The 111,687-nt window shown below is 38.7% G+C and overlaps 3 protein-coding genes and 1 pseudogene across 20 annotated transcripts; 2 read left to right on the plus strand and 2 right to left on the minus strand.

Moving 5' to 3' along the window:
• The first annotated feature begins 31,021 nt into the window (after positions 1–31,021).
• SUPT20H (SPT20 homolog, SAGA complex component) lies at positions 31,022–70,490 on the plus strand. Of its 12 annotated transcripts, none has more exons than XM_027557377.1 (26): positions 31,022–31,130; positions 33,330–33,426; positions 35,912–35,947; positions 36,606–36,664; positions 37,121–37,187; positions 39,630–39,759; positions 40,755–40,858; positions 42,164–42,280; positions 42,397–42,450; positions 43,860–43,999; positions 48,497–48,653; positions 48,746–48,802; positions 50,592–50,663; positions 50,947–51,104; positions 52,939–52,965; positions 53,480–53,512; positions 54,061–54,178; positions 54,776–54,878; positions 55,050–55,208; positions 56,912–57,218; positions 57,683–57,837; positions 60,547–60,602; positions 62,520–62,657; positions 67,684–67,789; positions 69,121–69,224; positions 69,982–70,490. In XM_027557377.1, exons 2-26 carry the CDS (start codon positions 33,424–33,426, stop codon positions 70,117–70,119), a joined length of 2,598 nt encoding a protein of 865 aa, XP_027413178.1. In that variant the 5' UTR covers positions 31,022–31,130; positions 33,330–33,423; the 3' UTR covers positions 70,120–70,490. The 12 variants fall into 12 exon arrangements, with proteins under 12 accessions (XP_027413178.1, XP_027413189.1, XP_027413185.1 ...); XM_027557384.1 differs by lacking the exon at positions 31,022–31,130 and adding an exon at positions 31,238–31,394 and having other exon boundaries at positions 57,149–57,218; XM_027557380.1 differs by lacking the exon at positions 31,022–31,130 and adding an exon at positions 31,238–31,394 and having other exon boundaries at positions 54,779–54,878.
• Positions 58,146–60,252, minus strand: LOC113902157 (annotated as a pseudogene).
• On the minus strand, positions 70,402–79,685 carry EXOSC8 (exosome component 8). The gene is made up of 11 exons (XM_027557393.1): positions 79,621–79,685; positions 77,679–77,715; positions 77,380–77,443; positions 76,305–76,378; positions 73,866–73,911; positions 72,901–73,006; positions 72,773–72,818; positions 71,911–72,007; positions 71,206–71,326; positions 70,892–70,998; positions 70,402–70,615 (listed from the first exon to the last, which is right to left on the minus strand). Exons 1-11 carry the CDS (start codon positions 79,635–79,637, stop codon positions 70,500–70,502), a joined length of 831 nt encoding a protein of 276 aa, XP_027413194.1. The 5' UTR covers positions 79,638–79,685; the 3' UTR covers positions 70,402–70,499.
• A 235-nt stretch (positions 79,686–79,920) lies between these two features.
• ALG5 (ALG5, dolichyl-phosphate beta-glucosyltransferase) lies at positions 79,921–107,393 on the plus strand. Of its 7 annotated transcripts, none has more exons than XR_003513747.1 (12): positions 81,278–81,395; positions 84,873–85,044; positions 85,438–85,484; positions 85,820–85,888; positions 86,429–86,521; positions 88,082–88,195; positions 90,987–91,019; positions 93,103–93,162; positions 98,010–98,161; positions 102,810–102,879; positions 105,034–105,119; positions 107,172–107,374. XR_003513747.1 is itself a non-coding variant. In XM_027557390.1 (11 exons), exons 1-11 carry the CDS (start codon positions 80,211–80,213, stop codon positions 107,285–107,287), a joined length of 1,002 nt encoding a protein of 333 aa, XP_027413191.1. In that variant the 5' UTR covers positions 79,921–80,210; the 3' UTR covers positions 107,288–107,393. The 7 variants fall into 7 exon arrangements, 4 of the variants coding, with proteins under 4 accessions (XP_027413191.1, XP_027413192.1, XP_027413190.1 ...); XR_003513746.1 differs by lacking the exon at positions 102,810–102,879 and adding an exon at positions 105,769–105,836 and having other exon boundaries at positions 81,279–81,395; positions 107,172–107,257; XM_027557390.1 differs by lacking the exons at positions 81,278–81,395; positions 102,810–102,879 and adding an exon at positions 79,921–80,270 and having other exon boundaries at positions 107,172–107,393.
• Positions 107,394–111,687: the final 4,294 nt, after the last annotated feature.

Below are 111,687 nucleotides of genomic sequence, written 5' to 3' on the forward strand. Positions count from 1 at the left end.
GAAGGGAAAATATTTTACTGCCATTATGTGGCTCAGTGGTAAAAGAATCTGCCTGCTAATGTAGGAAACGTGGGATATATGGGTTTGATCTCTAGGTTGGGAAGATCTCCTGGAGTAGGAAATGGCAACCCACTCCAGTCTTCTTGCCTGGAAAATCCCCTAGACAGAGGAGCCTGGTGGGCTGCAGTCCACTGGGTCACAAAGAGTCAGACACGACTGAGCACACACACCACCATATATTTTACAGTATCACAGAAACTATGTTCTTCCTTTTTGAACCTCAACCTGCTAAATAACTGTGACGAGCTTCTCACTGGTGGCTCAGAGGTTAAAGCGTCTGCCTGGAATGCGGGAGACCCAGGTTCAATCCCTGGTCGGGAAGATCCCCTGGAGAAGGAAATGGCAACCCACTCCAGTACTCTTGCCTGGAGAATCCCATGGAGGGAGGAGCCTGGTAGGCTACAGTCCATGAGGTCACAAAGAGTCAGACATGACTGAGCAACTTCACTTTCACTTTCACTTTTTCACTTTATTTTATTTTTAAACCTACACTGCCTTCAGGTATCTGTGGAGAGGTGTGGTCACAGGTGCAGAGTGACTGGCTTGTTCCCAGCACAGAGGTAAGCCCACCTTCTATCTGTCAGCACGGCCATTCTCACTGTTTCATGGTTAGGCCGTGACACACACACAAAACCTGTATATTAGTGGCCTGAAACTTAGAGGAAAACCACACACCACCAATCTCAACTAATAATCATCCCTTCCCAATTTCCTCATTCCTATCAAAGTTACCCTTTCTCCTTTGCCAGCTACCTTTGATCTATTATTATGGTCTGTTGCTTCTTTTTTCATGAGGCCTCTCAGGTGTGATGCTGTCTTTTTATATTCACAGTCACATCCTTTTAGGGTCTGGTTATAAGCACCCTCAGTCACCCTTCATCGCATGGGTCCTGGGAATGTGCTAAAATGTGTTCCCAAATCCACTGCTGCTGTATTCCATTCAGGTTCCTCACCACTTAGCACTTCCTCCTTCTCCTCTCACCTACCTCCAATCTCTCACCTCCATTCTCTTTTTTGATCCTCTTCTATTTTTTAAATATCCATTTATGACACTATCCTATGTGGGGTCTTCCCTGTCAAAATCTGTTTTTTTAATTTTTCAAAAAGAAAATCATGTTTAGAAAATGCAGATGTTATATTAATTACACAATTCCTAGGAGCAATTTTATGCTGAGTGAAAAGGAAAAAAACTGTGTGGTTTGATATTTTAACTTGATAAAAAAAAAAGCGCTTTCTAGGTTTCACTGTTCCAATGTATTAGTTAAATAATACACTAAGTGCTTCCATATGACAATGACCTCATTTCTGTGAACAAATAAACTGACCTAAATACATGCCAAGAGAGCTTGCTCAACTAATCCATGAATGTTGGATCACAAAATATAATGAAACTCTAGCCAAGAAGAGTAGATGCTGAGAATATAAAATACTGTATATAGTCCAGGTCATATATAAATGTGGTTTATTATTTCTAAATCCTCTTTAAACAATTAAAAAATAAAAAAAACAGGAGTGTGCTCCTGCGAGAGTCAATCAACTGAAAGGTGTTTTTACCACATTTTAAAGTTCATTGTCCTTCAAGTTCATTCTACCTGAAGAAGTAGGTGTTTTGAACAGATACCCTTAAAAACTCTTGCCAGAAGTCTCACCAAAAAATAGTTAAGATACATAAATTACCCTACATGTATGAGCCACCAAACTCTAAGAATAGTTATTTGCTGAATCCTGAGATTCTGATTTTACAGTCTTCTTGCGAACTTATTTTAAATGGTATCTCCCCATTGAAACAAAAAAAAAAAAGAATACTGAATTAACTGCAAAGGCTAAATTTCAGACTATGAACAATTTACAAGGTCAACAATATGACTTGCAAGGTAATCACCAAGCAAATAATTTGACTTCACAGTCTACACAGTTAAGATTATTGAGGTTCATCTTATTAACTCAAACCAGATCTGAACATGAGGATATTTACAGTCTTTGTTGTTTTTATTTACCCACTTATTGTGAAATATTAATGAGGAGCACTACCTCAATGAAGAGGAAATATTCTAAGTTCTAAAACAATCTGGCTCCAAGGGTTCTGGAAGAGGAACGGGGACCTATCCCTTTATTTTGAAATACTGGAAAAGTTGATCCTGTTTCTCCGTTGTGTGTAGACTTTAGAAACTAGATTTAACATCAGTATCTTCAACAGAAAATTCCATAAGTGATGAGATAATAGCCATTTTCTCACCTCCCTCATTACCAAATATTATTTATTACTGACCAGCTTCTCTAAAAAGAGCACTGTTCCAGGCATTGAGGTGACAAAGAGGGAAAAGGCATGATCCCAGATGCTCACAAAGTAGTTGAGGGGTTGTGGGACATGCACTTTTTTTTTAAATCCATCAAATCTGTAAGTAAATTCTTTAGGATTTCCAAGGAAAAAATGGTCACTCAAGCCTTTAATCTCCTGGGGACTCTATGAAAGAAGTGAGATTCATGCTGGAGCTGGAAGGATACATAAGAATTACTCAAATGGAAAAGAGAAAGTGCATTCCAAAATAAGAGAAATGGTATAAACACAAGAAATTGGAATGTGTGGGGCCAGTTCCGAGAACAATGAGATGACCAATTTAGGTAGAATGGAAGAGAGAGGGGATTTATTTAATACTTCTCTATTTTTTTTTTTTTTTTTTTGCCAGCACTCAACTAGAAACTTGAAATACAACTGATAAATAAAAGAGTGTCTATGCTCTAGAAGAGCTATAATATAGAAAAATCTATATAAAAAATTTGTCCTAAAATTTTATACATTTGTGGTGATAGTGTGACATGACCATACACAGAAAGAAATAATCAAATCTTTGTAGATGGCTAAGGAAAGGCTTCTTAGTGATGGTACTGATAGAACTGGGTCATAGGAAATATACTAGGATAACCACATGTGCAAAGTCAGAGGCTGTTCTAAAACTTTCTTAACTTAAATGGATCTATGTCATACGTTTAAAGCTCTCAAAACATAAAAATTCTGCAACTTCTTTTGATAGTCCATTCTAGCATTCAATAGCCTTACAATATTCTTGCTTACAAAATTCTTTTTGCTCACCGTGTTGATGCCTCTCCTCTGATACAGCTCACCCTGGAGTATTTTATAACTTCTGGTTTATGTGTCTCCCATTCATAGTAACCTTTTCTGTATGGGACAGTTAAGCGGAAAGATAAATTGCTTAAAGCCCAAGACAGACAATATTAAGTCTGTGACTTTGATACAGAAAAATACCTGATTTAGCACCAAAATACTGGAAATTTACCTTTGTTTGGCTTCCATGGGCTGCTATACAAATATGGAGAACATTACTGCTTTGGGAAATAGGATTAACTACAATTCAGGTGCTTACATACTCCCCAGTGCAAATATAAACAGCCAGAGGAGTTTCCAAGCACTCTTTACAGGCTATTTTATGTCCCACTTTAGTTTACTCTTTGTAATCCCTTCTGAACGTACTCAGACACCCCATTAAACAATAACAAAGATTTTTCTCTTTCTGGTAGATGGAATCTCTCTCTTGCCATTGATAGACTACAAACATACACAAATCCCTTTAAATTTTAAGATAATCTTACTGCTTAAGAGTCAACCTCCCCCAACTATCTTCTTAATAGACTTGGTGTATTTTTTTTAATACTTGGTCCATGAGCCCCCAATTTTCTTACAGTAATCACACTCCTGGTTTTCATGTACTCAGAGAAAGAACGTTCCCATATTTTCCAAAGAAAACATCTTCTTTTTTGTTCACATCCCCATATGAATGGATCCATTCTACCATATATATTTAGAATTTTATCATAGCTGATTCTTCAAAACAGAAGATCCCCTTTTCATTCTTATGCCTACAGTACAACTTCTGGTACATAATAGTGCTGTCTAAATAGTTGTTCGCTGAATTAATTAAAGAAATAAAATTAATGAACTTACATTGTTATGTGTAACACTATTTTAAACCTATAGTGCAAATATTAAAATTAAAAGCTCAATATTTTATAAATTTCAAAACCATTAACAAAATAAACTATGTCTAGAATTTTGAGCTTTTTTGTGAAAAAGTTACTTGAAAGAGAAAATACCAGTTTAGTTTTACTTTCTGGGAACTAGGAACCCTGCAGAAATGGGGCGGCGGGGAAAGTCTGTGCACATTGAGTGATCTGGTATCTCCCTACCTTCAGTGTTCCAGGAACTGTTTTTATCTTAAAACCAAATAACATTTTTGACAAATTTATAACTATTAGCTCATCTGTCACTAATCAAAATGTGCCAAGGAATATGGATAAGATGTTTTGGGGCAGAGCTGCTTTCCCAAGAGACCTGGCAAGAAGGATGGTACTGACGAATCTATCTGCAGGGCAGCAATGGAGATGCAGACATAGAGAACGGGCTGTGGACACAGTAGGGGAAGGAGGGGGTGGGACGATAAAAGCAAGTAGCACGGAAACATGCACATCACTGTATGAAAAAGGGATCGCCATTAGGAATGTGCTGTATGACGCAGGGAACTCAAATCCCGTGCTCTGTGACAACCTAGAAGGGTGGGATGGGCAGGAGGTGGAAGGGAGGTTCAAGAAGGAGGGGGATGTATACATTCCTATGGCTGAATCATGTTAATATATGACAAAAACCAACACAATACTGTAAAGCAACTATCCTCCAGCTAAAAATACATAAATTTAAATTAAAAAATTTTTTTTAAATAGAGGAGCCTCAGGGCAGTTTTCTGTGCTGCTAATCCTTCCTGTTTCTAGAAGCCAACTCTAGAAATGCTATTTTCTTCCCAGCATTTACAACTCCTGTACTGGCTCCATAGTTCCTGACTCAAGCTCATTTCATTATTTTCCTAGGAGTTAGGTACACTCAGTAACTTTGGTTCTAGGTTTCTGCCACCCAGATTATTGTCTATTTTAGTTCATTATGTGTGCTGTGCTTAGTCGCTCAGTGGTGTCTAACTCTTTTCGACACCATGGACTGTTTATGGTCTGCCAGGTTCCTCTGTCCACAGGGATTCTCCAGGCAAGAACACTGGAGTGGGTTGCCATGCCCTACTCCAGGGGCTCTTCCCAACCCAGGGATCGAACCCAGGTCTCCTGCATTGCATGCAGGGTCTTTACCATCTGAGCCACCCCCTGCTTCTAATCTGGTGGAGCCATGTACTGTGCTGTGGTTGAAATTGCTCTATGGGAGTAGAATGCAAATTTAGGTTAGTGAAGAGAACTCAGTATGACAGATTCCTTCCAGAACCGACGATAACATGTTTTCTGAGAATTTTACTATTAACAAAGCGTTTTCAGAAATAGATACCTAATTCAATGCTTTTTCTTTAGAGATGTGCCTTCATCGTGTCTTTCCAAAGATCTATTTATTTTTCAGAAAAATAACTTTTCCTACTCTTTATTTCATGCATTACACAATACATAACTAAATTATATCACTGCAATCACAAATACAAGGACAAAAAAGACTGATTCACGGTAAGAGCATCACTTGTCTTAGTCACCTTGTGAAGTGAAGGTTGCTCAGTTGTGTACAGTTCTTTGCAACCCCATGGACTATATAATCCATGGGATTCTCCAGGCCAGAATACTGGAGTAGGTAGTCTTTCCCTTCTCCAGGGGATCTTCCCAATCCAGGGATCGAACCCAGGTCTCCCACACTGCAGGCAGATTCTTTACCAGCTGAGCCAAAAGGGAAGCATTAGTCACCTTGGGATGCCATAAAAATACCACAGATTCAGTGGTTTAAACAATAGAAATTAAAAATAAACTTTTAAAAGGCAACAGAAGTCTATTTTCTCACAGTTCTGGATGCTAGGAAGTTCAAGATCAAGGCACAGCCAATTCAGTTTCTGGGTACAGCTCTCCTCTGACTTATAGATGGACAACTTCTCCCTGGGTCTTCATAGGTGAGAGGAAAGATGAAGAGAGAGCTCCCTGGTGACTCCTCTCATAAGAACATAAATCCTATCAGATCAGGGCTCCATCATAGCCTCATATAACCTTAATTACTTCCTCACTCCAAATCTAGCCACAATGAGGGGGCTTCAACATATGAATCTGGCATTCCCTAAAGAATCTGCCCACAATGTGGGAGACCTGGGTTTTATTCCTGGGTGGGGAAGATCCCTTGGAGAAGGGAATGGCAACCCACTCCAGTATTCTTGCCTGGAGAATTCCATAGACAGAGGAGCCTGGTGGACTACAGTTCCTGGGGTCTCGATGAGTCAACACGACCGAGTGACTAACACTTACTTACTTAAAGAGGTTAAATACAGAGTTATTAAATGACTTAATAATCCTATCCCTGAATAAATCCCCAAGGGGGCGGGGGAAACATGTGCACCATAAAACTTATACGTAAGTGTTTATAACAACATTCATCAGAATAACCAAAACATGAAAACAAACCAAATTACCCTGAACTGGTTAATAAATAAATGCAATAGATCCATAAGATGGAATATTCAACAATAAAAAGAAACGAGGGAACTTCCCTGGCAGTCCAGTGATTAAGACTCTGCGCTTCCACTGCAGGAAGCACCAAGATCCCCCATGCAGTGTGACCACAAAAAAAAAGAAAGAAATGAGGCTGGGACTCTACAAGGATCCAGCAAGGGAATTTGAACAGAAGCAACCAATGAAATAAGATGAAAACCCAGTTCTTGCAACCACCCAGGCAGCTCTAGGTCTCATTGGTCCCGCTTTACATACAGGTAAACAGAAGCTCAACGGAGAAGGCAATGGCACCCCACTCCAGTACTCTTGTCTGGAAAATCCCATGGATGGAGGGGCCTGATGGGCTGCAGTCCATGGGGTCGCTAGGAGTCAGACACGACTGAGCGACTTCACTTTCACTTTTCACTTTCATGCATTGGAGAGGGAAATGGCAACCCACTCCAGTGTTCTTGCCTGGAGAATCCCAGGGACGGGGGAGCCTGGTGGGCTGCCATCTATGGGGTCGCACAGAGTCGGACACGACTGAAGCGACTTAGCAGCAGCAGCAAACAGAAGCTCGAAGTGGTCATGGTACAAGATGCCATAATGAAGAAGAGCCAGAATCTAAACCCTGAGCTCTCCAGGTTAGTCCATGCTTTTCTACCCCTATAAGATTGTTCACTGGAGAAAAGATGCGATTCTAACAATGTACTGCTGTTATCATACTCATCTATTGTTTTGGTGTAAGGTTTGGGGCCAGTAATTTATCCTAACAGTTACACTGCTGAGTTAAATTTCTCCCACTTGTGAAAACCCAGACAATGCATAGCAGCAACCCCAAACAAAACTCTTAAAATGATTAGACTGAGGAACTTCTGTGCACACAAGGCTACCCATAGCAGGGCATGACATAGTGCTGGAGATAGCACCGGGAAGCAGCCCGTCCCAGAGAGGAAGCCGCCTTGGGCTGCCACGGCAGCCACGGGTAACACAAATTTACTTCTTCCTCTCCCTCACGGCTCAGTGCTTGGTATTCCACGTTTGGTTTCACCAGTATTTTCCCTTCTGTCCTATATTTCCTGTTTTTCCATTTTATCCGGAGTACTATATTGAGTTAAAGCAGCATGTAAAGTGACTTGAACTTCTAGGGTAAAGGAGTATTTAAATCTAAGAAACAAAATTTTAGCACAGTAATAATGGTTAAACATAGAAAAATTATATTGCAAAAAAAAAAAGTATTCAGTCCTTCAAAGTGACATTCGTATTTCAGTCAAGAAAATTTACCCATAAATTCCTAAAGAGGACACCTTATAAACATAATTTTTTTTACTCGTTTATAAAACTTCAGTCTAGATCCTTCATGAAGCACTTATTTTTAAAATAAAGTCCTGACCTCTAGTGGCTAAACTGAATTAATTCAATGCCCGAATCTACTGAACAATCTTGACATCAGGAAGAGAGACAGCCGGACATTATAGCCTCTCATTAATGTAATGTAATAGGCAAAATACAAACACATCCATCTAGACTCAGATCTAATCTAATAGCAGGCTAGGGGGAATAAACAGATGATAAACATGTTAAACAATATTAATCTAGAAACAGAAATTCTACCTCGCAAAAGGCCCAATCCGTTTTCTTTTTTTTAAAACAAAGAACATGAAAAAAAAGAGACAGAACTTCATAGAGAGAGGAGCAACCCCACGTCCAAGGAGCAGTGGCTGCATGGGCACAGGAGGGCCTAGAGGAGCTACTCCACGTTCAAGGTCAGGAGGGGCGACCGTGAGGAGATACCCCTCGTCTAAGGTAAGAGAAACCCAAGTAAGACGGTAGGTGTTGCGAGAGGCATCAGAGGGCAGACACACAAACCATAATCACAGAAAACTAGTCAATCTAATCACACGGACCACAGCCTTGTCTAACTCAATGAAACTAAGCCATGCCCTGTGGGGCCACCCAAGACGGACGGGTCATGGTGGAGAGGTCTGACAAAACGTGGTCCACTGGAGAAGGGAATGGAAAACCACTTCAGTATTCTTGCCTTGAGAACCCCATGAACAGTATGAAAAGGCAAAATGATAGGATACTGAAAGAGGAACTCCCCAGGTCAGTAGGTGCCCAATATGCTACTGGAGATCCGTGGAGAAATAACTCCAGAAAGAATGAAGGGAAGGAGCCAAAGCAAAAACAATACCCAGTTGTGGATGTGACCGGTGATAGAAGCAAGGTCCAATGCTGTAAAGAGCAATATTGCATAGGAACCTGGAATGTCAGGTCCATGAATCAAGGCAAATTGGAAGTGGTCAAACAGGAGATGGTAAGACTGAATGTCGACATTCTAGGAATCAGCGAACTAAAATGGACTGGAATGGGTGAATTTAACTCAGATAACCATTATATCTACTACTGTGGACAGGAATCCCTTAGAAGAAATGGAGTAGCCATCATGGTCAACAGAAGAGTCCGAAATTCAGTACTTGGATGCAATCTCAAAAACAACAGAATGATCTCTGTTCGTTTCCAAAGCAAACCATTCAATATCACAGTAATCTAAGTCTATGCTCCAACCACTAATGCTGAAGAAACTGAACAATTCTATGAAGACCTACAAGACCTTTTAACTAATACCCAAAAAAGATGTCCTTTTCATTATAGGGGACTGGAATGCAAACGTAGGAAATCAAGAAACACCTGGAGTAACAAGCAAATTTGGCCTTGGAGTACAGAATGAAGCAGGGCAAAGGCTAATAGAGTTTTGCCAAGAGAACGCACTGGTCATAGCAAACACCCTCTTCTAACAACAAAAGAGAAGACTCTACACATGGACATCACCAGATGGTCAACAGCGAAATCAGACTAATTATATTCTTTGCAGCCAAAGATGGAGAAGCTCTATACAGTCAGCAAAAATAAGACCGGGAGCTGACTGTGGCTCAGATCATGAACTCCTTATTGCCAAATTCAGACTAAAATTGACGAAAGTAGGGAAAACCACTAGACCATTCAGGTATGACCTAAATCAAATTCCTTATGATTATACAGTGGAAGTGAGAAATAGATTTAAGGGCCTAGATCTGATAGAGTGCCTGATGAACTAGGGACAGAGGTTCGTGACATTGTACAGGAGACAGGGATCAAGACCATCCCCATGGAAAAGAAATGCAAAAAAGCAAAATGGCTGTCTAGGGAGGCCTTACAAATAGCTGTGAAAAGAAAAGAAGTGAAAAGCAAAGGAGAAAAGGAAAGATATAAGCATCTGAATGTAGAGTTCCAAAGAATAGCAAGAAGAGATAAGAAAGCCTTCTTCAGTGATCAAGGCAAAGAAATAGAGGAAAACAACAGAATGGGAAAGACTAGAGATCTCTTCAAGAATATTAGAGATACCAAGGGAATATTTCATGCAAAGATGGGCTCGATAAAGGACAGAAATTGTATGGACCTAACAGAAGCAGAAGATATTAATAAGAGGTGGCAAGAATACACAGAAGAACTGTACAAAAAAGATCTTCATGACCCAGATAATCACGATGGTGTGACCACTGACCTAGAGACAGACATCCTGGAATGTGAAGTCAAGTGGGCCTTAGAAAGCATCACTACGAACAAAGCTAGTGGAGGTGATGGAATTCCAGTTGAGCTATTTCAAATCCTGGAAGATGATGCTGTGAAAGTGCTGCACTCAATATGTCAGCAAATCTGGAAAAGTCAGCAGTGGCCACAGGACTGGAAAAGGTCAGTTTTCATTCCAATCTCAAACAAAGGCAATGCCAAAGAATGCTCAAACTACCACACAATTGCACTCATCTCACACGCTAGTAAAGTAATGCTCAAAATTCTGCAAGCTAGGCTTCAGCAATACGTGAACCGTGAACTTCCAGATGTTCAAGCTGGTTTTAGAAAAGGCAGAGGAACCAGAGATCAAATTGCCAACATCCGCTGGATCATCGAAAAAGCAAGAGTTCCAGAAAAATATGTATTTCTGCTTTATTGACTATGTTCAGAGTTAGACTGGTTCAAATATGCTTGCCTGAGGAAAGGAAGAGAGGGGCAGAGACAGAAAGTCAAATTCTACACTGGGGACTGCTGTGTAACTCTTCTTTCCATTCTTGCTTTTTTTTTTTTTTCTTTGCTTTCTTTCCTTATCAGGGTTATCCTTAGGAGAAAGTCAGACACAGTGTCAGGTAAAAACAACCAGGTACTTCAGTGCCAGGTAAAAAAAAAAAACTACGGTTTTTCCTGCACCAATGAGAACTGAACATGCTATGCAATCTTCATGCCAAATCCATAAAGTGTAGTCTTTATGGCCTCACTGAGATAATAATTCAAGAATGAGAGTCATTCATTGTAATTTAGAAACGCTTCTAATGCTTTTTAAGTTTCATGGCATGTAAGAATCCATTGAGGAGTTAGAAAAGGAGACTACTTTTAATCAAATCAAAATTTACCAAGTTTATAATAAAATAAGTACCTTGAGTTTAAAGGCCTAAAAGATCTAAGTTGAATATTCATTAAAACAATGGCAACTGTAAATAGTTTTTTCAAGCACAAAATCTTCCCTCAAGACAATTAGCAAGCCTTGTGCCTCTGCAACCAACACACATACTTCTCCTTTTTCTTGGTTTCAACTATCACCTTATGTCAGTTATTAATAAATTAATCATTATTACTTAGAGACTCTCTTAAAAGTGTGATGACTTTCCCGACCTGGTTGGGGCTGTGGAACTGTCCCAGGTAGGCTCCAGCCACGGAACAAAAGCCTCCTTTAGCAATACCATTATCCTTTTACCCCAAATGCACAATGCTTACTTGGGGTAATTTTTTAAAAGATATATAAGATCCAGATTTTTTAAAGGAGAACAATTTGAGAAAAATACTGATGGAGTATTCGCAATTCCATTTGTTGCCACAAGATGTCACCTGTATACAAGAAAACTCTCCATGTACAACAGAACAATTTAAATTGTATTCAGAAAAATGTTCTGAGGCTCTAATTTGTAAGGACACCAGAATGTGCATTCTGGATGATGAAAACATGAACACAGCATGGTTCCTGACCTCAAGGGGCTTAAAATGCCACATAGAAACAGACGTGTGCTCAAACAACTATACACAATGCATGGAACACACAAGGCAACGCCAGAACTGCTGCTCCTGCTGCTGCTGTTAGACGCTTCAGTCGTGTCCGACTCTGTGCGACCCCATAGACAGCAGCCCACCAGGCTCTGCCATCCCTGGGATTCTCCCGGCAAGAACATTGGAGTGGGTTGCCATTTCCTTCTCCATTGCCTGAAAGTGAAAAGTGAAAGTGAAGTCGCTCGGTCGCGACCGACTCGTGGCGACCCCATGGACTGCAGCCCACCAGGCTCCTCCATCCATGGGATTTTCTAGGCAAGAGTTCTGGAGTGGCTTGCCATTGTCTTCTCCACATGCCAGAACTACAAACTGTCAAAGCAAAACTTCCCCCAACAAAGCTAAAAAGGGTAGGAAGACTTCACTCAAGACTGTCTAAATAGTTACAAGAGATCAGAACACAGTCTGAACTCACCTCTACTGAAATGAAGAATCGGAAAGTTGTTTTGGTGGCTTTTAAACATTTTTCATTATAGTAAAGTACACATAACATTTACTACTATAACCTATTTTAAATATATAATTCAGTGGCACTGAGTACATTCACAGTTGTTGTGCATCAGAATTATCTATTTCTAAATCCCGTGGATGGAGGAGCCTGGTAGGCTGCAGTCCATGGGGTTGCTGAGTCGGACACGACTGAGCAACTTCACCTTCACTTTTCACTTTAATGCATTGGAGAAGGAAATGGCAACCCACTCCAGTGTTCTTGCCTGGAGAATCCCAGGGATGGGGGAGCCTGGTGGGCTGCCGTCTATGGGGTCACACAGAGTCGGACACAACTGAAGTGACTTAGCATAGCACAGCATAGCATAGAACATTTTCATCCTCCAGAATGAAACTCAGTACCCATTAAACAATAAATTTCCCATTCCTTCTATCCCACAGTCCCTGATAAACTGTTTTATTTTCTGTCTCTATACACAGTTAAATAGAATTTAACTACTTTAGGTATCTCATTAGAAGGAATCATACAATTATTGTCCTTCTGCGTTTGGCTTATTTCACTTCGTATAATGTTATCAAGTTTCATCCAGCTTATAGTGTGTGTCAAAATTTTATTCCTTTCTAAAGCTGAAAAATATTGTTGAATATATACACCACAGTTTATGAATTTATCTGTTGATGGACACTGGGTTGTTTCCACCTTTTAACTGCTGTGAATAATATTACTATAAACACTGGTGTACAAGTATCTCTTCCAGGCTCTGCTTTCAGTTCTTTGGGGAATATACCTAGAAGTGAAATTGCTGGATCACATGATGATTCTATGTTGAACTTTTTTAGGAACCACAATACTGTTTTTTGGGCTTCCCTGGTGGTTCAGCAATAAAGAATCCACCTGCAATGCAGGAGATGCAGGAGACACAGGTTCAATCCCTGGGTCGGGAAGATTCCCTAGAGGAAGAAATGGCAACTCACTCCAGTATTCTTGCCTGGAAAATCCAATGGACAGAGGAGCCTGGAGGGCTACAGTCCATAGGGTTGCGAAGAGTCGGATGCAACTGAGCATGCAATATTGTTTTCCAGTACATCTGCGCCATTTCACATGCCCACCCTCAAAGTCCAGAGCTTCTGATTTCTTCACATCCTGACCAGTACTTATAATAATTTTGATTTGGGGGGGGGGGGGTGATAGCCATCCCAAGGAGTGTGAAGGTGGTATTTCCCTAATGATTAGTGATGTTGAACATCTGCTGTATATCTTTGGAGAAATATCTATTCAAGTCTTTTGCCCATTTTTTTTTCAAGTTTCTTATAGCAATTTGAGTTATAGAACAGAAATTTAAGTGGCTATCTAATTGCTTTGAATACAAATATCATATTATTTCACTGGATTGGTATTTACATAAGATTAGTCCTCTTAATAGTTGAAAGAAGCTATCAACACTAAAGAAACAATTAACAGTTTATTTCTGATCCTCTGAGGCACATGCTAGTAAAACTACTCCCTCTTGGGAGGAAAGTACTTGTCCATATTAGGTAAACTGTCTAAAGGAGCCAAATAATGATTTTAAAAGGTCAAGTAATAATTGAATGATAAATAAAATTTTTCCATAGCAAGTATGAGTTTGGAGTGTTTATAAATTCCCTATATATATATATATAGCAAATGGCCAATAATTTGCTATTTTCTAAACCTAAATGTATTTACCTAACATGTAGCTAGTTATTAGAGCTCACAGCAGTATTTATGACATGAGTGTTGGCTCTGTAGGGGTATATACCAATATAGTCTTTATGGCATCATTTAAAACTTTAAAATGTAGTATATCAGGATATGAACTATTGAGTATCATACACACTCAGAGTAACAGCTGAATAATTACAGGTTACACACATCTATTCCCTCTTAAGGATATAGCTAAAAATCAGTCAGAAATGTTGCTACTTGTCATAAAATGTTTTCCTTTGTTTTTGATCATGGAACTAGCCACAGTAGATGCTGAGGTCAGTGATAACAGAAGTATATTTGTTTTCAGCATTTTCTCCAGGTCCTTCTTCATCATTTGCAGGTCTTTCAAATAAATGTACAGATCTCTATAGGGTTGACAGACAATTACGTCCATGGGCTGTGGGTACTTCACATGGTGGGAGGCACTATGATTTCTCTGCCAAGATGTGCTTAGTTCCAGTATAGTCACTAAAAGAGTAAACATGGCTAAGTCTTCAAAGAACCTAAGACGGGCTTCAATATTACACTGATGGAAGTACAAAGGTGCAAGGCCAAAATAGCTAAATATACAGGGGAAAACAATAGTACATGTTCTCAAGTAATGAAAAAATATATCAATCTATCACACAATTTTTTCTGCATTTGACTTTCAGTTTTTATAAAAACAGAAATAAAGTGCAGATATCTTTAAAGGCAATTTAAGAAACTATTGCAAACTCATCTTAGGCACTAGTCCTGCCATCGCCTTCATTTTATTTTCTCATTCTCTCCAAACAGCATTCTCTTGTATTTCCTCCATACACAGACAAAACAAAAAATCCCTTACATACCTTCAGTTCAGTTCAGTCGCTCAGTCGTGTCCGACTCTTTGCGACCCCATGAATCTCAGCACGCCAGGCCTCCCTGTCCATCACCGTCTCCCGGAGTTCACTCAGACTCACATCCATCAAGTCAAAAATGCCATCCAGCCATCTCATCCTCTGTCGTTCCCTTCTCCTCCTGCCCCCAATCCCTCCCAGCATCAGAGTCTTTTCCAATGAGTCGACTCTTCGCATGAGGTGGCCAAAGTACTGGAGTTTCAGCTTTAGCATCATTCCTTCCAAAGAAATCCCAGGGCTGATCTCCTTCAGAATGGACTGGTTGGATCTCCTTGCAGTCCAAGGGACTCTCAAGAGTCTTCTCCAACACCACAGTTCAAAAGCATCAATTTTTCAGTGCTCAGCTTTCTTCACAGTCCAGCTCTCACATCCATACATCCATACATGACCACTGGAAAAGCCATAGCCTTGACTAGAAGGACCTTTGTTGGCAAAGTAATGTCTCTGCTTTTGAATATGCTATCTAGGTTGGTCATAACTTTCCTTCCAAGGAGTAAGCGTCTTTTAATTTCATGGCTGCAGTCACCATTTGTGGTGATTTTGGAGCCCAGAAAAATAAAGTCTGACACTGTTTCCACTGTTTCCCCATCTATTTCCCATGAAGTGATGGGACCGGATGCCATGATCTTCATTTTCTGAATGTTGAGTAAGCTCTCATAATTCCAAATGCCCTTTGAAACAATCTCTTGCTTGATAAAATGACACAAATGACGATCCAGAAGAACAAGAGTATAGGAATCAGAAGAAAGATCCTTTACCCGTTTACGGTGAAGGATATTGTAAAGGATACAGAAGAACAGCCAGATGAAGAGGTACACAGGATGGAGTACAGAAGGGTTTTAGGCCCAGGACCAAGGAATCGAGGTGGCCACACCCTCCTGGCACGTGGATGCATTCACCAAAACCAGAAGCTCCTCCTTTGGCCATTTTGCAATTAAATTGTTTGGGGTTTTTTGGTGTTAAGTTGTAGGAGTTCGTACTATACTCCAGATATTAACACCACATCAGATGTGTGATCTGAATAGTTTCTTCCAGTCCACGAGTGCCTTTTCACTCTATTGACTGTTGATTCTTTTCAATCCTTTGAAATACAGACGTTCATAGCAGGAAAGGTTTCAAGAGCTGGGATGAGGACTTTTTGATCACTTGTGTTAACTGGCCATACCCAAAGGAAGAGTACATCTTCTTTTATCTTCATGATTGTGGATGTTTTACAACCTGGAGCTAGGCAGCCTTGCTAACTCTCCCAGCAGGCACCTTCCTACTCTCCCAGCAGACAATGGGAGATGGGACCGTATCTTCCTTGATGACTGCATTTCAAATGGATGGCTGAGGGAGAGAGGAGGTTAAAGGCTTTTTTAAAATGTGTATCTTTGCAGGTTCCTTAAAAAATAAAAATAGAGTCACGTACGATCCAGCAATCCCACTTCTGAGCATATATTCAGAAAAGATGAAAACTTTAACTCAAAAAGATACATGCACCCCAATGATTTTAACATGGTGAAAATCTGGTCCTACCAGTCCTTCTGCATTTATTAGCCTTCATACTTCTTTAAAAGGAAATGCCGCTCATGAATTAATCGGATCCCTTGAGGTATTATAAAAACAATTATAAAAATAAGATAAATGCTTAATTCTATTTATTTACCAGTTTTCATTAGTATTAGTAACAGGAGATATAAGTATTTCTCTGTATTTATTACTTTTTTTTGATGTGGAAAATTTTTAAAGTTTTTATTGAGTTTGTTACAATATTCCTTCTGTGTTATGTTTTTTGGGGGTTTTTTTGGTCACAAGGCATGTGGGATCTCAGCTCTGTGACCAGGGATCGAACGCGCACCCTCTATACTAGAAAGTGAAGTCTCAACCACTGCACCGCCAGGGAAGTCCCCTGTATCTATTATATTGTATAATATGTTAAATGGCAGAATTAAGCAAAAAACTAAAACATAATGGTTACCAATTGAGGGAAGGACAAACAGAATGAAAAACTGGAATGGAAAATAAAATTTCTGACTTCAATTTTATTTTGTAGATTTGCTTTGAAACTATATGATTATTTTAAATACTTACAAAAATAAACTATAAAATAATTGCTAAGAACCCCAAAATTTTCAATTTCTAAAAGCAAAAACAAACACCTCTGTGTATCAAGTTGCTGATAGAGATAACCAGAGAGAAATTATTTTAAACAACTTTAAAAACTCATAATTTGTGTATATATATTCCCAGTAGTATACAATCTAAGGTCAAAAAACCTTCCATAAAAATCTTTAAATGTCCCAGAGATCATCCTGTTGATGGTAAGCATTTCTGTTGTCATTCTGAGATGGCAGCAAATGTTACATGGGATAAAGCAATCATGATTTTGATGCAGTTGGGGACCAATATCTTCAGTGTGAGAAAAAGGCTATCAGATCTAGGAGCTAGAGTTTAAATAAAAATCTTATAGTACCGAATTTTTTATATGACAAATCTTGTTTTATTACCTCCCTACCTTATTAATGTTTTTATTTAATTAAGCCTAAAAGTATAATAATAATTTTAAGGCACTGTTCTATACAACCATTTATCTACCAGGCTTAAGCTCTGAAATACATTTTTTGGACATATTAAATATTTAGTACAGGTTTGAAGTTGCCTCCTTTTTTTTTCAAGGAATATAAAATATACAGATAATTGGGTTTGTGTATAAACAGAATGTACTTGGCTTATTAATGTAAAAAGGATTTAAAATTCTAACAGAATTTTATTTTCTCCTTTTATTTACTTACTTGTAAATGCTGCATTTTGTATCTCTAAAAAATAAAGTCCATTTTTTCTTATTCTCATAACGAAAAAATCCCTATTCCATCTAATGTCACTGTATTAGTTTGCCACAGCTGCCACAACAACATACTGCAGGCTAGGAGATTTAAATAACAGGAGTTAATTTTTTCAGCATTTGGAGGCTGACATCCAAGATCAAGGGGAGAGCAGATCTGGTTTCCTCTCTGGGCTCTCTGATTGGCTTGCAAATAGCCCCTTATTGATGTACCCTCAGAAGGTCTATTGTTTGTGTGTTGGCAGTCATACTGGATTAGGGCCCACCCTAACAACCTCATTTAATTTAAAGGCCCTATCTTCACAATGTGATTGTGAGGTACCAGGCATTAGGGCTTCAATATATTAATTTGGGGAATGGCACAATTTAGCCTGTAACAGTTAACAGTAATCCCTTAGTATTAATATCACATAGCCAATTCACTGGAGAAAGCAATGGCACCCTACTCCAGTACTCTTGCCTGGAAAATCCCATGGATGGAGGAGCCTGGTAGGCTGCAGTCCATGGGGTCGTTGAGTCAGACACGACTGAGTGACTTCACTTTCACTTTTCACTTCCATGCATTGGAGGAGGAAACGGCAACTCACTCCAGTGTTCTTGCCTGGAGAATCCCAGGGATGGTGGGGCCTGGTGGGCTGCCGTCTATGGGGTCACACAGAGTCGGACACGACTGAAGCGACTTAGCAGCTGCAGCAGCAGCAGCCAATTCACATCCAATTTTCCTACATTTTACTACACAATGCATTGGGCAGAGTGGAAACACTGTCAGACTTTATTTTTCTGGGCTCCAAAATCACTGCAGATGGTGACTGCAGCCATGAAATTAAAAGACACTTACTCCTTGGAAAGAAAGTTATGACCAACCTAGACAGCATATTCAAAAGCAGAGACATTATTTTGCCAACAAAGTTTCGTCTAGTCACGGCTATGGTTTTTCCTGTGGTCATGTATGGATGTGAGAGTTGGACTGTGAAGAAGGCTGAGCACCGAAGAATTGATGCTTTTGAACTGTGGTGTTGGAGAAGACTCTTGAGAGTCCCTTGGACTGCAAGGAGATCCAACCAGTCCATTCTGAAAGAGATCAGCCCTGGGATTTCTTTGGAAGGAATGATGCTAAAGCTGAAACTCCAGTACTTTGGCCACCTCATGTGAAGAGCTGACTCATTGGAAAAGACTCTGATGCTGGGAGGGATTGGGGGCAGGAGGAGAAGGGAACGACAGAGGATGAGATGGCTGGATGGTATCACTGACTCGATGGACGTGAGTCTAAGTGAACTCCAGGAATTGGTGATGGACAGGGAGGCCTGGCGTGCTGTGATTCATGGGGTCGCAGAGTCGGACACGACTGAGCGACTGATCTGATCTGATCTGGGCAGATTGTATTATCATGCTGTTGCTTTAACCTGTTACCCTGTGACTCTTTTTCTTAGTATACTGATAATTAGACCCAGGGGCTTGATTCAGTTCAGTTTCAATTGCTCTTTCTTGTGAAGATATTTCATAAACAGTAATAGTATGGAGTACCCTATGTCAAGAGGTATATAATACTTGACCAGCTCACTTTTTGTATTGCAAAGATTGATAAAATATTGTCAGCCTGATCCATTCCTTATAAAGGTCCCTTTCACACTTCCACTAATGGAAACCATTAGTTATTATTTCCTCAGTCATATCCAGTCTATTAATATGTCCATCAAAGGAATGCTTCATCTCTGTTGCATTTTTTTTTTATCTCTACCATTTCTTTTTAGTTCTTTCTTAGGATTTTCATCTTTCTGCACACATTACCTATCAGATCTTGCATGCTGTCTATCCCTTAGAGTTCTTAGCATATAAATCATAGTTTATATATTGAATATTATATATTGAAGTACAGTTTATGTGTTGTTCATTATATTAGTCACAGGTGTACAATACAGTGATTCATTATTTTTAAAGGTTATACTTCATTTATAGTTATTATAAAATGTTGGCTATATTCCCAGTGTTGTACAAAATATTCTTGTAGCTTATTTTGTCCATAACAGTTTGTATCTCATTAATCATAGTTTTACATTGCCAGTCTGATAATCCCAACATCCATGTCACATCTGGTTGTGATACTTGTTCTATTTCTTTAAACTGTATTTTTGGCCTTTCAGTATGCCTTGTAATTTTTCTTGATAGTCAGAAATGATTTAGTGGATAAAAGGAACTACCGTAAATAAGCTGTTAGTTATGTGGTGGTGGGACTTCCCTGGTGGCTCAAACAGTAAAGCATCTGCCTACAATGTGGGAGACCCAGGTTCAATCCCTGGGTTGGGAAGATCTCCTGGAGAAGGAAATGGCAACCCACTCGAGTATTCTTGCCTGGAAAATCCCATAGACGGAGGAGGCTGGTAGGCTACAGTCCATGGGGTCACAAAGAGTCGGACACGACTGAGTGACTTCACTTAGCACTTATGTGGTGGGGAGGTGTGGGAGGGGAAGCAGTCTACAGCCCTTTGATTAGGTCTCAATCTTTTAGTGAGTCTGTGTCCCTGAAGTGTTTTTCAGACTTCCCAAGTGTTTCTCAGACTCCCCTGCCCGTAGGTGAGAGAAGACAGCTACAGTAGATTGGATTCAGGTATTTCCTTTCCCTCAGGTCAGCTTCTTGTTTAGTCACTAAGTCATGTCTGAATCTCTTTTGACCCCATGACTGCAGCTCACCAGGCTCCTCTGTCCATGGAATTTTCCAGGCAAGAATACTGAGTAGGTTGCCATTCCCTTCTCCAGGGGATAAAACTCCATCAGATCAGGCTCTGGTTAACTAGTTTCCCCTGCGGGCAGCTCTTGTTAAAACAACAAAGAGACCTGGTATTTTCATCCTACCAGCTTGCCTTATAGATTTCACACCTGCCAGCCTCTACAATTGCACGAACCAATTCTTTAAAATGAAGGGATGACTAGCCAGAGCAATTAGGCAAGGAAAGGAAATAAAAGGCACCCCAATTGTAAGGAATAAGTAAAACTTGCTCAATTTTTAACAGACGACATGATTTCATATATTAAAAATATTAAAGAACACATACACACAGCACATACAACTATTAGCACTAATAAATGTGGCAAGTTTTCAGAGTGCAAGATCAATACTCAAAAATCCATTCTTTTTTAATACATCAACAATGAATAATCTGAAAAGAAAATTCAGTAGTGATTTTATTTATAACTGAATTTACTATAGTTTGGTGACATGATGCGAAGAGCCAACTCACTGGAAAAGACCCTGATACTGGAAAAGATTGAGGGCAGGAGGAGAAAGAGGGCAACAGAGGATGAGATGGTTGGATGGCATCACCAACTCAATGGACATGAGTTTGAGCAAACTCTGGGAGATGGTGAAGGAGAGGGAAGCCTGGCGTGCTGCAGTCCATGGGATCACGAAGAGTCAGACGTGACTGAGTGACAAAACAACAACTAGAGACTAAGTTGTGTCCCCCAAAGTTCAGATGTTGAAGCCCTATTCTGCAGTGGGATTGTTTTTGGAGAGAGGGCCTAGTATCCTTACAAGAAGAGTTACCGAGGATCCCTTTCTCTCCTTCACCATCACGTGAGGAGAAGACAGCTTTCTACAAGCCAGGAAGAGAACTCTCACCAGAAACCAAGTCTGTCAGCATCTTGATATTTGGACTTCCCAAGAAGAACTGTGAGAAAGAGATTTCTGTTGTTTAAGGCATCCAGTCTGTGGCATTTTGCTACAGCGACCCTGAGACTAAGATAGCATTCAAAAATGAAAAGAAATATACAGGAATAAATTATCTAAAGAGATGAAAGACTTGTACCCTGGAAACTATAAATATTGCAAAAAAATTAAAAAGGATCTAAATAAATGAAAAGACATCATGTTCACAGATTTGAGGACTTAATGTTTTAAGATAACAACACTTGTCAAAGAGACCTACTGCTTTGATGCCTAATTCAATCCCTATCAAAATCCCAGTTCCTTTTTTTTTTTTTTTTTGCACAAATGAAAAAGCTGATCTCAAACTCATATAAAATTGCAAGGGGGCTGAAGAGCCAAAATAATATTGGAAAAGAAGAACAAAACTGGAGCACTTACACTTCCCAATTTCAAAACTCAGTACAAAGCTACAGTGTGGTACTGGCATAGGACAGACATATAGAACAATGGAGTAGAATTAACAGTCCAGAAACAAACCCATACATCTATGGCAAACTGATTTTTGACAAGGATGTCAAGTTCATTCATTGAGGATAAGAACATTCTCTTCAACAAATGGTTCAGGGACAACATGCAAAAGAATGAAATGGAATGCCTGCCACAGAACAGATACAAAAATAAACTCAAAATGGATTAATAACTTAATATAAGAGCTAAAGCTATAAAAATCTTAGAAGAAAATAGGGATAAATCCTGCAGAACCCAAACTAAAGTGATGTCATACTGGGGACAAAATGGAGGACAACAAAGATGCATTAAAGAAAAACAAAACATTATCGAATGTAATTGGCAAGAATTTACACCCTTCTCAGAAATCGGCAGAGGATGCCAGTCATCCTCAAAGACCAAGTCTGTTCATGCTATCTTTGGACTTCCTTGTTCCCCTGACACAACTACCCTGATCCAAATAAAGATCAGCTGAAAAAGTCAAATTACTTCTGCATATACCCTATATACACACTTTCGTCTGTGAGGAACTCAGAACTCCCATAGCCTGGAGTTTCTTGGCTTGCAGGTTGAAACCCTTGGGATAAACTCACTTTCTGCTTTGTATAAAATAAAATACAAAGATGGTTTTCAACAATCCTTATGACCTTGGATTTGGCAATGGATTCTTAAATATGACACCAAAATCACAATTCACAACAGGAAAAAAAAAAAAAAAACACATAGACTTCATCAAAAATTTAAGTTTGTATATCAAAAAAATATCAGAAAAGTGAAAAGACAGTCTACAGAACTAGAGAAAATACTTGTAAATCATATATCTGATAAGAGTCTAGTATCTAGAATATACAAAGAACTCATAATTTAGACAACATAAGGACAAACAACTCAATTTAATAATGGGCAAATGACTTGAATAGACATTTCTGCAAAGAATATAGACAAATGGCCAATTAGAACATGAAAAGACTGCCAATATCACTGGCCATCAGAGAACTGCACATCAAGACCACAGTTCAGTTCAGTTCAGTTGCTCAGTTGTGTCCTTGACTCTTTGCAACCCCATGGACTGCAGCACACCAGGCCTCCCTGCCCATCACCAACTCCCGGAGTTTACTCAAACTCATGTCCACCGAGTCAGTGATGCCATCCACCATCTCATCCTCTGTCATCCCCTTCTCCTTACACCTTCAAACTTTCCCAGCATCAGGGCCTTTTCCAATGAGTCAGTTCTTTGCATCAGGTGGCCAAAGTATTGGAGTTTCAGCTTCAGCATCAGTCCTTCCAATGAACATTCAGAACTGATTTCCTTTAGGATGGACTCGTTAGATCTTCTTGCAGTCCAAGGGAGCCTCAAGAGTCTTCTCCAACACCGCAGTTCAAAAGCATCAATTCTTCCACACTCAGCTTTCTTTATAGTCCAACTCTTACATTCATACATGACTACTGGACAAACGATAGCTTTGACTAGATGGATCTTTGTTGGCAAAGTAATGTCTCTGCTTTTTAATGTGCTGTCTAGGTTGGTCATAGCTTTTCTTCCAAGGAACAGGCGTCTTTTAATTTCATGGCTGCAGTCACCATATGCAGTGATTTTGGAGCCCAGAAAAATAAAGTCTGTCACACTTTCCATTGTTTCCCCATTTATTTGCCATGAAGTGATGGGACGAGATGCCATGATCTTCGTTTTCTGAATGTTGAGTTTTAAGCCACTTTTTCACTCTCCTTTTTCACTTTCATCCAGAGGCTCTTTAGTTCTTCACATTTTGCCATAAGGGTGGTGTCATCTGCATATTTGAGGTTATTGATATTTCTCCTGGCAATCTTGATTCCAGCTTGTGCTTCTTCCAGCCCAGCGTTTCTCATGATGTACTCTGCATAGAAGTTAAATAAGCACAGTGACCGTATACAGCCTTGATGTACTCCTTTCCCTATTTGGAACCAGTCTGTTGTTCCATGTCCAGTTATAACTGTTGCTTCTTGACCTGCATACAGGTTTCTCAGGAGACAGGTCAGGTTGTCTGGTATTCCCATCTCTTTAAGAATTTTCCAGTTTGTTGTGATCCACACAATCAAAGGCTTTGGCTTAGTCAATAAAGCAGAAGTTGATGTCTTTCTGGAACTCTCTTGTGTTTTCAATGATCCAATATCAAAAAATTGATGGCAATTTGATCTCTGGTTCCTCTGCCTTTTCTAAATCCAGCTTGAACATCTGGAAGTTCATGGTTCACATACTGCTGAAGCCTGGCTTGGAGAATTTTGAGTATCATTTTGCTCAATTGTGCAATTATGTGGTAGTTTGAGCATTCTTCGGCATTGCCTTTCTTTGGGATTGGAATGAAAACCTACTTTTTCCAGTCCTGTGGCCACTGCTGAGTTTTCCAAATTTGCTGGCATATTGAGTGCAGCACTTTCACAGCATCATCTTTTAGGATTTGAAATAGCTCAACTGGAATTCCATCACCTCCACTAGCTTTGTTCCTAGTAATGCTTCCTAAGACCCACTTGACTTCACATTCCAGGATGTCTGGCTCTAGATGACTGATCCCACCGTCGTGATTATCTGGTATGTAATCAAAACCTTCTGAATCTATGCCCTGACCAGTAATGCTGAAGAAGCTGAAGTTGAATGGTTCTATGAAGACCTACAAGACCTTCTAGAACTAAAACTCAAAAAAGATGTCCTTTTCATTATAGGGAACTGGGATGTAAAAGTAGGAAGTCAAGAGATACCTGGAGTAACAGGCAAATTTGGCCTTGGAGTACAGAATGAAGCAGGGCAAAGGCCAATAGAGTTTTGCCAAGAGAACGCACTGGTCATAGCAAACGCCCTCTTCCAGAAACACAAGAGAAGACTCTACACATGGACATCAGCACATGGTCAATACCAAAATCAGATTGATTATATTCTTTGTGGCCATAGATGGAGAAGCTCTATACAGTCAGCAAAAACAAGACTGGGAGTTGACTGTGGCTCAGATCATGAACTGAACCTTGTGCACACCAGGACCCAGGCGATAGGAGCAGTGACCCCACAAGAGACTGACCCAGACTTGCCCATGAGTGTCCAGGAGTCTCCCGCAGAGGCGTGGGTTGGTGTGGCCTGCTGCAGGGTTGGGGGCACTGAGTATAGCATGTGTGCATGGGACCTTTTGAAGGAGGTTGCCATTATCTTCATTATGTCCACCATAGTTTGGCCTGAGGTCAAGTAACAGGGAGGGAACACAGCCCTGCCCATCGATAGAAAACTGGATTACAGATTTACTGAACATGGCCCCGCCCATCAGAACAAGACTCAGTTTCCCCTTTAATCAGTCTCTCCCATCAGGAAGCTTCCATAAGCCTCTTATCCTTCTTAAACAGAGGTCAGACAAACTGACCACATCACAGAAAACTGACCAATCTGATCACATGAACCAAAGCCTTGTCTAACTCAATGAAACTATGAACCATGCCATGTAGGGACACCCAAGGTGAATGAGTCATGGTGGAGAGTTCTGACAAAGTGTGGTCCACTGGAGAAGGGAATGGCAAATCAGTTCAGTATTCTTGCCTTGAGAACCCCATGAACAGTATGAAAAGGCAAAAAGACAGGACACTGAAAGATGAACTCCCAAGGATAGGTGCCCAATATGCTACTGGAGATCAGTGGAGAAATAACTCCGGAAAGAATGAAGAGACGAAGCCAAAGCAAAAACACCACCCAGTTGTGGACGTGACTGGTGATGGAGGTAAAGTCCAATGCTGTAAAGAGCAATATTGAATAGGAACCTGGAATATTAGGTCCATGAATCAAGGCAAATTGGAAGTGGTCAAACAGGAGATGGCAAGAGTGAACATCAACATTTTAGGAGTCAGCAAACTAAAACGGACTGGAATGGGTGAATTTAACTCAGATGACCATTATATCTATTACTGTGGGCAAGAATCCCTTAGAAAAAATGCAGTAGCCATCATAGTCAACAAAAGAGTCCAAAGTGCAGTACTTGGATGTGTTAGGTAGGTAGAATAGGGAAAAGGAGTTCAAAATGGCAGTGGCTAAAAGACAAGGAAGGTCAAAGGAAGGTCCGAGGACCAGAGTGAAGACTTCAGGCAGAACAAACAGGACTCCTGGCTAAGCCCAATTTGCATAGGGCAGGCCCAGGTGGAGGAAAACATATAAAAGGAGGAGCCAAAGCGCTTTCTCATGGACTCTCTCTCTCCTGAGTGCCTGCGCGCACTCTCTCTCTCTCTCTCTCTCTCTCTCACTCTCTCTCTCCCTCCCCTGCACGCTCCTCCACTCTCTTCTCTTCGAGTCTTGGATTCTCCTGCTATCTTCTAACTAAAATGGAGCTGTAATACTGATTTGCCTAAGAGCTGTAGCACGGTTTGTCCAAGACCTGAGAGCTGTGATGCGCCAAGGGCTTTAATGTCCGTTGCTCCAAATTTTTGTTGTGATGAGACAAAGAACTGAGGAACATACACTTGCGTGACAGATGCAATCTCAAAAACGACAGAATGCTCTCTGTTCGTTTCCAAGGCAAACCATTCAAGACCACAATGAGACCACAATTTCATACCCACGAGGCTGGTTATGCATGTGTGCTCAGTGGTGTCCAAGTCTTTGCAACTGTATAGACTACAGCCAGCCAGGCTCTTCTGTTCATGGGAATTTCCAGGCAATACTGGAGTTGGTTGCCATTTCCTCCTCCAGCGACCTTCCTGACCCAGGGATCCAACAACCCAAGTCTCTTGCATGTCCTGCATTGGCAGGCAGAGTCTTTACCACTGAGCCACCTGGGAAGACCCAAGGATGGCTTTCAAAAACAAAACAAGACAAAACTATTGGTGAGGATGTGGAGAAATTGAAACTGTCATACATTGCTATCAGTATGTAAAACACCTCTGCCACTGTGGAAAACAGTTTATTGATTCTGCAAATATTTAAGCATGGAATTACCACATGACCCAGCAGTTCCATTCCTGATTATTGACAAGGAGTGTTTCCTTGACTTTAGTCAGGGTCCTCTAAGCTCTCTCAGCCTCTACTTTAGTATTGGTCTTGTGGGACCTGCATCAACTAGTTGTCATAAGAATCAAGTCAGGTCGGTTTAGAGAGAACCCTTACCAGGATAACTTATCATCCTCAACCTGGTCTGCCTTCAATTAAGAAACCTGTTAAAATGGTTTGGCCAGAATTTAGCCCTTATATATAGTGTTTCATTTTAGGAAATTTCCACCCGCTGGCTATAGGGCCTCACTTGTTTATGATGTTTTTAACTGACTCCAGTTCTATACTAAGGTCTCTTTTCTCTATTGCAATAATTCCTAAGTAAAATCTGCTTTGTTTTTATTCGCTGATTGAATTACTGTCAGATTCTGGTTTTCTTCAACAGTATATACCCCAAAGCATTGAAAACAGGGTTTAAACAAATACTTCCACACACATATTCATAGCAGCAGTATTCACAATAGCTCAAAGGTGCAAATAACCCAAATGTCCATCGCTGGATGGATGGGTAAATTGTGGTTGCTGCTGCTGCTGCTAAGTCGCTTCAGTCATGTCCGACTCTGTGCAACCCCAGAGACGGCAGCCCGCCAGGCTCCCCCGTCCCTGGGATTCTCCAGGCAAGAACACTGGAGTGGGTTGCCATTTCCTTCTCCAATGCATGAAAGTGAAAAGTGAAAGGGAAGTCACTCAGTCGTGTCTGACTCTTAGCGACCCCATGGACTGCAGCCTTCCAGGCTCCTCTGTCCATGGGATTTTCCAGGCAAGAGTACTGGAGTGGGGTGCTATTGCCTTCTCTGTAAATTGTGGTATATACATACAAATAAGATGGAGTATTAGCCATAAAAAATAATGAAATACTGATATTTGCTATAAGGTGGATGAACCTGGAAATCACCTTTATGTGAAAGCAGACAGCACAAAATGATCATATAAATCCATTTATGTGAAATACTCAGATTAGGTAAACCCTTATGAAAAGGCAAAATGATAGGATACTGAAAGAGGAACTACCCAGGTCAGTAGGGGCCCAATATGCTACTGGAGATCCGTGGAGAAATAACTCCAGAAAGAATGAAGGGATGGAGCCAAATCAAAAACAATACCCAGTTGTGGATGTGACTGGTGATAGAATCAAGGTCCAATGCTGTAAAGAGCAATATTGCATAGGAACCTGGAATGTCAGGTCCATGAATCAAGGCAAACTGGAAGTGGTCAAACAGCAGATGGCAAGAGTGAATGTCGACATTCTAGGAATCAGTGAACTAAAATGGACCGGAATGGGTGAATTTAACTCAGATGACCATTATATCTACTACTGCGGGCAGGAATCCCTCAAAAGAAATGGAGTAGCCATCATGGTCAACAAAAGAGTCCGAAATGCAGTACTTGGATGCAATCTCAAAAACAACAGAATGATCTCTATTCGTTTCCAAGGCAAAGCATTCAATATCACAGTAATCCAAGTCTATGCCCCAACCAGTAATGCTGAAGAAGCTGAAGTTGAACGGTTCTACGAAGACCTACAAGACTTTTTAGAACTAATACCCCAAAAAGATGTCCTTTTCATTATAGGGGACTGGAATGCAAAAGTAGGAAGTCAAGAAACACCTGGAGTAACAGGCAAATTTGGCCTTGGAATACAGAATGAAGCAGGGCAAAGACTAATAGAGTTTTGCCAAGAAAATGCACTGGTCATAGAAAACATCCTCTTCCAACAACACAAGAGAAGACTCTACACAGGGGCATCACCAGATGGTCAACACAGAAATCAGATTGATTATATTCTTTGTGGCCATAGATGGAGAAGCTCTATACAGTCAGCAAAAACAAGACCAGGAGCTGACTATGGCTCAGACCATGAACTCCTTATTGCCAAATTCAGACTGAAATTGAAGAAAGTAGGGAAAACCACTAGACCATTCAGGTATGACCTAAATCAAATCCCTTATGATTACACAATGGAAGTGAGAAATAGATTTAAGGGACTAGATCTGATAGAGTGCCTGATGAACTAGGGACAGAGGTTTGTGGCATTGTACAGGAGACAGGGATCAAGACCATCCCCATGGAAAAGAAATGCAAAAAAGCAAAATGGCTGTCTGGGGAGGCCTTACAAATAGCTGTGAAAAGAAGAGAAGCGAAAAGCTGCACTCAAGACGCCAGCAAATTAGGAAAACTCAGCAGTGGCCACAGGACTGGAAAAGGTCAGTTTTCACTCCAATCCCAAAGAAAGGCAATGCCAAAGAACGTTCAAACCACGGCACAATTGCACTCATCTCACACACAAGTAAATTAATGCTCAAAATTCTCCAAACCAAGCTTCAGCAATACGTGAACTGTGAACTTCCTGATGTTCAAGCTGGTTTTAGAAAAGGCAGAGGAACCAGAGATCAAATTGCCAACATCCGCTGGATCATGCAAAAAGCAAGAGAGTTCCAGAAAAACATCTATTTCTGCCTTATTGACTATGCCAAAGCCTTTGACTGTGTGGATCACAATAAACTGTGGAAATTTCGGAAAGAGATGGGAATACCAGGGAATACCAGGTGGAATACCAGATGGAATATCAGGGAATACCAGGTGGAATACCAGGGAATATCTGCCTCTTGAGAAACCTGTGTGCAGGTCAGGAAGCAACAGTTAGAACTGGACATGGAACAACAGACTGGTTCCGAATAGGAAAAGGAGTACATCAAGGCTGTATATTGTCGCCCTGCTTATTTAACTTCTATGCAGAGTACATCATGAGAAACGCTGGGCTGGAAGAAGCACAAGCTGGAATCAAGATTGCCGGGAGAAATACCAATAACCTCAGATATACAGATGACACCACCCTTATGGCAGAAAGTGAAGAGGAACTAAAGAGCCTCTTGATGAGAGTGAAAGAGGAGAGTGAAAAAGTCAGCTTAAAGCTCAACATTCAGAAAACAAACATCATGGCATCTGGTCCATCACTTCATGGGAAATAGATGGGGAAACAGCGTCAGACTGTATTTTTTGGGGCTCCAAAATCACTGCAGATGGTGACTGCAGCCATGAAATTAAAAGACACTTACTCCTTGGAAGAAAAGTTATGACCAACCTAGATAGCATATTCAAAAGCAGAGACATTACTTTGCCAACAAAGGTTCGTCTAGTCAAGGCTATGGTTTTTCCAGTGGTCATGTATGTATGTGAGAGTTGGACTGTGAAGAAAGCTGAGCACTTAAGAATTGATGGTTTTGAACTGTGGTGTTGGAGAAGACTCTGAGAGTCCCTTTGACTGCAAGGAGATCCAACCAGTCCATTCTGAAGGAGATCAGCCCTGGGATTTCTTTGGAAGGAATGATGCTAAAGCTGAAACTCCAGTACTTTGGCCACCTCATGTGAAGAGTTGACTCATTGGAAAAGACTCTGATGCTGGAAGGGATTGGGGGCAGGAGGAGAAGGGGACGACAGAGGATGAGATGGCTGGATGGCATCACTGACTCGATGGACGTGAGTCTGAGTGAACTCCGGGAGTTGGTGATGGACAGGGAGACCTGGTGTGCTGCGATTCATGGGGTCGCAAAGAGTCGGAGACGACTGAGCGACTTCACTTTTTTTAGAGTCTGAAAGCTCTTAGGTTCCAGGAGTGAGAAGAATAGAATGTAATTATTAACAGGAATGAAGAAAATGGTTTGCAACTAGACATTGTTAGTGGTTTCACAACATTGCGATTATACTACATGCACCGAATTGTGTATTTAAAGATGTTTCATTTTACGTTTTTTGAGTTTCAATAATGTATTTTTTTAAAGCTTATAACCCAACAGCTGAAGTTGTTCAAAAGTGAAGAATTACAATCAGACACTGCAATATGCGCTGGTTATTCCGCTTCTGAAGGTTTAGAACTCTTCAGTGAGGTGTTTTGTTTTTTAACATTGCATTCATTGGCACTTGACTGGTACACCATCATAGACTGCAAGGCCGGCACCAGTATAGGCAGAAATGGTGTCGTTCCCTAGCATGAGAATGGACAGAGCAACAAGGAAAGTTCGTTACAAGCTTCTTTCACTGTAGTACTTCAACCGGGCTTCCTACCTCACAAATAGTCAACAGGCTACCTCGCCTTTTAAGGACCTGGACGCCGGGTCGGCGAAGGCGCTCGTGGACCTCGCCCTGTCACCGGGCTCGAGTCACTACGGGGCTCGCGGGGGCGGACCCAGGCGGGAGCATCCCGGCGTCGAGCCCGCTGGCCGCGGCCCAGTCTTCCCACCTCCACCACTTCCGCCCGCGGCCAGCCGCCCGCACCGCCCAGCGCGCCAGTCGGAAGTGTGGGCGCCGGAACAGGCGGTCGGCGGGGCTGCGGCGCCGCGCGGGCCAGAGCGGGGGCGGGGCGTGCGGGGACAGCGCGCAGCAGCCAGCACGGGGCCGACGTCTGTGCGTCGCGTTCTGGCCGAGCGGAGGGCGAGGTCAAGAGTTGGCCGTCTGCACAGGTGGGCCGCGGCGGGAGGGCAGGGGCGCGCCCGCGGCGGGCCGGGTAGGCGCGCGAGACTCGGGGCGGGGTCAGAGGGGAACGAACGGCTTCCTGAGTGGCTTTTCGCCGCTTCCGGGGCCTGGCGCCCGCGCGAGGAAGACGGTGTTCTTGGAGACGCGGCGGGCCGGGCCGAGCCGAGCCGAGCCAGCATCCCCCTCGGCGGTCGCCTTCGTCTCCTCTCGTGTTTTTCATTTTAGTGTTGACGTTTGGTTTGCAGCTACAGGTATTTCCAGAAATTCGCTAGAATTTGGCGTAGCGCTTTTTGTGGGGAGGGTGGCGGGGCGGGGGCGGGGTTTTTGGTGTCCATATTGAATAAGGCTGTCAGCTGGGCTGTGGAATTGGGGCGTTTTTCAGGTAAAGTCCAAGTTGTTAACAAAGCTCGAGCAGTTACAGGAGACTCAGGTCCATCAGGGAAGTCAGTGGGATTGATGGCGGTATTTAGAATTGGATTGATGACCGATCCTCGCCGTGGTTCCTGGGAGTTCAGAAATAAACTTGGCGAAGAGCCACCCCTGGAAGCCATCTCCGATAACCACCACCGGAGAGGGGCAGCGCGTATCGTAAATAGTCTCTGTTAGGACTCGGGATAGAAAGTGATTAGCGCGGTTTTCCGAGTTAGATTGAGTACAGTGAAAAATGGTTGATAACCATGATGTAAAAATAGATCAAAATTAAGACAAAGTATTAACTTGAGCAGAATCAAGTCCTTATTTTAAATGCTTTTAAAAATTCAAAAACGAGTGCTGGGTTGAGTGGTCTGAAGGTTGTTAAGATTTAATAATAAAAATCTGAAGATTAAAAAGAGGAGTCTGAATTCCGGTCTAGTTGTGTGATCCTGAGAAAATCACTAGTTCTGAGAGCCTTATTCTGTAAAATGGCTACGATAATAATTACAGTGGTATTCTCACCGTTCTAGTAGATTCTGTATTACGGTCAGAATGTTTGGATTTGTAAGTGGTTATGGGGTTTTGTAGTACTTAAATATTTAAAGTCACTAAGCCCTCCTGTCCTCCATCCCCCACAGTTTAGTGACAAGAGATCTGATTTTAAAGTCATCACATTTTGCCTGTACCTAGTGTATCTTCATCTTTAGATTCAGTGGTCAGAAAAATTTCACCTTAAGTTCATGTTAAATCTCGCATGAACTTTTGTAGAATAGGATTAACGTCTTATTCATTTGTGAAATGTTTATTCCTGGAACCTGTACGGTGCTTGTCATTTTTGGTGGGTTTGTGAATTTTTTCCTGTCTTCTACCTTCTTTTTCAAGACTGACCTGGCAAAACTTAAGCTTTGGGTTCACCGAAAACAAACCAAAACAATTTTACATGGAAAATGCTGTTTTCTGTTGCTTAAAGGTGTGCTCAGTTCTGTATAGACACACGGGGTGATTACAAGGAGTTAGGTAAAGAATTAGATTACAAATAATCTTGATTTAGCATCACTTTCAGAGCAAACAGCATCTCTGTGAGAGGCAGAGAAGATCTAGCAGTAGACTTCAACATTGGCAGCGCTTTTGAATTGCTTAGGGAGAGTCAAAAATGCTGACCGCTGGGCCCTAATCCAGACCAATTAATGAGAATTTCTGGAGGAGCGTGGGTATCCCACCTGTTAACAGTTTCCAGGGATACTGTGTTGTGCAGCCAGGATGAGAGTTTGTGTATTAGAGGAATGAGGTTCTTCTAGAGTGTGTCTTGTTTGCTTGGAGGGGACAAGCTGGAAGGACTGGAGCTACATTGGACAGTGTAGCCTGAGGCATTTGGGAGAATGTTAAAGAGGACTTTTACCTGCAGGTGTGATGAAATGTTTTGATTTGTAAAATGAACTGTGCAGTGACCAAGGCCAAAGGGCAGGCTGTTAAAATCCTGAGTAACAGCAGTGACTGTGAAGAAAGAAGAAATTAAACAAACGTTCTCTCCTGGATGTTAAATATTTTTAACAAATTGAGTAATGATTTTAACTTGCAAACTTTTTTTTGCTCTACCTAGTTAAAACTGTGTTTTCCAGAATGAGTGAATAGACTGTCAAATGTGAATTTGTGACTGGTTATTTTTAAAGTGTCATACAAATATACATACTTCAGTTTTCCTTGTTAATTACTAAGTAATCTCATATGTTGATTTATGTTAATTTAGGGGTTTTGTCATTTTTGTTTTTCAGTACTCTTAAGATTGATTTCTAAAGATATGGTTTTCATCCAGCTTCATCAACGCACATAAATTTTCTCCTTTTTGGACTCCTGTTTTATATCACAATGGTGAGCTACAAATCAGTATGTTAATATTCTTAGAATATTCTCTTCCTTCAAAAAATATCAGTATGAAACAAATAATCCTGATAGCTACCCTAGTTACTCTAACTGGGAAATTACTTAGCAATTGCATGCAAAATCTTAAAATATGAAGCTCATCTCTCAATTCAGTATTATAATCATATCCAGGTTACACAGATAATCTATCTGTCCTTATTCTTGTGAAGTAGTAAAAAGAAAAAATTTCTTGCATAGAATTTTCCAGGCAAAAATAATGGAGTGGGTAGTCATTCCCTTCTCCAGGGGATCTTAACCAACCCACAGATCGAATCCTGGTCTCCTGCATTGCAGGCAGATTCTTTACCATCTGAGCCACCAGGGAAGTCCTCTATTTACCATAGTCCAAATCACTGGCAAGAACCTTGGGTATAAGTATAAATAGTTTTGGGGGTACAGGTTTCTCATGTTTTGAAGTTCTTGTTAGTACAGATTTTTTAAAAAAATTAACAAGAAGTATAACCTGCTTACTGCAATTAACATTTAAACAGCATTAGGATTAGCCTTCTAATGGCACATTTCTGCTTACCACTTACAGTCACTAAACATATGTAGGGCTGGGCGTTTAACTTTAAACGTTAAAAAATTAAAAACGGAAGAAAAAGATCACTTTCTAATGTTATAAACAGCATTTGACAGAGAATAAATGAGCACTGACTACCCTGTTGAATAAACTTCAGAAAACATGTGTCTTCTCTTGTTGGGATCTTGCCTGTGTACCCTCGCCTTTTTAGAGAAAAGTGGAGCTATCACAGTGGGGTTCTTACCTTATATTTTGCTTTCATATTGTCTTAAGTATTTGAATGCAGTAGTGAATAAATGATAACTGGCATTTACATATGCAGGTATATCTCACTAGACCTTTTACAGTTTTGATATCAGAAGATTAAATATTTGAGAAGAGTGGCTGTTTGAAATGGTCTTGGAATATACATTTGATTGTGTTTTATACTTTTTTGATAAGTTATAAACTTACTCTATAAGGTTTTATAGCCAAAATAAAAGAACCTTGTGTTTTTGTGAAGAGTATATATTGGAAAATAGTTTATGCTCAAGAATCTAGTTTTGAGTTCTTGGGGAACAGTTTCACTGAATTCTGCCCATGAGATTTTTTAAGTAAATTGTTATAAATTTAACAATGTTTTGAAGTAATGGCATATTTCAGACTTTCTTTTACCTACTCCATTTAGATGCTTGGTAATGTACAGGTTCTATTGCTCTTCTAAAAGGCTGGTGGTTTTTGTAATATTAATTCTCCATCCTTATAACTAGGATGACAGGGTCACTTCAACCTTCATGATTTCTGAAATCTGGCAATATATAGTCTTACTCCTGCCCTCTTGGGATTTTGATGGGTACTAGGAGTTTTTACTCCATGGAACTTGGTAGATTGAATTGTTGGAGAGTCCAAAATAACAGAAAAATATGAAAATTCTTTGCCTCTCAGTGAAATTAAAAGTGATTGTCATTGTGAATGAAAAATGGTTTATCTCTGTGTGATACCCAAACCACAAAACTAGAAAGAAATTATTGGTGGTATATTGGCTTAAGTTTTTTTTAATCTAGTATTTTTTATTCTTGGGTATCATTACAAAAGAATACTGTACAAATAAAGAAGACAGAGTTTACCCTTATTAATCTCTCTTGCCTTATAAGACAGGTCTCTGAGAAATCAAAGAAGGATGGGGATCTACTAGTAGATCTCAAACTACATGTAATAATAATACTGTATTTTCATCAGTTCTAAGGTGCATCTGCTTTTGCTTTTACATTTTAATTACTGAATTGATAATGTAACTATGATACAGTTAGTGACATCTTAAACTTATTATTGGCAGCATACTCTTCTTCCCTAATGTTAAATAATAATTCAGGCATGTAACTGATGGTATCTTAAATTCATTAAAAATCGGTAAAGGTAGCCATCATTTATTCTGTTTCTTCTAGGCACTGGCCTAGTTTCTGTTCATAATGTTAAGAATGTCTAAGTTGATATTAGGCACCAACATAATAGCCCCCTCAGTTTTTAGGATTCCTAGCAGCTTAAGGGATTTCAGTTTTTGCTTCACTTTAATTGCATACCTGATGGCCAGTGTATTTTCCTAAATGATGCTCTTAAAATGCTGAAGTTTATAAAATGGTAATAGTTGCCATATCAAACCTTCAGCCCTGTATCAGCTGTACAAGCATGACCAGAGAAAATCATTGTAACATTTCTTAACTAATTTGTAGTCAGAATCAGGTGTCTGAGATAACCATATTTTTTCCTGTAATATGTCTTGAGCATGCAGTGGGGTGGGTGGAGGAGAGAAAGAAAGGAAAATGTTAGACCTATTTTAAAAAATAAAACACTTAATTAGAAAATGTTATATGATATTGTTATTTTTGTGTGAAAATAACTAATATAATAAAATACACCATTTACTTTTTACAGCAACAAGCTTTAGAACTAGCTTTGGATCGTGCAGAGGTGAGGCATGACTAAGTTACATATTGAAATAGTGTTGTCTTTAATTGACAAAACTCAGTTTCAAGAGATTTTTGTATGTGACTGTCCAGGGCATACATTAATATTAGGATGAGTATACTGTCTGTAAATATATATATAAGGATACCAGATGATGTTTGAATCATCTATTACTTGGAATGCTCAGATAGTAATGCTGTGGAGTAAAAACTGAACAGTATTGTGAGTTAAATGTTTGAACAAGGACATAGAGTTTCTGAAACTCTGTTTTCTGTTTTAACAAATTTTCTATTTGCTTAATTAAAGGGGAAATAGCTCAAATATGTAGAGTCTTTGTAATTGGGTATGCTATATATATTCTGAACAACTATAAAACATTGAAAATATTATTGACTGTGAAATCACAGTGGTGAAATGGTATGATTTTGCTTATAACATGCAAGTAAATATTGAGCTAAATTTTACTGCAGTTTAAATTTCACTTGTTTATTACACATATTTAGAAGTTTAGTAGGTTTCCCTAAAAGGTATGATTTAATATGCATGCAAGACTTGAATGACTGAATAGTCTTTAGCCTTACACATGATTTAAATATACTTAATGCAGTTGTTCATGCACTAAGCAAAAGGCCAGCTGTTTTCTTAAACTTTTCTTTTTTAGTATGTCATTGAAAGTGCCCGGCAGAGACCTCCTAAAAGGAAATACCTATCTAGTGGAAGGTATGAATACTTAATTGATGGTAACTTAGATATGCTGAAATGTGATGATAGCCACCATTTATTTCTTACTAGACACTGAGCTAGAAATGTTGTATCATGGGTACTTTGCATATACAGTTGACCCGTAAACAGTGTGGGTTTGAACTGTGCAGGTCCATTTATTTGCAGATGTTTTACAGTAAACACTACTGTACTTCATGGTAGAATCTGTGGATGCAGAGGAACCACAGATGCAGAGGGCCAGCTATAAGTTACCTGAGGATTAACCTCCATGTTGTACAGGGGTCAGCTGTATTAGTAATTTCTAAACTGATGTAGCAGCAGCAGCCATGTCCAGCCTCTTTTCACCACCCAGTTTTTGGGAAATTGTGGGGGGAATGACAGGAAGATTCAAAATGTTTATTTTATGATTATTATATTCACAATACTTTGTATGTTGTTTTTATTTTATTTTAGAAAATCTATATTTCAAAAACTTTATGACTTATATATTGAAGAATGTGAAAAAGAGCCTGAGGTTAAGGTAAGTATAATTTTTTTATATTATTATGGCTTTTGAAATATAGTGGAAGAAGGGAAGTTTGAAAGAATTAGATTTGAAGCAGGTAACGGTTTGTATTTTTGTTAGTGAACAAATATAGTACTTTCTAACCAGACTACCTGATTCTGCAGCTAAACCAGAGCTCTGGCTAATCTGGTACCAGGCAGATAGCCTACTTGGGTAGGAGAGGTGAGCAAACTCAACATGTTTGCTGAGTAGCAGACTGTCTCATTGGGAAGTTAGAAGAAGCAAAACCACCATGTATATTGTCTTTTGCTTCTTTTTCTTCCTGAGAAGTTATCTGTAGACCAAAGATCAGGAGAAAAGTAACCTATCTCCTCATGGTAATTTGCACTGGAAAGTTAAAACTATTGCAGGACATGTAGGAAATTTAGATAGACAATAATAAAAGGTGAATTTGGTCACAAAAATTAGTTCATGGCCAAATTAAATTTATTTTTATTGAGCATGAACATATGGGCAGTAGAAATATAATAGAAATTGATTTCTTGAAATTTTTTGGACCCTTGAGTTATAAGGGCCTTAAAGGCTCTAGTGAGCTTCTGTTGTGTGTCTTTAATTTAAAAATGAATACCTCTTAGGCAAAAAATTAGTGGAATTCTAACAGTATCTGTTTTAAAATATTTAGGAAAAACATGGTTGTGAAACCATGAGTTTTATGGCATGTTTTCCATACATTTTATTGGGGAATAATTGACCTACAATAATTTGTGTATGTTTGAAGTATGTAACACATTTTGTAAGTTTTGACATGCATTGTTTTAAAAAATATTGAGTAAATTTGAAGATCTAACTGGCCTTATTAAACGACTCATGAATTGGACAGCATCTCATCAGACAGAGATACTCTGAGGAGTTAACACAACATGGAAGAGGTATATTGTTAAGGAGGGCAGGACAAGGAAAGAAAGTCTGAGTTCACTGGAGGAAAGTAAAACTTGAGGAGATGCTGGCTTTTCGTTGGCTAAGCTACAGGTGTTTTCCATTGGCTGGGCTGCAGTCCTTTCCCACTCACTGAGCTTATTGCTGGGCAAGAAGAAAGTCTTCCCCTAGTTGGGGAAGGAAAATAGTTGCATTTCCTGTTTAGGAGTGCAAGGTAATTCTCTTCCTGGTGGGATCAGTAATTGATGTCTTCCCGGGGGGTAATGGATGATGAGTGGTGGAGCAGGAGAGTTCCCTCTGCAGGCCTTCCCCACTCGAGTTTTAATTGAGGTTTCCTTTTATTAATTTTCACATTATACACCCATCAGTTATCACCACAGTCTGTATGATGAGCATACATAGAACTAAGGTAGGAGAGATACATAAAAGATTCCAGATTGGTGTTGACAGCCACTGTCCACCAGCCAGATCTGGCTCACGGCATGTTTTTGTAAATGAACTTTTACTGGAATCCAGCAACACCCCTTGTTTTATGTCTTGTCAATGGCTGATTCTGAGATAATAGCATAGTTGAATAGTTGCAACACAGACCTTATGGCCCACAGGCTAAAGTGCTATGTGGTCCTTTAAGAATAAAGATATTTTCCAGCTTTGCATCACAGTGGTTAAAAGTTGCTTTGCTTTGCTTTTTAAATATTTATTTATTATTTTCAAAATACAGTTTTTTGTTTCTATGTTGACTATAGGTTAAGAATTCATAATTTTTGCATATGACTATATATATACATGTTGAAAATAAGGTACTGTAAACAGGCTTGTATTTTGAGGTCATGAAAAATATTCTATTAACTGATAACTTTTCACAAATAAGATTTGATGAAAGAAATTATTATAAGTGGGTTTCACTTTAAATTGTATGAGTTTCTAAAGAATGGATTTTGATGTATATATGTTTCCTGATAGTTTTCTGTTTTTTGGTTTTGTTTTTAGCAAAGTGGTTTCTAGGAAGCTGTTCAATTCAATTTACAGAAAATTACTTAAATCACTTTCATCCTCTTAACTAGTTGCATATCTTTGAATTTAACATTTCAGCTAATTAGAGCTGTTGAGCTTATTTGGATCTAATTTAGGCCATAAAATGTTTAAGAAATGTGCTCTGTAACAGTACAACCAAAGAGAATGCCTCATATTATTTATGCACATTTAAACTTAATAGAAACTAACTATACATTATAGCCTCTTTGAAAAAAAATTACATTTAATGGTTTTCCTTTCTAAATATTTTTAATATTTGCTACTTGTGTACTCAGGTACATATATTTGTATTTAGGTGGTTTTATTTTATGGATCACTTTTTCTTGGTGATATTCATTTGCATAAAACAGTAATAGATCAACATTAATTTTATATAGATGTGGAAGGAGCATCAAAGATTAACTAACTCAGGTCTAGTTTCGTTAAGTGATTGCATTATTTGAAATTATGCTGGATTATTTTCATGAGCTCTGCCTCTTTCTAAAGCAGAAATTAAGAAGAAATGTGAACTTATTAGAGAAGCTTGTTATGCAAGAGACATTGTCATGTTTAGTGGTCAACCTATACCCAGGAAATGAGGGATATTCTCTGATGCTCAGGGGAAAAAATGGATCAGGTAAGACCCTCCAGAGGGCAGCAGCCACGAAACTGCATCTGCTGGGCAGGATGTGTTGTCTTTTAGAAAGAGCCTTCACCCTGCTGAATGATCTGTCCTTTACATCAGTGATGCCTTGACAACAGAAAACTTTGATTTCAAATTTTCTTCTTTATGATGTTTTGTTACAATATGAGAAGTTAACTCTCCTGTGATTAGCCTTGCTGAATTTGAGAAATATTCTAATTGAGAAAGGTCTTTGAAATTAAATCATAAAAGATGTAATTTTAAAATGTGTCAATTTCCTTTCATTCTGTTGCTGTTAATGTATTTAAGATGGTGTAAGGTGTTTTAATCTGTTTTTCTTCTATGCTTTGAATATATTTTGAGTGTGAAACTTTCAAAGTTAAGCAGACTCACTACCTTTTGAATAGTCTTCAACATCTTATTCTGATTAATGTGAATGTCAGAATAGAATTCTAAAGTATTAACACTCTGAGATTTCACCAAAGAGGCCTTTAAATTTTGATTTGGTGATGATACTATAAGTTCTGTAAGGAACTTACCCAGTTAAAGATTTTTAAGGATTTTTTTTCTTGTATTGGTCGTTAATTGTAAACTGTAACACCAAGAGAAGTTTGGCTTGTAAGTAGTCATTTTTCGAAGCTATACCAGATTATCAGTCTGACTTCCAGATTAGCTTAAGGGAGTTTTAGTTAACGGTTGGAATTTTATCACACTCTGATTATTGAACTGCTGGCTGGGATTTGTTTTGTGATTGTTGTGCCAGATGTTTTCCATAGGATGTTAGGTATTTTTCTCTCTTCCAGTCTAAAACTGTTTATATACAGTTTATCAAGATTTTTATGAGGTGATTTATTTTTTAGATAAGTGAAGGACTTCAGCAGAGCTTTTAGTTTTATTCTCTTTATTTTTATGAAAAGTTACTTAAATTATTGCCTAAGCTTTTTGGTGAGCCTGATCACTTTCAGAAACTTTTATGTTTAAAAATTAAGATTCTGAGACCATTCGACTGCCTTATGAAGAAGGAGAATTGCTTGAATACTTGGATGCAGAAGAATTACCTCCAATTTTGGTTGATCTCCTAGAAAAATCTCAGGTACAAAATTTTTCTCCATAAAATGTCCTTAGATTTGCCAAATACATGTTGTTTTGTGATAAAGAATATTTCGTTTTATTCTCATTAGTTCTTGGAAAGGGAAGTGAGACCTAATATATATATGCCTGTATGAAAATTGATATATTGTGGGATATTTATCCTTTAGGCTATATACTGAAATGTATAGATGTAGTTGATTAAGCTTCCAAAACAAAAACAGAAAACAACAACAAAGTTCCCTGCTTAGAGTTCTCCAGTGTCCTCTCACGGTACAAAACCCCTGTGTTTGTATTTGTCTTCACCTCCTGGTTCTCATCCCCACTCACTACACTCCAGCCACCCATTCCATTTTTATAGATTAAAACACACCAAGCTTATTCCTATCTTATTGATCTGCTCTTCTATCTGGCCCTTTGTTGTGATTCAAGTCTCAGCTGAAAATTACTCAATCAGAGAGTTCTACCTGAGCACACAGTCTGAGTTAGTCACTCCCTGTTTTATTTCCTCTGTAGCATTAGTCTCTCAAGTTACCTCATTTTTGTTTACATGTTTATTGCCTGTCTTTCCACACTGAGAGCAAGTTACCTCACCACTTTATCTGTGAAACTTCTTGGATATTTGGATAGTGCGTAACAGGTCACATTGTAGTAGCTCAGTAAATATTGGTTAAAAAGCACGAGCAGAAAAATGACTGATAACATGGAAGTCACAGTACTCACTCGAGTTCTAAATGGTGAAAAAAAAAAAAAACACAAAAGACCAAAGCAACTGTAGCAAGTGATAATTTGCAAGACTTGAGTGATACAGTTCCTTACCTTTGGACTTAGAACTAGAAAATAATATCATTAGCAGGAGATTATTATTTGAATTAATGTTAGCTTTCTTCCTGTTATTAGTGAAACCTGTCTCCTGGAAGTTTTAGCAGAGCAGATATAGCAGTTGTATCTGTAAGCTGCAATTCTGGCATGGTTTATTAACAAATTTATAACAGTGACAGTGTTAGCAGAGTACAACAGTGACCCAGTGAGTGTCAAGAACAGCAGTTCCAGTGATCTGTAACATTAATAGTAAATAAATGCCAAATGTCATTCTGTAACTAGGAAACAGTGTTAAACTGCTTCCTGAGTCACAGTGATGAACATAAAACAGTTCTCTTTTCAAAGAGTTTATGTGATGGTTAGTTCACCAAGGAATTTTGAGTATGTAAATGGTCAGAAATTCCATTGCATGGGAATGCTAAGAACCTGAAACACTCAATATAAACCTACGTACTTAGGTTTACTTAAATATTTTCACTCAAAACAGGTTAATATTTTTCATTGTGGATGCGTCATAGCAGAAATACGTGACTATAGGCAGTCCAGTAACATGAAATCTCCTGGTTACCAAAGTAGGCACATTCTGTTACGTCCAACAATGCAGGTAAGGAATGTTTAATTCAGAAATATTTCAGATTTCATTTTGAGTTTTACCTATTCAATGTTCTCATGTGTTCTCATGCCTATATATTAATATTTTTTAATCATTATTTCTTTTAGACTTTAATCTGTGATGTACATTCAATAACAAGTGATAACCATAAGTGGACCCAGGTTAGTTGTTGTGTTGTTTTTTTAATCCCAAACAGGTAATATATAGGATGAAGCAATGCTTACTAAGTTAAGCAAAAGATATTTCCTGCTCATAATTTGATTTATGAGTAAAGTATCTGGTTCATTATGAGCTCTACAAAGATGCGTTAATCCTGCAAGAAATTAAACCAATTCAGTTCCAGTTGCTCTAGGACATGGTAAACTAGGGTGAGGTTGACCTAATCTACCCAGTGTGAAACTTCGTTTTTTTATCCTCTCTCAAGTAGAATCAGAAAAGGCAGTGGCACCCCACTCCACTACTTTTGCCTGGAAAATCCCATGGACGGAGGAGCCTGGTAGGCTGCAGTCCATGGGGTCGCTAAGAGTCGGACACGACTGAGTGACTTCACTTTGACTTTTCACTTTCCTGCATTGGAGAAGGAAATGGCAACCCACTCCAGTGTTCTTGCCTGGAGAATCCCAGGGACGGGGGAGCCTGGTGGGCTGCCGTCTATGGGGTCACACAGAATTGGACATGACTGAAGCGACTTAGCAGCAAGTAGAATGTTTTGTTTGCACAGTGGATACAAATACATGCTGATACTCTGTCATCTTGGGTTCTAAAGCACACCTAACCTGTGTTTTTGCTGTCTGCACTGGGTAGAGCCCTAGGGACTGACCTCTTACTCAAGAGAATAGCCAGTTAGTCCTCCAGTGCTGATTCAGTGAGGTGCCCATTCACAAGGGTGTTCACTTATTTCTGTATTACTATAAAAAGGAATAGTTACTAAAGAAAATGTCAGTAGTGAAATTTATTGTAGCTGTGAAATAGGATTATAAAATAAGATTCAGTTCATCAGTAACTGTTAAGCATTGTGTTGTAGTTTGGGCTGTAATCTTTTCATTTATAAGGTTAAAAGCTCTTAAAGGAATGTTCAAACAAAATTGTTGGTCATGTGGAGGTTCCAAGGGTATTGATTTCTAACTCTGACAATTGGTAAATAAAGTGAGAGGCTATATCCTTTATTGTACCTTTTCAAGGAAAATTCTTCAGAAAAATATCATTTTCATTTGAAAATGTCATCAACCTGAAAATATTAATGAGTCTAGACAGCTGTATTTCTTAGATGTGAAAAACCTATAGTCTAAACAAAGACTCTCTGACATCTAGGACAGCGCCTCACATATTATAGGTGCTTAGTAAATATATGTTGGGCTAACAGGCATTCTTACAGCTTGCCCACTTTGTCCAAATTGCTGAAATTCCATTAGTGATGTCATGCTGTTCAGTTTGTAAAGTTTACACCCTGAAGTTGGTACTATTCCTTGGCAGAAATACTCCCAGGAATATTTCTAGATTAAGTGATATATATGATTTGAAAATCTTAAATCTTAAAGCTAGTATTGGTATTTACTCTTACCCATTTCAGGAAGACAAACTTTTGCTTGAGAGCCAATTGATTCTGGCTACAGCGGAACCACTGTGTCTTGATCCTTCCATTGCTGTAACCTGCACTGCAAACAGACTGCTCTATAACAGGCAGAAGATGAACACGCGCCCGATGAAACGGTAATCACCTTTGTGGAAGGATAAACCAAAAGAGAGCTAGAGAGAGAGCTCTGAATATTGACATTTATGGTATCTTTTCCCTCTACAGAGTAAAAGTGTAAGAATTAGGGGTTTTTTAATACTCTGCTTTATTTTGAAATGATGTGCTCTGTGCATTCTTTTGAAGAACAAACTCCCTATAAATTTGGACTCTTTGATTGACGATGATGGCTACTCCATTGCTTTTGAGGGATTCCTGCCCGCAGTAGTAGATATAATGGTCATCTGAGTTAAATTCACCCATTCCAGTCCATTTTAGTTCGCTGATTCCTAGAATGTCGACATTCACTCTTGGCATCTTGTTTGACCACTTCCAGTTTGCCTTGATTCATGGACCTGACATTCCAGGTTCCTATGCAGTATTGCTCTTTACCGCATCGGACCTTGCTTCTATCACCAGTCACATCCACAGCTGGGTATTCTTTTTGCTTTGACTCCATCCCTTCATTCTTTCTAGAGTTATTTCTCCACTAATCTCCAGTAGTATATTGGGCACCTACTGACCTGGGGAGTTCCTCTTTCAGTATCCTATCATTTTGCCTTTTCCTACTGTTCATGGGGTTCTCAAGGCAAGAACACTGAAGTGGGTTGCCATTCCCTTCTCCAGTGGACCACGTTCTTTTGGATGCAATCTCAAAAATGACAGAATGATCTCTGTTCGTTGCCAAGGCAAACCATTCAATATCACAGTAATCCAAGCCTATGCCCCAACCAGTAATGCTGAAGAAGCTGAGACCTACAAGACCTTTTAGAACTAACACCCAAAAAAGATGTTCTTTTCATTATAGGGGACTGGAATGCAAAAGTAGGAAGTCAAGAAACACCTGGAGTAACAGGCAAATTTGGCCTTGGAATACAGAATGAAGCAGGGCAAAGACTAATAGAGTTTTGCCAAGAAAATGCATGGTCATATCAAACACCCTCTTCCAACAACACAAGAGAAGACTCTACACATGGACATCACCAGATGGTCAACACCAAAATCAGATTGATTATATTCTTTGCAGCCAAAGATGGAGAAATTCTATACAGTCAACAAAAACAAGACCAGGAGCTGACTGTGGCTCAGATCATGAACTCCTTATTGCCAAATTCAGACTGAAATTGAAGAAAGTAGGGAAAACCACTAGACCATTCAGGTATGACCTAAATCAAATTCCTTATGATTATACAGTGGAAGTGAGAAATAGATTTAAGGGCCTAGATCTGATAGATAGAGTGCCTGATGAACTAGGGACAGAGGTTCGTGACATTGTACAGGAGACAGGGATCAAGACCATCCCCATGGAAAAGAAATGCAAAACAGCAAAATGGCTGTCTGGGGAGGCCTTACAAATAGCTGTGAAAAGAAGAGAAGCAAAAAGCAAAGGAGAAAAGGAAACATAAGCATCTGAATGCAGAGTTCCAAAGAATAGCAAGAAGAGATAAGAAAGCCTTCTTCAGTGATCAAGGCAAAGAAATAGAGGAAAACAACAGAATGGGAAAGACTAGAGATCTCTTCAAGAAAATTAGAGATACCAAGGGAACATTTCATGCAAAGATGGGCTCGATAAAGGACAGAAACGGTATGGACCTAACAGAAGCAGAAGATATTAAGAAGAGATGGCAAAAATACACAGAAGAACTGTACAGAAAAGATCTTCACGACCCATATAATCACGATGGTGTGACCACTCATAGAGCCAGACATCCTGGAATGTGAAGTCAAGTGGGCCTTAGAAAGCATCACTACGAACAAAGCTAGTGGAGGTGATGGAATTCCAGTTGAGCTATTTCAAATCCTCAAAGATGATGCTGTGAAAGTGCTACTCTCAATATGCCAGCAAATTTGGAAAACTCAGCAGTGGCCACAGGACTGGAAAAAGTCAGTTTTCATTCCGGTCCCAAAGAAAGGCAATGTCAAAGAATGCTCAAACTACCACACAATTGCACTAATCTCACACGCTAGTAAAGTAACGCTCAAAATTCTCCAAGCCAGGCTTCAGCAATATGTGAACCATGAACTTCCTAATGTTCAAGGTGGTTTTAGAAAAGGCAGAGGAACCAGAGATCAAATTGCCAACATCTGCTGGATCATAGAAAAAGCAAGAGAGTTCCAGAAAAACATCTATTTCTGCTTTATTGACTATGCCAAAGCCTTTGACTGTGTGGATCACAAAAAACTGAAAAATTCTGAAAGAGATGGGAATACCAGACCACCTGATCTGCATCTTGAGAAATTTGTATGCAGGTCAGGAAGCAACAGTTAGAACTGGACGTGGAACAACAGACTGGTTCCAAATAGGAAAAGGAGTACGTCCAGGCTGTATATTGTCACCCTGCTTATTTAACTTCTATGCAGAGTACATCATGAGAAACGCTGGGCTGGAAGAAACACAAGCTGGAATCAAGATTGCCGGGAGAAATATCAATAACCTCAGATATGCAGATGACACCACCCTTATGGCAGAAAGTGAAGAGGAACTAAAAAGCCTCTTGATGAAAGTGGAGAGTGAAAAAGTTGGCTTAAAGCTCAACATTCAGAAAACGAAGATCATGGCATCCGGTCCCATCACTTCATGGGAAATAGATGGGGAAACAGTGGAAAAGTGTCAGGCTGTATTTTTTTGGGCTCCAAAATCACTGCAGATGGTGACTGCAACCATGAAATTAAAAGACATTTACTCCTTGGAAGGAAAGTTAGGACCAACCTAGATAGCATATTCAAAAGCAGAGACATTACTTTGCCAACAAAGGTCCGTCTAGTCAAGGCTATGGCTTTTCCTGTGGTCATGTATGGATGTGAGAGTTGGACTGTGAAGAAGGCTGAGCGCTGAAGAATTGATGCTTTTGAACTGTGGTGTTGGGGAAGACTCCTGAGAGTCCCTTGGACTGCAAGGAGATCCAGCCAGTCCATTCTGAAGGAGATCAGCCCTGGGATTTCTTTGGAAGGAATGATGCTAAAGCTCAAACTCCAGTACTTTGGCCACCTCATGCAAAGAGTTGACTCATTGGAAAAGACTGTGATGCTGGGAGGGATTGGGGGCAGGAGGAGAAGGGGACGACAGAGGATGAGATGGCTGGATGGCATCACTGACTAGATGGACGTGAGTCTAGGTGCACTCCAGGAGTTGGTGATGGACAGGGAGGCCTGGCATGCTGCGATTCATGGGGTCTCAAATAATTGGACACAACTGAGTGACTGAACTGAACTGAACCTATAAATTTAGAGTCTGTTCACCAAAAAGAAATTCTGAGCAGAGACGAGTATAAGAATAAAGAATAATTTATCCCTTCCTAATACCAGTGTAATTTTTGTTAATGTTACCTTTAAAAAAATCAATTTGTAATTTCTTTTACAGATCTGGGGAAAAGCGATAATAGTTTTAGAAGTCAGTTTATAACTAAATGCCCCTTTATAACATGGTAACTTGTCTTTGAATATTTTAGCCCTCTCAATAAAGTAAAAGAATACATATTAATTTAGATTGCAGTTATAGTTGGCTCATCATGAAGTTCTCTTTGACTATTTCCATTGTCCACTTTGGATCTTCAAGTTTGAAGGGGCTGAAATAACCTACCCATTTTCTAAATTCTCTGTTTTACTGTTGAAGTAATATATGCTGAGGAAAAGGTGCAGCTTTGGAAATAGTGAAATAAGTCCATAGAGAATCCGTCAGCAGTCCCATAAAGTGCCCTAGAACCTCTTTCCACATCTCTCCACACCCACCGCCAGTACCTTAGACCAAACCACTGTCATCTTCATCTTGACTTCTGTGATAAACGCCTTCCTACCTGGTCTGACTGCTTCACCTTTGCTCCCTTTTGGTCTGTTTACCACGCAGGCAAACCAAAGTAATGTTTTAAAAACCTCAAAGCAGATCATGCCACCACTTGCTTAAATTCCTCTACAACCATCCCATTGTACTTTATGTTATCATTCATCTGCAAGGAAGGCCCTTGCCTTGCTCTTTGACCTCATTTCCTGCTGGTGCTCTAGTCCCACCTATGTTTTTCCTTTTTGAAACAAGCCAGCTTTGTTCCTGCCTCAGAAACTTTTAAAATTCTCTGCTTCAAATACTCACTCCCTTATCCCTCCACAGGTGGTTTCTTCTTGTCATGTCTTGGCTCACACATTTTCTTCAGAGTCCTTCCTGCCCTCCCCTAGTGTTGCCCTCCGTATCACTTACTCCTCCCAGGACCCTGCTTTTCACTCGTACTCTGCTGTTATCTGGAGTGATCTGACCTGTTCCTTTGTGAATGTATATGTGTCTTCTCTTCTTGACTGTCAGCTCCATGGGAGCAGGAATTGTGTTCGTCGTGTTCATTTTTATTTCACCAGTGCCTGGAACATTGCTTGGCAAGTGACAGTGTTCTACAAATATTTGTGATTTAATTACACATTTTTTAAACCGTATTTATTCTGAGTTTCTTTTATTAGCTTGGTGTATCAATAATTCTAATCTCTTAATATTTCAGATGTTTCAAGAGATATTCCAGGTCCTCTCTGAATCGGCAACAGGATCTGTCTCATTGTCCACCTCCTCCTCAGCTAAAATTACTTGATTTCTTACAAAAAAGAAAGGAAAGAAAAGCAGGTCAGCATTATGACCTCAAAATTTCTAAAGCAGGAAATGTAAGTATGTGTTTTTAAATGAAGCTTATTATACCAAATGCCTTATTGTGCATTTTAAGTATATTTATTTATACTGTTTTTAATTTTTTTAGTGTGTAGATATGTGGAAACGGAGTCCCTGTAATTTGGCTGTACCTTCTGAGGTGGATGTAAGTCAGTTCATGAATTGCACTTATTTTCATATGTAAGATTCCTAAATCTCACTAATAGTATCTTATACTTTGGGAAAATGAAGATTCTTATTACCGCTACTTTTCTCTTTTAATTTTATTGAATGAAAGATTCTTTATGTAGTGCTTTATAGTTTTCGAAATTTTATCACACATGATTTTATATAATCCCATAATAACCCCCTTTTTTTCCCCTAGTTTTAACCACTAGTTCATTCTCCATGTTTGTGCAAAAACACTTCTTAAGTCAACTGTGCATTTTCAGAAGCTGGTCTTTCATATTATTTGTCTAAGTTATGTAACTCCTTAATATAAATTTGTTTTAGAGCAGGAAAAATAAGCAAGGTATTTCCAAATGTGTAAAAAAATGGTACATATTACATAATATGCATAAAATGCCTCTGATTTTTTTTTCATAATATTTTGTCATAATTTCCTGATAATACTTCTCATTGGTTAAATTTAAAAATTAACAATACTGGAGCAGTGGCCAAGGTTCTCATCCTTGAGTAGTAGTCTTTGCTGGTCTATAATGTACATGAACTATAAATGAGCAAAGAAAGAGATCTTTTGATAGGAGGTCCCGTATTTCTTTTATTTTCCTATTTCTCCTGTTTTTATTATTCGTTAAACTCTGTAGAAGTGGTTAGTTATTTTAACAGATGTTTGCTCTGTGCATACTTCCTTGGCTAGCACATGTGTAGATCTTATTATCTGTAATTTAAAAAAAATTTTCAAAAGCACAAAGCCAGAAGCATTAGAAGTAGACTATATACAACTCAAGAAAGTAAGCCACATTATCTTTCAGTGTGTATCTATCTATACACCCCTCAAGGAACATGGCCTGAGAAGAGATGTTTGGTGCAAATACCAAAGGGAGGAATTGACTTCAGAGGGCGATCTGGGTATATATAAAGCAGCGCTTCCCAAACCTTTATGTACATAAGAATCATGTGGGTTGCTTCTTAAAATGCAGATTCCAATTCGGCAAGTCTGGGCTAGGGCCTGGTCTCTTGCAGTACTTGACAGGCTTTTAGGTTGCATGGTACTGGGCTCTGCAGACCTTGCTTTGAATAGAAAAGCCCTAATACAAAGTTTCTCAGTCTGACTGATCAGTTGAAACATCTAGGATACCAGTTAAGGCCCCACTTCAGTCCAACTTACTGAGTCAGGTCTCCAGGGGAGGGACATGGGAATCTGAATTTTTACCAGATGCGCAAGTGAGTCTATTACTCTTAAAAATCGTGGTTACCAGAAAGAAGAGAACTTTCAGTTCATGGAGTCTGATAGAAAATACATGGAAAATATGGTTTGAGTTTGACGAGAAAATGGAGATTTACAAAAATTTTACCAATTTTAATATAATTTCCGTAGTCTCTTTCTAGTTTTGTCCACACTGTTACGTGACAATTCCAGTAAAGACCCAGCCAAAAGAAAAGATCCTGGTCCTGCTCACCTCTCTGACATCCCAGTTTTCCTAAAAGACAAATATGATACCTACTTATGGAGTAAAAGGAAGAGGCATTTGTGTTTATTACATTTGTTTAATGGCAAAAGAGATCCTAATTTTGTTTTATTGTAAAACCAGTTGGTCTAGTTAAATATACATCAGGAGAATTTGAAACTACTTAAGCATAAATAGTTGATGTTATTAGTGATTCAAGAATTCTTGTGCTAAAGAGCATATTGTATTAAGTTACTTAGGTTTTTGTCTATTGTCATAATACTGGTTTCATTATATCTGATGTCTCTTGATTTGGTTGCTTAGGTGGAAAAATATGCCAAAGTAGAAAAATCTATCAAATCTGATGACTCACAACCAACAGTCTGGCCAGCCCATGTAAGTAACCATTGCAGGCTCCGTTTCTTTTGATGTTGTTTCTAATCTGGGATCTGAATTTATTACTTTGGGATCTCCTTCTGTTTTTAAAGAATGGCAGGCGGATTCTTTGTCACTGAGTCACCAGGAAGGCCCTTTTAGACAGTTTTAAATAGGTCTACAGACTATGTTCCATGTGTCTTAATTGCTAGATATAAGTTAGTGTGTTATTTATTCCTGGTTTTTGTTAATTCTGATAATGTATTTTCGGAAGAGGGTATTTATTTGGGATGCTTTTTTTCAGGATGTAAAAGATGATTATATATTTGAATGTGAAGCTGGTAATCAGTATCAGAAAACAAAGCTGACCATTTTGCAGTCACTTGGTGATCCACTTTACTATGGTAAAATCCAGCCATGTAAAGAAGACGAGGAGAGTGACAGTCCAATGTCGCCATCCCAGTGAGTTCTGTTAAATACATGTATTTGACCAAGTAAACCATCAAGAGTTTATTCAGTGACTACTCATGAGCTTTTGATGAATAAAAATTTCCCTTTTTTGTTAGTTAACTTCAGTTAGATTTGGCAGCAGACCTCAGTAAACTTAAATTGTAGTTACCATTGTTGTCCATGAGTTCTTTAAAATAGTAATTTCTTTTTTAAAAACTATGCTTAGTTATTTTTATATTTGCTATAAAATCTATGCCTGTGCTGTTCCTTTTGATATATTTATATGCTGCCACTTACGACTTTGAGGGGCTTCCCTGGTAACTCAGACAGTAAAGAACCCACCTGCAATGCAGGAGACCTGGGTTCGACCTGAGTAGGGAAGAGTCCCTGGAGAAGGGAATAGCAACCCATGCCAGTTTTCTTGCCTGGAGAATTCCATGGACAGAGGAGCCTGGTGGCTACAATCCATGGGGTTGCAAAGAGTCAGACATGATGGAGTGACTAACACTTGCACTTTCACTTATGACTTTAACCTCAGTGAGCATAAAGTGCTTCTGGCAATAATTGGTTTTAAGTGGGAAGCAAGGTTACTGTAACTGTAAAAGCTGTTTAAAATGCTTGATATTTCAGCACTGCCTGTAAGGACACGGACTCAGTGCTTCATGTAGTTACTGGCTCTATAAATATGTCTACATGGGACTTGCCTGCAGTCCAGTGGATAGGACTCCATGCTACCATTGCGGGGCCAAAGATTTGATCCCTGGTGATGGAACCAGGATCCTGCATGCTGCGCGGTGTGGCCAAAAATAATAGAAAGCAATAAGTATAAAGTTGGTCCTCACTATCTGCAGGGCACTGATCCCATGACCCCTTGGGTACCAAAATCTGCAGATGGTCATGTCTCTTACATCAAAATAGTACATATTTGCAACTTACGCATATCCTCCCACATACTCTAGTTTACAATACCTAATACAATGTAAATGCCATGTAAATAAGTAGTAAATACAACTTAAATGTTGTGTAAATAGTTGCCAGCCCATAGCAACTTCAAGTTTTACTTTTCAGAACTTTCTGGAATATTTCCGCCCCCCACCCCCCAAATATTTTCACTCCATGATGGCTGAATCTGAGAATACAGAATCCACAGATATAGAAGGCCAACTGTAGTTGAACTTCCTAAACTTATGGGTTGCATATGTTTACTACAAGGTATCCAGTATTTAGTTTTGTTTTCATGTTTTATTATTAGTTCTCTTCTTTTAGTCAAGTTGATGGTGTTTTGAAAAGAAGGAAAAAGAGAACCTGAGCAGAAAAAAAAAGCAAGAGCCAGCTCTATATTAAATCATAACAAAATACGAGTTGAAATTACAGCAGAAAGATGGATTTTAAAGAATAACCTCACCAATACCTAAGTAAAAGTCATTAGGAGAAAACAGTAGCAGTCAGGGGATCCTCAGCTACTATTTTGTTTATACTTAGTAGAAAGACCAGATATTTTGATTAGCCATATTTTTTTTAACTCTTCCCTTTAGAAACACATGTTGGTCATTTTAAATAGTTAGTTACTAACTTTTCTGAAACACAGTGAAATGACATATCTCTCATTTTAAAAAAAACTGGTTCAGAAAGCCAACTGATTATATATTTGTTTGATAATTATAGAGAATTGAATTTTTTGCCTTTTGCTTTACGACATTGCTGCAGAAATGCTCCATGGCTTATTACCTTCCAGTCATTCTCCCATATTCATAAATTACTTGATTTAATAGCTATGAAGTTAAAAGTTTGAGCTGCATTAACAAGTTTTTTCTTCTTTTTTTTTTTTTTACATTTTATATTTCAGCTTCTCCACAGATGATCATTCAAATTGGTAATTAAAAAATAAACAAACTCACTATTTTAATCTGTTAAGAAATCATATAAATGTCAGATCCTTTTAAGAGAGTCGGTAAAGACTTTATTTGAGTTGGTGATAAACTCTTCTTTGTCAAAATGTAGTCTAAGGTCCTGCTCTGTAAACATTAATAATGACTTCCAAAATCAAAAGTGTAAAGCGAGAGGAAGGCCACAGGCCTTGCACAAGGTAGGTCAGTGACTTTTGCTGTGGGACAGACACTTGTAAGGGTGTGTAGCACTTAGCAACTTTCAGCCCCAAATAAATCTCCCTTAAATTAAATCAGCCAATTTATTCACAGAATTATTTTGTAATGCATGCAAGACTTGATCATCTAATATTTTTTAATGTGTTTTCAATATTTTTTTCATGATATCTTAATAGATTTTAATTCTATATTTAAAATTACTAAAAGACTTCAAAAGTAATCTCGGGGCTCCCTAAAACAAGTCTATTTAATACTTTTCTCTTTTCTTAAAAAACAATTTAGGTTCATTATTGGATCAAAGACTGATGCTGAGAGGTAAAAATATTTGTATCTTTATTTTTGATTGGATAGGTATGATAAACTTTACTCTTGTAGGATAGAGAATACTCCGTTAGGAGTCAAAGCTTTGATTTTAATTATATCTTAGGTATTCCTAGGAGTTTTAAATAGAATTAAGAAAGTAACAAAAGGATAATGTTTAAAATACAGCTGTATTTTAAATAAAACTTAGATATATGTATAGTAGCTAAGGAAAATGAGTTTTCGGTAGTACTTTAATCAGAATATAAGTCAGAGTCAGTGGTTAATTCTTTTGGCTGCTTATTGGTGGAATAATACCTGTAATTTTATATTAGAGACAAGATACTGAAAGGATCTTTTAAATTGTTAATTAGCAAAATGTTTTCAGTTTTAGCTTGTTACTGAACATATTAAAAGACTGTGCTTTTATCAAAGATAAATTGTCTTAATTTTTGTGTTATTTTTCATAGAACTTTTTTCATTAAGTTATTCATTTCCTATGTAATAAATTTGTTTAAAATAGAGTTAGCTAATCATTGCTTGTTTTCCCCCTAATATTTCAGAGTAGTCAATCAGTACCAGGAATTGGTCCAGAATGAAGCCAAATGTCCAGTGAAGATGTCGCATAGCTCCAGTGGCTCAGCCAGCTTGAGTCAGCTTTCTCCAGGGAAAGAAACAGAAGTGCGTTTGGTTAACTTTTTTGTGCTATTACTTTTTCCTGCCTGATTGTTCTCAAGGAATCTGAGAAATATTAAGGACTAGTTTTTGAGGGATTGTTGCCATCCAGTCGCTAAGTCATATCTAACTACAACCCCATGAACTGCAGCACACCAGGCTTCCCTATCCTTTACCATTTCCTGGAATGTGTTCAAACTCATGTCCATTGTTTAGTTTTGTATTTACTTTTAACTTTAATTTTCTTTTCATGATTTAACTTTATATAATGGAAATTTTCAAATGTACACAGAGATATAAAACAAAAAGCGTAATGAACATCTGTGTATACTGATCACCTGCCTGGCTTCTACAGCTGTCATTTTTCTGGGGAAGATTTAAGGGTGAAGCTTTGCTGTCATCTTACTCTGCTCTTCTCCTTCAAACTCTTCACCTTTTTACTCAGAAATATTTCTCCCTTTGTAAAGGTGCAGTCTTTTGAAATATGTGTAATACCTAATCTTTTTAAACTGTGTTTTCATCCATAAGTTACAGTGTTTTGAATTTGTGAATTTCTGAGTTGACATCATTTTAATGAGTATGCTTAATATCATTGTCTCTCAGCAGCCTGAGACCGTGTCAGTTCAGTCTTCAGTACTGGGAAAGGGAGTGAAACATCGACCTCCACCCATCAAACTTCCCTCAACCTCAGGAAATAGTTCCTCAGGTATTGCATTCCTTAATTTTCTATAATCTAGAGTAAGAAACAGATGATCATAATCCATTTATTCATATTTTGATTTGCTCAGAATTTTTAATTATAAATCTAAGAAATAGCAGAATTCATCAAATCCTAAATTGTAAACCTAGCAAATAACTTCTATATTTTTTTCCCTAGGTAACTATTTTACACCACAACAGGCCAGCAGCTTTCTTAAATCTCCAACTCCTCCTCCTGCTTCTAAGCCACCAAGTCTTTCTCGGAAGTCATCCGTGGATCTTAATCAAGTTAGCATGCTTTCTCCAGCTGCCCTGTCACCTGCCAGTTCATCACAAAGTAAGTTGTAACTTAAATGCTTCATTAACTCTTCATAAGCTTTTGCATTAGTGTTTCTTAAGATAGTTCTTCCAGTGAAATAGTGAAATCTGAATGTACTGTCTACCCAAAATGTTCAAGTTTTAAGAAGCTTCAGGCAGATCTCTTGTTGACTGTATGTATTATGTGTTTATTGTAATTGTATTTGTTTTTCTGTATTTATGTATGCAGCTTGTGTATACCTTTCTTATAGACTTGCAACCTACACATCTCCTGAAAAAAATAATCTGATAGCTAAATGTAGCAGTAAGATTCCAAATTATTTTTGTAGCAGTGTACCTTAGGACATTTTACATTTTATGTAAACTATGCAGCTGATATGGAAAAAAATGTCATGTGAGTTGTTGCTGCAGTCCTGTCTTCGTAAATGTAAGAAGTAGACTGAAAGCTAGTTTTTTTAATAATACCCGTACACTCTCATTAATTGCTGTCAGTTACTAAAATGTGGGATGATCATAAAGCATTCTGAAGATAATAAAATGTAATTTTTACTACTGAATACTTTTTTTAAACATCAAGAATAATTGCTCAAGAATTTTAGCATTAGTTTGAATTTCTTCAAATTAACAAATATCTGAGATATTTAGGTACCAACTTGCAAATAAAAAAAGCATTCCAGTTTTTTAGATTTTTTAATAAATGACGAATATGTGCTGAAAGTTTTAGTACACTGCACAGTGACAGGGTGGTCTTTGCATTAGATGTAAACATCTTCATCTTGATAGCTCAAAAGGTGTAATTTTTCTGCCTTCTTGTTTTGCACAAAGAAAAAATTTATAAATTTCCTGAAAGTCTTATTCACACTTTTTATGTTGTGGGTATGGATTATTATGTTAATCTACTGCACACAGTTGTTACTTTAAGTAAGGGTTGAGTGACAGCTTCTGGACATTCACATTTCTTTCCTTTCTTTCTGCAGGACATGAAAGCTAAAAAAGAAAACACCTCAAGAGCTTTTGGTTTTATTTTTCTGGTTTTGTTTTTTTTATTTTTTTATTTTTTATTTTTTTTAAAGTTGATAAACTGTGCATACTTCATTCACAACAGATTTTCTATACATTCTACATTTAAACCGAAGTACACAGTTACTGTTAAAGATGCAGTATTATCTATCAAATACTTGCTTTATTACTGTGTTTTGTAAAATTTGTCTGTCAGGGTAAACTTGATGTGTTAGGAATTAAATATGTATATTTAGGTGCCAAATACAATAGTTAACTGTATGTGATTTATTAAATATGTTCAGAGTTTTATCTCAGACTGTTAACAGAAAATAAGCAATATTTCTAAGTGATGTCCTAAATTAGTGAAATCATAAATAACAAAAATTAATTTGAATTCCTTTTAAAGTTTTTAGGCCAAAGATAGCATGGTAGGAAACTAACTTTTAAATGGGTTTTGTGATAGAATACGAATGTATATTTTTACTGTTACTGTAATAGCATCTCTGATGGCATTTGTAGGTGATATACTGCATCCTTAATTGTAATTGAGTGTAGCAACACTCAGTATCATGTGTAGAAATTAACACTTGCAGTTAACTGCTTTTAAAAAAAAAAAACTGGAACAGACTGTCAGTGCTAAATAAGATTCCATTAACCTTATTTGAAAAAGGACTGGCCATTTATAACAAACTAGCAATTTTTATTTTTCTCAATGAGCAGGATCTGGAACTCCTAAGCCATCTACTCCTACACCAACCCCTTCATCGACCCCACACCCTCCTGATGCTCAGAGCTCAACTCCTATTACCCCTTCAGCTACCCCTACTCCCCAAGATTCAGGCTTCACCCCTCAGCCCACTTTGTTAACTCAGTTTGCTCAGCAGCAAAAGTCTCTGAGCCAGGCAATGCCTGTAACGACCATTCCTCTTTCCACCATGGTAACATCTATAACTACAGGAACCACAGCCACCCAGGTCATGGCAAACTCTGCTGGACTTAACTTCATCAATGTAGTGGGCTCTGTTTGGTAAGTTTGCATCGAAGCCCTGATTTTTTTTTTTTTTAAGATAATCTCACCAATCTAAAGAAATTATTTGTGAAATTAAAAACAATTTGTATATTGTTGAAACTGAAAAAAAAAGGTTTCTGCGTAACTAGTGTTTATCTCAACAAGTATGTTTGAATTTTAGGTAGTAATACATCCATTATAGGCACTAAGGTGGTACTACTGATTTCACGTTGACAGCAGCTTAGATTTTTCCTGTTTATCCTGTGTTACCATCTTTTAATCCATTGATGAGTATGTTACTCTACCAGATAATATTTTAAACCTTAGTAGACACATAGTACTTAATTTTTGCCAACCTCGCTGTTGATATGTAAGACGAAGTATCTGTGTTTGTGGAGCAGTTTGTTTTTTAATCCAAGGATTTATGTAGTGGATTTTTCCTTTACAGCACTAGCCTAATGCTTTGTCTTATTCTCCTGCAGTGGAGCTCAAGCTTTGATGAGTGGTTCAAACCCTATGCTGGGCTGTAACACTGGTGCCATAACTCCTGCAGGAGTAAACCTGAGTGGCCTTCTACCCTCAGGAGGTCTGCTACCAAACGCATTGCCGGGTGCAATGCAGACAGCCTCTCAAGCAGGTCAGAATATTGGAAATAATAATCTCTAACAAAATTACACTCCATGCTTATGTTAAAATGTCATTTAAGTGATAAACATTTAATATCCTTTTTAAATGAAATATTATGTTGAATATATTTCCTATCAAAAGCTTTTAAAATTCTGATACTTGAATTAAAAACCATCTGGCTATCAAATTCTCTGAAGAAACTTGGTAAGCCTGTAAGTCTCTGCAGATTTTATCTTTGACTTCCAAACATTATTATAAAAGAAACTAATGGTTACCAGTGTAGTCCTGCTCCAGGTAAAAGAAACATATTTTGAAAACATGTAAGCAAGAAAAGCAACATAGCGTGACATTTTAAAGCCTCAGTTCTGAAGCCGGACTGCCTGGATTGAATCCTTCTTGTGCAACCTACCATAACTGCATAATCATAGCAAAGTTACCTTTGGGCCTCATTTTCCTCATAAATAAGAATAATAATAACACTTTACCTCACAGTTGTGAAGATTACATGGATAAATACAGATGAGGTGTTTATGCCTGAGACGTGATAAACATTCAAAAATGACTGCTGTCCCCATCATTAGTAGTAGTTCATTGTGGTGGTTGTAGTAATGTAATTACATGTACTGGGAAAATGTTGTAACAACTTGTGCTACTTTTAAAGTTCTTTAAGAGAATGTATCCTAGAACAGTCTCATTTCTTACTCAGAAAAAAAAGATGAACAGAAAAACAAACTCAGCATAGTAAGAAGAACTGACTATAAGTTATGAGAAACTTTCTATGAGTAGGAGAAAGAGAACCCAAAGAATATAATTTAAATATGTTTAAATTAAACATTTATAGTTGATAATCTAATTTGGGTTAAATGTATCACTACTCAGTTTTATCTTTTGAAGTGTTTTCCACACAGGACTTTGCTCAATGATGTAAGCTTTAGTTGTTATCATTCTGTAGCAGATGCTATCTATGTATGATTTGGAGGTGATCTTAGCTATGGTGCACATAAGGTTAATCGTATTTACTGTGTTGTGTACTGGAAGTATCCATAAGTTACTACCCAGGAATCTCTGCTGAATCCTGAACATCAGTTTCCATTCTTCAGGTCCATGCAGGGCAGCAGACAGAACCAAAAAACTATTTTGGTAGATGTTAATAAACTTCTCAATTTTGGCTAGAAATGTTTCTTTAGCAGACATAAAGCATTCTCTAGCATCCATCAATAAAAATGCAACTCCAGAAAGAGAAAATATAATTGATCCATTTTCCGCTGAATCTGAATACTGAACCTTGTGGCTTCGATTTTCTAGAGCAGCTGCAACTTCATAACTCTTAAGAGATGAGCTAATAATAATGGTGGTTGTCCATTTTATTTTTCCTTTTCCATCAACTTTCAGCCATCTCTTTGGATCAAATCAGCTTCTGGTGGTGCCAACAATATATTGCAGTGATTTTCTGATTCTAGCTGATATTCTTATTTTACTGTGTATAAGTATGCTTTAGTGGTAGGAGCCCTGGAAAATGGAATCAGTGTTGAATTTGGGATATTACATTTACATATAATTCTTCTAATTACTGGTAGCTCCAAATGCTTACTGTAGGGCCTGGAAGAAGTCACTTAATAGTTCCCCCTAAACCTCAGTTTCATCTGTTCTAAAGCCAGAGTAGAAGTAGCTAACTTAAGTTGTTACTTGCAAGAAAATAAATGAAGTGATATGGAAATGCCTTTAATAAGCTATAAAGCATTACCCAGATGTCATCCACCCTTAAAGGGAGTTATCTTTTTTTTTTTTTTTTTTTTAATGAGAATTCCTGGAGAGGCTATCCATATTGTCACATTTTTTTTCCATTTTTCAGACAAGCCTTTCATACTGTCTTTTGTGCGTTATCTACCCTATATCTTTTTTAAATATAATTACCTGCTTAGAGGACTAGTTACCTTTTAAACTAGAGTTCAAATTGGTATATTTAGTGAGGAAGATATATACATACTTGAAGACTGCCATCAGCAAACTGTAACACACAGTTCAAGCTAAGAATAGTTTTACATTTTTTAAGGTTTGTTTTCTTAAAGATACGAGGAACAATAAGGGACAGAGTCTCTGTGGCCCACAAAGCCTACTGGACAAGTTTGGCAACGCCTGCTTTAGGATTTGGTCTGTGTTGTGTCACAAATTTGGGGGAATAAGTTCAGAATTAACAAAGCATTGTTTACTGACTTTCAGCTTGATCCTTACACACAAAATTTGGTGTTCTTCAGCATTATTAATATTAGCATTTGCACTTTAAGAAATAGCACAAAGCACACTGGTTCTCAGAGACAGGATTGTTCCCACATACTGTTTGGCACTGAGAAATATAAGTAGATACCAATATGTGAAATGTGTTTGCACAGTAGTGACAGTCTTATCATACCTGTGGTATCTGCATGCTGCTAGATTACTTTTCCAACCAGTAGTTTAAGTAGTTATAAAGAAGTCTCAGTTTCTGAAATACAGAATACAAGGTATATCTGGTGCTTCACATCTTTGAATAAGATCTCGTTATCAACAAATAGTGATGAAATTGGAGGGCTGGTTTTAAGAAAATTTTAAAGTATAGAAAATACGCATGCCTGTGCAGAGAGTACTTAAAATGTTGTATTTTTATATGCTAAAGTATAAAGTACCTCCAAATATAATAAAGTTTTAATTTCCTGTTTTAACCATGAGTTTTATTTAATAGGTGTTCCATTTGGTTTAAAAAATACTTCAAGTCTCAGGCCCTTAAATCTACTCCAGGTAAACCTGAAACACTGCTTTTGATAGTTTGTTTGTTTTTTTAAGTTTCTTATAGTGCTTTTTATTTTTTAACCATGTATGTTTGCACATTTTAGCATTTGAAGTTCTGAGGTTGTTGAGAATCATCTAAAAGTATGATTAAGTGGATAAGCAGGAAAAAATTGGTACCCATGTACCACACTTCTGTTGGCTCTGACAGCCCTGCCAAATTAAGAACTATTTCCAGAGGGGAGAGTTCACAGCTGCCAAGAAGAATAACTTGCCTACAGTAGTAGCAGCAAATACACTTAGAAATTAATTGTTCTGTAACAGATTTTTTATGTACATACATAAGTATTGCTGTTTGCTTACAATAGATTTTATACATGAATAGAAGCTTTTTAGAGAAGGTATGTGTGTTCTTTTCCTGAGGAGAATATGACTTAACAGCACAGTGCCAGGCAGGTGACTGTTCAATCGCTATTAAATAGTCATGCAGTAAATGTCCATTAGGTTACAGTTTGTGTCGAGTGATGAGACTTTTCTTATACATTTTCTCAGTATTAACATATAAAGAGAAAATGTAGGTAGAGAATATTTAGTACATGTTGTGAATTTAGAGTATTCTGGGCTGTGCTTGGTCCTTTAAGGATCGCACTCAGTGTTAAGCCTAGTAGGTTGGAAATGGATGAGATTGTCTACAGAGAATTGTTAGAAAAGGTAGACATGAAAATAAAGATTTGGAGACACAGAATGGCAGAGCTAGGGATTATTGGAAAATAATAATCACATCCATCCAACCTGATATTCAGAAATAATAAATCAGGAAATACATTTAGAACTAAAACCTAACTTACTTCCTGTACAGCATGCAGACAGTGTCAGTATTTACATACGCATCGCAGAATAATCCACTTATAATATGGACACATTGGGATAGCTTGTTTAGCCTGCTTTCCTGCGTTTTGCTGTAGGGATTTCTGTAGGGATCAAGCTCAGTGTTAAGAGTAGTGGCATTCCTTAATAGCACTGATAATAAGGGCAAAAACCTCCTTACAAATTATATTCTGCTACATTTTTATTATCTAACTAATTGAGAAGGAAACACTTGACCTGTGCTTTGTCCAGATTTACTTAACAATGAGCTCTGCTGGGTGTAGAGCTTTTGACGCTAGACACCTCTTTTTTGACTGTACAGATCTAAGAGTTTCTCACCAGGTATTTGCTTGGACTTTGCCCCAAAACTTCAAAGTGCTTTTAACTTAAACCTCTATAGAATAAAATGGAAAAACATTTGTTTTCTGATGCATTTGGAATGCATAGTTTTCGTGTTTAATATGGAATTTTCTGGATGCTTCTTGTAAAAACATTTTTTTATTATTAATTTAGATTCATAATGACAGAGTTTGTAATGTCTCCAAACTAAATATGGGCATCTAATGCATTTTCTTTTCAGCTTTGGACTTCCTGGCTATGTTATATAAAAACCCATGCACCTCTGGATTTGGGCAAAGCTAGACCAAATTTAGGGAAATGAGCTTTTTTAACATATATCCCTCATTATCACTAGCTTTTTTTTATACTTGCAAATGCATTTAGTGCTGTTTTGTGTTGATGTATAAACAGTTAAGCCAAAGCAGTATGTTTATTTAGACAGCTAAGTATTAACTTGAAGTAGAAAGATTTATGTTTGAGATTACTAATGTATTTGAGAGCCAGAGTAATAGCACTTGAAAATTGTATTTAAAGAGATTGTCCCTTTTTTTTTTTTTTTTTAAAGAGCAGGGAGTTTGTTTTGTTTTCAGTTTTGTTGACTTCGTTTTCCTCATCCCTGGAAGACTACCTGACGGGTAGGGAATGCCCCAGAAACATTTGTAGAATAAGGAAATTTAAATAATCCAAAATTGCCTAATTATTTCTTGCTCAAATTCTTAATAGCTTCCAGGCGGCTCGCTCATTTTTAACACTCTGCAGCAACAGCAGCAGCAGCAGCAGCAGCTCTCCCAGTTTACACCACAGCAGCCTCAGCAGCCCCAGCAACCCACAACTTCTAGTCCTCAACAACCTGGGGAGCAGGTATGTCCTTTCTACCTTCCATATGATATCATAGAATTATATCTTTTTTTGGTATGTTTCAGGCCTATTTCAAGTGTTTTTAGACTGTTTGAACAAACTTTTCATATGCTTTCCTTTCTTTATTAACAGCAGTAGCTATCAGTTATCAAGGCCTATTTCTAACTCTCACAACAGGCACACTGAACAGATGATGTCACTTCCATCTTGCATAGTCTGCAGTAGACTCAAGTGACCAGCGCGCTCACAACAACACAGCGTCAGAGTCAGGGTTCACATCCAGGTCTTTCTGCCTCTATGATAGGCCATGTATTTTCCACCCCATTGTCATCTTTCTGTTTATAGTATTTTGTTTCTGTTAGAATAGAGAAATTCTTTTTATTGTGAAGCTTAAAACAGAAAATAGACAAAAACGAACACTCTGTATATTGCCAAAGAGAAATTGAATAAGAACTGCAGTAAAGTAGTAAAAGGAACTTTACTTTTAAAATGTTCAGGGTTTTCTGAACATTTGCTGCACTTTGGAGTCATCTGGGAAGCTAAAAAAATACTGATTCCTGAGTCCCACCTGCAGCATTTCCTTTCAGTTCAGTTCAGGCGCTCAGTCATGTCTGACTTTTTGCAACCCCATGAACTGCAGCATGCCAGGCCTCCCTGTCTATCACCAACTGCTGGAGTCCATCCAAACCCATGTCCATTGTGTCGGTGATGCCATCCAGCCATCTCATCCTCTGTTGTCCCCTTCTTCTCCTGCCCTTAATCTTTCCCAGCGTCAGGGTCTTTTCAAATGAGTCAGCTCTCCGCATGAGGTGGCCAAAGTATTGGAGTTTCAGCTTCAACATCAGTCCCTCCAATGAACACCCAGGACTGATCTCCTTTAGGATGGACTGGTTGGATCTCCTTGCAGTCCAAGGGACTCTCAGGAGTCTTCTCCAACACTACAGTTCAAAAGCATCAATTCTTCGACTCTCAGCTTTCTTCACACTCCAACTCTTATATCCATACATGACCATTGGAAAAACCATAGCCTTGACTAGACGGACCTTTGTTGGCCAAGTAATATCTCCATTTTTTAATATGCTGTCTAGGTTGGTCATAACTTTCCTTCCAAGGAGCTAGCGTCTTTTAATTTCATGGCTGCAGTCACCATCTGCAGTGATTTTGGAGCCCAGAGAAATAAAGTCAGCCACTGTTTCCCCATCTATTTGCCATGAAGTGATGGGACTGGATGCCATGATCTTCGTTTTCTGAATGTTGACCTTTAAGCCAACTTTTTCACTCTCCTCTTTCACTTTCATCAAGAGGCTCTTTAGTTCTTTGCTTTCTGCCATAAGGGTGGTGTCATCTGCATATCTGAGGTTATTGATATTTCTCCCGGCAATCTTGATTCCAGCTTGTGCTTCGTGCAGCCCAGCATTTCTCATGATGTACTCTGTATATAAGTTAAATAAGCAGGGTGACAATATATAGCCTTGATGTACTCCTTTTCCTATTTGGAACCAGTCTATTGTTCCATGTCCAGTTCTAACTGTTGCTTCCTGACCTGCATACAGGTTTCTCAACAGGCAGGTCAGGTTAGCTCACTATTAAACATATGAAATGTTCACCATCAGTCCTTCTGCCAAAGATTGCCCAGTCAAGTCTTGGTTGGATAATGCTCATCCCCTATTAGACTTCTCAAGAATGGTGTACTTAAAACTATTTATTTTTTGGACACATGTATATGTATGGCTGAGTCCCATTGCTGTTCACTTGAAACTGCCACAGCATTGTTCATTGGCTGTGCCCCAATACAAAATAAAAGATTCTTTAAAAAAAAAGAGAACTAAGTCAAAAGAAGAAAAAAAAAAAAAAACAAACAAAACCTCGTTTTATTAACACATGAAGGATTACTTAGCTCGATAAAAAATTCTTGATTTGTACTTTTCTTTACAAAATTGTGGTAAAATACCTGTAATACAAAATTCACCATCCTACCCATTTCTAAGTGTGCGCTTTGGTAGTGTTAGATATATTCTTACCGTTGTGCAACTAATCTTCAGAACTCTCTCATCTTGCAAAACTAAAATGGTATACCCATTAAGGAATTCCCTATTTCCCCCTCCTCCTAGCCTACTTTTTGTTTCTATGGGTTTGACTACTCCAGGCACCTCATACGTGAAATTTTACAGTATTTGTCTGTTTGTGACTGACCTATTTCATTTAGCATAATATCCAAAAGGTTCATCCATGTTGTAGTGTGTGTCAGAATTTCCCTTCTAAGACTGAGTAGTATTTGATTTATATATCACATTGTTTATCCATTAATCCATTGATGGACATTTGGGTTGCTTCCACTTTTGATGGAAGTCTGAGTTACTTTTTTTTTTTTTTAGTGAATTTTGCTTTAGGTGTGAAGTGTTAAGAACTCCTCTCTGGCTTCTCTGCCCAAAAGAATCCATTTTAAATCTATGATCCATTTTCAGTTAATTTCGTATAAGGTGTGAGACATTGGTCCGGGTTCATTTATGGGGGAAAACTGTTGGCCATTTGCTCCAGCGCCATTTGTTATAAAAGCCATCCTTCTCAGTTGAATTACTTTTGCACCTTTGTCAGAGGTCATAGTAAATCTTAAAATCAAAGGGAAAATCCTCTTGTGTTCTTCTTTTTCAAAATTGTTTAGCTATTCTAGATCCTTTGCTTTTCCTTGTAAATTTTGGAATCACCTTGTCTATATCTCCAAAAAACCTTGCTGGGATTTTTAAAGGAATTGAGTTTAAACCTATAGGTCATCTTGGGAGAGGTTTACCATGTTTATGTGAGTTTTCTAGTCCATGAATATGGTATGTCTCTAGGCTAAAATCAGCTAGTTTTCAGCATGCAAGTCCTGTATGTGTATTATAGACTTACACCTAAGTTTTGTTTTTGTGCTTTATCCATTTGGCGGGTGGCGGGGGGGAGGCGGGGATTGTTAATGGTACTGTTTTTCATTTTCTACATGTTTATCACTAGTATGCACAATTGGTGTTGACCTTGTGTTCTGTGATCTTACTGACCTCACTTATTCTGTTTTTTCTGTAGATTGCTTAGGGATTTTTTTCTTTCAGTAATAGTCTTGCCATTTGCAAATAAGAATGGGTTTTTTTCCCTTTATTATCTGTCTGTCTGTTTCCTTTTCTTGATCTAATTTGCTCACTAGAAACTAGTATTGTGTTCAAAGAGTGTTTTAAGCTTTTTAAAAAATGTTTTGATGAAGCTTTATAGAAGCAGTATCAAAAAAACAAGCAGCCCTATCAAAAAATGGGCAGACCTAAATAGACATATGTACAACAAAGATGTACAGGTGACCAACAGGCAGATGAAAAGATGCTCTTAACATTGCTAATGATTAGAGAAATGCAAATCAAAACCACAATGAGGTATCACTTTACATCGGTCAGAATGTTCATCATCAAAAAGTCTACAAATAATGCTGGAGAGGCTGTGGAGAAAAGGGAGCCTTTGTGCACTGTTGGTGGGAATGTAAATTGGTGCAGCCACTGAGTTACTTTGCTGTACACCTGAAACTAACACAGTATTGCAAATCAGCTATACCTCAAAAAAAGATAGTTCTGATGAAGCTTTCTAGATGCCTTAGTAATTATTAATACAGCATCAAATAACCAGTTCAGTTCAGTCGCTCAGTCATGTCTGATTCTTTGCGACCCCATGAATTGCAGCACTCTAGGCCTCCCTGTCCATCACCAACTCCCGGAGTTCACTCAGACTTATGTCCATTGAGTCAGTGATGCCATCCAGCCATCTCATCCTCAGTCGTCCCCTTCTCTTCCTGCCCCCAATCCCTCCCAGCATCAGAGTCTTTTCCAATGAGTCAACTCTTTGCTTGAGGTAGCCAATGTATTGGAGTTTCAGCTTTAGCATCAGTCCTTCCAAGGAACACCCAGGGCTGATCTCCTTCAGAATGGACTGGTTGGATCCCCTTGCAGTCCAAGGGACTCTCAAGAGTCTTCTCCAACACCACAGTTCAAAAGCATCAATTCTTCAGTGCTCAGCTTTCTTCACAGTCCAACTCTCACATCCATACATGACCCCAGGAAAAACCATAGCCTTGACTAGACGGACCTTTGTTGGCCAAGTAATATCCACTTTTTAGTATGCTGTCTAGGTTGGTCATAACTTTCCTTCCAAGGAGTATGTGTCTTTTAATTTCATGGCTGCAGTCACCATCTGCAGTGATTTTGGAGCCCCAAGTCTGGCACTGTTTCCACTGTTTCTCCATCTATTTCCCATGAAGTAATGGGACCAGGTGCCATGATCTTTGTTTTCTGAATGTTGAGCTTTAAACCAACTTTTTCACTCTCCTCTTTCACTTTCATCAAGAGGCTTTTTAGTTCCTCTTCACTTTCTGCCATAAGGGTGCTATCATCTGCATATCTGAGGTTATTGATATTTCTGCCGGCAATCTTGATTCCAGCTTGTGCTTCTTCCAGTCCAGCGTTTCTCATGATGTACTCTGTATGTAAGTTAAATAAGCAGGGTGACAATATGCAGCCTTGACGTACTCCTTTTCCTATTTGGAACCAGTCTGTTGTTCCATGTCCAGTTCTAACTGTTGCTTTCTAACCTGCATACAGGTTTCTCAAGAGGCAGGTCAGGTGGTCTGGTACTCCCGTCTCTTTCAGAATTTGCCACAGTTTATTGTGATCCACATAGTCAAAGGCTTTGGCATAGTCAGTAAGGCAGAAATAGATGTTTTTCTGGAGCTCTCTTGCTTTTTCGATGATCCAGCAGATGTTGGCAATTTGATCTCTGGTTCCTCTGCCTTTTAACCAATACAGAATCAATTCTGAAAATTAGGTTTCTTGCTTTTGAAATACTGTTTATTCTTGCTAATTCTAAATACCTTTGAAGGCTTTTCCTTGTTACTGTTTTTATAAGACTGAGTCTAATGTTGATTTTTAATACGGGAAAAAATACCAGTCCTTCCCACTAACCCAAAATTGGTTTTTTTCTTTTTGTACATGTCATATATTTTTTTTTCTTAATTCAGGGTTCTGAACAAAGTTTGACAAGTCAAGAACAAGCCTTATCTGCTCAGCACGCTGCAGTTATTAACCTTGCCGGAGTAGGAAGTTTTATGCATTCACAGGCAGCTGGTTGGTATCTTCATAACTAAGTAATGTTGAATTTATTAAAAGTATCTCTTGGGATCTCACCACTGAAACTTTTTCATTTTTGCAAGCAAAAACAAGAAAAAATTTCACTTATATTTAATGTGTGAACTATTGAGACACAGATTTTTTTCATTATTTTGATAAAAGTGCTTTGACCTACATTATTAATAGCAATTGTTTACCTCATGCTATATTTTGTTAGCAAAATTTTGTACAATTACCCAACTTAGTAGGATGCTTCCAAGCAGTTGACTCTAGTTTATCATGGTTATCTAGACTGCACTTTTCTAGATTGCAGTTTTTTGTCTCATTCTAGTAGCTTATAGTGCATGAATTAGGACTTAATAGTCAAGTAGCAAAGCTTAAGACAATTGTTAAGAAAAAAGAGAGATATACTAAATGACTGCTCACCACTTCTAGTAATAAATGGTGAATCAAAGATTTACCTTTAGTGAAGATTATCTCATCAATTTAAGACAGCAGTTATAAGTTCATATTTAATTAAAATCAGTAAGTCACATGTCTGCGGAATCTGAGATAGTGTGTCAAGACTAATGAGTGAACTTGTGAATATTTTGAATTATCACTGGGCTTACTATGAATTCAGTATAATTTCCAGTGTCTGGAATAGCTACATAAGGTTCTAATTTAGAGCTAGTGAATTCCCAAGTGGAAATTCATTATTAATAAACCTTTACCCTACAAACTATAAATTTCCTAAAATGGCAGTAGTGTAATTTTAATGGAAAGAACGTTTGTTCCAGACTTGCCACTAAATTACCTTGTAGTGAGTCCCTCAGACCATTGAGGCCTGCAATTTCCTCATCTGTACAGATAGTTGAACTTAACACCTGATCCCACTCAGCTCTAAAAGGTTCACCACCTCTGTTGCTAATAGTGTGGTCTGATAGTCATTGTACTGTCTTCTGGCATTTGTCTACCAGTTTTGTCCTTACGGTAGTTTGGGTTTCTCCCACTGCATTTCCTACTTGACTGGTTGTATTTTAAACTTGGCATAGTCAGCATTTTGCTAGAAAGCCTTCTCAGGGAAATGGCAGTGAGATGCAGGAAGAGAGAGGGCACAGTGCTCCGGCCACATGCCCTCCCCTCTTCGTGTCCAGGAAGTCCTGCAGGCAGTGGTTCCCCTCAACTAACAGGATACTGTACTAAATTTATTCTGAAATGTCTGTGATTTGATACTTAAGATTAATCATACTGATACTTTTCTATTTCATTTTCTGTGTTGTCCTTTTCTAACCCTGGTAGCCTTCAAACTTTCTGACTGGCCTGCTTTCCCCTTCTCCTCTCTGTAGTGTTGTCTCAGCTTGGCTCTGCCGAGAACAGACCTGAGCAAAGCCTTCCTCAGCAGAGACTCCAGCTCTCCTCTGCCTTTCAACAGCAGCAGCAACAGATCCAAGTAATCCAGCAACTTCACTCTGCTTACATTTTTAAAGACACTTTGCTCCAAAAGTACTTCAAAATACCTTACTTCAGTTTTATGTTACTGTCTTTTGAGACTATACAGTAATTGGTAAATAATTTAGCAAATTTATTTAAAAGTCTGACAACTTTAGCAAGTCAACTTGGAGCACTGCATCTATTTTGTACATTTAAGTCATACTCTCTGCCTAATTTAAAATCTTTCTTGAAGTGCTGGTGGCACATTAACATACATTTTTAGATTCCTTTATATTTTGAAATAGTCATTTGTAAGTGCCAATGGTTAACTCCTTAATACTGTACTGCAGAAAAAGGCAAGTATACCAGTGTTCCTATTTGTAAATTGTCCTACCTGTTTTAGAAAGGTGTTATTCCATTCTTAGGAAGTCAGAATAGTATACTTGACTATCTTTAATTTGCAGGGTGGTTTTATACTGCTATAAACTATCATACAACACAATGGTAACTGAAGTTGCTGAGTTACTGCAATATAGACTGGCCAGGCAAAGTAACAGAGCTTCTTCTCAAGTTTAAAAGCCCTGTCTTTAAAGCCCTCAGCAGGCTTCTGTACCACTGGTGCTGTTTGACTGTGCATTGTCTCGACGTGGTATAGTCCCTTTTTGTTATCTTGGTGCTCTCTCCCTTTCAGTTTTGTTCTCATCACTCTCAGGAAAATCATCTTTCCATACCTACCTACGTTTAACCTAACTAGATTTTTTTCCCTCTCTTTGCAGCAGTTACGATTCTTGCAGCATCAAATGGCTATGGCAGCAGCAGCAGCACAAACAGCTCAGCTACATCGTCATCGGCATACAGGCAGCCAGTCAAAAAGTAAAATGAAGAGAGGCACGTCAACCACTCCAAAATTCTGAGTCTTGAATAGTTTTCCTTTTTAAAAACATAAGAGCATTGAATCAAAAGGATTCGGAGTTTCTACTTCATTTTTGTTTTTTAAAATGTGTCAGTATTTTACATTGTTAGACATACAAACTTTATACAGAAATTTGATTTTTAAATAAAAACAAATAGTTTTTAAATAAAAACAGGGAAATGGTTTAACAAACCATTAGGGTTGGTTTGCCTAAGTCATTGTTTCTTAAAAATGGTTTCACGGTACATAATACAGAAGTGACCTGAGAAATACTAGAAACATCTTTCAAAAGAATGTAGTTTGGTATTTATTTAGTATAAAAGGTTTGTGCACAGTGTAACAAATACAGTTTTTATAAATCTGTTTTGAAAACGTGGTTGCTCATTTGGGTTTCATACTCTTAAATACTTCATCCATCAGTTTTTTTACTTCTTTGTGTCTTGTAACTGCTCGGCTCATACAGTCTTGAAGTTTAGCTCCAGTCAGTCCACTTCCACCTGAAAAATTGTGCCAACACTTAATTCTTACATGACCTATATCATGTCAAGTTAGAAAACAAAATTTGAATAATATAAACCAGTGATATGGTCTCAAGATTTGTAGGTATGTATTAACAAGACCTCCTGAAGTTTAAGAACCACTAACATATAAGATGCAAGGCATCTTGAGTAAATAAAACATCCCACATTCCATTTGGCCCTCCCTAATGTAAGGAAGCTCACTCTGGATTTTCATCTACATGTTTAGTACTGAGATGGAAGAAAAGTGCGTGCCTGGTTTGTGAAGACAACAGAGCCTGCCTTCCTCGTCCATTACAACTGTTAGGGTTCCAGTTGCCAGATGTTCCTCCTCTTCAGTAGGATCAACTATAAGCAGAGTGCTATTTTAAAAATAAAAAGGTATACATTATCAACCCATTAGACACATTTTATGTTAGAAAAGTAAGTTAAACTTACTACCTGCATTTTAGCTTAGATGGGAGCTAGACAGAACCGGTAGAAACCAGAAAAGCTAGTAGCAAGCTGAAGATTGTACTTGTAAGAATCTTTGCCCTTCAGTTAAATACACAACCTTTTGATTAACTTACTCATCAAACACAGCAAAGGAAGTTGCAACTGGATGAGTTCTAATATTCAAATAACTTTTCTTCTTTAAATTAACTTCTGCTAAAGCAGTTTCTTCATTTATAGTAACTTCAGGCAACTGTACTACAAAAAGGCAAATATGTTAAGTCAGTTTCTCACTCCAGTTAAACAGGGCATTCTATGCTTGATTAATTCACTTTTCCCTCTGTTTAAACTTGTCCAGAAGTATTTTTTGTTTTAAACTTTATTTTGTATTGAGGTATAGGAGGGCACGGCAACCCTCTCCAGTAGTCTTGCCTGGAGAATCCCAGAGGAGCCTGGTGGGCTGCAGTCCGAAGGGCTGCACAGAGTTGGACGCGACTGAAGAGACTTAGCACTCACACTCACACAACCAATTAACAAACAATGTTGGCACAGTTTCAGGTGAACAGGGAAGGGACTCGGCCATACATATACATGTATCCATTCTCCCCCAAATCCCCTCCCAGCCAGGCTTCCACATTAATACTGAGCAGAGTTCCATATGCTATACAGTAGCAGAAGTATTACTTAACAAAACAAAGCAAATATGGTGGATACAAATACTGTTTTTCTTTAATTTAGAAACATGTGGATAGATAAGTCCTCACAAAAACCTTTAGAAAATTTTACCAAAACAGAACACTGGCGTTTAAGTAGGAATATTCCCTTTTATTAAAGTTGCTTACCATTTTTTAAAGCTGCTAACAAAGCAAAGGTACAAGCATCCAAAATGTTTCCATCATGGTTGAGGCAAATGAGATCACAGTACAAAACCCAAGCAAGCTAAAACGGAGTTGACAAAGAAATTAAAGCTTTCTGATAGGTATAATGTGGTATTTGTTTCTACTCACAAACCACATCCTTGGTTAAACAATCAACTTTTGAAGCAAAAACTTAAATTAACCTTTATAAAGTAAAAAAGTGAGCAAGTTTGGTAAAAGCTGGCTTCTAACTACCAAAAGCTGAACAAGTGAACATCTCCATTTCCCCTCAAGGGAGCTACAGATGTAGGAGGAATTTCCATTCTTACTGCTAAATTAGCAGATGAGGGAATTGCTTCTGAAAAGCCCAAATGAGACTCAAAATGTGTTCTACCACAGAAACCTTAATACATGAAATTTTTAGGTCTCACACTGCTTAATAAATCAATATAATCAAACATGAAAAGCCTCTAGGTACTTGTCAATGTAGTTCAAAGTTTTCAGACAGACTTGAAATTTATAATGTGGATTCACCTTAAACATGTTAGCTGATCAGATATTAACCATCTGCTGGAAAAAAATTTTAAATGACTGCATTATTAGTTGAAAAAAGATTACATCAGCTTAAAAGATAGTTTCTAGCCAGGCAATGAAGTAAACAAAATTTACTGGGTTTTTTGGTGAACTATATCTAGATAGTTACAGAGTAGGAGTGATTTTTTTTTTCTTTAATTCCATCTAGAAACAAGATATCTGTATTTAAGGCTTCTGTGTTTTTTATATTTTCCCCACCCCAAAAAACACTTCAGAATTAATAAAAGCTCACAGCTTCTTTACTCCCTCTTACCTTTCCTGAAGAGATGCATAAGTCTTCTTTCTGAATTATCTGTGAACTTGATTTAAAGACAGCACAGTAAACAAAAGTTCAGAAACTCTAAAGTGAATGACAGTCAAACTTTATCACGATAATCTTACTTTTCAATGACATCTGCAATGAACTGGCTGGCCACTTGGGCCTCTTCTCCAGGAGGGCCAGACCGAAATCTCGAGGAACACAGAGGTGATAGATCCACATTAGGAACTGAAAGAAACACTGCAGCTGTGAACCAAATTTCACCTCTGGTTTAGTTTCAAAGGTGTTATCCACTGCAAAGGCAAGTGGAAAGCATATAACACATCAATTACATTCTTTTCCATTTTTCGTGAAAGTCTTGCTGCTGCTGCTGCTAAGTAGCTTCAGTCGTGTCCGACTCTGTGCGACCCCATAGACGGCAGCCCACCAGGCTCCTCTGTCCCTGGGATTCTCCAGGCAAGAATACTGGAGTGGGTTGCCATTTCCTTCTCCACGTGAAAATCTTAGGCTTAGATAAAATTTATATTTTTTTTGACTTTTTCTGCACAAAAAAATACACTACCACACAGCACCCCAAGCATCTATTTAAGACTTCCTTCAATTGTAAATTATTCACAAAAGTTTTTAGGTTTCTTTCAAAGTACCCCAATCTGGAACAGTATATAGCCTCACTAATCATACCAGCTGTTGTGCATTTTTAAAATGTTGGTTCCCACCATAAAGAAAAGATGGTCCAAGTTAAGAAAAAGAAAATCATAGTGGTATAAAGTAAGTTTATGAAAATAGAAAAGTTCGCAATTACACCCCTTTGCCTAAGAGTCAAAGGTTGATGCTTGATGACACCTGTATAAACTGATCAAACAAGTTTGACAAAGGTATTTACAAAATTCTGTACCTTGCTGTTGTACTATCTTCTTTTAACAATTTCAATATTTAACAGGATTATTTAATTTACACTATCTTCTAACATACATACATTAAACTTTTCAGGTCTGAAGCTTCTGAATAATTTTCAATTCACCCACTAAGATTTAACTATAATAGTAATAAAGTATTTATTAAAAAATTACAAAACCATTTAACTTACCAACATATCCTTTATCAGGGGCATCTGTTGGTGGTGCTCCAAATTCCTAGAAGCATATAAATGTTTCCATGTGAAAGAAGCTACTAGAAAATTGTGAAGACAGCAATCAGTCAAGGAAGGCTCTACCAAAGACCATCTTAGCTAGTTGGCAACATCACGAGCATCCACTGTGCCTGGGAAGGTGGGTCAGGGGCTCTGGAGACATCAGCACCACTCGCACTAGCTCCGCAAGGCAAGAAGGCGGTATGGCAAAGCTGACTAGTGCACCTCAGCAAAATGACCGGAGGTTCTTAAAAGTTCTGCCCCACCTCTCTTCTCCCTACTCAGTAGCCAAGAATCTGAATTTAAACCCCAACCTCAAATGAGACAATATTAAGCCCCTAACCTGGCAAGTCTTGTGAAATGTCACCCCACCTTTATTGGGGAAGAATCTCAACTTAGCCTGAGTAACTCAGAGCTCAGTGTAGTCAAAGCAGAGACTTTGGAGTCAGCTTAAACTGAAGTATCTGGAGAGAAAAATTTCCAGTGACTCTTCAGAGGATTGAGTTCAATTCAGTCGCTCGATCGTGTCCGACTCTGCGACCCCATGAATCGCAGCATGCCAGGCCTCCTTGTCCATCACCAACTCCCGGAGTTTACCCAAACTCATGTCCATCAAGTTGTTGATGCCATCCAGCCATCTCATTCTCAGTCGTCCCCTTCTCCTCCTCTGCCCAATTCCTCCCAGCATGAGGGTCTTTTCCAGTAAGTCAACTCTTCGCTTGAGGTGGCCAAAGTACTGGAGTTTCAGCTTAAGCATCAGTCCTTCCAATGAACACCCAGGACTAATCTCCTTTAGGATGGACTGGTTGGATCTCCTTGCAGTCCAAGGGACTTTTTTTTTTTTTTTTAAACTTTACAATATTGTATTAGTTTTGCCAAGTATCAAAATGAATCCACCACGGGTATACCTGCGTTCCCCATCCTGAACCCTCCTCCCTCCTCCCTCCCCTACCCTCCCTCTGGGTCATCCCAGTGCACCAGCCCCAAGCATCCAGTACCGTGCATTGAACCTGGACTGGCGACTCGTTTCACACATGATATTATACATGTTTCAATGCTATTCTCCCAAATCTCCCCACCCTCTCCCTCTCCCACAGAGTCCATAAGACTGATCTATACATCGGTGTCTCTTTTGCTGTCTCGTACACAGGGTTATTGTTACCATCTTTCTAAACTCCATATATATGCGTTAGTATACTGTATTGGTGTTTTTCTTTCTGGCTTACTTCACTCTGTATAATAGGTTCCAGTTTCATCCATCTCATTAGAATTGATTCAAATGTATTCTTTTTAATGGCTGAGTAATACTCCATTGTGTATATGTACCACAGCTTTCTTATCCATTCATCTGCTGATGGGCATCTAGGTTGCTTCCATGTCCTGGCTATTATAAACAGTGCTGCGATGAACATTGGGGTACACGTGTCTCTTAAGAGTCTTCTCCAACACCACAGTTCAAAAGCATCAATTCTTCGGTGCTCAGCCTTCTTCACAGTCCAACTCTTACATCCATATATGACTACTGGAAAAACCATAGCTTTGACTAGACAGACCTTTGTTGGCAAAGTAATGTCTCTGCTTTTTTAATCTGCTATCTAGGTTGGTCATAACTTTCCTTCCAAGGAGTAAGCGTCTTTTAATTTCATGGCTGCAGTCACCATCTGCAGTGATTTTGGAGCCCCCCAAAATAAAGTCTGACACTGTTTCCACTGTTTCCCCATCTATTTCCCATGAAGTGATGGGACCAGATGCCATAATCTTAGTTTTCTGAATGTTGAGCTTTAAACCAACTTCTTCACTCTCCTCTTTCACTTTCATCAAGAGGCTTTTTAGTGCCTCTTCACTTTCTGCCATAAGGGTGGTGTCATCTGCATATCTGAGGTTATTGATATTTCTGCCGGCAATCTTGATTCCAGCTTGTGCTTCTTCCAGCCCAGCGTTTCTCGTGATTAAACTGGGCAATTCTGAAAGTACCCAACATAAAGTGCTAGAAACAGCAAGTACTCAGTAAATGGTAGCTCTTACTCCCTCAGACTTTTAAGCAGTTTTCTACCCATTTGCACAGATTAAATGCCATCACTGTATAAAAATGTGTCACCAAAAACCTCTTAAAATTTCTCAAATTACAACCAAATTCTTTAAAAATTAAAGGCAGTGAGGATTTTTTTAAAAATTGTTTCATTTCAGCAGATTTGCAAATGTTCACAAATTATAATTAAGTCATTAAACTTGGGTTGTATTATCTAAAATTCAAAGGTGAAAACTTGGGAAATGAAAATAAATACTAAAATACCTGACTGCCTAATCAACAGTAGAATTATAGATGTATATTATAATCTAATGTATATGAAGCTAACTTAGTAACTCAAATCTTGGTAATAAGTATATTAAACCTACCGCTTTAATTCCACAAATTACTGTAGTATTTCCCAGCTTCACTAAAGCAGAACCATCTGCGGTACCAATCGAACCTGAAAAGTATTTTAAAAAAATGAAAAAGTTTTCTTCTTTTACGTATGATTTTTGTCTCTAAATATCTAAGTTGTCCATGAAAATGTACTCCTTCCTTGAGTCTCTGTAAAATTACAGTTGACCCTTGAACAACATGGGCTTGAACTATACTGGTCCACTTATACAAAGATTATTTTCAATAAATACTTCCATAGTACTACATGATCCACAGTTGGTTGAATCTAAGGATGCTGAACCTTGGATATGGAGTGCCAATCCATAACAGTAAGATTATACTCGGATTTTCAACTCTGTGAAGGCCGGTGCTCCTAACCCTCTCAGTGTTCAAGGGTCAACCAAATTGTTTTAGGATTATTATTCATTTTCTTGATTTTGAGTGAGTCATTTGTCATTCAATCACAGGGCTGTTATAAAAATTAAAATCTCTTGACAGAAAAATCACTGTGATCCCTTACACATGGTAGAATTTATCTGAAATACTGTTTAAATGGCTCAGAGGCTAAAACCTGGGAATGTCATATGGGTAAAATTGGAAAATTCCATGTTTGCAACAGAAGATTTAATAAGTGTAAGGTATAGAAGGAAACCAAACCTTACAACTTTTGAAGGAAGGGGGGAAAACACTTCAGAGTTACTTTAAATTTAACATGAACATAAAAACTGAAAGGATGTGCTTAGTTGCTCAGTCGTATGCGACTCTTTTGTGACCCCATGCACTGTAGCCTGCCAGGGTCCTCTGTCTATAGGATTTTTCAGGCAAGAATACTGGAGTGGGTTGCTATTTCCTTCCCCTGGAGATCTTCCCCACCCAAGGACTGAACCTGTCTCCTGCACTGCAGATAGATTCTTCATGCACTGAGACATTTGGGAAGCCCACTAGTGAGAGGAGAGTGAGTTAAAAAAAACTCTACAAATAAAAACTTGCTATTAAGAAAAAAGATTCTATTTTCAGAACTGAAGCAACTTCAACATTCTCTTTTAGAATTCAATGTACTCTCACCTACGTTGACAGTTGTGGTTCTGAATTCACCAAGTTCTCTTCCATCAGGACGGCAATTCTCTTTCTAAGTAAATATATGAAAGTAGATTACAGCTACATGTATATCTTACACAGACCAGGGAAAACACACTGAACCTCATTAATTCAAATAAATTAATCTGTATTACTTTAAAACTGTCTTTTAAAAACTGAAGTATACTTGACACATTAGATGTATAACATAATGATCAATACTTGTATTTATGAAAAAAGCATATGATACCATTATCGAAAGGCATCACATAATCACCTTTACTTACCAGAAATCTCCTGTAATACTCCAGAGGTTCCACAGTTCTGAAAGACATGTGAAAAATATGAGATAAATTATAAATCAATATAAATCCAGAAACAATAATCTTAATGGTGGGGTGATGGAGCAGAAATCTCCAAAATTTGTAACTAAGTTTCTGTTATGAATTCTAGTTTATATTGCCACATGTTGCTAATTATAAAAAGTAGCTACCTTTGCAATAACAATCACACTCAAAGACTGACTTTAATTCTGCTTTAAACAAGTGTAAGTAAGGAGACCAAAATCCTAGGTCTCTTTAAAAAGATAATTAATCCAGGTGTGCATCACTCACACTTTGATGCAGGAATACTTTGTTAGTAGGAAAAAAAAATTACGTATTTATTTTCACTATCCCGTGACTTAAATTTAGCATATTCTTCGATTACGAGCATAGGCAATAAACCACTATAATATTAGCCCTACCTGCGACTTCAACAACTACAGATTAAATGTTTTTGTTTTTACTTTATAGTTGCCTAAGGTAAGTGTAAGGCGTATCATTACTTTGAAATTTCAGGAGTTACTTTAGACTTCCCACTAGGCCTTCTCTAAGAAAGTTAATTTCAAAACAGGTATTTCACTGTGTCAAAAGCCCAGAGTTTATAAAAATACATGGTCGTTTCAATATAACTGGTTTCCTTTGGAATCCTATTTATTTTATCCATTTAAAACTGGACTCAGAATGAAAAGCTATAGCCTTCCCCAGAGAGTAGCACCAAAAACGCTTAAGGAAAACCTTTCTAACAAGGCAGAATCCTTTTACACATAAACTACTGGGCAGGGAAAGCAGGGTGCCCTGAGATTTTGACGCAAAGCTTTTTACAAGATTACAAGTGTCAGATGTGCAGATGACACCACCCTTATGGCAGAAAGTGAAGAGGAACTAAAGAGCCTCTTGATGAAAGTGAAAGTGGAGAGTGAAAAAGTTGGCTTAAAGCTCAACATTTAGAAAACTAAGATCATGGCATCCGGTCCCATCACTTCATGGGAAACAGAAGGGGAAACAGTGGAAACAGTGTCAGACTTTATTTTGGGGGGCTCTAAAATCACTGCAGATGGTGATTGCAGCCATGAAATTAAAAGACGCTTACTCCTTGGAAGGCAAGTTACGACCATCCTAGATAGCATATTCAAAAGCAGAGACATTACAACAAAGGTCCGTCTAGTCAAGGCTATGGTTTTTCCAGTGGTCATGTATGGATGTGAGAGTTGGACTGTGAAGAAAGCTGAGCACTGAAGAATTGATGCTTTTGAACTGTGGTGTTGGAGAAGACTCTTAAGAATCTCTTGGACTGCAAGGAGATCCAACCAGTCCATTCTGAAGGAGATCAGTCCTGGGATTTCTTTGGAAGGAATGATGCTAAAGCTCAAACTCCAGTATTTTGGCCACCTCATGCGAAGAGTTGACTCATTGGAAAAGACTCTGATGCTGGGAGGGATTGGGAGCAGGAGGAGAAGGGGACGACACAGGATGAGATGGCTGGATGGCATCACTGACTCGATGGACATGAGTCTGAGTGAACTCCGGGAGTTGGTGATGGACAGGGAGGCCTGGCGTGCTGAGATTCATGGGGTCGCAAAGAGTCGGATACGACTGAACGACTGAACTAAACTGAACTGAACTGAACAAGTGTCTCCTGGGCAGCAAAGTCCACTACACACCAAGCCTAGCGTTCGCACCGGGTACCGGCTCAGCACAGTCCTTCCTATCGCCCGCCTCAGTGTGAAGAAGATGCGCCCTTTCCCTTCAGAAAGGGAGACGTTCAGTTCTCCCGCCCAACGTCTGCTTCTGCGGTGGAAACAAATGGGAACCAGGTTGGGTGGCCTCCCGATGAGAAAATCCCAAGGGTAGAGTAGCCACCGACCGGTAGGCTACAAACTCGCGCCCGCCAGCCTACCGCACTCACTTGAACCCAGCCGCCATCTTCCGCCCGCGGATCTGCGCATGTGCCGCGTCTGCGCCTGCGTATCACCGCCGCTCCGGCCCGCGCTGCTTTTTCGCTTCAGCACTTTCAACATTGATTCTGCTACCTTATATCTAGAAGGCAGGGTTGTATGGGCCAGAGTAGAGGTAGAAGAAGTGAGGACGGTTTCCCGCATGGCTTCGCTTCGACAACCCTCTAGCCAGACGCCCCTTTAGGTTTTCTTGAGCTTGACGTTTTCTAGCGAATCGGCTTTTACGGAAGTTACGAGTGTTTGTTTAGAAACAGTTTGATAGTTCAAGCGTGCGTGCTTAGTCTCTTCTGTAGAATCAGACTTTTCGCGACCTGATGGACTATGACCCACCAGCCTCTTCTGTCCTTGGAATTCTCCAGGCAAGAATACTGGAGTGGGAGGATCTTCCCAAACCAGGGGTGGAACCCATGTCTCCTGTGTCTTCTGCACTGAAGGCGGATTCTTTATCGCTGAACCACCAGGGAAGCCCACCATTCAAGAGTTTCAGAGAAAACCGACCTTATAGCAAAGAATCAAGTGTTGAGCGTGGAGCATTATTCCAATGTTTCAGCGTCCTTTTCCCCTCCTCCTTAGGCTGAGCCCTGGGCTTGCCTTCTTCCAGGTAAAAGCCTCCTGCTCGAGCACCGAAAATTTAAAAATTCAATGCGTTCGTTATCCACGTCAGGTTACATTACGCAGCTGCCAAGAGTGGGCTCCAAACAAACAACTTTCGTTGTGGCCTGCGTCGTGGCTCAAAACCTCCACTCCACCTCCTTCCTAGAAAGGGTTGCCGATAAAACGCAGGGCATCCGATTCAATTTGAATGTCAGGTGAACAAAGAGTACACGCAAAATTGTTCATGTTACTAGTTGTTACCAGAAGCTGGGGGAGAACTGGGAAAGTTTTAGAAATACACAGTAGTGATTGTTGGAGGAAGCTGTGAATGCAATCAATGTCCCTGTAGTAGACACATAAACTGGTTAAAATGGGAAATTTTATCAGTATTTCAAAGTTAATATAACAAAAGGCTCTTAAATGGGTGAATTTTATATTTTAATAATGCTGTTATGTCCTGTATGATGAAATCAAGAAGTTCACCTAAGTTATTTCCTAGTTTTTCTCCTGTGACTAGGCATGTTGTATTATATAACATATCTTGAGCATTCCTGACAGACTGTTAACTGTCTATTTATCAATGGCAACTATTTACTGGTTGAAAATGGGAAGCAATAATATTCACATGACCAGTTTTCTCTTAAAGCCATTTCCATGATGACGATGGGACCCAATTTTTTTATTTCAGTCACTCCTGGCAAATAACAAATTTGAAGAAATAAAAAATACCTGGAATAAAAAAAAATAATGCTGTTAAAAACCGATCCGTTGCTATCTGAAATTCAATTTAAGTGGACATCCGTTTATTTCTCCTTGCTGATTCTGACAACGCTACTGGGTTTGAACAGAGGAGCTCGCACACAACATAGTCATTCGTCCTGTCACGCGGTGGCGCTGTGGGCATCGCGGGTCCCCGGGCGTGACCGGGTCTGGCCGCGAGGTGACGCTGTGGGCGGCGGGCGCCCAGCTGGCGTTGCCTCTCTGCGGGCAGGAGGCGGGGCTGCGCGACCGCACTTCCGCGTGTGTGTAGGCGCGGGATAGGGCGGCTGGCGGCCCGGCATGGAGGATGGCTCCGCTCTTGCTGCAGCTGGCGGCGCTCGGCGCGGCGCTGGTCGCTGCGGCCCTGATTCTGGTGAGGAGGGGATGGGGACAGACGCGGGCCTGGGCTCACTGCGCGTCTGGAGGCACGGCCCCCAGGCATCCTCTCCTCCGAGCTGTCCGCTCTTTGACGTGTCCTTGCACCACGTTTCCCCAAGCCTAGACCCCAGAATTTCACACCCCCTTTCCTTCCGTTATTTATTTTTATTTTGGAGCTCCTTCTCCCTGCGTGCTGAGAACCTGACACTTGCGTTCACTGGGACATGCCCACCCTGTCTTCTCTTAGTCCCCTGGTTCCCGGACCTTCTGCCCATCCGCCCTCTCAGCCCTGACCTCTCCAAGATTCCCTCCCGGGTCTGCAGTTCTGGCCCAGCCTGGGGAGGTCCTGAGCCCCCCCCCAGAAAGTGTGTGCTTTCTAGACACTCTCTTTCCTGGTATAGTTAAGCAAATAGAAAGTGGTGACAGGACTGACCAAAGCCAGCTATTAGCAGAATAGATAAATCAGCGGATCAAGAAGACCAAGCTGGTCAAGGCTTGGTGTTACCGTATGGTTAGGGGTCGTTATGTCCCAGAATTCAGCACCCTAAGTTTACTGCATCTGCACGAAACAGTACAATGGTATTCAAACTCAGATTTTCTTTTGCCACTACTGTGGAAACACAGAAACGTAACACTTCCTGATCCATAAGTAGAAAATTTGCCAAGTGAACTTTCTTCCATATAATTTGGAATGGGCCCGCCATCTAGTTAGTAAAGGGAGAGATTTCCGCTTCCTTGACGTTGAGATTAGCAGCCTCGGTAGTAGCATTGCCAGGGAGGCCACTGGGCCAGCTTCTCAGAATTTACAGCTTAGAGGTAGTTTAGGTAGAGAACAAGCAATGTATCCTGACATGTTTAGTGTTTGTGTCTGCGTGAGTGAAGAGGTCTATTTTCCCTTAGTCGTATATGGAGATTTGTTGGGGTTTTTTTTTCAGGTTTTTGGTGGAGCAGAGTGTGACAGAATCCTAGGTTGAATCTGTCTTGTGTTGACCCTGTTAAATGTGCACTTCAAGAGGTTGTACTAGAAGTTTTTGATCCTAGTAGCTCAAAGTGATTATAAGAGCTTCCATTTATTGAATACTTCCAATATGTTGGATATTGTATTCAGCTTTTAACCAGGATTATCTCTTTTGATCTTTAAAACAACATCTGACAGAAATGTTATCATTAGTTTCCCTTGACTGGTGAGGAAGCTGATGTTGGAAACATGGACTCATGAAGGCAAATGTCACCCAACTAGTGGAACTTCACTTTTTTAGATGCCAGAGCAGGGAATCATTACACATCAGTCTTGTTTCATACATAATCTTTGCACTGTCTCTTTACCCACTTCTTTTCTGAGTTAATTTTGAAGCAAATCCAAGACATAACATTTTATCTGTAAATGTTAAGCATTTTTCTCTGAAGTTACGACCCCCTTCTAAAAACATAATCACAATAAGGTTATCGCAGTTTTAAGTTTAACGTTGTTAAGTGATTTAAAATACACTGTTGGTTCAAATGCCTTTGTATTAGTATAACTGGTTTGTATTTGTATAACTGGTTTGTTTCATTCAGTATCCACACACACACAGCACTAGATCAGTTTGTCTCAAGTCTCTTAAACAATTTCTCTCTTTTTTTTTTTCTTGTCTCTCATAAACAGTCATTTGTTCTGTTGAATTTCTCACAATCTGGATTTTACTAACTGCATCCCTTAGGTGACTTTTAACATTTTGCTCTGTCCCCTGAATTTCCTGTGAACTCCTGGTTACAGCTGCAATTTGATGAAATGCATATTTGTGTTTTAATCAAGAGAAGTGTGTGAATGATGCTGATCACTCCTTTTGTGTCGTATCAGGAAGCATGTGATGTCTGATTTTCTTTGGTGTCTAGTGGGATTCACAGCTTCAGGAGTTACTAGCTTGACCCACCAATCATTAACTTTGTCATTAACCTAATGGTTTTAGCAGCCATTGATGATCACTGCCTAAATCCACTGTTTCATTGGGGGTTGCAGAGTAGAATATTCTAATTGTATCTTTCCTTCATGTGTTACCTAGAATTTTATAATGAAAAAAACTCACCCTCAGCTATTCAGTTATCCTAAAATACCTTTCATATTTTAAAAGGTAAAGATAAAAGGCAAGTTTTGAAAATAATGAGATGGTTCCCTGGCTTCTTACAAAGGTGATTAATTAATTTTTTATTTTCAGTATTGTTAAGAACCCATGATATAAAGTTTTTCCTGTGTTTTGATACACTGCGCTAGTTACTCTTTTTGAAGCTTCAATTCTTCCCTGTCAAGTTGGAGCCTGTCAAGTTGGTTACTTTGTCATTATGTTTGTAGCTTCCTAGCCTGACTGCTATTCCACTTGAATCAGCCATTTCTCTTAGGAGCATTGGTTACTTTTAGTAGGAAATTGAATTTAGTAACCACAATCCGGAGCTTGGAGTACAGAGCAGGAACTCTTTAACCACTAGGCGGCACACTGCCTTCGTACTCATGCTAACCAGGAGCACATTCAATTTCAGTATGTTTCCAGTGGGATGTTATAAATGGTCATTGAATTACAAATGAGTTGCATTCCAAAAGTTGGTAGGTTGATTGTTTTGAAAGCAGAAAGTATATCAGTAGAAACAGTGCTACAAAGAATGGTTATTTCCAAAGCCAGCTCCCTAGTGAATCTGGAAGAGGGCTATATAATGTTAGCAGTTCATAGTGCCTATAGGCTCCAAATTTGATACTTGACTCCAAAAAACTCTGTGTTCTGAACTGAAATCTGGGATGAGTATATATTCTTCAGCTTTTTTGTCCTTATTCTGGGGCCGGCAGATGCTTTCCTTGCAACCCTGGATCAGCCTGGTCCTGAGTGAGAGGTCTGCCCTCACCCACAGCCTCTCCCTGTAATGTGTCCTTTGTCACAGAGGCTCTGGGGGGAGTGGGGCAAGGGGTTGGGTTTCAGGGCATCTCGGGGTAGGTGTCACTTCCGTAGTGACTGTTCCTTCTTAGATCTGAGATGACAGAAGCCTGGGGCATGACAGGACACAGAGCGCCTCCTGGGCTTAGTAAGGGAAGAAAGGACAACAGTAATCAGTTTACAAGAGGTGAAGGCTTGGAGTTTTGAAGTCACCTCCAGAGCATTGTTAATGGACTAAAAACAGTAAATATTTCACCTCCTGGGGGAAGCATCATGTAAACGATGTATTCTAATGTCACTGTTAGTCACTCAGTCGTGTCCGACTCTTTGCGACCCCATGGACTGTGGCCCACCAGGCTCCTCTGTCCGTGGAATTCTCCAGGCAGGGATGCTGGAGTAGGTTGCCATGCCCTCCTCCAGGGGATCTTCCTGACCAGGGATCAAACTCAGGTCTCGTGCATTGCAGGCAGATCCTTTACAATCCAAGCCACCAGGGAAGCCCCTATTCTAACATAACAGGTGTTTTAAAAGGTCACCACAATGCAATCTCTTATTAACATATCTGCTTTTAGATTTCCTTTGTTGCATTTATAACTGCTACAGAAATGCCACAGCTTCATCGACATGAAGAAGAGAAGTTCTTCTTAAATGTCAGGGGCCAGAGGGAAGCCTTACCCAGCATTCAGGACTCACCTACCAAACAGCTTTCTGTGGTCGTGCCTTCATACAATGAAGAAAAACGGTGTAAGCCCTTCTTGATTCTTCTGGTAAGGGGTAGTTTGGGAAGAAAAGGAAATTGAAAGTCTGGACTTGGCCAGAGCCTTGATACTTGTGGGATGTAGAGAGTGTGCATGGTTGGTGGTTGTGGATTAGACGAGAAAGGATGAGTGTGGATTAGACGAGAAAGGAGCATCCAGTCTGAGGCTGAAGTGTTGAAGAGAAGTGATGAGCAAGAGAGGAGCAGAAGACAGATGTTCCAGATTGAAATAGCCTCTGGGGGGACAGCCCGGGAGGGCTTAGTTAGCCAGGCTTCTTTGATACATAAGCTGTGTGCTGGGATAAAGTGATTTCCAAAAGCAATTTATATATGTGTGTGTGTATATATATATATATATTTTTTTTTTTTTTTCCTTTAAGTGCCTGTAATGATGGATGAAGCTCTGGGTTATCTGGAAGACAGACAGGTATCATGTTTTCTCTGATGTCTAATTAATACTAGAACGGGTCACCAAGCTGTGAACCCCAGGCTGGATCCGCGATGAGAGGTGGTGCCGGCCATTCTCAGGCTGTCAAGGTCCTGGCCTCTGTGCTCAGCCTGTTGCCTTGGCCTTTTTACACGTTATACACTTTGTACAGTTACATTCTGTAAGTGTCCTTTGTACACTTAAATTTATATTCATATTTATACACATAAACAGTAAAAAAAACACTAGTAGTTTTTTTAGCTTTCTTACAACTTGATTAGAAATCTTGATGTCGGCCATGCCAAATGGTGGTATTTTATTTTTGCTTTTTGCAGAAACAAGATCCCACCTTCACTTATGAGGTGATAATAGTTGACGATGGCAGCAAAGACCAGACTTCAAAGGTAAGTTTGCTGAGGAGCCAGCAGAGAGAAAGAGGTTGAAGACTCAGAAGAGGACAAGTCTGGTGGGATTCTCTGCTGTGAGTAAGGAATTCAAGGAGAAGATTTGGGGGAAATGGTGTAGGATACAGACAGCTTCTCTGGGGAGTAAGGTTGGCTGCTGACAAGTAAACAGGTCTTTAAGCAGTTCTGGGAACCCAGTCACAAATGTGTAACAGTCAAGGAGCACGTGGCTTTTATTTTTATTTTCTCTAGAAGCTCTGTAGCTTAGGCAGAGGAGTCAAGAAAAAAGAGACAGCCACTACCTGCTCTGGTGTCTCCTCTGCAGGAAAGGGAGCTGTGACCTCAGCAGTCAGGCTCGGATCTTGGCCCCAGGAATTCAGCAGCTTCTCTAGGCCACCAGAACCCGCTGTGGGTGTCACCCGGTCACAAAGAGGCAGCAACTAGAATATCAAGTGTTTAAGCCAAAATCAGAAACCCAGTTTCTGTTACTGTCTTGGAATTCAAATTTGTTTTAATTCTGACTTTTATGTAATTTGACAGGTAGCTTTTAAATACTGCCAGAAATACGGAAGTGACAAAGTGAGAGTGATAACGCTGGTGAAGAACCGTGGAAAGGGCGGAGCGATTAGGATGGTAATAACGTAATTTCTACATTTTTATCTGAAATATGAAGGTATTTTGAATAGCCTCTTTTGTCGATTACAGCACATGTATATTCTGCAACTTGGTGGTTCAATACCAGCCTTTCAAGTAAGGCTGGTAAATTGCTTTTAATAATAACTTCTTACATATATGTATATATAATGTGATCATAATAAAAAGAAAATATCATGCCATAGCTATAATGTGCTGGGTGATTCAGAAAGAAGTATTCATCTTGATCTAGCAGTGAGGTGGAGGCCCTCAGTGGTAGAATCAGGAGGGTCACCCACATTCAAGAAACCCCCTTATCGTGTATCACTGAGTTACTCCTTTATTATTATTATTTTTTTAATCGCAAACATATAGCTACAGATTTTGTAGCTTGTAATGTTTCTCTTTTTGAAAACTTAATATATGATGTTCAGATGTTAAATACAACTTTTTATTTCTGCTTTTTCACCCATATTCTAGTGAGTATGATAAAAAGACATCACATTTACTAATAAGTGGCTTAATGGTGTAGAATAGATGATCCAATTTCTGTCTAGATTTGTATGTGCTGTGCTGTGCTTAGTCACTCAGTTGTGTTCCAGCTCTTTGTGATCCCATGGATTGTAGCCCACCAGCCTCCTCTGTCCATGGAATTCTTCTGGCAAGAATACTGGAGTGGGTTGCCATGCCCTCCTCCAGGGGATCTTCCCAACCCAGGGATCAAACTGGGATCTCCTGCATTGCAGGCGGTTCTTTGCCAGTTGAGCTACTGAGGAAGCCCCCTAGATTTGTATATGTGTGTCTTATCTATAGGCACACTGTTAAGTGACAGTATATTTATACTTAAGAAACAATGTGTTCACTCAAATGCACCGTGAAATTAAGAGTTGATGCATAGTTTCTGTGTGAAGTATGCACTGGTAGGGCCATATTCTGCCCAAAGATTGATCAGTTCACAATTGGGTGGCATAAGTTTGCTAAGTGTCAGATGCCTAAAGTAATGTTTGAAGATATCCACACTCCCTAAATTTTAGTGGCATTCTACATTTCTTTATTGAACAATTAATTTTAAACATTTTAGATCCCATAGTAAAAAATACCAAAGCTCTGTCATGTTATGATGCATTCCACAGCAAAGCTGTCTCTATTATATTTGTTCAATCTCTCCACAAATATCTTCTCCATATACTCCTCTAAGGAGCCCCTGGTCCCTGTTAAGTGCCACTGTACTTACATAATACAGATATAATTTTTATAGAAGGTATTTTACATTTTTATTCTTACTGGTGCAGCATATCTTTATCCAAATCTATTTTCTCATCTCGGTATTTTCCAAGGTATTAGTAGTATGACCTCACAAAGTTTTTAAAATCATGAAGTAGACACTGGATACTTCTGGAATGATCTTATCAATTGTTTTCAGGGAACTTTGGCCTCCTGCCATGTCATACCTAATATTTCTTTCTTGGATATTTTAAGTAAAGCAGAACAAATTGCTATGTCAGCAAATTTAACTTTGATTTTAAGCAACTTTCTTTTAATTGAAATGTTGACATACAGGGTGTATTCAGTTCTCGAGGTAAAAAGATCCTTATGGCAGATGCTGATGGAGCCACCAAGTTTCCAGATATTGAGAAATTAGAAAAAGGACTGAATGATCTACAGCCTTGGCCAGTGAGTATAGAATATAGTTTAAATGATATTCAGTAAAGAACAGAGGGGGCCTAAAGTAAAATCAAAATGGTGTTTTTAAGTTAAACAGTTGGGGAATTTTTTTTTTTTGGGGGGGGTGTGAAATTCCTATATGCAGTCCCACAGAAGAGCTAATTACTTTCACTGATTTTCTGAGAGTCACTTCACAATTACTTATTTAATATTCTGTCCATCTCTCTCAATTTTAAATTGCTTTACTCCCACCAGAGTTTTAACATTTATCATGCATATTCAGCTAAATCTTTTATGTAAAAGCACAGATGGACCTTTCTAGGTGGAGATATGAAATGACACTGGATCACAGAATCTTATTTTTATGAAACAAAAACAAAATACAAGCAACAACTACTCGAAAAAGATTACGTGTCTGTTTGTGCCACAATTTCAAAAAGTGGACGTTGACTTTCACTCAGCATAACGCATCTGAGATTCATCCCAGTTGCTGTGTATCAGTGATTTGTGCCTTTTAACTGCTAAGTGGTATTCCATTGTGGGCTGTACCACAGCTTGTTTATCCATTCAACTGTTGGAGGACATTTGGACAGTTTTCCAGCATTTGGCAATTATGAATAAAGGCAGTATCAACATTTGTTTTAAAAGAAAAAAAAAAGTAAAGGTTGAGGAAAGAAAGAAAATCCTGGTGCCATTTCTAGCCCTTAAAAGCCATTTAGAGAAAAGAGATAACTTTACCATATTCTGAGCTTTTTACCAAATACTCCTGATCTAGAAAGATTCAGACTTTGAGGATGAGTTAGTGCCTATGGACACCATTCACTGACACACTGTATCCCAGGATTTAGCAGAAGTTCCTAGGGCTCCCCATTGTCAGGGCTTCAAGCTGGGTGTGGATCCATCCCTCAGAGGAATGACAAAAATCGCACAACAGCAAGGCACCCAGGTAACCCAACAAAGCTGCATAGAACTTTATCTGTTTTCCATGTGTCTTCTCGACTTTGGCCTGTCAATAGTTATTTCAGATTTTAAATAGCAGATTTCTTTTTCTTATCATCCTGGTCATTTTCTGCCAAAGTTGGGGAGGATCCAGTTACGACATGACACTGTTACCTAACAGATCTTGCCACTGCACCCTGACTCCATCCTTACACTGGTGCCTCTGTACCTCTTGAGAGGTGTTACCTCTGTCTCTGTATTTCTTTTGCTTTGTTAAGAAATGGAAATGTGGCTCTGAGTTTATTACACATCAGCATGTTCAATTTCAGTTTCTCAGGATACAGGCTCTTGTTCTATCTTTCATGTAATTGGTACTCCCTTTTCAATCCATTTGAGCCACAAAGCCCATAAGCATGCCTCACATGTATCTCCTTAAACCCTAATGAAAACTGACTAGAATATTTCTGAAAATACTGAAGCCGGAACATGAATTGCAAAGTAGTCAAGTTCTCTAATGAACACACAACTGACTCACTAGATGGCAGAAGTTAACTTAAATGTCTTTCACCACATTGGTTTGACAGGATTGCCAGCATGTTCTTCAGTGGCTTCCACTGGTCTCTCTATTCTTGGCTGGTTTTATTTTTAATTGCAGCAATAAGAAATCTGCTGCTCCAGCTGACCCTTGAACAACAAAAAGGATGTAGGAGTGCCTACACCGCACCTCCCTCCACCCGCCCGGGTCAACCCTGTGTTGTTCAAGGGTCAGCTGTACTGATTTCTTGCGTATCCTCTTAGAGTAACCAGGGCACATGTTCTAGGCTAATTATTCTTACCTGGTGAACTTTAAAGTTTCCTACAGTCCCTTCTCTGAAGATGATTATTCTTTTAAGGTTGTGAACTAAATGTGTATAATGCAAGTAGAGCTTTATATGACAAACAAATGAAATAGGGATCTACAGTTCCAAGTAGTTTATCTTTTTTTTTTTTTTTAATGTAAAGCTTTTCAGTTTCCTAACCTGTAGTGTCCTACCTCAATAAAATTGATCTTATAAAATAATTTTTTGAGCAAAGTATATGATGACCACTTGTTTAGTAGTTTGGCCACCTGATGTGAAGAGCTGACTCATTTGAAAAGACCCTGATGCTGGGAAAGATTGAGGGCAGGAGGAGACAGGGATGACAGGATGAGATGGTTGGATGGCATCACCGACTCAATGGACATGGGTTTGGGTGAACTCCGGGAGTTGGTGATGGATAGGGAGGCCTGGAATGCTGCGGTTCGTGGGGTCGCAAAGAGTCAGACATGACTAAGCGACTGAACTGAACTGTTCAGTAGTTTAACTATTCTAAATAGAATCAACTGGGACTAGCATCAGGGAGTGATTTCTTAAGCCAGTTTTGTGGGTTTCCCCCCCAGACTGGGGTAAATAGTACTTGAGAAAGGAGAGCAAAAGCAAAAAAAACACAAGGAAATAATACAAATGTTAGCAATGGCTGCTTTTAGGTAGCGAGATTATGCATGAGTTTTTATAATAAGTTTTTTTCCGTATGCATGTAAATTTATATGTTTCCCAATTTCTTTACAATGAACACTTTTTTTTAAATTTATTCTGATTAATGGTTCAAAGTTCAAATAGTATAAGAAGGTATGCAGTGAACCTCGCTCTGCCTTTCTCAGTCACCCAGTCACTCTCAGAAGTTAGAGTCATCCATTTCCACATGTCCACCTAGAAGATGGGTGTTGTATTCTTTATTTTTTAAATACACCCTGTGCATTGTTCCTGTTGTTTGCATTTCACAACCTATTTGGGAGAGTGAGCCATCTGTGTACATCAGAATCCTTCTTATTCTTTCACAGCTCCATAGCCAGTCCCTTTGGATGGACGTACAGGTTTGCTTCTTCAAACAATACTGAAGTGTTCAACCTTAGATCGGTGTCATTTTACACATATGCAAGTTTATTATGGGAAGAATCCCTAGCTGTTAAATTGCTGCATCAAATTATGTACATATTTGTAATTGAGGTAACAGTTTTCAAATTGCTGTCTATATAGAACGTGTGTGTACAATATGGTAAAACATTAATAGATTTTATTTACATTGCTCTTGGTATAAGTATGATTGCGGTAGGAATCTTCTCAGTGATTTAAAAGGTATTTCCACTTCCTATTTTTGTGAATTTGTGTTTATAACCTTCACCTCTTTCCAAATCAGTTGTTGAGTACTTTTCTTAATAATTTGTAGGAGCACTTTATTTGGAAATTACCCTTTTGTCTGTAATATAAATTGCTGTATTTTGCCCCAATTTATTTGTCTTTTAATTTTTAATGTGGTTGGATTTTTCTTGTTTTGCCACACAATAATCTTTAAGATTTTCTTGTCAAGTTGATAAATTCTTCTGGGATTTGTATATTTGTGCCTTCCTTGGGATCATTTGGAGAAGGAAATGGCAACCCACTCCAGTATTCTTACCTGAGAAATTCCATTCACAGAAGAGCCTGGTGGGCTGCAGTCCCTGGAGTCACAGAGTCGGACGCAACAGAGTGACTAACACACACACCTTAGTTTTTCGGGCTCCCTGGTAGCTCAGCTGGTAAAGAATCTGCCTGCAATGCAGGAGACCCTGGTTGATTCCTGGCTCAGGATGTTTCCCTGGAGAAGGGAAAAGCTACCCACTCCAGTATTCTTGGGCTTCCTGGTGGCTCAGACAGTAAAGAATCTGCCTACAATGTGGGAAACCTGGGTTCAATCCCTGGGTTGGAAAGATCCCCTGGAGGAGGGTGTGGCAGCCGACTCCAGTATTCTTGCCTGGAGAATCCCATGGACAGAGGAGCCTGGCAGGCTACAGTCCATGGGGTCTCAGAGTCGGACACGACTAAGTGACTAAGCACAGCATAGCACCTTGGTTTTTCTAGCTTCCCTGGTGGCTCAGTGGTAAAGATTCCCCCTGCAGTGCAGAAGACATGGGTTCAATCCCTGGGTTGGGAAGATCTCCTGAAGAAGGAAATGGCACTCCAGTATTCTTGCCTGCGAGATCCCATGGACAGAGGGATCTGTGGGGACTACAGTCCATGGGGTTGTGAAAGAGTCAGACACACTTAGTGACTAAACAACAACTTTAGTTTTAATTATTTTTAGCTTTCTAATGTAACTTTAAATCCTCTGGCACTAGTCTTTTCTCACTCTTAGAATATTCTTGGCTCTTCTTGGTTCTTTATTTTTCAATATTAACTTCCAAATTAGCTTATGTAAATCAGTGAAAAAATATTTTTATGTTTCTATTGATATGGCTTTAAATTTAAAGGTTAGCTTAGGGAGTTGCCTTTTTAATACTGTAATCACATCCTCTCATCCATGGTCATGGTCTGCCCTCTGTGATTGGATATTTTTCTTTCCTTTGGTTGCATTTGTATGTTTCCTTTATTTAGATCTTGCTACATTTCTTGTAAAGATTATAAATTTTTCCTTTTTATTCGTGTTATTAATATTGTCTTTGCTTCCATTATGATTATCTGATCATTGTATCTACATATAAGACTAAAATATTATACACATATTCATTTTGTGCCCACTCATCTTTTACATTCTCGTAATACATTCTCTTATTCGTAATCAGTTTTCAGTTGATATTCTTGGGTTTTCCATAATGCAGTGATTACATATAAAATCACACTATCTACAGATAACCCTTTTCTTTCTAATACTACTAGTTTTTCTTATAATTATATTGACAAAGTATTTTCAGTTAGAAAAATCGCTTAAATATATGAATTCTGAAATAATCCATGCCTCTTATATTTAGAGGGAAAACTGTCATCTCAGTAAATACAATTAGACTTCTTTAAGATTCCGAACTCCTCAGTAAACCTTTAAAGATATTTAACATTAAAAAAATAGTTTCTAAAAAATATGATATTTACATTGAAAGCAAATGTTTTTATTAGTGATACTGATTTCATTGCTTCTTCCTTCAGGATCAAATGGCTATCGCTTGTGGATCTCGAGCTCATTTGGAAAAAGAATCCATTGCTCAGGTGAGGCTTTCATCAATCATGCATCCTTTTTTTTTTTCTTTCTTTTTTACATATACATTAGCATGAAATAAGCTTAAGCTTTCATAATTAATCTCATAAAAATGAGGTTCCTTTCAAAAGGAAATACTAGCACATACAGGAATTGATTTTTTTTTTTTTTTCTTTTTCATGAGTGTAAAGGGAGACTATAGACTTCACTTTGATTTAGGATGCAGGCAGCTCTTTTTTGAAGACACAAAGAGCGTCCCCATTCAGTTATAAGGCAAATTTCTCCAAATGATGCGTTTTGGAACCAATGAACTTGCCTTTAGTTTTTCTCATGTCAGCACACTGAAATACTATATTTTAAATTTTATTCAAAGTTTAAATTTTTAAAACCTGTTTCCCTTAGGAAAGCAACATAACTTCACGTGAGTAAAGTTGTGCTGCCCTTTTCAATATATTAAAAAAATCAGTGAAGACATTAACTTCTTCAGGTGGTAATTTACAGATTAGACTAAGAAGCTGGAGTGACTTCAAGGAAAAAATATAACAAAGAATCATTCTATGCAGTGTTTTTTATTTTAATTCTTTTTCATGTAAAAATGTAGACCTAATGAATCAGGCTCAGTAATTATCCATTATATTCTTTTATGTTCATCTGCTAGAGTGGTCACGTAGATTGAGCATAAAGCGGTAGTTTTCAGAGGAAGGTCATAATCATCTGGGGCGCGTTTTCTTTGTGTTTTTCTTTAATGCACTTTCCTAGGCCAGTCTCAGACACTAAATCAGATTCTAGCCAAGAGTCTGCAGTTTTAAGTTTCCCAGGTCACCCTATGCAACCAGAATTTGAGAACCAATGGAATATAAGATTGACCCTTTCCCTCAGTGATTCTCAAATAGGACATGAAAAAATTCTAATTCTTTCCCAAGGTATACTGATAGCAGAACCATTAAATCCCTTAAGGATTTTGCTCAAATGTGAAAACTTGAACTCTCCTTTTTTTTTATTTAAGAAATAAATTATTGTATCTTCTTCAGCATTTTGTCCAAATATAACTCTGTAACCCTATGAAATCCTACTGGTATTTGGAAAAGATTAATCTGTTAACCATAGAGAATATCAAACTCCTAGAAGTTTAGTGCTGAAAGAAGTTAGAGGCTAGCTAGTCCAACTTCATCAGTTCACTGATACACAAGAGATAAGGAAAGGAAAAGTGTATGTGCAAGATGTTCAGAACATGACTTTTAATTGTGAAATATTAGAAACTATAAAATATTGTATCCTGATGCTAGAAGCTGTATATATTTCCCCTGGATGAAATGGCATACAGCAACAAAATAGATGCTAGTGGGCTTCCCTGGTGGCTCAGCTGGTAAAGAATCCGCCTGCAATGTGGGAGACCTGGGTTCAACCCCTGGGTTGGGAAGATCCCCTGGAGAAAGGAAAGGCTACCACTCCAGTATTCTGGCCTGGAGAATTCCATGAACTATGTAGTCCATGGGGTCACAAAGAGTCAGACACGACTAAGCGACTTTCACTTCACTTCACAGTGGAGACTGTATAATAATGTAGGGAAATACTAAAATGTTAGGTTGTATGAAAAACAGTATGATACTATAAATGCAGTATACTTGTTTGTGTAAAAAATCTATTCAAACAAAAATACTTAATGAAAACAGACATATTAATTTAAGGGTTTTGTGAGTAAATTTTTTCCTTTTTTAAAAAAAATATATAAATGGGGAAAAATTATAATCAACTTGGAAAGGAAAAACATTGGAGAAATAGGAAGCAGTTGAAGTAATCTAGAAAAGAAATGGTTGGGACCTGTTATTGTTTGTTGGCAATAGAAGGGAATTATGGTTTTTGGTTTTGTTTTTAACGATGTAAATTCTTTTCACTTCCATTAGTTGAAAACTCTTTGAATTTTTTCAAAATAGTATTTAGAATGGGATTGTGCTATGATCTGGACCTTCTTCTACTTAGTGCTGCTTTTAACCAGTCATCAAGGGATCTACCCCAGGATCTCTTTTCTCTTGTCATCTGTCCATCCCTTCCTCCGTCCCTAAAACTTAGTGACTGACATAGTGCTTTGGGGCTCTATAGAACTGGCAGCTGCTCCAGAGAGAAAGGGTAAACTGATCAGCAGTTATCCACTGGAGCCACTGTGTATAACTCCTGCTGAGTAGGCTTGTAGTTCAAGTCCAGGTGAGTCTCATAGAAGTGTGTCTGTCATAGAGAAGGTCATCTCCAAGGGGCAACACATCCATTGGCCACATGTCCAGGAAACTGCGGTACGACCATCCACTTCTTGGACACTTGGGTTCTTTTAATGTCCTATAGGTGATGCAAATCCTCCATGGTGATCGATCTGTGGACAGTGAGAAAGTTACAGGAGTATTAATTAACACAGTAAACAGCAACTTTGGTAGCTAAACTGTGTAGTTTTCAGACTTACCTTTCCTAAACACCTTTATACATATTCTCAGTTAATCCTACCATCTGTTCTGTTGCCCTCTTGGAAGACAAACGTGCATGATACAGCATCGGTGGGGTCATTTAAGCATCCTTAAATGTGTTCATATGCCCATATGTTCTGTGTAACAGTTGAAACAGTTGTGTTTATACTGTCTCGGTATTCTCAAATTTATCATTTTTAAAGGATTCAAAATAGAATCCATTACTGCTTGTTTGATCTCTTTAGGTTATATTTTGAAGAGTCTTTGCTTAAATCTTGAGACTTCTTTAACTTCTCTTTTTAAGATAATAAAATAACCAGTCAGCTTTAAATTTCACCTGAATTCCTTATGTTTCATAAATATTAGAAATTATTAATATTAAAATAGTAAATATTTTAAAATATCTACTTCAGAAGTTCATATAATGCTCTCCTATGACTTTGTTTCCTTCTTTTAACTAAATAGGTCTGTGTTTTTATATGTCTTCTAAACTTTAAGAGACTTTTTCAAGTTTTAAAAATTAAAGATCCTGTTTATATTGTTACGCTTTTCAATATGTTAGAAACCAAATAACTTAAAGTCCTCATGTGAACTCCACATGTTTGTGTTTTGTTTTGGTTTTCTTTTAGATAGCCATTATCCTAAAACAAACAAAAATCTTCTATTAACATCCAAGCAAAAGCAGTCATGAATATTTTTATTTGGCTCCTAGTAAGCTCATCTCAGTCACATTAAAAATCATTCAAGAACTTGTTTATAGGTATTGTTTTTCTACCTTTTAATTTTTATTTTTCTGTCTTTCGATTTCTATTTGTTCCTTTCCTGGGCATAAGTGCTCTTTTGGAGGTTTAGTCAGCCAACCAGTCTTTATTGGAAATATTTTAAATGGAAGGCACTGAGCAAGCTGTTGTGAGATTCCCAGAGTATGTTAAGATGAGGGTTTTGCCCTATCTGCTTAGTGAGGTAAGACATACTTACATCAAAACGTAACTCATGATTCTAGGTGACCAGGGAGAAGTGTCAGAGCTTTCCAAAGACTTTGTTTCAGTACCATCTAGATAAGTTTGATATTTTATTCTTCCTTCCCTTCTTGTCCTATTTAATACACAAGTGAAATTCGGTCAGGAGGTTAAAGTGAGCTTTCAAACCTCCTTCCCTTATTAAAAGCATTTATTAAGTGTCTGTTACTTCCTGTACCAAACACCAGGCTAAAGACTTTAATATTATACCATTTAATCTTTAACTTTGTGAGGCAGGCATTTTTATTCTAGATGAGGGAAGTGGGATTTAGAGAGTGGAAGTAACATGCTCAAGGTCAGCCTAATTATTAATGGAGCCAGGATTCAAATACAGGCCTGCTCAGTGCAGTGGCTTTTCTCTTAGGTCATCTTATGTGACTGTTGAGTCATGATTTTGTTCCTTGGTGATAGAAAAAGTCATGTGAATGAAGAACGATCCTAAAGATTACAGTAATGAAAAAGAAAAGCCAAAAGGAGGGAAGGACCTTGATTTACTAGGATGAGATATTATTTTGCATAGACTTTTACTGGGTTTCTTACGTGCATATGTAATATATCATTCCATGGGTTTCTATTACCATAATTATAGAAAATTTTAAGAGATCTTATCCTTTTTTAATCCTAAATGTGAAAGTCTTGACTGCCAAGATAATTACTGATCTGTTTTTCTTATGCTTTTAAGTTTTCATTGTTTTAAGAATAAAATACATGTTGTGTTACTACTAATAATAAAATTAATGACTGCTAAGAATAGGGAATACTTAGACAAAAGACTACTTAAATTTAATTTCCAAAATATTAAAGAACTTAGCCTGTTAAAGTATATTTTATCAAAAATATCTGTCATACTTAATTAGGGAGACTGGGTATTTGTTTCAAACTCCTTGATGGTCTGTGGCTTCTGCAACACTCTTGCTGACCCCTGCTGTTGTATTCTCATTAGCCAGGTATCAAACTTCAGGTTAACTTCATTTTTCATTTTTCCAAGATATTCTGGTAACTCACCTTTTTTGAAACTAAAATATGTTTGGGGCACAGAGGCACAAAAGACAGTGGAGGAGATGTTCCTCTTGCTCATAGCAGCGCCCCCAACTGCTGTGCAGGTTTCTGAAGCCTCAGCTCTCACAGTCACTGTGGTTCTCCTTGTCTGACTAAACCTCCAGGAAGGAAGGAACTACTTCTCTAGCCCCTGCCCAGCTCCAAGCAGTAGGCATCCTCAGTGTCTAGAATAGACTTCACCAGGGCAGCTAATGGGATGGTGGTGTTCATGTGTGAGAGCTACCCAGTCAGTTAAACATTAAATTGCAGTTCTCTGCAGTCAGATTGTTTTCAATGTCTCCTTTATAGATAAATGCAAAAGTCATTTATATTTTGTCTTTGTTGCAGCGTTCTTACTTCCGTACTCTTCTCATGTATGGGTTCCACTTTCTGGTGTGGTTCCTTTGTGTCAAAGGAATCAGGGACACACAGTGTGGGTTCAAATTATTAACTCGAGAAGCAGCGTCACGGACGTTTTCATCTCTCCACATTGAACGATGGTAGGTTCCTAACCGGCATGTGTCTGGTATGTCTTCTTATGCAGCAGTTACTCCAGCTAATGGGAAGCAACCCTGTATTCTCATAATGAACCTCCAGGTTTAAACAAAATTCATACTTATATCTGTAAACTTAATCTGTGCCTATACTGGTTTGGTTCTTATTTTTAAAATCTCAAATCCCATATAGGGTATGAAGTTATATATTCACCTTAATTGTAGACAGTATCAATCAAGAGGCCTGAAAACATCCTATTTCCTTAAGCTTCCTTTTTTCCTTTGAAGAAAAATTTAGAAATATCAAAGCAGAAAAGGGTATCTAGTTTCTCTTTTTTCTTTGACAGGAGTGAGTTCCCTCTCCTGCCTAAGGCCAGTTCTTGGGTCCCTGCATCCCCTTCCACCTTCTAAGAACCCAGGCCTGTTCACTTACTTTCTCTCTCGTGTCTTTAGCCTTTTCTCTCAACCATGTTTTTCTCATCAGTTTTTTCAAGTTTAAATTTCCCTCACCATTAGAAAAACATGGTCTCCATTGACACCAGCCACCAGCACCCCTCCAGCCCCAGCCCTCTTTCCTTCCACAGCCAACTTTCTCCTGGAAAAATGGTCTGTATTCATTGTCTCCATCTTCCTACTTGCCATTCCTCACCTGTCCCCCCATCTAGACATCTCGTTACCCTCCTATCATTAAATCCAGCTATCTTATTTAATATGACTACTTACCATCTTGATGAACCATCAGCAACATTCAGTACTTCAGAGCACTCTATCTTAAAATACACTGTTCTCTCAGCCTCTCTTCATCCCAGACCTCACGTCAGCTCTCAGCCTGTTTAGGGACTAACAGTATGACACAGAAGCCTGAAACCTGGAGTCATTCTAACTGTCCCTTCATTTCTCTTCCTCTTCACCACCATCAGTTTGGTCATTTTAATTCTGAAACTCCAGTTTCAGAATTAAAAGCTCCATAGAACATCAGTTACTGTGCTGCAGCCAGGAGGATCTCTTCAAAAATTAGAAATGATCAGACACAGCTCTTTGCTTCCCATTGCCTTTGAGTGCCTTCCCTGGGCCTTGAGAATGATAATGATATCAGCATCAATATTTATTTTATAATTTTGCCCACCTGAGTCTCCACATGCAGTTTCTTCCCTTCTCACCACCCACTGCCTCTCCGTCAGCATCCACTTATCCTTCAGATCTTCCTTAGGACAACCTGCCCTCACTCTCTGTAGTAGACCAGATGCCCCTACTGTATGCTGTTGGAGCACCATAAACCTTTGCACCTGTCACATCTGTAGTGTTTTATTTGTGTAATGTTTCTTTTTCTCTATTAAAACATAAGCTCCACAAGAGCAGAAAATCCTAGTTGGTTGCACACTTTAAAAACAAAAAAGTAAATGGATTAGCAATGATTAAATGTCATAACATTTATGACAGAATATAAAATATTAACATATGGTATAGTTCACTAAGAGAGTGCCTGACCCATCATAGCTACTCAGTAAATATTGTTGTAAGAATTAATACTCAGTGCTAGTTCTGGGTTCTGTGTGAATTCTGTTTGTGGCAGGAGTCTGCATAATTATTCCAGTAGATATTCACTCATGTAGTCTATATAACTTTCATGCATGTGTTTGCAAATATTTGTTACCCCCTAGAAATAGATGTCATCTAATCTTCCCAAATAACTTTAAAGAAACTGGAGTTTCAGAATTAAAATGTTTTTAAATCCTTTTTCCCTAGGTTAAATTTGCTTTTTTAAGTACTTATATTTGGTCTTTTAATTTAAATGCATGTTTCTGTTATGTTGTTGGAGAAGAAAATATACTGATAGTTAATGGACTTCAAAATCAGAGACTCTAAGAAGCCACTCCAGAAACACACCTCTGCTGTAGGTATTTTTCATTAAGCGGTTATGTCCAAATCTAGGGTTAAAGAGCTAGGTTCTTTGTAGTTTGAAAGGAAGGATTTAAAAATGGAGAGCAGTAGGGTTTTAGGCTTGATGACTTTAAAATCATGAAATTTCCTTGTCAGGATTGTTCTAAGGCAGCACTGTCCAACAGAAATACAATAGAAGACACAAATGCAAGCCATATGTGTAATTTTAAACTTTGTAGTAGCCACATTAAAAAGTAGAAAGATCAAATTTAATGTTATCTTTAGCACAATATAAGCATGGTCATTTTGGCATGCATTCAGTATGAAAAAGATATTGAACTATTTTACGTTCTTTTCTTTGTACTGTGCCTTGAGAGTGTAGTACCTGTCGGTTCAGGCCAGCCACACGTGGATAGTGGCTGCCCTATTGGCCAGCACCATTCCCAGGTTTTATGTGTTTTTAAGTTAAAGAATGTGTTTTGTTTTTTTTTCTTCTGTAAATTTTATGTTCATGTGCACGCCTTTCTAATTACTTGAGATTTGATTGACTTAAAACTTTAACCTCTCACATCTCTCTTTAGGATCCAATAATGTTTCTTTTGTACCCATAAAGGAGAACCATCAAATAGGCATGTATCAGCCTGATAAGCAGTAATGTCTCATTGTTTTTATTTAAACATCTCTGTTCTTAAACTTCAATCAGGAAACACTATAGAGCTGATGTGGGTTTTTTCTTATGCAGTGTAAGTTTTAGAAATTAAATTGTGCATCTACTCGTTTCCATGTAGGTGTCACCTTAGACAGTTTTCTTAAGAGGACTTAGTCTAAAGATTCACTGAAATTTTTCTCGTAACTTTCAGAAAATCCAAGTAGAGTTTCTAGGTGTTAGAAAACATCAAGGTATAGTACACACTGTATTGCTCAAGTTGAAAGACTGCAGCCATCTCTTTGATTCAGAATTGCTTGAGTATGAGTAGCATTAAATGTTAAATATAAATATATATAATCTCCATCCTCTGAACTCTACCTCACCTGAAGTCTTCCCAGTTAACGTTAAGGTATAATTTGACCCCGTTTATGAGTAATTTTTGAAATGGATTCTTTGTACCTTCTTCTAGTAAATAATATTTTTTATTTTTAATCAGTGTTATTCATGTTTATAATTTGAAACCATTCCGTCGGGTTTATAAGAAGTCTGCTGTCCTTGGCCCCACCTCCTTTTGCCCCCCTGCCCCCGCCCCGGTTCAGCTCCCTCCTTGGCCCCACCTCCTTTTCCTCCCCCGCCCCGGTTCCGCTCCCTCACTGTAGCCACGGTCATTTCTCTACTGCTTGCTTGTGGCATTTGCTTCATGCTCAGAACAAAGTGTCTGCATAGCTGCGTCTCAGTTTTTCAGTTTTAGTTATTACTTTCCAAAGTAGGAAGTGAATGTTTAAGTATTCTCTTAAATTCCTGTTTACCCTCCACACTTACGTGCCTACTGAAGTTTTAAAGTAATTTTGCTCAGCTCAGCGTTGATTATTCTAGCTGGGTAAGGAGAATTCAGATTTGATCTGTAGCGTGCCATGAGATTATAGACCCATGTAATTGTAGTACTTTTTGTTTTTCCTGAAGGTAATAACTGCCTGGAGCTTTTTGTTGGCATTTCTTGATGGATCTGACATTTCCTCATGCTCACTCTGACAGGAGCGTGAATTCCCAGAGGCATCAGATTATGCCTCAATTCCATCCTTTTCTCAGAGACACCTCGTCGGCTCTTCCTTTCTAGTTGTTTCCTGGTCTGCTGCAGCTCCTGTCCTCCATCTCGTCCTCCTTGGCTTCCCCCCTATTTTAGTAGAGCGGATCCTCTATGAAACTTGCTGAAAATGTGAAGCAGGCACTGCAAGACCCCGCGTGCGGAGACGTGCCTTTACTCCACCCTCATGCTCGTTTACCATTTAGCTGGAGAAAGAGTTACAGGTTGGAAATCATTTTTCCTCAGGATTTGGAAAGCGTTGCTCTGTTTTCTTTGGCATTCTGTGTTTCTGTGGAAAAGTCCAGTTCTGTCGATAATGTAATCTTGATTCTCTTCTGTGGCATATTGTTTCCACCCCGCTTTGGAAGCCTTTTTTTCCTCTAGAGTGTTTTGAAATGTCATGATTCAGCGACTTAATATGGCTCTTTTCCATGCATTTTGTTGAGAACTCAGTGGGCCTCTAACTCTGGAAACCCATGTCCTTTGTTCCTCAGAAATGTCCTTTAATCCTTTCTTCAACAATTTCCTCTCTCTTCTCATTTGTAAAACACATGTAGAACTTCCCTGTTGATCCTCTAATTTTATTTTCTCTTCTCCTTCCTATTTTTCTATTGAGGTTTCCTTGATTTTACCATCTAACCTTCCTTTTGAATTTTTATCTCTGCTATCAAAACTGCAATTTCCTACAACTCTTGTATTCCAGTATTCATTCTTCTCTGTTTTACGACTATAGTATCTTCCGCTACGTCTCTTAATGTCTCATTTAACACTTTGAGATTTTCTTCTTTCCGTGCCTTGTTTCTTTTGCTCCAGTTTTTTTATGTTTATTTCTATCATTAAAGTTTACCTTCAGGTATCTTTAGTATGACCCTGTAAAGCTCATCAGTAGCTGTGTGCATGGTCAAAGAACTCTGACCAACTGGTAGATGTCACTGTGGACTAAACGAGTGGGGCCACTTTGTATGGGTAACTCCCAGCTGTCACTGTGTTTGGGGGCTGGTCATTTTCACTAAAGTGAGATCCTTCAATCTCCTGCCTAGGACACATGAGCCTGGCTGCCAGCATTTACAGAACCAGTTGGAAGAAAGGAGAATCTCATACAGATTTTCAGTGAGTCCTCCAGTTTGCAGCCCACTGCACCTCCACTTAACAGAGGTCCCTCGAGGCCCCTGATGCCTGAACCTCAGGGGCCTCTGTGACCATTAGCTGCTCTGGGCTTCTCCCTCTGCCGCTGTCCACTCTGCCTGATTACTTGTGCAGCTGCTTTCCAACATTCATATGTTTGGTTTTTTTTTGGCTACTCTCATCATCTTTTGTTCTTGTCTTACTATCCTTTCATTGTCGTTTTAATTTTAGTGGTCTTTCAGGAGGGAGCAGGAGGGTATGTGTGTATCTGCCGTTTAACAAAGTCAGCACACTCTTCATTCTCCAGAAATAGATCTGTTCATAAGGGAACAGATATACCAGGAACTAAGTCACAAAAGAAAACACAGCGGCTTTGCCCTCTCCACACTTAAAAAGCTCAAGAAGTCACTTAGTTGGAGAATAACCCTTCTCTTTATTATCCAGCTAGAAGGACTTGGTATTTTAATTATAATGTTTGCTTTGGTACTAGATTGGTCTTTTATTGATAATAATGGTAATGTGTTTTGTTTTAATAAACACCTCATATCTAAAGTGTTTAAGGGGTGAAGGCTATATAAAAATAATAGTTTAGAAGATGAATAGCACTTTCAGTTTTTTTAATATAAATTCAGTTATTCAGCTGCATTTTCACCCCACTCCTTTTCATTCATCATTCTTGTGTTGTGCCTTTGATGAGTCAGTGATTCTGTACTGATATCCTTGGAGAAATATTTAATAATCTTGATCAGATTATTGAATATCATTAGAACCAACTCAGAAGCCCATTAGGTAATTTTTGGGTTTTGTGTTGAGAGAGTGAAGGATTAAGCACACAGCTTAATATTCAAATTGTTTCCTTCTTTCATGAGTATCACAATTCTATTTAACGGAAGTTTTACATAGTCCTTTTAGAAACACAAAGAACACTTTTGTAGATGGTTTTATCATCTTAAGTAAATATTTTATTAGGATAAGAAAAAGCACTACATGTTTTTAAAAAAAAAAGTTTTCGTATTGAATTATCCAGACACTTGGGATTTAAACTAGTTGCATAATGGACATTGGTAGTATTGCAGCCAAGAAAACAAAACTCCAAATTCAGATTGCTTGGGATCAGGGAAATCAAATGGAAATGGATTTGAGGCGTTTTGCTATTTGTGCTAATATTTTAAAATCAAGCTTGGGAAGTTTGAAGTATGTTCTGTGCAGTCGAGAAAGTGGAGTGAGAAGAGGGTGTTAATGTCTCAAGAATGAAAGCAAAACAGTGAAAGACTTGAGTGCCTTTAGAGACAGGCAAAAGCACGGAGAAGTGCAGCACAGGGAGTGGTACTAATGCCAGTGCAAGGAAGCAACTGGTGGAGAATGCTGGAAGAATCCAACATATCAGGATTCAGAAATGTTAAGGGAAGCAGATTTGACCCAAATCAAAGGACTGACTGAAGAGGATCTTTAAGAACCTTTCACAGGTAGAAGGAAGGCTGAGCTGGGAATTGAAACTGGAGATGATTTCTCTGTACGTATGTAGTTATACCCACCAGGCCTTTCACACCAGCCGAAAGTGGCTTTTCACTTGTGCCAGCTGCCTCTACTGTGCAGTCCGGGACAGCACTGGGAAGGGGAAGGCGGAAGGTAGGCCACAGGGACTCTGTACTTGGAGATGAAACCTTGGTTCTTGGATGGTAGAAGAACATAATCAAGCAGCTCTAAAGTGATTGAGAACATTCCTAGTGCTTCTCAGTGGTTGTTTTATCAGCTCTCTTAATCAGTTTAAAATGCTATCAGTTCTGTATCTTGAGCTAGCTAAAGCTGGGATGTGAAAACCATCAATCTTAAAAATTTCTCTTGGATTAAATTTTCTCTTAGACACCAAGAGAACATTTTTACCTCTGCGCGTTTCGGCATTGTGAGAGAGGCCATATTTCTCATTTAAATGTTATGCAGTGACACACAACATTTTTATTTGCCTTGAAACTCCTCCACTCCTTGACTTTTATTTGACCTTACATTTATCTGACCTTCACTTTTACAATATAAGCTTTTATAATCTGCCATGTAAGCTTCTTTAAAACATGCCAAGGTAGAGATTTAGTTACACTCTGTTTGTCTTTTTAATAAATAGCCATATATTTTCTATTTCAGGGCATTTGATGTAGAACTGCTTTACATAGCACAGTTCTTTAAAATCCCAATAGCAGAAATTGCTGTCAACTGGACTGAAATTGAAGGTGAGCATATTGTTTATGTTACAGCTGATCTTAAGTCAGGGGAAGACCTAGACCATACAGTTGCCCAGTGACGTCAGCTGGCTTTCCTGTCACCCCTCGCCCCCCTTCAGGGCCCGCTCAGCTGTCCTGACTCAGAGAGGCAGTTTCACAGACAGTATTGCCTACTGATCCCCACTACCTGCCTCCAGCTGGCTTACTGCCTTCTGGATTTTTTTAGTCTCTTTTTAGGGTCTTCATTAGGCCTACTGGCTTGCCTAAGAAATTCAATAAAAACTTGTACAGTAGACAGCATCGTGATGACTTCGGGCTACAAGCAAGGTGGATAGTCTTGGAGTAAACTTTACTTTTTATAATACCTTTTTTTTAGTATTGTGTTATATCATTGCTCAGTGAGTTTAGAATACCTGCAAACCACTTTGCAAAGCTAAATGAAGAATTATAGCTGCTTTTACTCCAAATATCCATAATCCATTCACAGCTGGTTTTTAGCTAGTATCTGTATATACATCCAAAAATGTAAAGATCTCTAAGGTTTATAATAATGTGAAATCTATCATAATTCCTGATAATTTTTATTCAGAAGTGCTTAAACAGATCTCACTGTTTAGAATTCAAAATATATTCTAGTGTTCTCCTTTGCTTACCTTAGAATGATCCCAAATTAATTCACCGTGTGGGAGGAGCATTACTGGAGACTTTCAGTTACCTCTCCTCCAGGTGAGCATGGCTTCCTCTTGAAAAGTCAGTGTGGTATTAAGCAAATTGAGATGTTTAGGGACAGAAAAAGCTTAAGAACCAGTCTAGAAACCATACAAACTATGCACACCTCTGGGAGTCTTGCTGAATCATACTGAGTTTACAGCGGTTTGACTCCTCTCCATGGTAGCAGCGCAGACCACCTGGGAAGGGAAGCAGGTGAGAGGATGCTCAGACCCGTTGTGATCGGCTCCATCGAAGTGTCTGTGTTGCTCTGTGCCCAGCATAGACTCTGTGGGAAGCTGAAGTGGGGGAAAGTACACTACGTTTCAGTTTAGATCATTTGCTCACTTTGCATTTCTCAGGTAGCTGAGTATTAAATCTCATTAACCATTTCACTCAGTGAGCAGGTTTTGTGTTCATCATCTGCAGACCCCTCTGCTCGAGACTCCCTGCTCGAGCAGGGGCCATCTGAAATTCTCAGTTTAGAGCCTCCCAAGTTTTATTTCACATCAAGGTGTTTTGTTTTTATTGTTTTTAGAGAAACCATTCACTTTGGTTTTAAAGATGTTTAACTGTCTTGTCCACAATTTAAATAAAATTACGGTGGATATGTTAACTTGATTGTGGTAATCATTTCACAGTGTATCTGGGTATCAGATCATCGCACTGTGCACCTTAAATACATTTCAATTTTATTTGTCAATTATACTTCAGTAAAGTTGGGCAGGGCAGGGGGGAGAAAAAGAGAAAGCCAGAGCATTTGGCCTTAAATCTGGAAACTGTCAGTGACTGTCCTGTGGTCCTGACCAGGTCACTTTACCACCCAGCACCCCAGTTAACGGAAGCTGGAGGGGAGGGAGGCCCTACTGCTGACTTACTTAAAAAACAATTCCAAGGGGTAAAATAAAGGAATCTAAGCTTTAAAACACGCTCAAGGGGGCAAATCTCATGGAGTCAACTGGGCTTGACATATTGCCATTTGACAACCACTGGACAAGAAGGCGGCCTAGCTAAGATGTATTTCTTTTATCTGATTTAGAATCTTTAGTAGAAATAGAGTAAAATTTGGATTTCTGTCTTGGCTTTCTTATTTCAGATTATTAATCTGTACTTGTATTATGTACAAGGTGTGCCCAGTTCTCTAGTGCATGAAACTGAAAAGCAGTGTGTACAACATGAAGACTTACCCCCCAAAAAATCATTTTTACATGTACAAATTATATTTTACATACAGATAATACAAATTATGGTGACTAGAAGCTCACAAAGATGGTGTAGGTTGACTTCTAAAATACAGTTCTGTTACATTTTCCTCTGAAATTATTTTTATTTTTAATTACTTTTAAATTACAGGTTCTAAATTAGTTCCCTTTTGGAGCTGGCTACAGATGGGAAAGGATCTACTTTTTATACGACTTCGATATTTGACTGGTGCCTGGAGGCTTGAACAAACCAGGAAAATGAATTAGGTTATCTGCCATCTTTGATTGTATACTTATGTATCAGTGTCACATTATTTCATTTAAAATTAAAATTTTAAAGCTGGAATAAACCTGTGTATTGTCTGCCTTTTAATAATTTTGAAGAATTTATTGTCAGAAGTAAAAATCTTTATACCTCTTTTGGAGAAAAATTTTTAAGGTATTTATAGCAAAAGTCAGATTTCCTTTTGCTTTAGCAATTTTGTTAATTTATTAGTAGGTCAATTATTATGATTCTGACAAGTATAAACAGAAGATACAAGCATTCTTATTCTAAAATGTCTATATAATTCTCATGAATTTAAATATAAACAGTAATCATATAACAGTGTTCAGGGATTTAAAAATAAATATTTAAATGTATATAAATTTATATTAAACTCATATTTGATCCTATTAAAAAGTATAGGAAATTGTATTTTAAAGAAAGGATATAGGCTTGTTCACAAAGGTATCCACGTGCTTAATACTTTAGTCTTATTTATCTTCTGCCTAAGTTTTCTTATATATACCATACTTTCTTACCTCCTGTCAGCCTTTCTCTCTTGAATTTTTGTTAATAAAAATTAGCAATTCTCTATTAAAAGAAAGTTTTATGATATTAGTAAATATTTACTTAACATCAGAACCCTAATGTGTTTTTAAGAAGCTAAAGACTAAAAAACAGCCATTATAATGATCCCCTGAAACTCAGAATTTGATTGTTTCTGATGTTTTAGAGAAAGTAATGATAATACCTACCATTTATTGAGTGTTGACTATCTGCTGACCACTGTTGTAAGCACTTAGTACATAATCACTCACCTAACTTTTACAAAAGGAGATGAAACTGAGGCACAGAGCAGTCACCTGCCCAGCTCACAGTGCTAGGAGATGGAGGAGTGTGATTCCAGCCCACAAAGCCCGGATCCGGGGCTTACGCTCTTTCATGACCGTGCTACTTCAGTTTCTGAAGGTATGATAACTGGGGACGTGTAAATAGAAAGCTTCAGAAGCACATTAAATACAGCATTATAAGTTATGTGGAAAAGTAAATAAGCTAAAAATGACTCCAGTAGTTTCAACAACAGTGATACTGTTACATCTGCATTAGACTGGAAGCTCTCATAAAACAGAAACCATTTCTTATTCACATTAGTATTCTCACGGACTTCCCAGGCGGTCCAGGGGTTAAGAATCCATACTTCCATTGCAGGGGCCTGGTCGAGGAACTTAGATCCCGCGTGTCACTCAGCGTAGCCAAAAAATAGATAAATAAAAATAAATGTTTTTAAAAACTAGTATTCCCAGTACAGTGCTTAGCATAAACACTTAATTATTTATCAAGTGAATAAACAAATTATTCACTACCAGGTTTCGAGAACCTTTAAATCACTTAAATAGAACAAGAACAGAACAAGTCACTTCAACAGAACAAGGCTTATGCAAGTAGAAATGAGAGAAAACAAACAGAATGACCTTGAGCATTTATAAGAATTTAAAGTTATAAGCCTTGAGCCAAAAATAAGATCCTTAATGAAACTATAATAAGACAATAAAATAATTTATTGCTGTTTGCAAGTTAGTGGTAAAAATGTGTTTGAAGCATAGGGGAAGTTTCAGGAAAAGTGTCAGTACTTTTTTAGGCAGCTCACCCCCGAGCACTGTTACAGGCTTCTGATATGCTTGATATGAAGCACAGGTTCACCTAAGCTAACAGTGTGGTACAGACTCGGAGGCACTCTGTAAGAGAAAACATGTATCGTATATAGGTATGGTTTTCCACATTGCAGAAATGACGCAGGCTTAGACAAGTGGTTGGCCCGTGATCACACATAGCCAGTGTCCTGCTTCTACAAAAATAAAACAATAGGAAACATATATGGGTGAGATTAAACTGAAGACACAGTTTCATTATAATCAGACATTACCATTTACTTTCAACCGTCCGACTGTTCTTACAGAATATGTATGTATACATGAGTTAGACTCAAGATTATGTCTGAATGTCTCTTGCCATCTGTAATGCTGTATCTGTGTCACCGTGTATTTCCACTGTTCATAGTTGATTCCCCAGTTCTGTTTTCCAATTTGTTTTCATTCACTTGTAATAGCCTTGCCTTTTATTTGTGTGTCTCCACAGCATCCTAAATTGTGATTGTTCAGTAAAGGTTCCCCAAATGGTTAGATAATGCCACCATTACAATTCATTTGCTGAAGAAAAGAACTACATGAATGAAGTTATCCATTTTATCGACAGCTAAATCCCCTGAAGTAGTCTAATGGGTTGCTTTGTTTTTGTGCAAACTCAAAAGCACCAAATCTACAAACTAATGATTTTAACATGTCCATCCTATATTGGACTCATTTACAATGCTCTGATTTTGAATTAAAACTCATTAGTATTTTGATGATCTCAAAAAGCAATACCTTACAGATTTGATCCTTTAGACAATAACTGCTGTTCTACAACCAAACACTACAGAAAAGAATGGTAGCCTCACACCTGCCGACAACGGCAAAGGCTGAGTGAGGAGCCTAGATGCACACCCTCATAAGGCTGGAATCAGGCACCTGGACACCCTGACCTGGGCGATGTCACAGAAGGCCCAGCAGCAAGCAGGACTTTCACCCCCAACAGCCAACCCTTAGTCTTCACCGGGGGTGCCTGGACTTGCGCTCCCTCACTGCTGGGATGGGGTCAGAGGAGGCACTTCCTCCCGTGGCTGAGCAGCAATGAAGCCACCCCACCGTGGTGACAATGAAGACCATGTAGTGAGCCAGAACTCCTACCCCTACCCAAGTGTAATGAACAGTCCCCCTTCCTTTGAGTGTCAGTGGGGGCCAAGTGGGGAGCCCATACGTACACCTGCCCCAGCAGTGTAACAAGATGGTGCTTCTCCTTATCAACCAGAGTAGCATCTGCTAAAACAAAAGGTCTGAATAAGATCCAGAGTCTCACAACGTAATAAAAAATGTCTGTGTTTCAAAAGAAAATCACTCGTCAAAGCAGGAACCAGAAAAACCTCAACTTGAGTGAAAAAAGACGAGATGCTGACACAGATCACAGAGATGTTAGGATTCTCTGAGAAGGATTCTACAGCAGCCATGATAAAGCTTCCACGTAATTACAAACGGGCTTGAAATTAATGAAAAAATCAGAAAGCTTCAGCAGAGAAACAAACTCAGCAAAGAAAAAGAAGAGACTGAGAAGAACCAAACGGAAATTTTAGAACTGAATAAAAAGCTTTGTGGATAAGCTCAACAGTAGAATGGGAGTGACAAAAGAATCAGTAAACTCAAGATAGCACAATAGAAATTATTCAGTCTGATCAAGAGAGAGAAAATAGAATAATAATAAAAAAAAACTGCTCAGTGAAACTAATAAGATCTAACAGTATTATCAAAAAAAAAAAAATACTAACTGAAAACTCCTCAAACTTGGTAAAAGGCATAGAATCTCAGAATCAGATTCCTTATAGGATAAACCCAAAGAAATCTATAACAAGACACGTGGTTAAACTTTGGAAAACTAAAGACAGAACAAATCTAGAAAGCCACCAAAAAAAAAAAAGAAGAAGAAGAAGACAGCATCCCTATAATAGGGAAACAATCAGAATGACTGGATTTACCATCAGAAAGTATGCTGGTCAGAAGGATGTGGCACACTATTTTTAAAGTACCTAAAATAAGAAACTGTCAGTGCAGAATCTCAGAAAAAAAATAATAACCTTCAAGTATAAAGGGGAAATAAAGACAATCTCAGATGCTTAAGAGAACTGGACACCCACAGACCTACCCTAAAACAATGGCTAAACAGAAAACATCAAAGGAAGGAAACTTGGAACCCTAGGAAGGAAGAAAATACATGGTAAGAATATTGATGAATACAAAAGACTTTCCTTCTTTTCAAGAGTTTTATATTATGTTTGATGGTGGAAGCAAACACTATAAAAGTCTGATGTGGTTCTAAATGTATATAGCAGAATTTATAAGACAGTTTATTATAGATGAGGGAGGGTAAAGGGGCAAAAACAGAGGTTACAGGCATTGCAATCCCCTAAGCAATCTTCTGACATCACAGCTGGGAAGCTATGACCCACTGCTGGAGAATCAGTAAGCTAAGTGTGCAATTACAGCCCAATCTGTCTTTTTTAAGATAAAAAGTATTAGCAGAGGGTAACAGGTTCTCATACTGAAGAAGGTAGGGTAAGCGTTTGACCCAGTATTTTCCACTATGATTACTATTCTCTTTCCATTAAAGAGAAGAGAGAATCAAGATTATATAAAGAAAGAAATGAATCGAGATTGTAAAATTTAAAATCCTGTTTCAGTTCATTCAGTTGCTTAGTTGTGTACGACTCTTTGTGACCCCATGAATCGCAGCACGCCAAGCCTCCCTGTCCATC

This window comes from Bos indicus x Bos taurus, chromosome 12, assembly GCF_003369695.1.
Source record: "Bos indicus x Bos taurus breed Angus x Brahman F1 hybrid chromosome 12, Bos_hybrid_MaternalHap_v2.0, whole genome shotgun sequence".
In the NCBI taxonomy this organism is placed as follows: Eukaryota; Metazoa; Chordata; class Mammalia; order Artiodactyla; family Bovidae; genus Bos; species Bos indicus x Bos taurus.

Bases quoted from the DNA above. Each gene is read 5' to 3' on its own strand.
- ALG5 (XM_027557389.1), top strand. From the start codon at position 81,330: ATGGCTCCGCTCTTGCTGCAGCTGGCGGCGCTCGGCGCGGCGCTGGTC. The intron at 98,162-105,033 runs GTAGGTTCCTAA...TTTCTATTTCAG, and splicing joins TCTCTCCACATTGAACGATG to GGCATTTGATGTAGAACTGC. The intron at 105,120-107,171 runs GTGAGCATATTG...TTTAAATTACAG, and splicing joins CAACTGGACTGAAATTGAAG to GTTCTAAATTAGTTCCCTTT.
- SUPT20H (XM_027557377.1), top strand. The intron at 51,105-52,938 runs GTGAGTTCTGTT...TTTATATTTCAG, and splicing joins AGTCCAATGTCGCCATCCCA to CTTCTCCACAGATGATCATT. The intron at 55,209-56,911 runs GTAAGTTGTAAC...CTCAATGAGCAG, and splicing joins ACCTGCCAGTTCATCACAAA to GATCTGGAACTCCTAAGCCA.
- EXOSC8 (XM_027557393.1), bottom strand. The intron at 76,379-77,379 runs GTGAGAGTACAT...AATACTTTTCAG, and splicing joins AACCACAACTGTCAACGTAG to GTTCGATTGGTACCGCAGAT. The intron at 73,007-73,865 runs GTAAGTTAAATG...TGTTTCTTTCAG, and splicing joins CCCTGATAAAGGATATGTTG to TTCCTAATGTGGATCTATCA.